Raw genomic sequence first — 113,103 nt, 5'->3', positions numbered from 1 at the left:
GAGGCAGGTGGTCCTTCCCAGCATCCCCAAGTGGGTGATGACCTGGGAAATCCTGAAGAGCATCTGAGCAGGGTGACGTTCCCCCTCACTTTCCTTTTAACTTGGATCAAATATAGGTAATAATCTCTAGTATGAGTCTACTCTTCCCAAGGGTCACCATTGTCTTATGAAGTACATTCTCAACTCTTGCCTGATTTTGTTACATCAAACACAGGATTTAGATAAATTAGTTTAAATATGACAACTAATGAAGGTTAGCAGATGATTCTCCTCTGTTACTGGCTTATTCCTAACCATTAATGAAATTAATTCAGAAATAAATAAGCATTTTATCTATACCAGACTTGGAAAATTGTCTTAATCAAATAAAACACACACACACACACACACACAGACACACGTGGGGGGTAGAAGGAAGGAGGAAGGGAGAGAAATAGAAATAAGATATTTTTATTTTCTTTGAAATTTAAATTGAACTAAGGAAAACAAAATTGTGCCTCAAGTTCATAGGTATCAATTGATATAGTTTCATTATAATCTTATGTAACCAGAAAGCATTTTTCAAAATCAGGCAAATTAGTTTTAAGAGAAATTTTATTCAGATACAAGTAAGAGTGACTTTTAAACAAATACTAGTCTTTCACTGAAATCTAGGGCTTAGGGGAAAAGAGGGAACTGAGAAAAATAGTAAGACAAATAGCTATGATCTATGTTTTGTATTAGACTAAAATTGTTGGAATGATCTACACCAACTCATAGGTAGACTGAGGTAAGATCTTTTGGCCCCATTCTGTTTCCTAGGCAGTTCAAAGATGGCTCTGATACAGCAAGTTGTGGTAATCATCTTTTTCCATGAGGAGTGGTTGTCTCTCTTCCTGGAGATGCCTCCTCTTGTGACAGCACAGATGACTGCTGAGCCCTGCCAGAGCTGCAGCAACAACAGCTCCCACTAGTGCTGCCCCAAGTAGCCATGGCCAGATCCTAGAGGCTTGCTCCAAGTAGGGCTCAATATAGTTTCTGTAAAAGCCTGGATCTGAAATAGAAAGAGATCATGCTGTTTTAAGCATATCACCATCACCATCAGCGGCATTTTGGTACATTGGAGTCAGATGCTTGGGTGTGACAGCAAGCTCTTTTACTTAACAAATAGAAGAGTTTGGGGGAAGTAAACCTAATCCTTCTCAGACTCAATTTCCTCATTAGGAAAAAGGGAAAGCAATTCTCTGCTATAGATTCTTTGAAAACTGTATAACACCCTTGATGTATAGTATGCTTAGGCATGATTGCTGGTGATTGCGTAGCAGTACTGCAGATCTATATAATACAGTTTTATTATCAACTGTTGATGACCTGTTTGATAATTTGAATTATTATTTGAGAAACGCTGATTATACTGCAGTCTCAAGAAGTCTAGGACAGATGTATAATATATGTTTTTACAGCAATTTCAGCTTTCAATTAGTGTGTGTGTGTGTGTGTGTGTGTGTGTGTATGCATGTGTTTCTATGGGTATTTATGTGGGCATGTGCATGAAGGAGCCACAGAGACCAGAAGAAGGTGTAGAATCCCCTGGAGCTGAAGATACAAGTTATAAGCTGCCCACATTGGTGCTGGAATTTGAACTCCTTTCTCTAGAAAAAGTGCTAGCTTTCTTAACCATTGAGATATATCTCCAGATCCACAACTGTCAATTACTTTTATTACAAAATATTTTCATTTTACATGCCAACCCCACTTCCCCCTCCCTCTCTCTCTCCCCAGCATCCCACCCTTCCCAAACCCCATACACTACTCAGAGCTGGTAAGACCTTCCTTGAGGAGTCAACAAAGTTTGCTATACCAAGTTGAGGCAGGAGCAAGCCCCTCCCACCTGAATACAACTCTTGGGCATATACCCAAATGATGCACAACCATGATACATGGACACTTGCTCAACAATGTTCACAGTAGCACAATTTGTAATAGCTAGAACATGGAAACAACCTAGATGCCCATCACCAAGGCATCATCAAAGACAAAATGTGGTACATTTACACACTGAAGTATTACTCAGGGGGAAAATGATAACTTCTTGAAATTTGAAGGCAAATTAACAGAACTAGAAAAAAATATCCAGAGTGAGGTAAGCCAGACACAGAAATACAAGCATGTTATGGGGATGTATTCATTCATAAGTGGATATTAGTTGTAAAACAACATCTAATCTTAAAACAACAGATTTTTGAAATAACTCACTCCTACCCTCCTCATGATCTATAATTATTTTGAACCACAAAGAAACCTACCACTTGGTAGGAATCAGAACACTTGCGATTCCTGCCATCTATCCATCTATAAATAATTTTCTAGTTCTTAAACTACTGAGTTCAGATAATACAAAATGTGAATTTTGAAAACAACATGCTTGCTGGATTCTGTAGCACTCTTCTTAAAATTTTGCTGAGGTCAAATTTTACTTTTAGTTTCATAAGTTTCTTAAAAGTAATTCAGTTCAAAAAGCCCTCATGTTCTAAAATGTTGCAGTTCTAACTCTACTAGTATATCCATGACATTGTATTAGAGTTACTATTTATATGTCCATATTCCTTGAATTCTTGAAAGCCAAAACTATGAATTAATCCTGCTGATTTATAGAGTATCAGAAACCCGTGAGAGAATAAATGAATACTCCATGACTGAATGTATTATTCGACTCAGGAAAGGTAGTGAAGGAATGTTACAAGTTGATGTGGAGAAATATGCAAACAACATTTGTGGGTGGAAAACAAATCATAAAATAACCCTTGTTTACTATGTTTTGAAATATAGTTTGCTTTTAAAATAAATTATAACTTTGATCTTGATTTATATTATATATTTTAAAATCAAGAAAAAAAGGTGAAGCATTGACTCTAAGAGAAAAGTAATATAAGAAGTATCTCTAACTGTCTGATTCAACTGCAGAAAAACCTAATAAAACCTCAAGGTTCTCTTCAAGGGTCAGTTCTGTTCTAAGGAGATGAAAGAAACAAAATGGGTTTTTGAGAGAGCTAAACTCATTATTTATATATGATGATTCCGCATTAGAATTAATGAATTAAAAGATATTGTCATTTGCCAATTATTTATAAACAAGGACATAAAAAAGTTTACAAGAGTTACTGTAGCTGACTTGGGACACTAGACTTTTTAGAGTATGAGGGTGGAAAGTCAAGTCTTTGTTTCTGTGTTTGGAAAGGCCTAGCTTTTAAAATAACATGTTATTTTTTGGCAAAATGAAATTAAGATATATGCACACTGATATAATTTATATATAATATATTATATATATTATAACAGGAGTCAAAATTGAGACAAAAGTAAGTAGAACAGATTACTCTCCAACACCTAAAAGGAATATAGTATTATACAGTTCATAAATGTGTTACAAAAGTACCGAAATTTTAATTTTTTAAAGCAATGAATAGAGTACATTACTATGTATTTGAGATGTGAATAACCAGATAATATGTTAAATATAGTATACTTTTGTTAGAAAAGGATTATATAAATTGAATATGTATGACTATAAAAATTAACTCCAAATAAAGACAAGGAGAAACAAATAATAGTGCTACTATTACTTACAGACTTAAAATATGCAGTAGTTTGAAGGAACATTTAAAATGTATATGCACCTATTTATAGATCTTCTGTTTATGGAAACATAATTGAAAACTTTAAAATTAAATAAACAAAGAAGTTGTATTTAGTATTGTCTCAACAAAAATATATAGTTTATAGACAGCAACTTCTGTATACTGCTTCTTCTTCATTTTGCTGAGATGGAATGCAGTTAGTATATTGATGGGCTGCCACAGATTAAAGAATCAGTCCCAAGTAAGCATTACATCTTAAGAAAGAGAAAGATCCCCTTAATCCCAGACTGATGACTTGGAATCCAGCATGGGACTAATCAAGACCCCCTGAATGTGGGTGTCAGTGAGGAGACCTAGGCAATCTATGGACCCTTGGGTAGTAGATCAGTATTTATCCCTGGCATACAAATGGACTTTGGGTGCCCATCCCACAATGAGAAGTGCATTCTTACACTGGACTCTTGGGGGAGGGTCTAGGCCCTGCCCTGGATGAAATAACAGACTGTGGAACACCCCCATGGTGGGCCTCACCCTCCCTGGGGAAAGAAGGGTAATTGGGAATGGGTTGCTAGGAGGGCATGGGAGGAGGGGAGGGAGAGGGAGAGGGAGCTGGGATTGACATGTGAAGCAACCTTGTTTCTAATTTAAAATTAAATTTAAATATAAAAATCTTAAGAAAAAGAAATTATCATATGATTACAGAAATTAAAGAAAAGAAAGAGGAAGATTTAGTCTTCAAAATTATGAACTGTATTCTGTAATTTACTGTTTGCTTGCTATTAGAGCAAGGGACCAACTTATTCAAATCATGGATAGTATCTTTTCTATACATGTTTATCTAACCCACTCCACTGAAGTAGAAACTACAATAAATCTTTCATGACCATCTTCTTTAGAGATAGCTGATAAGCATAGGACAGATGTTTGAGCCAAGATGGATATTCCTAACTGTGATTCAGAATTCACTCTTCTGAACTGAAAAAAACAGTGGATTCAGAAACTGATGTCAATAAAGGACTGACGTGAAAAATCAAAGGAAAACCTCTGTGACTGAGTGACACTAATTTAAATAATAAAAAATGGAACCAAATGAAAATGTGAAAATCATGTTCAGGAAACCAAAATGTTACTATTTAAAACATATTTTAGAATATTTTTGAAAGTTGGACTTAAATGGCTAGATTCACTTGCTCTTAGTTACTTAAATACATAGTTTTCTGTAAATGTGTGGTCAGTATGTAACAGGTTACATAATAAATGCCATTTCTTTTATGTCCCAGGGATCAGTCCTAGAGAGCTGCAAGTACTGTGCCATCCTCTCCAGTAACCTAATTTACTTTTATAAGAACCCACATTTAAGAAAGTTTGGATATTTTCAATAGACTGAACATGTAATGTGTTTTTAGTTCTTAAACACTGTGGGACTTATAAAGTCATATTGTATTTTAAATTGTGGTATTAATATTAACATGACATCTTAGGAAAGGAATGATATAGTTGAACAGTTATGTGCTTATTTCTGTTTTATGCCTGCTCAGTTTTTTATTACACTTTTTATTATATATTTAAATTAGGAACAAGCTTGCTTCCCATGTCAGTTCCAGCTCCCTCTCCCGCCCTTCCACACTCACTCCCCCCCAACAAACCCCCGGCTAACCCCCCACCCAATCCCCACTCCATTCCCCAGGGAGGGTAACGCCCTCCATGGGGTATCTCTAGAGTTTGTCATTTTGTTCCTGGGAGGGCCCAGGCCTTCCCCAAAGTGTCCAGATTGAGAAAACATCCCTCATTGTGGGATAGGTCCCCAAAGTTCATTTGTGTGCCAGGGATAAATACTGATCTACTACCCAAAAACCACATAGATTACCTGACTCTCCTCACTGACACCAACATTCAGGGGGACTGGATCAGTCCCATGCTGGCCTCTCAGTCATCAGTCTGGGGTCCAAGATCTCCCACTTGCTCAGGTCAGCAGTTTCTTTTTTTTATCATTTTTTACTTTAATTTTAAATAGCTTGTTTTACATGTCAATCCCAGTTCCCTCTCCCTCCCTTCCTCCCACACTACCATTCCCCCCCACCCTATTGCCAAATCCTTCCACATAGGGGATATCTAGAGTCTGCCATTTTACTCTGGGTAGGGTCCAGGCATTCCCCTAAGAGTCCAGGCTGAGAGAGCATCCCTCTTTGTGCTATAGGCACACGAAGACTATTTGTATACCAGGGATAGACACTGATCCACAGCTCAGGGCCCCATAGGTTGCCCAGGCCTTCTCACTGACACTCACATTGGGGGGTCCAGATCAGTCCCATGCTGGCCTCCCCACTGTTGGTCTGGGGTCCAAGAGCTCTCCCCTGTTCAGATCAGCTGTCTCTGCTGCTTTTGCCAGCCCATTCTTTGCCAATTTGCTCATCACTCCTCTCTCTCTGTCACTGGGTTCCTTGGGTTCAGTTCAGTGATTAATTGTGTGTTTGTCTCTGCTTCCATCAGTCACAGGATGAAGGCTCCCGGATGGTTGTAGACATCAAGTTCATTATCAGGAATGGGCATTCGAGGTGGTCTCTTCACTGTTGCTTAGCTTGCCAATTGGTGTTATCCCTTTAGATCATTCGAGGTCACTCTGGTGCCTGATCTGTCTTCCATCCTATGATTCCCTCTTCCCCCTATTCTACCCCCACCCCCTCAACTTCCTGTTCCCCCATGACCAACTCTCTTCCTCTTCACCCCCTCTCTTCTTCCCAGGTCCCACTCCCCCCACCCCTCGCCGTGTTCCCCATCCATTCAAAGGATCTTGTCTCAATCCTCTTCTCTTGGGTACTATGCATATATGCATATCTTTTAGGTTCTTTCCTGTTTCCCAGACTCTCTATCAGTGGAAGTGCAGACTGGCACTATCCTGATCCATGTCTAAAATCCATATATGAGTGAGTACATACCATGTTTGTCTTTTTGCGACTGGGTTACCTCACTCAGGATGGTTTCTTCCAGTGCTATCCATTTCCCTGCGAATTTCAAGATTCCATTGTTTTTTTCTGCTGAGTAATACTCCATTGTGTAAATGTACCACATTTTCTCTATCCACTCTTCAGTTGAGGGGCATCTAGGTTGCTTCCAGGTTCTGGCTATTACAAATAATGCTGCTATGAACATAGGGGAGCAGATGCCCTTGTTGTATGAACTTGCCTCATTTGGATATATGCCTAAGAGTGGAATTGTTGGGTCTAGTGGTAGATTAATTCCCATTTTCCTGAGGAATCTCCATACTGATTTCCAAAGAGGCTGTATGAGTCGGCACTCCCACCAGCAGTGGAGGAGTGTTCCTCTCTCTCCACATCCTCTCCAGCATAAATTGTCTTCGGTGTTTTTGATTTTAGCCATTCTGACAGGAGTAAGATGGTATCTTAGAGTTGTTTTGATTTGCATTTCCCTGATGGCTAAGGATGTTGAGCACTTTCTTAAGTGTCTCTTGTTCATTTTAGCCTCCTCTACTGAGAATTCTCTATTTAGCTCTGTACACCACCTTTTAATTGGATCCTTTGGTGTTTTGGAGACTTGTTTCTTCTATGGGTTTCACCAGCCCAGTCTTGACCCCTTTGCTCACTACTCCTCCCTCTCTGTCACTGGGTTCTAGGAGTTCCGTTCAGTGTTTAGCTGTGGGTGTCTGCCTCTGGTTCTTCTGTCACTGAATGGAGGTTCTAGGATGGTATGTAAGATAATCATCAAAAACAATATTGGGGAGGGGCATTTAATATAGTCTCTCCACTACTGCTTGGTTTGCCGGTTGGTGTCATCCTTGCAGGTCACTGGAGATATCACTAGTGGCAAATCTCCCCTCAAACCTAGAATGGTTCCCTCTATTATGGTATCTCTCATCCTGCTCTCCTCTATTCTTTCCCCAAGTCAACCTTCCTGCTACCCCATGTCCTCCTCTTCCTTCCTCTTCTCTCCCTCTCTTTTTCCTGGCTCCCTTTCCCTTCCCCCTCCCTGTGCTCCCAATCGGCTCAGGAGATCTTGCTTCATTCAGTCTTCTCTGGGGTACCATGTATGTCTCTCTTAGGGCCCTTCCTGTTTCCCTGTCTCTCTGGTCATGGGATTGTAGACTGGCACTCCCATTATTCAGGTCTAAAATCCATATATGAGTGAGTACATATCATGTTTGTCTTTTTGTGACTGGGTTACCTCATTCAGGATGGTTTCTTCTAGTGCCATCCATTTGCCTGTAAATTTTAGGTTACATGTTTTTTCTGTTGAATAGTATTCCATTGTGTAAATGTACCACATTTTCTGTATGCACTCTTCAGTTGAGGGGCATCTAGGTTGATTCCATGTTCTGGCTATTACAAATAGTGCTGCTATAAACATAGTGGAACAGATGTCTTTGTTGTATGAATGTTGCATCTCTTGGGTACATGCCTAAAAGTAGAATTCCTGGGTCTTGTGTTAGACTGATTCCCATTTTCCTGAGGAATCTCCATACTGATTTCCAAAGTGGGTGTACGAGTTGGAACTCCCATCAGCAATGGAGGAGTGTTCTCTATTCTCCACATCCTCTCCAGCATAAACTGTCATTGGTGTTTTTGATTTTAGTCATTCTGACAGGAGTAAGATGGTATCTCAGAGTTGTTTTGATTTGCATTTCCCTGATTGCTAGGGAGGTTAAGCACTTTCTCAAGTGTCTCTCAGCTATTTTAGTCTCCTCTATTGAGAATACTCTATTTGCTTCTGTAGCCCAATTGTCAATTGGATCCTTTGGTGCTTTGGAGACTTGCTTCTTGAGCTCTTTGTAGATTTTGGAGATCAGCGCTCTGTCAGATGTGGGATTAATGAATATCTTTTCCCATTTTGTGGGATGCCTTTTTGTCTTGTTGAATGTATCCTTTGCCTTGCAGGTGCTTTTTAGCTTCAGCAGGTTCCATTTATTAATTGTCGATCTCATTGTCTGTGCTACTGCTGTTATACTCAGGAACCAGTCTTCTGTACCAATTTGTTCAAGGGTACCTTCCAATTTCTCTTCTAAAAGGTTCAATGTGACTGGATTTATGTTGAGGTTTTTAATTCATTTGGACTTAAGTTATGTGCATGGCAATAGACATGGATTTATCTGCAGTCTTCTACATGCCAGCATCCAATTATTCCAGAATAATTTGTTGAAGATGCCTTCTTTTTTCCATTGTATAATTTTAGCTTCTTTGTGAAAACCCAAGTGTTCATATGTGTGTGGGTTAATACCAGGGTTTTCTATTCAATTCCATTGGTCTACCTCCTGTCTATTTTTATGCCAATACCAAGCTGTTTTCAAGACTATAGCTCTGTATTAGAGCATGAAGTCAGGGATGGTGATGCCTCCAGACATTGCCTTGTTGAACAGGGTGGTTTTGTCTATATAAATTTGAAAATTCTTCTTTCAAGGTCTGTGAAGAATTGTGCTGGGATTTCAATGGGGATAGCATGAATGTGTAGATTGCTTTTGGCACGATTGCCATTTTTACTATGCTGATCCTACCTATCCAAGATCATGAGAGATCTCTCCATTTTCTGGTGTTTTCTTTAATTTTTTTCTTTAAAGAGTCAATGTTCTTGTGATATAGGTTTTTCACTTGTGTTAAGAGAAGATTTTTCCTTGAGAGAAGCCTTTCTGCCCACCTGGTTCTAGATCGGCATCAGTCCCAAATAAACATACAGGAGGCTATATTAATTATGAAGCTGTTGGCTTTGCTTGTTTCTTACTGGCTAGCTCTGACTTAAGTAATTACCCCAGAATTGTTAATCTAAGTATGTCTCTTACTGGAGAAATGTCCGGGCCTCCTACCCCATGGTGTTACATCTCGAACTCTCTCGTGTTCTCCTTCCCAGAGTCTTCCTGGACTCCTAGTCCCTCCTATCTAGATTTCTATTGGCTCAACAGTACTTTATTAACAAATGTACAGGACTTCCCCCATCATCTCCTCTTTTATGTTTAAACAAAAAGAAAGGTCTTAACTTTAACATAGTCAAATTGTATATGACAGAACAGTTATCAAGTAAGAACATAGTTACAATATTTTAGCAAGATTTAAAGAAAATATCATCCATCCCCTTCTTGTGAGTCCAAAGTTCTATATGTAGCTTATCTTTTATCATAACTAAGGAAAACTATAATTATAACTATCTATCTTCAACTCCATCAAAGACCACAGAAGGATAATATATAAACACTAGGATTGACAGAGATATCTTACTGCCTGGACAGTCACCCGAAGTTCCTCTGTAATGTTGGGGCATCCATCTTCAGCCCATAGGCCACAATGTGTCTGGAACACTTCTCAGCAAAGCAGGAAATTTCAAACTGTCCATCTGCATTGGCAGTCTGTCAGTCATTTTTCTGTGTCCTGCAGAAAGTCTGGTAGACTCTTCCATGAAGCAGGAACCCTGTAAGACTGAGTTCAGCAGTCACTTTCCTGTGGGTCTTGCAGGTCCAGATTGTACAGCAACAGTCAAACAGTCTAGGCAAGAGCAGTTTCTTGCCCAAATGGCTAATCTTGCCATGTTGAAAGTAAACTCCATAATGAGGTTCTTCGATGCCCATCTCAGACATAATTGGTGCTGCCAGGAGCAGACATTTCTCATTGTCAAGAAAAACCCTAAACCATTTTAAATGCCATTTTCTGAAGGTCTTTGAGAGGTTTGAAGACTGTTTATCTATCTCAAATATATTTCTGTATATTTAGAAAACCTAACTTACCTAACTATAAATTATAAGTAACTATCTATAGTCTGTATTCAAGTATGCATTACATTTTAAAAGATCAGTATAAGCACAATACTTAATCAAGAGGAGAAATATACATATCACAAAATTGACCTTGAATTTATATCCATAACTGAAAAACCATACCCATACCATAATTCCCCTTTTTACCATTAAAAGGAGATTGGCTGTGATCACTAGCCAATTATAAACAATCCCATTTAAATGAAAACATAGATTTATAAACAAGATGGGAATTAGGACGTCGCTCATTCCAAACTGCTTCGTGCTGGAAGGGGGCACTGTTTATACCATGGGGATCATGACAAAACTCAGAAACCTGTATAAGTCCTTATTTTTGGGGTCTGTAAGACTGTATCATCTTAGCTGTTTTGATTGTTGGAACACCTGGCCCACTGCTTCCGGGGGTCTTGGTTCATCAAACCACAGAAGCCTGGAAGGAATCCTCAGCTTTTCATTTTCTGTAGAAACATAAGCAAAAACTCCTTTTCCGAGTAACATATCCTTATACTTAAATTTTGAAGTCAAGGCATTTTCAAAAGATAGAAGTTGGATTAATTTAGCAGCATTTATAAGCAAGTGTACTTTAGTAGCAGTTCCTTCTTGAGCAAGCAAAAAACTGAAAAACACAATAGTGTACAGTATCCAGACTCTCTGTGTATTTTCCATCTTTACGTGGCTTATTTATTTCTCTATTATTACTTTATTTATTTTACTTTTATTTTTCTCTGAGACAGGGTTTCTCTTTGGAAATCCGCCTTTCTCTGCCTCTGGAGTAAATCCTACCGGCTTGCGCCACCACAACACTGGCTTTTGTATTTTTTTACCACTTTGCCGTTTCATTTTCTCTCTCAATCTCACGTATATTTTTAAACACACTGTAAACCTTTAGAGGTTTTGTTCATTCAAGTCTGATTTACTGTAAATCTTTACGTTTTTCTGGCCACGTGGCTTATCTGCAAAACCGCGGCTGTCTTAAACTGCTGCCTTCCAAGATGGCGGCCGTAAGGGTGATTTCAGCTTACCGCCTCAGGCCATGCTGACATCCAGCAAAAGCTGCCACTTCCAGCTGTACGTACACACCTTTCAATCGTTAGCAGAGTCTCTTAAAAGAACCTTGTTGGTTTTTTTTTTCTTTTTTTTTCTTTTTATGCCGAGTCAGGAAGACTCCAGTAAGCGAGCCGCGTGAATCTCGGCTTGTGGCTAGCAAAACAGAGCACACCTGAGAAAAATGTTGCTACCAAAATCTGTGCTTCTCTCTGTTCTTCTGTTTCTAAAATTCCTTTAAAGCTTTTGTTATTTTGCGTGGAAATTCATGATCCCACTTCTGATCACCATTCTGTTAAGAGAAGCCTTTTGGTTTATCCCCTGCCAGCCGCCTGGGCTCTGCCACGTTGTAGTCCCCAAATAAACACACAAGACGCTATATTAATTATGAAGCTGTTGGCCTTGCTTGTTTCTTACTGGCTAGCTCTGACTTAAGTAATTACCCCATAATTGTTAATCTAAGTATGTCTCTTACCGGAGAAATTTCCGGGCCTCCTACCCCATGGCATTACATCTTGAACGCTCTCGTGTTTCTCCTTCCCAGAGTCCTCCTGGACTCCTAGTCCCTCCTATCTAGATTTCTATTGGCTCAACAGTACTTTATTAACAAATGTACAGGACTTCCCCCATCACACTTGTTTGGTTAGGGTTACCCCAAGGTATTTTATGTTGTTTTTGGCAATTGTAAATGGTGATGTTTCTCTGATTTCTTGCCCAGCTTTTTTATCATCTGTATATAGTAGGACTACTGATTTTTTGAGTTGATCTTGTATCCTGACACTTTGTTGAAAGTATTTATCAGCTGTAGGAGTTCCCTGGTAGAGGTTTTTGGATCACTTTTGTAAACTATCATATCATTTGCAAATAGTGAAAGTTTGACCTCTTCCTTTTGAATTTGTATACCCTTGATCTCCTTTTGTTGTCGTATTGCAACAAAAAACTGATCTTATTTTCAAAGTTCAAGTGCTTTCAGATTTTACTTCTATTGTTTGTCCTTTTATTTAGTTTATTACAGTATTTTTTGTTCAGATCATTACACTTCATCTCAATTCTCATTATCACCAAAACATATCTTCAAACATCTTTCTGTATTTTGAAAACAACAGTTTTACTTTTCTTTCCTTTCTATTTACTATTGAACCTCAGCAGAGTATCTTTTTAATATCTTAGTGCCATTACTTTTTTAAAAAATTAATAAATTTACTCAAAGTTTCATTTCTATTGCCACACAAACCATGCTAATTGTTTCAGACCTTGTCACTTGCAATGTATCTTTATTATCCCTGCAGCAGACACATAATGTATTTTGAAATCATTACCCTAATTTAAGGAATTAAGGCTACATAGCTTAGAAAGATTGTGTGTGTGTGTGTGTGTGTGAGTGTATCTTTGAAAGTGTGTTTGAAGACAATGCTTTGGTGATAATGGACATTGAGTTCACTAGAAGTAATCTGAACAAAATATTGAAATTATATATATATATATGTATGTGTGTATAATAATAAATAGCTTATTTACAATATTATGATAGTTTAAATAAAAACTCTACACAATAGGCTCAAGTATTTGAACACCTTGACTCTAGTTGTACTGTTTGAAGGACGTTAAGGTACTTTTGTGATGTAAGCCATGCTGGAATAAATACTTCACCTGGGGCAAACTTTAATTGTTCATAGCCTCACCCCATTTTCATTTCTTGCTTGCTTCTTTTCTGTGTGTAGTTTAGATATGTTCTATCAACTTGCTACTCCAGACATCTGCTGCTATGCATTTTCTTCCATTATGGGCATCAAGACTTCTGGAATCCTAAATGAAAACTACTCTTTCTTTGATAATTTTCTAGCCTCACTTTTAAACAGTTACTTCTGAAGGAAAATCACTTGCTCCGCAGTTTTTAAAACACCACTAAATTTGAATACAAGAGAAATATTTGACGAATTCAGACATTAACTGCCCTTAACAACAAAACACTTAAGTAATTATCACCATGAATACCTGAATGATGAACAATGATTCTCTTAAGCTAAGTCATTTCAAAGAATTTTAAAGTTTATTTTTGAAATCTTGAAGCTTAGCAATGAATAGAGATAAATTTTAAGTACTTTGAATGCACAAAAGAAACAATAATAAAGAATGATTCATAAGATAGTAAGTAGGCAATTTCGGTCATTTATTTAAAATCAAATTTCCCTGTGAAGTTAACTATGTAAATAATTCACAGCTGTATTAAAGCATAGTAAACAAGTACAGTATTTAAAATTAATTTTGTATATTTTAAAGTAATTAGAATAAATATATTCCACCTTCTAATGTAAGTTTTTAACCCTCTTCTGTTTTAGCACTCAAGAATGTTTGTTACCATTACCTTAACTATGTGGACATGGGGGGGGATCATGAGTCAGGTTGAATGTATGTATGACAATATAACAGCTATAAGAAACTACCATGGAGTAATAGAAATATTATTCTATAGATATTCAGTATAGATATTTAATATTTGCTGATTACTAACTTTGCACTTTAGAGATATCTTTGTGTTTCTCAACTTGCCATCTTATAAGATATAATATACACAACTAGAAACTGGAATTCTAAGGATTATTCAACATAATAGCAGACATGTTGATGGCTCTTTCATATAGATTAAAAGGCCTGTTATCTGCTTGGAGTTTAAAGCTGGTGTGTCCTATTGGACTGAGAAATATTTACCCTGATGTCTCCTATCTCATCATTCTCCCACATGACAAAACCAGAGTCTTCCCCTTGTTCCTGGGCCTTCTCCTATCATTCTCAAATGTAACAGGGAATTGTACTATGACTTATTTGTGCTATAGGTCAAAAGCTTGAAAAGAATACTATAATCTGTTTATTCAATCAGCATATAACTGATTTGATAATATTTATGAATTTTTTCCTCAAAATATGATGAAGAATAAACTGTTCCATATAACAGACTTTGATAAACCCACTGTCATAAAAAACACAAGACTTGTATTAACTTTTATGAAATGTCTCAGTCTTCTCAATGTCATTTTCTTTGTTCATATCACTCAATTGACGAATTCAGTATTCCAAAATTACAGTGTTTTCTTTGAAATTTATTTTTATTTTTTCAGGCTAGAACTTTTCTGTCCTTTCAGTTTGCCTACTAATCCTCAAACAGAGTCAAAGTTGAACTATGCACAAATCACTGATGCCCTATCTATGCACTGTAAGATTTTGTGGTTGGTGAGACTTTGGACTTCTTCCCACAATCTGTTGGACTTCTACATTGGATTTGGTGCTTACTGATATTCAGATACATTAGTCATTGAAGTGAAACTGAAATTAGTTATAAGAACTAGGAGTTTGTTAATTTCACACATTTGTCTATTGTTTCTTTTTCTATTCATCTAGTCATGTTTCATTAACTGTTCAAAATATAGTAAAGTAATAGTGCTTCTTGAATATTTCTCACTCATAAACTATTTGTAGTTTAACTTTTTTCTTTCTAGTCTTCATACATTATAGTGAAAGTGAACTATGCTAAAAATACTGTCAAAATCATCTTCCTCCATATATTGCTATTTAACATTTATGAAGTCATATAAATTCTATGCAACTGATATTTCATCTCCTTTTATGGAAAATAATAATATCTAATAAATAACAATTTGAATACATAATTAATACATAAATTTATGGTTTAAATACAATATGTTTGCCTACACCTCTCAAAGAAGGTTTAAGTTTAAAGGACTTACCTGCCAGCTAATAGGTTTGGGAATTAATTATATCATGGGGATTCTGGCCACATCAGTTAATTAATCAATGATGGGTTTCCATTACAATGGGGCATAATTTGGAGATGATTGAAAATAGAAGGTAAGGCCTTATTGGAGGAGTTAAGCCACTGAAAGCTTGCATTTTAAGGCAACATCTGAGATGTGAGTTCCTCTTTCTCTCTACTACATACTCCTGAAATGATATTTCTACAATTCCTCAGACCCAAACCAACGTAACTTATAAAATATAGGCTGAAATCTCTGGAACCATGAGAAACATAATTTCCTTAGTTTGTCTAGCTCTGTCATTTGTCATTGCAGCAGTCAGGTAGACTAGAATAGTATATAGTTTCTTCATGGAATAGGCTTTTATTACTAATTATCTATTCTTTGTCAAGAAGATGTTAACATATTTCTATATGGCAAGATAAAAAATCAGAGCCAATCCCAGTCCCAAGGGTTTTAACCAAAGGCATAGTAATTAACATTAAAAAGTATTATGAAGCTCATTATTATTTAGTATTGAAAGTTTCTGTTATTTTATTGGTAATCCAATCAAGAATCTCCCAGTGATACATCATAAACTGCTTACTTATATCATATTGCATGCACTGAATTATTTAACAAGGTTCAGAATAGTCATTGAATTATTCTTATCTGAATATATAATATGACTAAACTGTGATTCTGAGAATTGAAACAATACCCTTAGGTCACCAAAAACTAACTGATAGAATTATGGCTCAAAAACTTTCTAATCATATATTCTTCAATAATTTATTTGTACAAAATGTCCTATAGTAGATGGGAGAGTTATAAATTTAGGCATCCTTGAAATTTGGTTTATAAACGACCAAAATTGGTATAATATGGATTGTTAAGGAGCTATGAAAAAAACATTGCATACACACAGGACATCTTTTACTATACCTAAAGAGGTTGAATAATAAGATTCCACAGTTCATCTGAAGATAGATGAGCCTTACCTGGATCCTGTAGGTAGCTGTAGTCATATCCCAGATCCTTAGATGAAATGAAGAAATCACCATTTCTATACAGTGGTAGGAAAGGGACCATGTAGGATTCTCTGTTATGACCAATAGGTGCATTCGCTTCTGGGTAAACTTCCAGAAGAGGACGGTGTCTTCGAAGCCATTGTTCAAAAACACTATAGAGGGAAGGGTTATTCATACTCAATAATATTTTCTTTATAAGATCAATACTTTAAATTATTACAAGACAACTGTTAATATCCCAATGCTGACTATCTTCAAACAATAACACATTACCATTTTATAACCTGAAGAAGGTTACTCATCAGAAATGAGAGCAAGTATAACTTCAAGTTTTTCCTTATGAAAAGAATTAAACTTGAGGGCAGAGGTGAGCTCCTGCCCCTGCCTGGGACCTGATTTCCACTTGTCCACTCTGGGATCTCCTGGCATGGAGAGTGCAGGCAGGTTGACATGCCCCCTACTCACTAAACACCCGTGAGACTACTGAGATTGCTGAGCAACTACCACCCCCACTGAGGGCAGAGTTGAGCTCCAGGTTGCCACTGCCCAACTTCTGTTTGCCCACTCTGGGATCTCCTGGCCTGGGGACTGCAGGCAGGTTGACTCACTCCCAGCTCAACAAGCAACCAGAGGTCTGCTGAAGGCACTGTGCTAATACAGCTCCTACCCACTGGGAGAGGGAGTGCCTCAAACCCTTATGCACCCACCATAATGCCGATCAGAGTACTGGACCTTCTAGTACCCACTGGAAGGAATCTTGGACCCATACCCACCAGGAGATGAAGGGATGGGAAATCAACAATATAAGAACACATTCAACAACAGAACAGATGCCACCAGGGTCTATGGAATCTAAACCATCAAGACATGAAAATCCCAACACAGATGAAGTAGAGAGAATGACTTTAAAAACAACTGCATGAAGACGATATAGACCCTAAAAGAGGAAATGAGAAAATCCTTTAAAGAAATGGAAGAAAAGATAAACCAAAAATTGCAAGAAGCAATTCAAACAGTGCAAGGTTTGAAAGCTGAAATAGAGACAAAAAAAAAAGACACAGTCGGAAGGAATGCTGAATTAGAAAAGTTGGGTAAATCATCAGGAACTACAGAAGCAAGCATAGCCACCAGAATATAAGAGTTGGAAGATAGAATCTCAGGTGTTGAAGATACGCTATGAAAAATAAATTCATCAACCAAAGAAAATCTTTTTTTAATTTTAAATTTTAATTTTAAATAGCTTGTTTTACATGTCAATCCCAGTTCCCTCTCCCTCCCATCCTCCCGCACCCTCCATCCCCCCCCCCCCCCCCAGCCTCCCACCCTATTGCCAATTGCTTCCACATAAGGGATATCTAGAATCTGTCAGTTCACTCAGTGTAGGGTCCAGGCACTCGCCTAAGAGTCCAGGCTGAGAGAGTATCCCTCTTTGTGCTATGGGCACACGATGTATTCCAGGGATAAACACTGATCCACTGCTCAGGGCCCCATAGGTTGCCCAGGCCTCCTCACTGACACTCACATTCGGGGGTCCGGATCGGTCCCATGCTGGCCTTCCCGCTGTCGATCTGGGGTCCAAGAACTCTCCCCTGTTCAGATCAGCTGTCTCTGCTGCTTTTGCCAGCCCATTCTTTGCCAATTTGCTCATCACTCCTCTCTCTCTCTGTTACTGGGTTCCTTGGGTTCAGTTCAGTTCTTAACTGTGGGTGTTTGTCTCTGCTTCCATCCGTCACTGGATGAAGGCTCTCGGATGATTATAGACATCAAGTTCATTATCAGGAATGGGCATTTGAGGTGGTCTCTCCACTATTGCTTAGCTTGCCAATTGGTGACATCCTTTTAGATCACTAGAGGTCACACTGGTGCCTGATCTGTCTTCTAACCTATGATTCCCTCTTCCCCACTCAACCTTCCGGTTCCCCTATGACCTACTCTCTCTTCCTCTTCTCCCCATCTCTTCTTCCTAGTTCCCAATCTCCCCCACCCCTCTCCGTGTTCCCCATCTGTTCAGAGGATCTTGCCTCATTCCTCTTCTCTTGTGTACTATGCAAATCTTTTAGATTCTTTCCTGTTTCCCAGACTCTCTATCAGTGGAAGTGTAGACTGGCACTATCCTGATCCATGTCTAAAATCCATGTATGAGTGAGTACATACCATGTTTGTCTTTTTGCGACTGGGTTACCTCACTCAGGATGGTTTCTTCCAGTGCTATCCATTTCCCTGTGAATTTCAAGATTCCATTGTTTTTTCTGATGAGTAATACTCCATTGTGTAAAAGTACGACATTTTCTCTATCCACTGTTCAGTTGAGGGGCATCTAGGTTGCTTCAAGGTTCTGGCTATTACAAATAATGCTGCTATGAACATAGTGGAGCAGATGCCCTTGTTGTATGAATTTGCTTGTTTGAATATATGCCTAAGCATGGAATTGCTGGTTCTTGTGGTAGATTGATTCCCATTTTCCTGAGGAATCTCCATACTGACCACAAAATGCCCTCTTGCCACATAATAGTTAAATACCAAACATACAGAATAAAGAAAGAATATTAAGAGAAGCTAAGGAAAAACTTCAGGTAATCTATAAAGGCAAACCTCAGAATTACATCTGACTTCTCCATGGAAACTCTGAAAGCCAAAAGATCCTGGATCCATATTCTTCCAACACTAAGAGACCATGGATGCCAGCCCAGATTACTATACCCAGCAAAGGTTTCAATTTATGTTGATGGAGAAAAATAGATATTTCATGACAAAACCAGATTTAAACAATACATATCCACTAACCCAGCCCTACAGTACAGGAAGGAAAACTCCAACCTAAGGAAGTTACCTACACTCACAAAAACATAAGCAATAGACAATCCCACTTGATCAAAAGTAAAACAGAATAAGTGGGTTAAATCCAAAAACAATAACATCACCAGCAACAAATCAAAAACAAACAAGAACTAACACTCAATGGTCCTAAAATTCCTTCAATATTAACAGTCATAATTTGCCTATAAAAAAGACACAGGCTAACAAAATGGATACGAAGACAGAATCCAGCTTTCTGCTGCATAAAAGAAACATCAAGGTGATACAAATTGGAAAGGAATAAGTAAAACTTTCACTATTTGCAGATAATATGATAGTCTACATAAGTAATCTGAAGAATTCTATAAGGTGATAAACTACAGCTGATAAACACCTTCAGCAAAGTGGCAAGATACAAGATTAACTGAAAAAAATCAGTAGCCCTGCAATATATAGACAATTAATGTGCTGAGAAAGAATACCCTTAACAATAGCCACAAACAACATAAAACTTCGTGGGTTATCTCTAATCAAACACGTTAAAGGCCTGAATGAGAAGAACTTTGAGTCACAAAAAGTAATTAAGGAAGATATCATAAAATGAACATATCTCCCATGTTCTTAGAGAGGTAGGATCAACATAGTAAAAATGGCAATCTTACCAAAAGCAATATACAGATTCAATACAATCCAAATTGATATCCTAGCCCAATTCTTCACAGACCTAGGAAGGACAATTCTCAACTTTATATGGAAAAATAAAAGACCCAGGATAGCCAAAACAACCTTGTACAATAAAGGAATTTCAAGAGGCATCATCATCCATGACTTCAAGTGCTACGATAGAGCTCTACTAATGAAAACAGCTTGGTATGGCCACAAAAACAGACAGATACACAAACAGAATCTAACTGAAGACCCTGATATTAATCTACACACCTGTGAACACCTGATCTTTGACAAAGAACCTAAAACTATACAATGGAAAAATGAAAGAATCTTCAACAAATTGTGCTGGCATAACTGGATGCTGGCATGTAGAAGATTCATATAGATCGATAACTATCACCATGCACAAAACTTAAGTCAAAATGGATCAAAAACCTCAAATTGAATACCCCATTATTAATCCACACTCCTACAAACACCTGATTTTTGACAAAGAAGCTAAAATTATACAATGGAAAAAAGCATCTTCAAGAAAAGGTGCTGACATAACTGGATGCTGGCATGTAGAAGACTGCAGATAGATCCATGTCTATCGGCATGTACAAAACTTAAGTCCAAATGGATCTAAGACCTCAATGTAAATTCAGCCACACTGAACCTCTTAGAAGACAAAGTGTGATGTTCCCTTGAATAATTTGGTACAGGAGACAGCTTCCTGAACATAACCGTAGTAGCACAGACACTGAGGTAAACAATTAATAAATGGGACCTTGTGAAACTCAGAAGTTTCTGTAAGGCAAAGAACCCAGTCAACAAGGCAAAAAGGCAGCCCACAGAATGGGGAAAGATAGTCACCAACCCCACATCTGACAGAGGACTGATCTCCAAATTTTACCAAGAACTCAATAAGCTAGTCTCCAAAACACAAAAGGATCCAATTAAAAAGTGGGCTACAGAACTAAATAGAAAATTCTCAATACAGAAGTCTAAAATGGCTGAGAGACACTTGAGAAAGTGTTCAACATCCTTAGCCTTAAGGGAAATGCAAATCAAAACAACTCTGAGATATCATCTCACCCCTGACAAAATGGCTAAAATCAAAAAGACCAATGACAGTTTGTGCTGGAGAGGATGTGGAGAAAGTGGAACACTCCTCCACTGTTGGTGGGAGTGCCAACTCGTACATCCACTTTGGAAATCAGTATGGAGATTCCTCAGGTAAATGGGAATCAGTCTAACACAAGAGCCAGCAATTCCACTCATAGCCATATACCCAAAAGATGAACGTCATAACAAGGACGTCTCTTCCACTATGTTCATATCAGCATTATTTGTCATAGCCAGAACATGGGAGCAACCTAGATGCCCCTCAACTGAGGAGTGGATAGAGACAAATGTGGTACATTTACACAATGGAGTATTATTCAGCAGAAAATTAAAGCAATGGAATCTTGAAATTTGCAGGCAAATGGGTAGCACTTGAAGAATCCATCCTGAGTGAGGTAACCCAATTACAAAAAGACAAACATGGTATGTACTTACTCATATAAGGATTTTAGACATGGAGCAAGGGAGTGCCAGCCTACAATCCCACCACCAGATAATCTGGGAAACAGGGAGGACCCTAAGATAGATATGCATGGTTCCCTAGGGCAGGGGAATCGGACACAAGATCCTGAGCAAATTGGGAACATGGTGGGAAGGGAGACAGAGCTGGGAAAAAATAGGAGGAGCATAGGAGGAGAAAGGAGGACATGGGAGAGCAGGAAGTTTGAGTCGGGGTGGGGGGAGAGCAGAGGAGAGCAGGATGAGAGATACCATAATAGAGGGTGTCATTATAGGTTTGAGGAGAGATATGGCACTAGTGAGATCTCCAGAGATCTACAAGAATGACACCAACTGGCAATCTAAGCAATAGTGGAAAGGCTATCTTAAATGCCTTTCCCTGATAATGAGATTGGTGCTACCCTTATATCCTTGAGTCTTATTCCAGTGACTGATGGAGGAAGAGGCAGACACCTACAGAACTGAACTCCTGGACCCTAGTTGCAGAGAGGGAGGGGTGACTAGCAAAGAGGTCAAGATCAGGCTCGTGAAACTCACAGAGACAGCTGACCTGAACAAGGGGGAACTCATGGACCCCAGAATGATGGAGGGCCTCACCGTCCCTGGGGAGCAGAGTGTGGATTGGGTGGTGCATTGGGGGGTGTGGGGATGAGAGGAGGAGCAGATTTAGAGGTATCTGAGATTAACATGTGAAGCAAGCTTGTTTCTAATTTAAATAAAAAAAGAAAAAGTAGAATTAAACTTGTATAGTCAGTTTAAACATTCAGAATGCAACTTTGTGTTGCATGGAATTTAGTCGTAGCCATAAATTATCTATAAGTTTTTACAAATGCAAGGATAGTCAAAAGAACAACAATATAAAACTAAGTTGACATTTACTAGAATTTATTAATTATTTTATTTATTGTGGTTGTGTCAACCTTTGTCTTATGTTTGGGAAAGGTCATGTTTTTTTGAGGTAGAGCCTACCTTCAGTGATAAAGGGTGAAACAGCCCATTTCCAGCTTCCACCAAAGGTCTTATGTGACCACATAATTACTATTCATACATTAAAGTAAATCAGCCTAGTAATAGGAAAACAGTGACACAAAGAAGCAAATACAATGGGAATCCATCTTAGTAGTGACCAATGGCAGTCTTTGAAACACCATCAAGTTTTCCTGGGCAACAAAACTAGTTGTATCAGGAAAGAAATCTATTCTGAACTGTTTTGTTCTCTAGAATGTTTGCTCTGGCATTTGTGGATATTGCTCCTTCTGTTTTCATTTGTCTCTAAGTTGGTTATACAAAAGTTTTGTGAGCTATCTCAAAGCCTTTCATCAAACTTTCCTATTAAAATGAGACATTGTTAGCTTTTGCTCAGTACAATTAAAACAGGTAAAAGAGTGAATGAAGTGAATTAAAATTCAACTAGTAAGAGAATTTATAGACAGACCTTACAATCATAACAAAAAAATCTATTTGTGTTACAAGACTGAGTACCATATGAATAACAAGAGATCTGGATGGAGTTCAGGTACTTATTTTGAGCAATAGTTTCAGGTTCTAATCACTCATGACTAAATAAATAAAACACTGAATATATTGGAGACATAGTCACCCCATCCTTATAATCCAGCAGGTCCAAAATCCAATGTGATAATGTTGCCATGAAAGTGCCAAATAAATAATCTATTGCTAATTTATATTTTACCTTAGGGAATCAGATATTACTTCTTGGTTAAGAATCAGTCGTATAAAGGGAGAATGATAATACTTGAACAAATTAAAAAACTTTTGCAGTTTAAAGTACACCAAACAGAAGAAGAAAACCAAATAGAATGAGCAATTTTTTCCTATGGTATAAAGCAGTTTGTTTACTTGAAATGTGGACTACAATCACTAGCCTAGTCAGTATTCGATTTTCACTTGTGCATTAATGAAGGGTCAGAGCCACAATAATCTGGCCCATGAATACCAAAATATTTCTAATTGGATTTATTATTAAACATATATTGAACATATATTGTAGGTCAACTTACTTCCTCCTCAAAATGTACATTTTTATGGCATGAAGATGCTGTGCAGATTAAACAGCACCAGTCACAGAGGATTTTGTTAAATGATAGCATCTTTCCCATGACCCCCCTCTTGCTCATCTTCTCCCTTATTATTATCAATACACTAGGAAAGCTTTACAACTAGTGAGGAAAATGAAATATGTTATGACAGAAATATGAAGATTGTCTCTAATGATTGTTTTTCTTCTGGTAGGCAGAATTGGGACAGACTAGATGTCTAAAATATTGATTTTTATTTGGCTCTCAGGTTTCTCAACTGATAAAATCAAAACTGGCTCAAAAGAACCAAATTCTATGTAAGACTCATCATGTTATGAATATTTTTAGTATTAGCTTGCATTATGATCTTCAATAGAGTATTACTTGTTAATGACATGCAATTTAGAAAACACAAAGAAGAAGCCAAAAGATGAGAAATACTCATTAACTGCTTTATATCTGGTTATTGAGGTATGTACATATAGTATTCCATATATTCTTGACCCAAAGTAGGTATTATATAGTTATTTTATATACAATGTATTTGTGTTTCAATCCTGATGTTTTCAACTACTAAATATATTTCCCCAGTATACATTGATGTAAGAAGAGGCCATGCAGTGAGTCATTACACTGGGGATAGAGGTAAATTTTGTACATGATATCAATTGAAAAAATTACTATTATATTTTAATTTATAAATAAATTTGTTTCTATTAAGAAATAAAAACAAAGCTTTTACCTAAGTAGGACAAGACCATCAATCCTTAGCACCAGGTTTAATGGATGAGACCATTAATTTGCTCATTACCTTATCAACCTTTGAAAATGAAGATATTAGTCTTGATTAAAAACTGCAGTGGTAGTTCTCCTCTTCAGTTCATTTCATCAAACTGTGTCTAGAATGGCTCATGTTGAAATACTAATAGTAAATTGGAAAGCTACACTGACAGTTTGGTTGAAAATCTTATTGAAAATTATTTGAAGTGAATCTGGGTGGTTTTTTCAAAGTCTGAGAGATACTCAGATAGACATTGTAGAATTAAGAAAAACTGATTATAGAAATATGGAATGATCTGTTTCACAGATAAAACTATTATAGAATATTTTGTTCCAAGTTTTATATAAAGTCCTTGTTTACTTTTTTCCATACCATAATAAAAAGACTTTGAGAAGAATGATCAATTTCTCTTTAACCCATACAAAAATCCAGGTTTCAGGACAAATTGTGATCCTAAAGAATATGGCTAAAATATTCCATATGCAGCTGGATCCATGAAATGTTAGGAATACCTAATAGACTTTCAGGATCATTTAGAGACTTAATGTAGACTGGGATGATAGGGATAAATTTCTGGGCAGCAGTTACATGGGAGTTACAGATTACATTATGGCTTTCCATTGAGGAAATCTACAAAGTTTTGATGATGAAGACCCAAGATTCTTGTTTGACTCCATGCTGACTGAAAGCAACCATCATGAAATATAATGACAACCTTTTCCAATTGAGGGTGATTTCTAGAGAAACATGTTTGTAGGCCACAACACCCAAACACTGGTGCAGTAGAAATTACAAAATTTTCAGAATTCTTGGCTCACATACTGTATCATCACACCAACAAAGGTACAATGTCACAACCATATAATCTTTCTAGAGGAACTACAATGTAGTGAGGAACAATATAAAAGTCCTTATGGAAGATTAATGGGAAGTCTTATGCCAAGAGAAGAGAAAAAAGTACTAGCAACAGAAACAGATGCTTAAAGCTAAACACTGAACTGACCCACTGGCAACCAGTGACAGAGATGGAGGAGTGATGAGCAAAGGGGTCAAGACCGTGCTGGTGAAACCCACAAAGACAGCTAACTGGACAAGGGAGAGCTCTTGAATCCCAGACTGATGGCTAAGAGGCCAACAGGGGAATGATCCAAGCTCTATGAATGTAGTGTCAGTGAGGAGGCCTCAGAAATCTCTGGGGCCTTGGCTAGTAAATTAGTGTTCACCATGACATACAAATGAACTTTAGAAGCCCACTCCACATGGAGGTATTCTCTCTCAACCTGGACACATGGGGGAGGTCCTAGGTCCTGGCCTGGATGAAATGACAGACTCTGAAGATCCCCGCAAAGAGGGCCTCACTCTCCCTGGGGAAAGATGTGAGGATTGTGCTGGAGGAGGTAGAGCTGGGAGGGCGAAGTGGGGGGAACTGGGATTGACATTTGAAGCATGCATGTTTCTAATTTAAATAAAAAAGAAAAAACTCAAAAAAAGTACTAGCAAAAGTTTGCGAACTACAAGTATAGTAAAACAATTTAAGATAATTAGATGCCTCAAAAAAGTAACATGAATACTCACACATTAGGACTTCCTTCTGAATGGTGCAATATAGCTAGTGGAGGGATTTAACGTTTTGAGGAATCTATCAAAAACCATCTCAACCAGACAACATATGTTAATATTAATGGTGATAAATTTATTATGCATCCCTGATGTGATATTCAATGAATGGTGCTTTTCTTTTGCAATATTCTTAGAACACAATATACTTGAATCCAATGGAACAGCATCAGGCAAGTCCTATTGAGGGACTTTTTACAAAACCCATGACTAGGACCAGGATGTCCAGAATAACACGTGAGAAAGTGAAAAACTCTCACAGTCTAGAAGCCCCTCAGAAGGCTTTATGATTAAGGGTATACAGATAACTATATTTATTAGTGTTGGTTTACTCACTGCTGTAACTGTTCCATACTTTTTAAGATGTTATTGATATGGTAAAATGGTATTTTGCATGTCAAAACACAGTATTTTATCTAATTAGTGAAACTATTTTAAAACAAAAATTTGTTCAATAAAATTAAAAGAGTGGCTTTAAAACAGTGGGCTAGTTAAGAGCCAGTCTGTTTTGGAACATCTAGCAGTAACCACTCAGTAAAAATGCTGCATACACAAATAAGAAAGCACATTTTCTTTTAATAACTCATTTACTTAAAAAAGATTAATACCTCCCATGTTTGGAGCATTTATAATAAATTTTCTCTGTGCAGTGCATCAATGGTACACTATGCCCTATAGTTCTTAAAAGTCTGATGATTGATTAAAAATTAAACAGTAAGTTTTAGAAATATTTAATGTAATTATAGACTGGAAAATTCTAGGAAAGAACTCTATAGAAAAAGTCTGGTTCATGGTTTTGGGATGTGCCAGGAGTATTCATCTGGTCTGCAATCTAATGGGAAAGTTATGAATGAATATTCAGAGAAAGAGATGGAGACTATGGAAATTATGTAATAAAATCTATAAAGAGTAACATACAAAACACCCCAGTGACCTGCTTGTTCATAAGTGACAAGGAGAGAATAATTCTGTAGGAAATTGGAGGAGTAAAGAGTAAACTGAGCTTCAGCCAGAAAGAGTAGAGGAAGTTAATGTGAAAGTGTTTTGCATGCTTTCCTTTATGAGCAGTAGGAAGCTTGTGTTTGAATTTAGAGTGCTTTATGAGGACACTAACAAATAAGAATTCTGAAAAATTATACATTACCGTGTGGATGATGGTTTGAAGGATGAAAACTCGATGCTAAGCTAGGCAATATTGGATGATAGAGCCCAATAAACAGAGACTAGGTCACCAGAATTCTGCCTTCGTGAATAAATTAATGCTGTCTTTGAAGCTGGATAATTTCTGTAGGATAGGGGCTATTATGAAAATAATTTTGAGTCCTTCTCTCTGTTTTTTGTTGTCTTGTGATAACTAGCCATTCTTTTTGCATTGTATGCCAAAGCATAATGAATCCCTGAAGCCATTATCTTGAGAATTCTAAGAAACAAATACATCATTTAATCATCCAGTTTCAAGTATTCTAATAGCAGCAGTGGACTGAAACCTCATAAAACCTGATAGATATCCATGGCCAAGGGATAAAACAAGTATCAGAGAGGAAAAAAAAGAAGAGGTGTGGAAGCAAGAATCACCACTGAATTGTGTAATGCAACATAGGACTGGAAGTACTATGGTTCATGTCTATGGGTAAAAGATTTTCATTCAGAAGAAATGGAACTCTCGAAAAGTGATGAGTGGGTAGCAGTTGTTAATATGTGACATAAACTTAAATAAATCTCCCTGTAGATAGGTGTTTAGTGTTGGCTATTATGTACTCAATCATAATGTGCTAAACCTATATGAGGTTTCATATCAGGTTTCTGTGATGCACTGCTCTATCTAAGCTTTTTATTCCCTGTTTAATACTTTTTTTAGGAATTTTTAAGAAATAGCTTAGAAATCAGGAATTAAAGGACAATTTGTACAAAGCTTTAAGTTTTTGCTTCATGTGGTAGGGAAACAATTATTTTAAGGAGGGGGCATTAAAACTTGAACTAGAGATTTTCAGTCATTAGTTATCACATGAAAAATAACTTTTAATCATAAATTATCTTCCAGATTTTAGAGGAGAGGTGAGTTCATAACTGCGAACTGCTGACAGTGAAAGTCTAAAGATAGGTGTGTATTCGTGTGTGTGTGTGTGTGTGTGTGCACGTGTATGTGTGTGTGTCCCTCTCTCCTTCCTTTCTTGAATCCTTCTGAGTTCATTTAATACTGCTTGTATGTGCATGGGTGTGGAGCAACCAGTTGTAGAGGCCTCTCAGGTCCCCAGAAAATTAACTATTAAGCAAGCTAAGAAAATGTTAAACTACAGTAAAAAAATTGTAGAAGTGACTGGAGATTTATTTAGTCACTATAGTACTTGCTATTGAAACATGATGGCCTGAGTTGACCCCCAGTACCCACACAAAACGAGAGTCATTTATGAATTAAGAAGAATCTGGGAGCAAGATGTACCCTTTGTCTCACACTCAAGTGTAATTATCTCATGTCTTCTAAAACCCTCTTATAATTTTTTTGTATCTGTGGAGATTTGCTATGTTTCCTATTATGTGGTCAATTTTAGAGAAGGTTCCATGTGGTGCCGAGAAGAAGGTATATCCATTTGTATTTGGGTGGAATGTTCTATAGATGTCTGTTAAACCCAGTTGGGTCATAACTTCTATTAATTCTTTTGTTTCTTTGTTAAGTTTCTGTCTGGAGGTCCTGTCTAGCGGTGAGAGCAGAGTGCTGAAGTCTCCTACTATTAGTGTGTGAGATTTTATGTGCATTTTGAGCTTTAGTAATGTTTCTTTCATGAATGTAGATGCCTTTGTATTTGGGGCATAGATGTTTAAAATTGAGACTTCGTCTTGATGTATTTTTCCTTTGATGAATATGAAGTGCCCTTCTTCATCTCTTTTGATTGATTTTAATTTGAAGTCTAATTTGTTAGATATTAGGATTGCTACGCCTGCTTGTTTCTTGGGGCCGTTTGATTGGAAGATCTTTTCCCAGCCCTTTATTCTGAGATAACATCTGTCTTTGATGTTGAGATGTGTTTCTTGTATGCAGCAGAAGGAAGGGTTCTGTCTTCATATCCATTCTGCTACTCTGTGTCTTTTTATAGGCAAGTTGAGGCCGTTGACATTGAGGGATATTAATGACCATTGATTGGTGATCCTTGTTTGCGCTTGATTTATTGTTAGTGAAGTTATTTTGTGTAGTTTCCCCTCCCTTTTTCTTTTGGTGTTTTGTAAAGTATGATTATATTTTGCCTGTGTCTTTGTGAATGTAGTTATCTTCCTTGGCTCTCTTATAATACTTACTGTCCAGTTTGTCTTGTCAATTGTCAATCTCCAAGTTTAATGAGAAACATTGTCTCAAAAATGGAACTTGTCTGTTGTTAGACTCTGATCTCCATATACATGAACACAGCATAAACACAGACAGACAGACACACACACACACACACACACACACACACACAGAGAGAGAGAGAGAGAGAGAGAGAGAGAGAGAGAGAACAAAAATTTGAAGGAGATCATTTTGTAGAGGGTTATGAAGGAATTATGAAGAATCCTGAAATTGGAAGATTAGTCTCAGAGTCTTATAATAATAAATAACTCCAAGAACTTAGGGAAGCTACTTAACCTATGCCTATGTCAGTTTTATTTTCAGTAAAATAGAGACTATAACACTATGAGATGAACCATTTCATCCATTAAAATTCATATGGTGACGCGGCTCATATTACCTTGATGACTATATTTGTAATGAGATCTTTAAGGAGATGAGTTAACTGAAAATGAAGTTAGGAGAATAGCATAGTCTGAGGAAAGTCCTTGGGACATGAGTAGATTTAGATAGAGACAGGGACAGAGGGAAAACTCTCTGAAGACACAGGAAAACAACCTTGGAATAAACAGCTCTGCTGTCACTTTTTCTCAGACATATAGACTCCAGGATTCCAAGGAAGGAAGGAGAATAATGCATAATATAAAAGATTACTGTTATAGATACTGGTATTAACATTATAATTTGATTTGGGGCTTTTCTTCCCTGGGGCTTTCTAATGTATGTGTTTCTACTATATCTTTTACCCCTTGATGGCTTTGGTCAAATATCACTTCTATGAGAACTTCAGTAAGAATGAAGTTTTCCTCCTTTGAATATCACATCTTTACAATTCTTAAATATGTGTTTGATGTTGAAAATACTTTTACCATTACTTTTCATTCTTAGCTTTTTGTCTTATATCAGGTTACAGAATTCACTGAAAGCAATCATGTCACATCACTGATTATTATATATCATATTTACCATAGTGCTGAGCACAAACCAAGTTCTGTCTTTAGAATCATTTATACACACCCATAAGTTTTACAGGCAATTATAGAAACTTTGAACTTAGTATAAAAATCACAATTTTACCAGATTCTTACAGTGAGTACAAATTAACTATTGTATGAATTGATCAGAGATAGTAAAAGGAAGATTGCAAAAGATGCTGGTGATTTTGAACCACTCCTGACTGAAGCACTCACTGATCCTCATCAGTTAGCACACTGCCTGCAATGTATCAGCATAATGGCTGGGTCTGGAGATAAAAAGTCAAGAGAAGAACTTCCATTGTCATCTAATCTGAAGTTTGGTCCATAATTCAACACAGTACATTATGAATCCCATACAATAATCAAAGGCTTTTACACCTTAGGAGAACAGTGAAAGGACAGATTGATTCTGCTTGGGTAGGATAATGGGACCTTCAGTGACATTTGAACAAAGTTTTGAGAAATGGTTTATAGAAGTCTTGTGATATAATAGAAAAAGAAAAGATAGTCCAAGGAGATTGCTGCTCAGGCATAAAGGAGCCCATGGCCAGATAGTGGCTCAGAAGTGGATGGGAATGTATATGCCAGTGCATGTGCTGTAACAGATAATGTTGGGTCTTGTAAAGAAGCAACTGAATCTAAATAGTACTGTGAAGCTATAAGCTATTATTGGAGGAGTTTACACAACAGAACAACAGCCATATTTAACAGATACAGAAATGGATCAAAAGTCAAGTTGGGGGGATTAAAGAGAGTGAACATGTACTAAGTAATACTCTATTTGAATGGAGAATACTGGGGGGAATGTGGAGACTCTTCCTGGGTGGGAAATAACAGTATCTCATTGTTCCTATTTTCTAATGTCTCAAGTTATTGATGGAACCCATTGGGGGAGTACTCAAAAAGAATGGATGAAAACAATAATCTTTAAAGAAAGTTATATTTTATAAGGTTATACTGACCCAATTAAGAAGTGGGGGACTGAACTAAATAGAGAATTCTCAATAAAGGAGTATAAAATGGCTGAAAGACACTTGAGAAAGTGCTTAACATCATTAGCAATTAGGGAAATGCAAATCAAATCAACTCTGAGATATCATCATACTCTTGTCAGAATGGCTAAAATCAAAAACACCAATGACAGTTTATGCTGCAGAGGATGTGGAGAAAGTGGAACACTCCTCCACTGCTGTTGGGGGTGCCAACTCATACAGCCACTATGGAAATCAGTATGGAGATTCCTCAGGAAAATGGGACTCAGTCTACCACAAGACCCAGCAATTCCACTCTTAGGCATATACCCATAAGATGCCCATTCACACAAGGATGTCTATTCCACCATGTTCATAGCAGCATTATATGTAATAGCTAGATCCTGGAAGCAACCTAGATGCCCCACAACTGAAGAGTGGATAGAGAAAATGTGTTACATTTACACAATGGAGTACTACTCAGGGGAAAGAAACAATGGAATCTTGAAATTTGCAGGCAAATGGAAGGCACTAGAGGAAACCATCCTGATTGAGGTAACCCAGTTACAAAAAGACAAACATGGTATGTACTCACTCATATATGGAATTTAGACATGGATCAGGGGAGTGTCAGCCTACAATTCCAGTGCCAGTGAGTCTGGGAAACAGGGAGGTTCCCAAGAGATTTTCATTATACCTCAGAGAAGTGGAATTAGGCAAGAACTCCTGAGCTGATTGGCAACATCGGGGAAAGGAGAGGGAACGAGGAAGAAGAGAGGGGGATAAGAAGAGGGTGGAAAAAGACATGGTGGAGCAGGAATATTGAGTCAGGGTAAGAATATAGGAGACCAGGATGAGAGAAACCATAATAGTTAGCATTATGGTAGCTTTGAAGAGAAAGATGTCACTATTGAGATTTCCAGAGATCTTCAAGGATAACACCAACTGGAAAACTAAGCAATGGTGGAGAGACTACATTAATAGCCCCTCCTTGGTTATAAGGCTGATGAATACCCTATATGCCATCCTAGAACCTTCTTCCAGTGACTGATGGAAGCAGAGACAGATACTCACAGCTAATCACTGAGCTGACCCCCTGGAACCCAGTGACAGAAATGAAGGAGTGATGAGCAAAGGGTCAAGACCGTGCTGTTAAATCACACAAAGATAGCTGACTGGACAAGGGGGAGCTCTTGAACTCCAGACTGATGGATAAGAGGCCAACAGGGGACTGATCCAGACTCCATGACTGTAGTGTCAGTGAAGAGGTCTCAGAAATCTCTGGGACCTTGGGTAGTAACTTTGGGAGCCCATTCCACATGGAGGGATGCTCTTTCAACCTGGACACAGGAGGAAGGTCCTAGGTCCTGCCCTGGATGAAATGACAGACTCTGGAGATCCCCTCAATGAGGGCCTCACCCTCCCTGGGGAATAATTTGGGGATGGGTTGGGGGGCTGGGGAGGCTGGTGGAGGGACAAGGGAGGAGGAGTGGGAGAGGGATCTGGGATTGACATGTGAAGCATTCATGTTTCTAATTTAAATAAAACATATATTGAAGGAAAAAAGAAGGATATATTGTCAGACATGGGTAACTTTAAATGAAAGAGTATAAAGGAAATATGAAATTCAACTGATTCCAACATCAATTGACCACTATTGCAAGTGCATACTTTAACTGCTTATCTTAGTCAGTAGAAGTGAAAAGCAATTCTTGGGGAATGAGAAGGAATTAAGATGAGATTAAAATCACTTAAGCTAATGAAGTTTGGAGGAACTGAACAAAAGAATTAGAATGAGAAGTAAGAATGAAGTTTAAGAAGTTTTAATTTTCTTCCCTGTAGACAATTAAACATATCTTTAGGGGGCAAGCATTGCACCATGGACTATTTGGAAAGGAAGGTGATTGTTACCTGCAACTAAATTGAAAGATTTTGTAATTGAAAGAAATTAAATTCAAGTCAAGTAAATTAGGCTGTACTCATGAAGCACAGTCAAAGAGATTGACTCCACGAAATGGTGTCAAAAAGCTGGCCCCTCCGGTCTGTGCTGAATATTGAGGGAACTGGCTCAATAGAAATGCTGATTTATCTTTAGAGCCTCAATGCTCTAATATGTGAAATCATAATAATGAAGTTTACCTTATCTCCTCTATTACACTCTCCATTAATTTTTTCAATACATTTTCCATCATATACCCACTATATGTAAGCTCCAAGCTTAGTTATAATAATTTGCAGTATCACAGACTTCATTTTGTGTTGTGATAAAGATGTGTGAATATTCAAACAACATAAGTGATGTGCATGGAGACATGTAAATAAAACCTGTGAGATCCTAACAGGATCAACGGTGAAGATAAAAAGTATTTCTCAGAACAGAGTGCTTAAGTTGTTTGAGAAAATTATGGAGTATAAACTGCACTCACTATAACTATCTCCTCATGTGAAGTTGGATCATAATAACTGGAAAATAGATGGAGTTAGGTATGTGATGCAATGTAGAATAATGCAGGGTCAATGAAAAAGGTGGGCATGAGTCAGAGTGTGAAAAGCTTTGTGAGCACAAAGAGAAAACATGGATTGTACTGAGGGTCAATCTTCCAAGTAGGCACATCAAAGAATCTATGATCTTTGTTGAATTTGAAATATCTAATTATGACTATGTTGGCTATATGTATTATATGGTATCATATTACAAAATATAAATTTCAATGTTTTATTGACTATTATAGTATCTGATAGAACCAATAATAAATAAGACAATGTCTCTATGTGAAAATAAATATAATTAACTAATCTTATTCATACACCCATACCTATGGATTCAACCACCTGAGGATTAGAAACAGTATTTAAAGATATTTGTGCCTTTAATCCCAGCATTCAGAAGGCAGAGACAAGCAGATGCCTAAGTTCAAGGCCAACTTGGTCTACAAAATGAGAGCCATCACAGTCAGAATGTTTACACAGAGAAACCCTTTCTCCCACATCCACAACAATAACAAACAATAACAAAAAATGCACATGTACTGAGGATGTGTAAGATTTTTTCCTTCTCCCTAAACCACATCAAATTGAGAAAAGATTGTTTTAAAATTAAAAAAGAACCCCTTCCACAGCACACTTACTACAAGATACAAGCAATCCATGAATGCTAAAAGTCTATGAGAGGAGATTTGTAATATTATCCTCAAATACACAGCACTATATGTAAGTGACTTCAGCATCTGTAAATTTGGGTGCCCTGATAAAAATCTCAGGACAACTGTATCAAGTTTCCCATGACAGTTATTCTACAATTATTCTTCAACTATTCCTCTTAAGTTTGCACAAATTGTTTCAGTGATTCTTAATGTTCATTTTAATTTTGAAACTACTTTTATCTTATTGCTAAAATTTACTATCATGAAAAAGCAAATTGCATATATTCATGGGAAGTCAAGTGAGACTTTTGAAGTATACATGTGCCAAATAGTGCTAGATTAGTGTTATTTAATGTCTATTGATAGTAATATGCATGTGAGTATAAGTTATGCATATTTTCTAAAGCATTGTTTCTTTGTAATAAAATCATTGAAAACACTTTCTATAGAGGCTCTCTTCTTTTTTTTTATTTTTCGGCTTTTCGAGACAGGGTTTCTCTGTATTGTTTTGGAGGCTGTCCTGGAACTAGCTCTGTAGACCAGGGTGGACTCGAACTCACAGAGATCTGCCTGCCTCTGACTCCTGAGTGCTGGGATTAAAGGCATGCGCCACCAACGCCCGGCGAGGTTCTCTTCTTTATTCTATAACTATTTGAAATATATAGCCCAGTCTCATTTCTGTGGTGACTAATTGTGTAGTGACTCCACTACTCCCCACTTTTTAACAGATATTAATAATTAGCATTCTACCTTCAGCTTCTAGATCAATGTTTTAGATTTCACATATGAGTGACAATACACAGAGCACCTTTCTCTTCCTGGTTTGCATTACTTCATGATACAGTGCAAGACTTTAATCTCTTTTCAGTTGTTTTTGTACCTGAATAGAAAAATTTATCTAGGTTCTGTTTTCCTTTACAAAATATACCTGTGTTTTAAATGCTGCCAATATGAGAATTTTTGTTTAATTTTGTTTGTTTCATTCTAAAATTCTATGACAGTGAAAATAGTTTGTGCCTAGTTTTAACCTTGGATATAACTAGTATTTATTTCCTAGATATGCTGACTTAAAATCAAAATTACACCTTCTTCAAATAATTTGAGTTATAGGTTCGAGTGCTTTATTATGATGAAAAAAGTACTTTGCTTAGTAATATTTCTGACTTTGTTGGGTGGTTCTCTTTCATCTAGTACAGTGCCAAGTGTTTGGAGATACATCATTGTATAATTTATTTACCCAATAGCAATGCAAGAAGAGTTGCTAGTAACAGTCACAGTAGTGAGAATTAGGTTAGATACACTACATGCAAAGTGGTATAAGTCAGTTCAATTCTTAAAATTACCTTTATGTTATTTTTGAGTAATATCCATATTTTACAGATGAGAAAACTGAATGGCAAAGAGGGCAAGCTTACCTGTCTGTTAAACAACCAATACAATGTAGTTATTCAAATAAGGATTCAAATCAAGCAGTCTGGAAGCGGCACATGTCTTTGGCCTTACTGAGGTACTATCTCCCAAATGAAATTTCACTACACCCCCCCACATAAGTAAACAAGCAAACAAAAACCAAGAGCTTAAATAACATCCCCCAAATTACACAGTTAACACATAGAATATCTGGGGTTAAAACCGTCTCTGTAGAACTCACTTTTTTCCCCATTTTACCAAGTAGTTCCAAGTGTGTGTTTTGCAAACATAAATGCATGCAGAGTAAATGGTGTAACCAAGATATCTTGTAATTAAGAAAGGGAGACAACTTTGAAAGTTACAGAGTGAAAAATTCTGTGACATTTTGCAGAGAAATGAACAGTTCTTAGGTATCTTGGTCTGTATCCATAGAGCCTGGACTAGAGCTTGTCCATGCAATAGTCCAACTACATTTGCCAGGGGTGAAGAGCTTATATTACGCATTTCCTTAAAACATTTATTCATTAAATCCATTAAATAATTATTCACCACATGTGTAAGCAGGCACAGGTAATAGATTACAAAGTGGGAAACAAAAAGCTTCAAAAGGCAGTTTTCTTCCCTAAAGAAAATTTTGGGAGAAAGGCGCTTGTAGTTTGATATCTTCATTTATTTGTATTATATTATATCTTTATTCCTTAGCAAGAAGTCCTGATTCTGAGGTGGAAAGATGTCTTTAATTTCTATAGACTAAACATCATCATTCATGGTAATAATTGAATAACTTCAAGATAGACTTGGTATTGACACACTTTCAACACAATATTTCAAGAGTATACTTGCAATACCCTCTTTATCTCACTCAGGCATTCACAGTTCTATACCAATTCTCTATACATCATTAGCTTCCTTACTTCTTTCCAAATATTGTACTGAGCTCCCTCCCCCCAGCCAGGAATCCAATGGAGAAGTTCATCATGATGATGAGCTCCTTATTTGTGTTTGCAACTATTCCCTGCAGACCACTGTACATATGACATTTCATATGTAAATTTTTACCTTTATAGTTGTATAAGTAAATATCATGACTTTGTGTGAACCCAAATAAATTATTCATTCATCATTTCACCTAATAACCTACTAAGAGACAGAATGTTCTTGTAGTCACAGATGCACAAATGATAATTTCCATAGTCATTGTTCCTCCTTCTATACCTCTCATCAGCATGTACTTTAGTTTCTTTGTAGTTTGATTCCTGTCAATGAAAATTCCTAGAAGTCTCCTTCATCCTCTTAGATTGCCACTGTATCCACACTCTTACCTGGTCTGCAAATCCCTAATTTCCACATAATTGTTGAAAAAAATAAAGTAAAATAAAATGAACACTTTCATTTGGTTTATTCAGATTAGGAATTAGAGTGGAGTGTATGACGTGAATTAAACAGTAAAAAATCTATATATCTTTGCCAGAGGACTTTGAGTTAATTTTGTATCCAGTAGAAGTTGTAGTTACTGTATGTTCACATGGATGGTGTGAAACAATACACTGCATGAAAGATGTCTTTGAAAGTGTTGCGCAGGAGGACTTTTTAATTGTATTTTATTTTTAAGATTTGAGGTAGGGGACCAATACATATGGTGTGGTTAAGTACCAAGGGCCTATACTAAATATAGTAGAAGCTGGAAGTAATGAATGAAGACAAGACAAGAAAGCAAAGAAGGTCACAGATGTTTCTGCACCATCAATGACATTTGTAAGGAAAATTGACTATGAACTCAACTGTTTCTTTCCAGCTAACAGCAAATGTTGTATGCATGCCTCAGTACATTTATAGTATATAATTACAGAAGCATATGGAGCACAAATACACAAACAATTTATATAGCAAACTCCTGATATCATTGGAATATAAATGATAAAAATAGTGTATTTAATCTAGCTTAATGAATGAAGATAATGTAAAGCATCTTCAGAAAGTGAGTTTATCCGGGGTTGACAGCCTGATGTTTGAATTATAACAAAAGGTCCTTACTACTGGAAATCAGAACTCAAGAAAACACAGATGAAAAACTGGAAAACAGACTCTTTGTTTTGCTCTCTCTATCTTCACACATGTCACTATTATTTCCCTGTAGTGAGGATCTTAATCTATCTATATCCAAATCTCTTCCTTTCCCTGTTCATTCAATCCTCCCCTTTAATTGGAGTAATTTAAAAACAAAATCATTCTTTAGAAAGGCTGTTGTACTGAGTGTCACCTAATCAGAAGTTTTAAAAATGTAAACTGACATATTGAGCAACGGGAAAATCTACTACTCTGTTTGAAGGAAGAAAACAACAATAAGGAAAGGATTTCTATTTATTGTGCCAAGGAATGCTCTTTATAGAAGTGGAGATGGTGAAAAAAATAATGAATCACAGAGTAGAGCACCAAGAAACGTGACATTGATCATCTGGAGAAGAGGCAGAGACATCAGCCAAAGGGATTTGTGAAATCTCTGTAAATATCGCTAGTTGCTATTAACTTTTGCCTTTTTCCCTTAGGTGGTTTGTAGTGAAATTTATGAACCTTGGAGTGCCCAATTAAATAGTGCTAAAGAAAAACATGAAGTGATATTCAGCTTACAATCTAGGAGCTCAGTGAGGAAAATTTTGAATGATAAAAAACAACATGACAGTAATTAGCAAATCCCTCCTTCCGTACACCTGACATATTTGTCTTCAGTGGTTAGAGGTGTGATCTTCTGGACTGAAAAATTTTTATAAACGCTTATGCATCCTGTCATTTGGAAATAATATTTTCCTACATTTTCAATTCCCTCTAGCTTTATAACTTCTTTATTTCTTTTAAAGAGGTGTTATATAAATAAACATCCAACTCATCACTTTTTGTTTGTGCTTAAAACACTTGAGGATTTCTAGTTGTGAAAAAAAGAGTAGTCATAAGAAGTAAATAATGATAAAAATATCTCAGAAGAATTGGTATATAATGAGTCTGAGCTCAAAAGTGATATTGGATGAATGAAAACAATCAAACACACATTTAACACATTGGCATCATTTAATGGGGGCAAACAAATCCATTTTACTTAAAGCAATAGAAAAATTGCCACTTTCAAAACCCAATTTTCTTTAGAAGGAGAATTCTTTACATTTATAATATATTTTACATGTATGACAGAACATGGGGGCTTGAAAGACTGTTGTCTTTTACTTGGGAGGTGATGAATATGTGCCATTGGCTCTTCACAATTTCCATCAATTTGCCATGCAAATGAGCAACCATAACAAAGAGGGCAGTTGTGTTGTTGTATATATTATTATGCTGTTGATATTTGAATTGAAGTCAAGTGTTCCTGGTTTCTATTTCTGGAAACAGCAGAAGTATGTCTATGAATGTGTTGCTCATATGTGTATATATATATGTTTATATGTATATATGTATATATATGAAGGATTATGAAATAGAACTGTCATTTAGTCTTTGACATTGTCTAATGAAATTCTTAAAATTAAGAAACTGTTATTCATGGAAGTCTTTTACACACTAAGAAGACCAAGAGTCTATGACATGTAAATAACTCCCTTACTTCCTCTCATTTGACAGAGATAGTAGAGAAAACAAATTATTATGGAGAATCTTATCACCTTAACAGCAAGTGTATTACAATCCATGAGCATGACATATTTGACAATTCCAGAGATTCATTAAATTTACTGCAACAATATTTCTGTATTTTTCAAAATGCAAATCTTGCTCTTTTAGGTTCAAATTATTCCTAACTGTTATCTCAGCTGCTTTTCAGGCTGACTCAAGAGAAATACAGATTCCTGATGCTGTTTCTAAATGACATTCAAGAACAGTTGATTTAGTATGAGATCTGGTATTCAGAATCAGAATGGTGGTTAAGACTGCAGTGTTAGGAAATATACATGCGTGACATTTTTTCCCTCTTAGAGAAAAAAGTTTACAAACTGTCAGTCCTCTTCGGAATATACGGAGACTAATTAGTGGTTCCATTCAAGCATCATTCATGATAGGGCACTACTGATTTGTAACATCAAAATAGTAGGTTTGCAAGAAAAAAATTAGTTGTGTGAAGAGTAAGTTCAAAGCAGGCTATGAATCAAGGACTATTTTAATTCCCTTATCTAATTCATGTTTGTATTTTATGGTTGCATATTTGTTTCTAGTTCTAGATTTATCCAGTGTGGACATGAATACAGTTCATTCTCAAATTTAATAAAATACTGATACCCAGACCTCCATACATGCTACTTCAGCATCACTGTGTGTGAGTTTTGCACATGTGGCTTTTTAAATTTATCTGAACAACAAGGGATATGTGATACTTTAGCAATAGACTACCTATAAATTTTTATCTTTTAAAAATGAGACAAATGCTTATTAGAATGCATTAGCTATCTTAAGTTAAACAAGTATTGGAAAATTGCTGGATAGCTAAATAAAAACACTTTTATGTAAAATTGTGGTAAACATAAAGTCTGTATAAATTGACGTATTAAATCAGCATCACCTTTTAAAATTATTTATTTCATTTTGGAGATAATAATTACATTATTTTCCCCTTCCTTTCTCCTCCCAAACCCTTCCATACATGCCTTATTGCCCTCTTTCAAATACACATCTTCTTTTTTCATTAATTGTTGTTAAATACACATATACATACACATGTACACTCATACACCCCCACAAACATTCCCACACGTGTTTTTAAATACACAAATATAACCAGAACAGTCAAGTTATTTTTTAATGTATATTTTCAGGACTGACTATTTGGTATTAGATAAGAAATTGGTGTGCTTTTCCTGGAGAATACTATTTCTGGTGCTCTCAGCATTCATTAATTGCCATAACTCTTTGTGTAGAGTTAAGACCTTCTGAGCTGTCCCTCCCTGTCCATCCATTTGGAAGATAATTATTGCTGCCCTAGGGAAATGTTACAGAAAAAAGGAAATAAACCAAGACGCTGATAAACACCTTCAGCAAAGTGGCAGGATACAAGGTTAACTCAAAAAATCAGTAGCCATATTATATACAGATGATAAAGTGGCTGAGAGAGAAATTGGAGAAACATCACCCTTTACAATAGCCATAAACAGCATCAAATATCTGGGGATAACATTAACCAAAGAAGTAAAAGACCTGTATATCAAGAACTTTGAGTCTCTAAAAGTTAAAGAAGAGACTAGAAAATGGAAAGATCTCCCATGCTTTTGGATTGGTAGGATCAACATAATAAAAATGGCAATCTTTCCAAAAGCAATCTTAAGATTCAATGCAATCCCTATCAAATTACCAGCACAAATCTTCACAGACCTTGAAAGAACAATAATCAACATTATGGAAAAACAAAAGACCCAGGATAGCCAAGCAACCCTATACAATAAAGGCACTTCAGGAGGCATCACCATCCCTGACTTCAAGCTCTATTACAGAGCTATAGTCCTGAAAACAGCTTGGTATTGTCACAAAAATAGACAGGTAGACCAATGGAATTGAATTGAAAACCCTGATTTTAACTGAGATCGAAAATTAACAAATGGAACTTTCTGAGATTGAGAGGGTTCTGTAAGGTAAAGGACACAGTCAACAAGACAAAAAGGCAGGCCACAGAATGGGAAAAGATATTCACTAACCCCACATCTGAAAGAGGGCTGATCTCCAAAATTTACAAAGAACTCAAGAAGCAAGTCTCCAAAGCACCAAAGGATCCAATTAAAAAGTGGGCTACAGAACTAAATATAGAATTCTCAATAGGGGAGTCTAAAATGGCTGAGAGACACTTGAGAAAGTGCTCAACATCCATAGTCATCAGGGAAATGCAAATCAAAACAACTCTAAGATACCATCTCACCTCTGTCAGACTAAAATAAAAAAACACCAATGACAATTTATGTTGGAGAGGATGTGGAGAGAGGTAAACACTCCTCCACTGCTGGTGGGAGTGCCAACTCATACAGCCACTAAGGAAATCAGTATGGAGATTCCTCAGGAAAATGGAAATCAGTCTAATGCAAGACCCAGAAATTCTACTCTTAGCCATATACCCAAAATATGTATATTTATATAACAAGGACATCTGTTCCACTATGTTCATAGCAGCATTATTTGTAATAGCCAGAACATGGAAGCAACCTAGGTGCCCTTCAACTGAAGAGTGGATAGAGAACATGTGGTACATTTATGCAATGGAGTACTATTCAGCAGAAAAAAAACAATGGTGTCTTGAAATTTGCAGGCAAGTGGATCACTAGAAGTAACCATCCTGAGTGAGGTAATCCAGTTACAAAAAGACAAACATGGTATTTTCACACTCATATATGGATTTTAGACATGGATCAGGGGAGTGCCAGTTTTGCAATTCCACTGACAGGGAGTCTGGGAAAGAGCAAAGAACATAAGAGAGATATACATGGTACCCCGGAGAAGAGGAATGAGAACCTTTATCCAGTGGCTGATGGAAGCAGAGGAAAACACCCACAGCTAAACACTGAACTGAACCCTTTTAACCCAGTGACAGAGAGAGAGGAGTGATGAGCAATTCGTAAAGAATGGGCTGGTGAAACCAGCAGAAATAGCTGATCTGAACAAGGGGGAGCTCTTGGACCCCAGACAAGCAGGTGGCAGGCCAGCATGGGACTGATCCAGACCCCCTGAATGTGGGAGTCAGTGAAGAAACCTGGACAACCTAGTGGGCCCTGGGCAGTAGATCGGTATTTATCCCTGGCATGCAAATGGACTTCGTATGTCCATAACACAAAGAGGGAAGTCCTCTATGCCTGGACTCTTAGGTAAGTGCCTGGACCCTGCCCTGAACGAAATGATAGACTCTGGATATCCCCTCAGTGGAAGGGAGTGGGTTTAGGGTGGGAGGCTGGTGTTGGGGTGAGGGATCTGGTGCTGACATATGAAGCAAGGTCTTTTATAAAAAATGTAACAAAAATAATGAAAAAATAATAAGCGAGAAACAAAGGAAGCATGCTAAACTGCTGCCTTTCTTCTGGATCTGTTTTAAATTCTTTGCACTGTTCTTGTACCTGATAGCTCTTCTACTTTCTTTTGGTAGTTCCTTAGTGTGTCATGTCCCACTAATATAAACATATCTGTTCCATGAACTTAGCTTGTTTTAATATTAGAGACATTTTTGCACTTATTTTTGAGTTTTAACTTTTTGTTGTTGTTGTTTGTTGAGTTTTATTTTTAATTACAAACCACAAAATTACATGATGTGCAAATCTAAGTTTGCAAGTTCTTCAAGGCATTAGTCATCTACCAGGTCTGGGAAACACAAAGCTTCATTAATGTATTGAATTTATTTTCACAGTACATTCATTCACTTATGGTGCAGATTTCCAGGAACCTCAGATTAAAGAAGGAAGTTCAGTCCTTGTCATGCGTTCAAGCCCTTCTTTTTTGTCAGACTCCTAGCCATTAAGTTACAGAGTCTAATATCCTAACAGTCAAGGATAGGAACAAGCCTGCTGTTAAAGGTAATGTATTTTCAACTTCTTTCTCTTTCCAGAATGTGCTTGACCTTAGTGTTTATACAGATAGCTATACATGTGTGCAAAATGTAAAATAATCTTTAGTGTTTTATTTGTTAAAACTTTGTTTATCTAAAGAGAATTCATATAATCTCAGTTTAATATCATTTTTAGCTACTTTCTGTTTCTTTAGTACTTTACTATTCTTATTTTAGTAATTGGTATTCACCTTCTTTCTACACAGTTTGCCAAGTCCCACTACTCCTTTCCTACCTACCCAACTTTGTATCACAACTATCTTTTTTTTAAAAAAATCATCAAATCCAATTTCTGTTGCCAATAGACTCTTGTATTTGTGTCCTTCCACCGGAATGTGGTCAATTTACCAAGGATTATATCCTTAATAAAAGCTGACTCCCATTCTCCCAGCTAAAAGTTGTCAATATCCTAAGCTAGGGGTGAGACATCTGATAATTTTGTATCTTTCTACCTAACAGAGGGACTTTTCTACCTAATAATTACAGGAACTATAGATTTCAAATTATAAAGAACACTTTCTCAAAAGAAATGAAATGTCATCCCTTCCTTACAGTATATGAAAGGATGAGACAATACTGGGAATCAGAAAAGAGCAAAAGGAAATAAAAGGACATCCTGAAGGTCAGCAGGTGGATTTTAAGGAGCACCCTGCCCTCTGCTGACTCCCTTCACACTGTTTACAGTTCAGTGATATGAGAAAGGGCTTTGATGACCTTGTTTCTGGAGACCTCACAGATGAGGAATCACTGTGATTACAGGGATTCTCTGTGGTTTCCCTTCCTAAAAAACCTTTTACTCCTGGTTTGTTAAGTTAAACATGGTAATGTCAATATTACATTTTGTTCTATTTCTTGTCTCCTCTCAAATATTAAGGGAGTTTTACTGCTTTTTTTATTTGTGAGAAAAATCACATTTTTGCAAACCTTATTCTTTAGATCAATATGCACATCTTTCTCTGACGAATAATGATGCAGTTAAAGAAAGTTACTTGACTGATATTTCACTCTGATTTACTGGGCATAGTAACATGTCTTTTTCCACATCCAATAGCTCTGTACTCCCCTTGTTATTCTAGATTATGTGACAGTTTGTACTCAACAAATGTATCTTGGCTTGATGCTAGGGATGGAAATAACATTCTTATTATGCATCCTCTATTTTGCCAAAAGTACATGAAGAAATTTTGTTTTACTACTGACAGAAACACACAGGGAATCAGAATTATATTAGTAACATAAATCCATGAAATTAAAGAATATCAGAAATACCAGGAAAATTAAAATTTCCTGTGGATATTTTGTACTTTACTAGTTATTATTTGCTTAATTATCATCTAAGAACTATATGGAAATTTTTCACTTAAAAACAGCTTTCAAACTGAAGCCATGTAAGTTCTCATAATTTAATTTTTAAAGCAAATCAATGTTCTTCACTTCTATTTTCTTCTGCTTTTCCTTGGCCATAAATTATAACCTCAATGCCCTGCTATTTATTATTAAATTCTAAAAATTTATTCTCCTCTTTGCTCTTGCTATAACATTATTAAAATATTCTCTCTAGTTTAACATTTCCTATTCCTATTTCATGTAACTTCAGCTAGAGTTTGATTTTTATCCTTACAACATCTTAAAAGACTAAATGGGACACCATACCCAAATCAATATATTGAAGAACTAATCTCCAGAACGTTATGATATGGCTAGATTAAAAGACAGAGTTAGAGGCTGGCTATTAAGTTAAGTAAGTCATTATTGGGAGCTGCAATCAGATATGACCAATATCTATGGAAGAACTAGATACCAGACTCAGATGCACACAGAGAGAATTCTACAAAAGGACACAGAAAAGATGGCCATGTACAAACCAAGGACAGAAAATCTCAGGAGAATTCAACTCTTTTGACATTGATTTTGATCGTTTACATTTTGAACTACATTAGTATAAATGTCTGTTCTTAAGACATCAAGTCGTGGTACTACGTTATGGCAATAAAAGACTGAATTCTCCTCTTAAGAGGACATATTTCTCATGTGACTATCCTTGAAGTCTAAACTGGGCAGACCCAGGAAATGAGACTCCAAAATAAAACAGAGTTCAGACGGCTGGAGAGTTGGGACCTAACTAGACTCTGTATATGGTTCATAGTTGTGTAGGTTAGTCTTCTTGAGGGACCCTGGCAAGCAGACCAGGTTCTATGCCTGGTGCATGAGCTGACTTCTTGAAACCCCTTCCCTATGGAGAGATGCCTTGCTCAACCTTGATGCAGGGTAGGGGATTGATCCTGCCTCAACTCAATGTGGCAGGCTTTATTCTTTCTGAGGAGTGGATGTGAGGTGGGTTTGGCAGGAAGGTTGTGGGAGGAAAGGAAGGAGGGGGAACTATAGTTGGTATGTGAAATGATTACAACATTTAAAAAAGGAAGACAATTAAAAATATACAGAGGTTGGCTGAAATCCTGATACTTAACTATTAGCTCATAAATTTTATACAAATGTTTCAATATCACTGTATGTACGTTTTCAAACATTTAATAAAAGTTACAACACAAACTTTGAAAGGATGATAATGGGTGGTATATATGGAACTGTACTGCATAATATCATGCGGGTTGTAAAGAATTGCACTATTTTGTAGAATTTTTCTGTCACGCTATTAATGTATTGAATGACATAAAGAAAAAATTTCCTCAAAACTTTCATAATTCTTTTCTTTCCTTCTTACCCTCTCAAATATTCATCACTAATTTTAAAAGTGATGACTGACAGTCCCACTGAATGAAAAAACTAAAAACAAAACATAATAAAAAAGATCAAAATACCTCATGTTCTCAATACTACATTTTCATGCATATATACACATACTCTCTAATATTTTTAAACAAGCGAAAGTCAGGCACATCTCACTTATAGGAAGATTTCACCTACTCTTTTCTTCAGATCAAGTACGTTTAATATGGTTGTTTGCATAAAAACACCTCCTCCCATAGGCCTATATATTTGAATGTTTAGTCACCAGATAGGATAACTATTGGGGAAAGGTTTGACAGAGCTTTGAAGGAGGAGACATATCACTGGGAAAAGGCTTTGAGATTTCAAAAGTCCATAACACACCCCTACTCCCCTACGTATCACTCTTAGATCAAGTTGTAGAACTCTCTATTGCTCCAGTGCCATGCCTGTCTGCTTCCCACCAAGATAATCATTGATTCTATTCTTCACTGGAACCATGAGCTTCAAATTAAGTACTTTCTTTTATAAGAGTTGCCTTATTGTCTCTTCACAATTATAGAACAGTAACTAAGTCAGTCAACCAAAATGCTGAGGTGGTTTTCCACCTTCTCACTGTATCTCTTTGTCTGTTCAACTTAATTCCTGTCAGTAAAAAGACATTTAATATACCCTATGTCATTTCTCTGTCCCACTTCTGTACCTTATTATTGTAATAAAGTTCACGAAAGCTCAGATAAAGGGAAGTTAGACTTTTATTAGGGAATCTCACGAATAACAAAATAAGGTTAAGAACCACGATGGTCTTCTGCCAAGAACATTGCAAACCGTGACGTGATAAATGACCACCTCCAAAGGGATAGAAAGTGCTTGCTCCCAGTCCAGACATAGCATCTGAGACCCAAGCCAGAAGTGCCTGGTACCTCAAAGATTATTGGTTTATGAGTTCTGGCAACACACTTCTTAGAAATCTTTGCAACATTGTTCTAAAGCATTTCTATTCTGGCTTCCTGTACTCTAAGCAGCTACCAAGTCTGCTGCAGCACCGGATACTACCAGGTCTACCAGCATCATTTCATCACTGTTTTTAGAGCAGTAGACAAATTTGTTGATTTCCTTTCTTGGTATGGTATTTTTATGTTCTTATGTGGATATTAGGACTTCATATCATGGTATTCATCCTTTGTCTCCAGTCAATACTTCTCAGACTTCTGCTTCCTTCAATTATGGGATGTGTTAAAACATTTGGATCATTACTTCTTCTGTACTAAGTAATTGGGTAATTTAACCTGTTTCAATGGTTTTAAGCACTATGTGATAAATATTAGCAAATGAAGGTTTTCAAACTTATTCTGACTTTTGTATACCACTTGTCATGATCTAACTTAGCAGTTGAAATTCCCTATTGAATATCTAATTGCAATATCCACAAAAGACTCATAAATTGATAAGTGAGCAATCATTCATTTTCACTGAATTTATTAATTGTGTTGTCTATAAGTATCTCTTTCTATCATTATTTCTTTCCCTAATGTTCCTAATCCTGAAGCTTCCTTTGGCTTTCTTACTTTTATTTTTAATTATTTTATTTAAATTAGAAACAAACTTGCTTCACATCTTAATCCCAGATCTCTCACCCTCCCATACTCTTCTGTCCCCCAGCCTCACCACCCTCCACCCAATCCCCACTCCATTCCTCAGGGAGGGTGAGGCCCTCCATGGGGTATCTCCAGAGTCTGTCATTTTGTTTAGGGTAGGGCCTAGGCCCTCCCCCAAGAATCCAGGCTGAGATAGCATCCCTCATTGTGGGCTAGACTCGCCTGCCTTCTTACTTTTTAAATTATTAATTATAGTTTAATCATTATCATTATCTGTTGTATTGTAAGTTCTATCAATTTTGCCTCTGAAATAGACAAAGACTGTTTTATTTCCATCAAATCTCCTGTCTCCAATGTGGTTAATAACATTTCTTTTTCTTGAATTAGTGCCACAGAGACTATACAACATATGACACATCCAGCTCTCTCTAGGACTTGACCATTACCCCAGTTTTCTTAGGAACCCCTAAAATGGTCCCAGACTACAGGAAGCATTCCAGAGAAAACAATGCCATTATTCCCAAGACATGGAGTGGGTATTTTTTGGTCATTCAGTGGGTTATGGATGCTTGTCCTTGTTTAGGGGTGTTGTGTATAAATTGTTATTGTTCATGGTTAGGGAAAACCTAAATAAAAGAGAATAGAATCACAAATCTCTTTCTGAATAGAAAAAAGGGGATGTGGTATAGAAATGATGAAATAAAAGGGTAGATTGTTGAGTCTATTTTGAACAACCACTAGTCACAAATATCTTACATTGGTATGGATTTCTGTACACTGATACAAATTTAAGGCTATTTTTGTCATACTGCATTTATGTTTCTATTCTTGTTTAAGATATTTTATATATGTAGCTCATTTGAAAAATGCAATGTAAAGTTTTAGTCCTTGAAAGCTATTTAGGATAATAAAGAACTACAGATTAATAGTCATATATAACAATTAAACTTATGTTAGGTATGTTTTCAAGGTCATACAAAGATATACATTAGGTAGATTATCTTTAAATACTTCGAAGATCTACAAAATATGACATTTAAAAGGCTTTAATAACATAAAGCTTTTCATGACAGTGAGACACATTTGCTCTTGACAGCACCAATTTACTTCAAAAAGGAATGAAGGGTGTTACAGAAATTCTACACGGAGTTTGCTCTTTTTGTGGCTAGAGACTGAACAATGAATCTGTCATGGGATCGACTATTAACAGCATCTTGTCCTAACAGGACACAAAAGAGACTGCTGAACTTTTACAAAACAGGTAGAACACTCTTTCAAAATTCCTGCTCTACAGAAATGTCTGTCAGACATTCTAGGCCTGGAGGTCAAAGACAGACTTTGTGGAATATCATTTTAAGATGATGTGTTACATTTATTTATGCTGTGGACTGTTTGCTTAATGATGCAAAAATGTGTTGCATTCATTTATGTGGCATTTATTTGACTCTGTAAAGCTGTCCTGCTTTGCCTGTCTAAAACACCTGTTTGATTTAATCAAAGAGCTGAATGTCCAATAGAGGGGCAGGAGAAAGGATAGTTGGAGCTGGCAGGCAGAGAGAAAAAATAACAGGAGAAATCTGGGAAGAAGAGGTCGAGGTGTAAAATAAAAAGGAGCAGGAGAGTAGGGGATCAGGGGCCAGCTATCCAGCTTGGAGGAAGAAGTGATGAAAGATATACAGAAATAGAAAAGGTAAAACTCCAGCAGCATGAGGTAGATGGGATAATTTAAGTTAAGAAAGGCTGTTTAGAAACTAGTCAAGCTAAGGCTGGACATTTATAAGGAAGAATAAACCTCTATGTGATGTATCTGAGAACTGGGTGGTAGGCCCCTCAAAGAGACAAAGAGTACAAAAATAAAAAACAAAAAACAAAACAGACAAATACAGATGGATTCCCCAACATTAGAGGGGACCCTTGGGTGCCTGCCTGTCATTTCTATTGTTTTGGAAGTTATTTGCTGGGAACTTCCTGTTTAATCCTTCTGGGTTCTCTGATGGATATTGAAGACTAGATAGTTAACATTTTACTGGTTTTATTTATACTAAATTCAGAAAAGACACATAAGAGGTAAAATGTTTATATGGTGGAGATATATAAAAGCTTAAATTGTTTGTCTAAAATGTTTTGAGTTCTAAAAAGGTATTTTTGAAATGTAATACAATTTTTAATAAAAAATTATTTAGATATAAAACTTTGAATTCATTAAGATAAGGCAGATAATAGAATATATTCTCCAAAAATGTCAAATACAAATTGACTGGACATTGTGAATGTAATTCTTACTTCATAATTGTTTTTGTTGTATTTAGTTTTATTTGTTATACTTAATAATTTTCCTTTCTATTTAGACAATACCTGATAATTGTCCTTATTGTATGTAGTTTTATTATGTTAGTGTTAAAACCTTTCCTTTTTATTTAGACGCAAAAGGGTAAATGATGTAGAATGATCTTTTTGTACTTGTGAACATGTGTTGTTGGGATTTGTCAATAGCTAGGTATGATTTTGGGGGCAGAGAGGATGATGGTAAGAAGGCTGAGACACTAGGAGATGCTGAGCAAGCAGAATGGGCAATAGGGAGGTGAGGTAATAATGCCACAAGACAGAGAGTAAATTAATAGAAATGGGTTGTTTTAAGTTATAAAAGCTAGTTAGAACAAGCCTAAAAGCTATTCACTGGGGTTTCAAAATTAATAATAAGTCTCCATGTCATTATTGGAGAACCATTGATCCTGACCACCCAAAAAATATACCTCTACCTAGGTATTACTAGAGAAGTTCAATCATGTTACAGGATTGTCCTCCAACCAATGACGTTATTGGCAAATGGTGGAACCTTTTGTGAAGAAGGTCCTCATAGGACAATCTAAGGTCAAAAATATCATGTTTTTGAAGGGAATTAGGGGACCTGAATAGCTTTGTTTCAAGTTGACTTCCTAGTTATGAGCTCACTGAATTAACTTTATGACACACTCCCACGATGATCTGTTGTCTCACCACAACCTTATAAGGAACAGTTTCCACTAATCACAAATTGGAACACATAAATACTGCTAGATAACACAAACCTTTTCTTGGAAATGGGAAACTAACATATCAGAAATAGCAGAATTAGAAACATTGAAATCTTTTTCCTTTTTATATTTTTCTAATATATATGTGTGTGTGTATTTCTTTTTTTTCGAGAAATTCTCTTTTAATTCCAACCTTATCTTTCTTGTCTTTCACCAAATCCCCAAATTGATCATCTTTAGCTTCTCTAATCTTTTCTATCTTTGTGTAAAAACTTTCACCCTGGGACTTTTGTATGTCTGGTTTCTATTTCCTGAGATCCTACGCGTCAAAGGATTATCTGAGCTGACTACTTTTTGAGATAATAATGTCAAGTAATTACTCTTCATAAAACAGGGTGGCTACATTATTGTACTCAGCTGAGATGTTCAGCCAGGAGTTCTTTGTTTCTATGTCACATTATAATGCTTAACTTATTGGGGGGGAGTTGAGTGGGTGCTGTTTCAATAGAAAAATTTGTGCCTTTAATCTCAGCACACAGGAGAAAGAGATGGGCAGATCTCTGAATCTGAGGCCAGCTTGGCCTACATAGTAAGTTACAGGACAACTAAAGCTACATAATGACACCCTGCTTTAAAAATCCCAATAATAATAAAATAAATAAATAAACAAACATCTTAACAGTAAAGACTGTTTTGTAACATTGAGATTACTCATAAACATATAATAGTCTCAATAAAATCTTTCGGGTTTGGTATGTACCTCAGTAATAAAGCACTTGATTTGTACAAGGTCATGGATTCCATCCAAAACACCACAGGTAAACACACTGAAACATAAAAACTGTTACTTCACGCAGACACTAACATTTAATCCATTTTCTGGCTTAGTAAAGGAAGGTTTGGGTAATAACAAGAATTACAGTAAAGATCATCCAGATGGATGATTTAAAACAAGGATTTCCTAATACTAAAACCTGCGGCCTTATTCATATGATTTATGGTCTGCAGGGATACTGTTTTCTGGTCCTTTGATTCTTTGAACAGCTTTCTTGGATCTGCTATTTGGTGTTATTACAGAAGTTCTGGTCTCTGAATAAGGAAGATGAGATTTTTACACAGTCCTACTCCTTTTTGCTTGCCTTGATTAAATGTTCTGTTGTCATGTTAAAAATTCTGCATGACCTCAGGGAACTAATACTTTGCATTCCTCTGTACACTTATCAGCAAACTGTCTGTGAGGGGATTATCTTGCCTGTGTCCTTAAAAAGTATAAATCATGATATTAATGTTATCTTCAAATTTAACAATTCAGTGATAACAATGAAGATCTATTTTTCTATCTGTCACTATCAATGAAATATTTAGGTTAACAATATTGTAACCCTCCTACTGCTAAAGCACATTGATCCTACAAAGGCTTGAGGGATTTTCTTCACTATAGGACATGTTACACTAGTTATAGCAATTGATTTCTTTATCTCAACATAGATTACAATTAAATGTTCATGGATGATATATTTTATCAAATGCTATTGATAACCCATAGTGTCTGCCTGCCTCAAAATTCTCAATTACATGACACTTTAGGAAGTCTTAGTGAATGGCTTCTAAGTATCATGGATATTGATAGATTCCAGAGGTGATCAATATATAGACTCTGTCAGCAGAGAGCTCAAGATATACTGGGACAAACAAACATGAATCAATCTAACAAAGGCAAAATGTTTTAAGAGCTAAATCTAGCGGATAAAGAGCTGTGGGAATATGGCCAAATATGATTATAATGGCACAACGGCATTTCGTTATAGGTAATTTAATTCAGAGAAGGAAATAAGGAAGCATTTTATATCTGGTCATAGTCGAATAACAAGAAAAGAAGCAAACACAGGGACAGGTTCCCCTCTGACATCCCATCTGATGACAAGAGCAGAGTTGCACATATTTCGCTGATTTCTGAGATGACATCCTTCCATAAACCTGATTTTTCTGCCTTTCTGAACAAGCTTTAACCTCCAGTCACCAGTTGGGAAGCAATCTGCTGTTCATTCCTGAACTACCAGGGACCTGTCTTGCTGCCACCCTTCTGCTTGGACAACTGTGCTGCCAATTTGGTACAGCATCTGATTTGAGGGCATATGGTTTTGGGAAGTCTTCTTAGCAAGTTAGCCTAGGGGATGCTTGGTGAGCAGAGTGTAAGGAAGGCAAATACAGCCAAGGGGTTACTGCAGGAATGGTAACTAATCTGTAGCCAAGGATGGAGACAGGTTTACTATTCCCAGAATGCATTGGTTCATTGTCCTTCACTCAAAAGACAGGCCTCACAAAATTGCTTAAGTACTGTGACCAGACCTGGAGAGCTCCGAGAAAATATCAAATAGAGACTATGCAGTGACTTTTAAATATATTTCTTATTCCTTATGAGAGCTAGTCTTTGCATACTGCATTGCAAATTTACAAAGTTGACTCTCACATTACACAGAAGAAAGTAATATCACTACCATCATTTTGTGAAGAAACATAAGCCCAAAAAGGCCCACTGCTTTTCCAAGGCATATAAGAATTTAATAGTTTTTTCAGTTACATGATTTTTTTTTCTTTTAGGAGATGAGATCTTAAATATGAACTACTACAGGTGAACATCTTAGCTTCCTCTTTCTTCCTCTGTATCACTTGGTGGTTCTGTGTGTTTATCCACACAGTCTCACTGTCATGCCTAATAACATTAAAAGAAGCTTTAAAAAGCAGTTCAAATGGCTGATCTAAGCTGGTCACTCTAATGGGCAATGGACCCATTTTGGTCAATCTAGTTTTAGATGGTCAGTTTTGTAATTCTTCCTATCTGGATGTCATCATACTATAGCAACCACATTGATCAACTTCTGTTAAAACAACCACTGTGATGATAATTCTAGCTTTCCCACTGGTAGAAGAGTATCCTTTCTTTTGCCTATAAAGGCATATACTTTCTATTAAGTATTTTATGAGAAGGTTAGTAGGGTGCACTGAACTCATCTATAATGGTCCTATTTATTTATAGTACAATAGCATGGCATTTAGCTAATATGGCAGATTTTGTAGGCATTAAATAAGCCTATTTACACCACACACATAGAATTGGGTATATAGCTTCTTCTAATGATGTTACTTGTGCTTTTAATATTTTAGCTGTTTTTATAATAATTGAAGCTAATAATTAGAATCTTCCTTAACTACCTACTTCTTTTTGTGTTATGTGAGCTGTGGGATGAACTTTTTTACTTCCAGAAACCACCAACCAAAATAACAGGCATGTTTCAAATATCTTCCAGGCATTAATATATTTCATGAATATTGATGATTTGCTTTGTGACACTCACAGAGTTAAGGGTGTGAGTTCAGTGACTGAACAAGATGCTTGTGTGTTTTTACTTCCATGATGTTTTTTTTCTTCACTCTCAAATGTCTTTGCATATTAGGTCACAATTACCACAGCAGTTGCATTTCACCATATGTTACTTAATTTTTGTTATATAGAATAGATGCAACCAGGTGGGGATGCAAAATATTTAGTGATTGTATCCTGTTCGAGTCTATTGTGGCACATACAGAAAAAAAAGTTTCTTATGTTTGCTGAATGTACAAATAATTGGTTGTATGTGTGCAGAAATGTGCTTGCTTTTGAATATTTAAAACCTTGAATATTTACATGAACAGAAAAACAATGTCTTCATGAAGCTCCTTTCTGCTCCCAGACATTTATCTACAGTCTGTACTACCCACCAACAATCCATTATTTCTTGAGGAAGGCATCGTTCTCTCAAAGGTTGAAAATGGAAACATCTAGCAAGCTAAATTACATCAAATTGAGATGTGGATTTTTAAGCTTTAGCACAGACAAAGAATTTCAAAAGGAATTTGATGACCAGCTTGTACAGAAAGTTGATGGGAACATTTGCATGTAGTGCTTTCACCATGACAGGTTTTCCTAAAATGGGAAGCCATTTCAGAAGCTGAGGCTAGATCGGTATCTTAATACATATAGCAGAATATGCAGTACCTTGAGCTGAACTATCTAGTGGAAGTCTTCAAAATCAAATATATCACCAGAAATCACTTTAAAAAATGGTAAGAAGCTCTCCCACCAACGATTCCAGGAAAGGAGAGGAGGCTGGGCGCACAGGGAAGTAGTTGTCCCTCTGGCATCATCAGGTAAACAGGCCAGCTTCCCGGCCTGTGTTCCAGAGCCTGCAGATCGCCTGGGAACTGCACAGAGCTCCCAATCCCGGCGGGAGCCAAGCACCCCAGACTCCAGATCTTCTCTCCCACCAAAGAGACCAGGAAACTACAGGAGCCAGGGAGACCAGGGGAGTAGCTGTTCCTGATCAGGTACAACAGGACCCAGCATAGGGTCCAGGGGACCAGGTAGGAGGCTAAGTGCCCCAGATTCCTGTTCTTCTTCTCTACCCACGGACCAGCATTTGGACAAGGCATAGAAGAACCACCAGATTACTGGACTTACTAGCACCCACCAAAAGGGAACTCTGGTCCCCAGACCAGGAAGGGGCTCTTTCTGCACCCACTAAAAGAAGAGATGGGAAAGAGACAATACAAAAACACAGTCAGCAACAGAAAAACAAATATGACACCGCCAGATTCTAGAGACTCCACACAAGCAAGACCCCAATATTCCAACGCGAAGGAAGCAGAAGAGAATGACCTTAAAAGCACTTTCATGAAAATGATAGAGGCCCTAAAAGAGGATATTGGAAAATCCCTCAAAGAAATGGAAGAAAAAACAAACCAAAAAATGCAAGAAATGGAAGAAAAAACAAACCAAAAAATGCAAGAATTGGAAGAAAAAACAAACCAAAAAAGGCACGAAATGGAAGAAGAAATGAAGCAAAAAATGCAAGAAATGGAAGAAAAAGCAAAGCAAAAAATGCAAGAATTAGAAGAAGAAACATACCAAATAAGGTAGGAAATGGAAGAAGAAACAAAGCAAAAAATGCAAGAAATGGTAGAAAAAACAAGGCAAAAAAATGAAAAAAAATGGAGGAAGAAACAAACCAAAAAAGGCAAGAAATGGAAGAAGAAACAAAGCACAAAATCCAAGAAATGGAACAAAAAGCAAACCAAAAAATGCAAGAAATGGAAGAAAGAACAAACCAAAAAATTCATAAAATGCAACAAACGGACAAACAGATAAACAGAAAATTGCAAGAAGCAATGCAAACGCTGCAAGGGTTGAAAACTGAAATAGAGACACTAAAAAAAACACAATCTGAAGAAAGGCAGAAAATAGAAAAGCTGGACAAACAGTCAGGCACTACCAATACAAGCATTACCAACAGAATAGAAGAGATGGAAGAGAGAATCTCAAGTGTTGAAGATACATTAGGAGAAATGGATTTATCAACCAAAGAAAACCTTAAATCCAACAAATCCTTAACACAAAACATCCAGGAAATATGGGACACCATGAAAAGACCAAACCTAAGAATAATAGGTATAGAAGAAGGAGAAGAAATCCACCTCAAAGGGGCAGAAGGCATATTCAACAAAATCATAGAAGAAAACTTTCCCAACCTTAAGAAAGACATGCCAATGAAGGTACAAGAAGCCTACAGAACACCAAATAGAGTGGACCACAAAAAAAATTCCCTCGCCACATAATAATCAAGACCCCAAACATACAGAATAAAGAAAGAATATTAAGAGCAGCTAAGGAAAAAGGTCAAGTAACATATAAAGGCAGACCTATCAGAATTACACCTGATTTCTCCATGGAAACTTTGAAAGCCAGAAGGTCCTGGATAGATATTCTACCTACACTAAGAGACCATGGATGCCAGCCCAGACTACTATACCCGGCAAAGCTCTCAATCACTATAGACGGAGAAAACAAGATATTCCATGACAAAACTAGATTCAACCAATATGTGTCCACTAACCCAGCCCTACAGAAAATTTTGGAAGGAAAACTCCAACCCAAGGAAGCTAACTACAACCAGAAAAACATAAGCATTAGAGAATCCCTCTCTACCAACAGCCAAAAGAACAAAGGGGCGAAATTCCACCCATAATTCCACCAACAACAACCATCGCAAATCGAAGAAGGATGAGCAATCAATGGTCATTAATATCCCTCAATATTAACGGCCTTAACTCACCCATAAAAAGACACAGACTAGCAGAATGGATTCGAAGACAGAACCCTTCCTTCGGCTGCATACAAGAAACACACCTCACCCTCAAAGACAGACATTACTTGAGAGTTAAAGGTTGGGAAAAATTTTTTCAATCAAATGGACCCAAGAAACAAGCAGGGGTAGCAATCCTAATATCTAACAAACTAGACTTTAAAATAAAATCAATCAAAAGAGATGAAGGAGGTCATTACATACTCATCACAGGTGAAACCCACCAAGATGAAGTGTCTATCCTGAACATCTATGCCCCCAATACAAAGGCATCCACATTCGTTAAAGAAACATTATTAGAACTTAAATCTCATCTAAAGCCCCACACAGTTATAGTGGGAGATTTCAACACACCACTCTCACCACTAGACAAGAATACCAGACAGAAACTCAACAAAGAAGCAAAGGGTCTAATAGAAGTAATGACCCAACTGGGATTAACAGATATCTATAGAACATTTTATCCACATAAAAAAGAATATACCTTCTTCTCACCACCACATGGAACCTTCTCAAAAATCGACCACATACTTGGCAACATATCAAACCTCAGCAGCTACAAAAAAATTGGAATAACTCCATGCATCTTATCAGACCACCATGCCTTAAAATTAGAATTCAACAACAACACAAATTGCAGAAAACCTACAAACTCATGGAAATTGAATAATGCTCAACTGCACCATCCCTGGGTCAAAGAGGAAATAAAAAAGAAATTAAAGACTTCCTCGAATTCAATGAGAATGAAGACACAACATACCCAAACCTATGGGACACTTTGAAAGCAGTGCTACGGGGAAGTTCATAGCACTAAGTGCTCACATGAAGAAACAGGAAAACAGTTATACCAGAGAATTAACATCACAGCTAAAAGCTCTAGAACACAAAGAAGCAAACTCCCCCAGGAGGAGTAGATGCCAGGAAATAATCAAATTGAGGGCTGAAATCAAAAAAGTAGAAACCAGGAAAACAATACAAAGAATCAATGCAACGAAGAGTTGGTTCTTTGAGAAAATCAACAAGATAGACAAACCTTTGTCCAAACTTACCAAACAGCAGAGAGTGAACACGCAAATTAACAAAATCAGAAATGAAAAGGGGGACATAACAACAGACTCTGAGGAAATCCAGAGAATCATTAGGTCATACTTTGAAAACCTGTACTCCACAAAATTCGAAAATTTAAAGGAAATGGATGACTTCCTGGACAGCTATCATTTGCCAAAACTAAATCAAGAACAGATAAGCAATTTAAATAGACCTATAACCCCTATGGAAATAGAAGCTGTCATCAAAACTCTCCCAACCAAAAAAAGTCCAGGCCCAGATGGCCTCAGTGCAGAATTCTACCAGAAATTCAAAGAACAGCTTATACCAATTCTTCTCAAAGTGTTCCACACAATAGAAGCAGAAGGGTCTTTGCCAAACTCTTTCTATGAGGCTTCAATAACCTTGATCCCCAAGCCACACAAAGATACAACCAAGAAAGAGAACTTCAGACCAATATCGCTCATGAACATTGATGCAAAAATACTCAATAAAATACTGGCAAATCGGATCCAAGAACACATCAAAACAATCATTCACCACGATCAAGTAGGTTTCATCCCAGGGATGCAGGGATGGTTCAACATACGAAAATCCATCAACGTAATCCACCATATAAACAAGCTGAAAAACAAAAATCACATGATCATCTCACTAGATGCTGAAAAAGCCTTTGACAAAATCCAACACCCCTTCATGATAAAGGTCTTGGAGAGATCTGGGATAACAGGGACATACTTAAACATAATAAAAGCCATATACAGTAAACCAACAGCCAACATCAAACTAAATGGACAGAAACGCAACGCAATTCCTCTAAAATCAGGAACAAAACAAGGCTGTCCACTCTCTCCATACCTTTTCAACATGATACTTGAAGTTCTAGCTATAGCCATACGACAACAAAGGGGGATCAAGGGGATACAAATTGGGAAGGAAGAAGTCAAACTTTCACTGTTTGCAGACGATATGATAGTTTACATCAATGACCCAAAGAACTCTACCAGGGAACTCTTACAGCTGATTAACACCTTCAGCAAAGTGGCAGGTTACAAGATCAACTCAAGAAAGTCAGTAGCCCTACTATATACAGATGATAAAATGGCTGAAAGAGAAATCAGAGAAACATCACCCTTTACAATTGCCACAAACAACATAAAATACCTTGGGGTAACGCTAACCAAACAAGTGAAAGACCTGTATCGTAAGAACTTTGAATCTTTAAAGAAAGAAATTAAAGAAGCCCTCAGAAAATGGAAAGATCTCCCATGCTCTTGGATAGGTAGGATCAATGTAGTAAAAATGGCAATCCTGCCAAAAGCAATCTACAGATTCAATGCTATCCCCATTAAAATCCCAGCACAATTCTTCACAGACCTTGAAAGAACAATAATCAATTTTGTATGGAAAAACAAAAGACCCAGGATAGCCAAAACAACCCTGTTCAACAAGGCAACGTCCGGAGGCATCACCATCCCCGACCTCAAGCTCTATTATAGAGCTATAGTCCTGAAAACAGCTTGGTATTGGCACAAAAATAGACAGGCAGACCAATGGAATCGAATTGAAAATCTGGGTATTAACCCACAGACGTACGAACATCTGATCTTTGACAAAGAAGCTAAAAATATACAATGGAATAAAGAAAGCATCTTCAACAAATGGTGCTGGCATAATTGGAGACTGGCATGTAGAAAAATGCGGATCGATCCATGTTTATCGCCATGCACAAAACTTAAGTCCAAATGGATCAAAGACCTCAACATAAATCCAGCCACACTGAACCTCTTAGAAGAGAAAGTGGGTGGTACCCTTGAAAGAATTGGTACAGGAGACAGCTTCCTGAACATAACACCAGTAGCACAGACAGTGAGATCAACAATTAATAAATGGGACCTACTGAAACTGAGAAGCTTCTGTAAGGCAAAGGACACAGTCAGCAAGACAAAAAGGCAGCCCACAGAATGGGAAAAAATATTCACTAATCCCACATCTGACAGAGGGTTGATCTCCAAAATTTACAAAGAACTCAAGAAGCAAGTCTCCAAAACAGCAAAGGACCCAATTAAGAAGTGGGCTGCAGAACTAAATAGAGAGTTTTCAATAGAGGAGTCTAAAATGGCTGAGAGGCACTTGATAAAGTGCTCAACATCCTTAGCCATCCGGGAAATGCAAATCAAAGCAACTCTGAGATACCATCTCACTCCTGTCAGAATGGCTAAAATCAAAAACACCAATGACAATTTATGCTGGAGAGGATGTGGTGAAAGGGGACACTCCTCCATTGCTGGTGGGAGTGCCAACTGGTTCAGCCACTTTGGAAAGCAGTATGGAGATTCCTCAGAAAAATGGGAATAAACCTACCACAAGACCCAGCAACTGCACTCTTAGGCATATATCCAAAAGATGCCCATTTATATAACAAATATGTCTGTTCCACTATGTTCATAGCAGCTTTATTTGTAATAGCCAGAACTTGGAAGCAACCTAGATGTCCCTCACCCGAAGAATGGATAGAGAAAATGTGGTACATCTACACAATGGAGTACTATTCAGCAGAAAAAAATAATGGAATCATGAGATTCGCAGGCAAATGGATGACACTAGAAGAAACCATCCTGAGTGAGGTAACCCAGTCACAAAAAGAGAAACATGGCATGTACTCTCTCATATATGGATTTTAGACATAGATCTGGGGAGTGCCAGCCTACAATCCTATTGCCAGAGAGTCTGGGAAACAGAAACTTCATTTACTGGCTGGTTAAGTACTGAGCTGAACTCAAGAAAGCCAGTATCAGAGAGGGAGGACTCATGATCAAAGGGATTAAGACTGGGCTGGTTGAACCCCCAGAAACAGCTGACCAGACAAAGGTTAACTCTTGAATCCCAGGCATCAGCCTGGGAATCCAGCATGGGACTGATCAAGACCCCCTGAATCTGGGCGTCAGTGAGGAGGCCTAGGTAATCTATTGAGCCTTGGACAGCAGATCAGTACCCATCCCAAGTATACACACGGTCTCTGGACTCCCATAGAACAATGTGAGGTGCACTCTCACCCTGAACTCTTGGGGAAGGGTCTAGGCCCTGCCCTATATGAAATGACAGACTATGGACACTCCCATGGAGGGCCTCACCCTCCCTGGGGGAATGAGGGGATAACAGGGGGGGATGGGGAGGAGGGCACGGGAGGAGGGGAGGGAAAGGGAGAGGGACCTCGTACTGACTTGTGAAGCAACCTTGTTTCTTATCTAAATTTAAAATGGAAAATAAAAAAATATTAATAAAAAAAGGTAAGAAAACAAATATTTTAAATACATTTTGAGAGTTGTAGGAAAACAAATGCCCATTTTCTTACATTCTTTTGAGTTTTTAGAATTGACTCTATCATTGGCTTATTAAAGAAATGCATTTTTCCATTTTTAAATATTAACAAATTGAAAAATTAATAAATTTGTATCCAATATCAAAACCAGAGATAGTTCATTAACATATCTTTATGCTTTCTTCTCATTTATAAATAGGCAGAATAATACATATTATGGCACAATAGCAAGTTGAAGTAGTTTAGCACCATGTAGCATTTATTCCTCATTTTATAATATAAGCAACACTTTAAATCCCATCAATTATAAATTCATTGATATTATTTTAGTGGTCGCAACATTTCCCATTAACATTCAGTAGCTGCCACAGTTTATTTTGTGGAAGAACAATAGGAAATTCATTATTCAAGTTCTCCCACCCATTTTTCTAATTAGCAATTTCATTGAGCATTGTAGACTTCATTTATTCCATCATCTACAGATTACATTTCATGCTGTGTATAGAACAAACAACCAAGTCCCAACTGATCAAATGAGACTTAAAGTAATAATTGAAGATCTGTTTAAATAAACTAGTACTTAGGTAATTATAATGCAATGAATTGATCTCTATAGAAAAAAGAAGAGACGATAAAAGGATGGGAGATACCAGAATAGAGAGAGCCAGTATAAATTGGAGGAGAGATCTGGCACTAGTGAGATCTTCACATATCCACAAGAATGACACCAACTGGCATTAAGGCTACCTGAAATGCCCTCCCATGATAATGAGATTAATTACTACCTTATATGCCATCCTAGAATTCTCATCCAATGGCTGATGGAGGCAGAGGAGTACACCCACAGCTGTGAGCCAAATTGAACTCCTGGAACTCAGTTGCATAGAAGAGTGATGACCAAAGGAAGAAAGATCGGGCTGGCAAACCCACAGAGGCAGCTGACCTAAACGTCGGGGAACCCATGGACCCCAGACTGATGACTGAGGGGCCAGCATGGCACTGATCCAGACACCCTCCCACTGAACCTGGGTGACAGAGAGGAGGTCTTGGCAATCTGTGGGACCTGGGAGAGTGGAGCACTATTTGTTCCTGGCATACAGAGGGACTCTGGGAACCCATACCACGTGAGGGGATGCTCTCTTAGCCTGGACACATGAGGAAAACCTGGGCCCTTCCAGGGATGACGTGACAGACTCTGGAAATCCCTCATGGAGGTCCTTGCCCTCCCTAGGGAGCAGAGGGGGTGTGGAGTGGGTGATGGGTTGAGAGGATTAGGGGGTAGGGAAGGAGGGGAGGGACAGGGACTGAAAGTGACATGCATAAAAAGTTAAATAAAAATATATGGAAAAAAAGAAAAAAGAACAAAAATCTCTGGACTTAAAATAATTCAATATATTCCTAGGAGAAATAAAGAAAGCTTTATGGATAATGATGTACCTAAATTATCCCCTGACTTCTAAATATTAGTACAGCTGGTTGCTGTATGCATATAAATTATCTTAGTTATGGAGAGCATATAGTGAATGTCAAATTCATTATGATTATTTTTGAATAACATTGAATGAATACATAAAAATAAAGAGATCTTCTAAAATATTGGTACCTAGAAACAGTAAACACATTTGCAAGATTCTAAACTTCAATAATACATGCTGTTTCTTTATAGTACCATTCTTGGTGTCATTTACCATGTGCAAACATTTTAAAGTAATGTACCTGTTGAAGAATGGTTATTCAAATTGCTGGAAAATAAGAATATTACACATCACTATTATAGAGTATCATTACATTTATTTCTACCATTCAACATTGTGACCAGAGTGATGTTGTTATATTATTTCTATTATGTATACATACACCCCAGAGGCTCTATGGTTGTCAAAAGGTCAGCCATCTCTTACTGCCTACCATTCACACATCTGCTTGCTTGCCTCTTATAACCTCTTAATTCTTCATAACTTCTCCTAACAACCATATTTAGAGATAAGAAAAGAAAAACAGAATACCTCTATGATTAGATTGAACTTCCTATGATATTATGCATGAATTCTAGATATTAAAAATGCTTTACATCCAGTGATACATGCTGGTAGTAACCATTCTCAACACTTTGCTGTTTCTGTAAAAATACTGAACTGTTAGATAGCAGGATAGATGAAAGCTGATTCTCCAAGGTCCAAATTACTATCACCTTTATTAAGTCTTCTCACACCCACATATCTGCTAGCTTTAAAAATAGCAAGGAATAAAATGAGTTCAAGAGCATGCAAATTCCTATGAAACAATAATGTGTCATTATCTCTTCTATGAAAACTGTCATTATTTTGTCTTTTTGCACAGATGATTCCCTGTATTCCTGACCACAAATATCTAAGACTTTCATGTCCTCAGCATTGGAACCACCAAGCCTATGAGTATTCAAGCTAGTTCTTGGGAGTTCAGAATCTCCTATCTCAAGTCAATTTGCAGTTATTGACTCTTTAGTATTAGATTCCAAATTTGTTCCCTTTTCCTAATCTATTATCAAATAAAGGGTAGACTGCATTGTCCCAAGATATGGTTGAATTGACACCTCAACTGATAATTGTAACCTAACTTGAATTTTTCCCTATCCTTATCATATTTTACCATTTACTGATTTCTCTTCACTAAATATTACTTCTATAAAGAATTTGCATTTTTGCCTCAGTTCACAGTCTCTCAGGATAACAAACCACCATAATTTATAAGGCTTGGCATGATAACTAACATCATATGTGATAGCTACACTGATAGTCCATGTAAGTCCAATGAACACATGAGTTTTGAAGAAATGTCAACCAACCTGTCCACAAAAGCATGATGAAGAAGAAAAATGGGATCATTGGCCGATCCCTGGACTTGGGACATTGTTCCATTCATATAGATGTGCAAAGCATTGTGCATTGTGCTCCGAGAAGAATCCGCTATGCCTGTGAGTGGATTTGCAAATCCTGTTGATGACAAGGAAAGTTTTAAAAATTAGTTTACCTAAATGATTGAAAACTCTAAGTGATTATCTCACCTCATCTATAATTATAGAGGAAAGTCTAATTTTATATGAACAAAATCAATAAGTAAACTCCTTTGATGTTGGATTCTGAATAACCATCGAGACCTTTGCCAAACTAAAAAGTATTAGGTTGAGAACACTCTGGGGTGGATTAATCAGTGAGATAGAGAGAACTAATATAGACTACGTCATGGTGCATCTCTGTTAAGTCTTTTTAATACTGCAAAATCCTAAGAACCTTTATAATAATTAGTGTTCACTCTCAATAAGATATGTAACTACCCCTTGAGGAGTCCTTTATAGTACCCTTGCAACCTCTTTCTTTCTTGTTGTAACAAATATTTTAATTTTGGATACTGGTTCCAGAAGAAGCACAAAATTTCCTATCAACCTTATTGTCATTCATGTGTAATTATCCTAGAGACATCAGCTCATAGTATTTTTATTTCTGTAGAGCATTCATTTCACGGCTAATTAGGACTCATTTTCAAAGTTCTCATCTCTCTGTAAGGTCACTGTAAGAACACACAATACTCTCCACTGTACTTTGTTATCTACAATTGTGAGGGGAGATTTTTTCTAAGAACTTGACATTATTAATTTCATACAATTCAAATAATCACATAAATTATTTCTTTGCATTATTGTAGATTCTTTAAAAGGGATTTAGTACAACAAGGAACTGCATACATTTATGTATTGGAACAGTTAATTATAGAGTCTAAGTTCTCTAATGCAATGTTTTACTGTCAATACAATGTATCAATAAGCCATACCTTATCAAGGAACATAGTCTATACAGGAATAGATTGAAGACTTTTAGTTTTCATCATAATCAGAGCATGAAACAAAAGCTTTAGAACTTCATTTGATGTATAGTCTCAGATGTTTTTAAGTACACCCTAATTATTTTTATCAGAAATTTTAGTAATTTCAGAAAAGATAATTCAGAAATATTGCAAATTGTATAAAACTTAAAGGTAACAGACTTTTTAAAAGTTAACAGCCTTAATGATTTGATACTGACATCCATTTCTAAATACCAAAATGTACTCATATCTTAATATTGCATAGTTAATTTTATGTGCTTGCTTAACTGTTTATTTACCATGGCATTTTTATTCTAAATGTTACAAGTTTTATGGTAGGGGTATTTTTTAATTTTGGTGAGGTTTAGGAACAATAAGGATGGAAGAGTGACTGACAACACAGTCATATCAATTATCACAGTTCATGGTACACTTGGAAACTCATAAGAAAATTGATTACAAACATTCAAACTGAGGATATAACAAATATAAAGTAGCATAAATGAAAGTTTGACTAAGTTATTCTATAATGTGTATACCAATATCATAATATCATGTGCCATAAATATAAAAAATTGTCAATTAAAAATAAAAATAAATTAACCTAACTTAGGTAACTTAATAATTAACATCACCAACTTTAGCAACATTGGCACCGATATTTGTAACATTATTTGTTTTTCATATCAGATGTTTTTACCACCTCTGGAAAATGCTGCATTAAAAGTAGAAAAAAAGTGATTTTTTTTCTAAAAATAATTATGCAAGCGGAGTTTGATGGTGCGATAGTGTCGGGAGACCTTCATAATATCTAATTACATGTGTTTTAGAAAATTGTAGTAGGATAAATACTGAAAAGTAAATTCCATACATACTCTCTGTGCTTCGTATTCTTCTGAGAGACTGATGCACTGTGTCTAGCCCTTTTTGAAGACACTGCTATAAGGGGTTAAACATGCCTAGCTTTAGCTTCTAGGTTATTTACTATAAAACTGTACAGCATTTTTCAATTCTGGTAACTTTTTTGCCTGCCTTTTGTTAGTGATATAATAGAGGAAAACTAAACACATCTCTTAGGATGTAAAAATCATTTCTGATAGCTTGTGTGAAATCACATAGCATTGGTCTGACACCAGAACTAAGCTTCCTGAGTAATAACTGCCCTCTCTGTCATCTGGTTTAGTTGATAAATAAGTGCTTATAATTAAAGCTGCTAACAAAAACATTCCTTTTCTGTGTGTGTCCAACAGAGGTTGGCAATCAGATTGTTTTCTCCACAAAAACTACAAAGGGCCTTTAAAGATTTCAAATGTGGGACAAACTATTACAGATTCAAATGACACTATCAAGGAAATAATTATTTTCTATTTTAATTCTTCACAGTTCATTTGAAGATGTAGAGGGACATTATGGCTACTGAAATTGTCTTTATAAAATAGAAATGGTTACTCTGTCAATTGTATTTCTTGTTGCATTTTTCTCTTTTCTGAAAGAAAACTTCTAATACTTCTACAGAGCCAAACATTCAAATATCATTCATGTACATAGTCTCATATGAACAACAGGATTACTTGACACTGGATAATACTGTTGTCCCAGTTTTACTGATGAGAAAAGAGCAGTTTATAAATATATGTTAGACATCTAATGTCTAACTAGTGAACTAACTGTTGAAGAACAAACAAATGAAACAACTATTATTGAATTCCAAACTTGTGATCTTTTCCCAATAGCAGGTTACATTTCTTTGAGTAGATCAGAAATGCCTCCAGAATGAGATCAAATAATTAATTTTGACTTTTTATAATTGAATCAGAGTCTTAAATATTTCTGTATTTAAGAAAAAATATCTAACAGAAATTGAGAATAAGAAAGATAATCATCCCAGCACTTGGGAGGCAGAGGCAGGCGGATCTCTGTGAGTTCGAGGCCAGCCTGGTCTACAAGAGCTAGTTCCAGGACAGCCTCCAAAGCCACAGAGAAACCCTGTCTCGAAAAACCAAAAAAAAAAAAAAAGAAAGATAATCTTCTCTATGAAACCTATGAAGTTACACATGAACTGTGGACTCCCCTCAGAAATCTCTTTGTTCTGTGTTCTTGGAATGAGTTTGTACACTTGTTACTTTCTTAGTTGCAGTAAAGGAGGTACAGAATGTTAGATGGCATTGTCTTCGCTTGTTCTGAGATTCCCCATGGACAGAGAACATCCCAAGCCAGTAGGGAACATGGTAGTAACCCTAGATGCCAAAATGGGTCAAAATTTTTTACAAAGAGCAGCAACAGTAGCTGGGTGTAGGAGGAAGTCTGATGCCGCCATTAAACATGTGACTTATTAGAGGCGCATACAGATGAGGTAATAAAAGGGCGGTTTACCACAGCGCTAACCACACCCACTTTAGGCAGGACTAAAGACGTATACGGCTGGACGTAAAGACGTATACGGCTGGACGTAAAGACGTATACGTACGTAGGCGGAACTACGTCACTAGCCAGGCACACTTTTGGCCATGGCTAGGGGCGTTACAGGGGAAGGCATAAAAGACAGCACACAGGAAGTCTCGGTCTCTTTTCCTGGAGTTCGGCTTCCGGTTCGGCCACTGAAAACTGCTCCTCTGGGTTTGGTATCTTGTGAGTGATTTTCTACATTAAATACTTAGCTTTACTGTCAGTAATTGTGTGTCGCGTATTGTTACAGTGTCCGTTAAAGCCAACAGCTGGGCACATTGGGAGTTTTGTCTTTAAGTTCATGTGTGTCTTTCCTATGGGAAGTTTAGGGACTGTTTTAGATGAATGGCAGTTAGGAGTATCAATTTGTCAATCCATCTCCTCTCCTCTTTGTTTTCTCCCCAATTTTCCTCTAGAGATGTTTGGCTTATTTGTTTATCTTAGATATGTATGTTTATCTCTGATACCCGGAGATTTAAATTTAATTGCTTTAGTATTGAACTCAGTCACTTGGAGTCTTAAAAGCCCCTAAATGATTCTAATGTGCAATCGAGGTTGAAATTTACTGATTTTTACTAACTTGTTCTTTGTTCTCCAAACTTAAACTTATGCTTCAAAATATTACCTTTGAACACATTATTTCCTTCACATGAACTTTTAGTCTTCTATAATTTGATGTTAAAAGAGCCAACAACAATTCTGCCTTTAAAATATTACTGTAAAACTTGTGCTGTAAAATATTTTCTGAGAAGTAGTTGCTCCATATTTTCTTGAAAATGAATTAGCTACTATACAGCAGGTAATGCAAAGGTCTTTTCATGTATATTTTCTTTTTTAACTAGACATGTTTCTTTCCATGATGTGGGGGTCACAGGTGACATTGAGCTTATTTTATTATGCCTCTTAAGTTTTGAAGTATGAAAAGACAGATGACTAAATTTTCACTAGAACAGAACACATTAAACTTATTTGGTTTTATTTAAGTTGAATTTAATATTTAAATTATATTAATATTTCAAAGTGATTTGGAAATAGAAATGAAGAAAGAAAGAAGGACAACAAATTAATCTTTTTTTACGTTGAAGGTTTTTTGGGGGGAAGGTAGGGATGTAAGGAAATGGAAGAGAAAAGAGAAAAAGAGACAGAGAAACAGACAGCTGCCTCCTCAAAGAGAGAACGGAAGAGCAAATTCATCTTAGTGCACGTGAAGAGCTAAGTGACTCTTAGACCCTTTGACCGACTTTTCTCCTAATTTACTCTCCTAAGAAGAGACTTAGCAGAATATTATGAGCATCACAATTTCCAGATGACACGATGGTTTTTGGAGATTGAACTTAATGGCTAGTTACTTTTAAAGGGCTCATAATTAATACAATTTACAGCAGGCATATAAGATGTAGGCCAGAAAATATAGTTTAAAGTAAGTGTTTAGGTATTTTGGAAGTAATCTACCTTCCAGTTTTCTCAAAGAAGATGTGATCTTGAAGCCATAAATGGAATTAGTTATCATTTTTGTTTATTGGAACTACTTTTCAAAAATCATTGTTTATTTGTGGTGTGTGTGCTTGCATGTGTCTGTGTGTGTTGGGGGGTGTTTTGTGTGAGTACTAGAATTGAAGTAGAGGCCTCACCTTACAAGTTCTTTGAGACATGGTATTTTGTTTGTTGCTGTGTGTGGAAGGAAGATGGCTCATGAGTTTCCTTGTGTCCTCTCACCTCATTGTGTGAGTCCTAGAATTGCAGACATACACCTTCTGGTATTGTGTGAATTTGGGGGATCTCAACTTTGTTTCTAATGTTTATGCAGTAAGTACGTTTTCCATGGAGCCATTTCCTCTGCCCTAGAATCAACTTTGACTTGATTTCAGACAACTGTGTAGTTGTAGGAAACAGATCAAGGGGTATCCAATGTAGTGCAGTGGTTGGAGAGTGTTTCTCACCATGTAAAGTTTATATGAGTGTAAAACATGATTTTTTTTAGATTTCAAAAGAGTAGTCACAGATCCAGCAACATTGCCTAAAACATTCATATGCTCTGAGCCTCACGAGAGAGACACAGTCAGAAAGGGATGGAGCTTAGTAAGTGTGACGACAAGTGCTGTAGATGGTTTCTTCTAATTCTGGATATTGTCAGCCATCATAATGTCTACAAGCTCAAATAAGTAATTAGGTATGATTGTTCAGTTTTGGTTTTAAATTATTGTCATAAGCATCAGGCTAGTTTCCTGGTAACTTTGTACATCCAGTGTACTTTCAGTTCTTAACTGAGTTGTTACCAATGCATGGTAGTCACATAACTGAATTGTCCAGTTACTTTATTATTACCAGACTATCATCATGGCCTTAATTCAATTTTATACTACAAAGGTAATGGACAAAATATTCATTTAATTTTTTTCTGAAACTTAGTTTAATGTTTTCAGTTTGGAACCCCACTGAAGGGGGAAGGAAAGATTGTAGGAGTCAGAGGGGATGGAAGAAACCAGGAGAACACAGTCCACCAAATCAACAAAGCAGAGCTCATATGGGTTTACAGAGACTGAAACAAACAGTGCAAACCTGTGTGGGACTGCACCAGACACTCCCCATATATGTTATGCTTGTTAACTTGATGTTCTTGAGAGACACTGGACAGTGGGAATGGGTGTATCTCTGACTCTTTTTCCTGCACTTAAAGCTCATTTCCTCCTATTGGGTTGCCTTGTCCAGCCTTGTTATGAGGTCAGTCACCTAGTCTTAGTGTATCTTCTTTAGTTATGTCTGGCTGTCATCTCTTACAGACTTGTTCTTTTCTAGAGAGGATATGGAAGGATAGTGGATCTGGGGGAGAGGAAGGTGGTGAAGGAGCTAAGAAGATCAGAGAGGGGAGGAAATTGTGCTTAAGTTGTATTGTATGAGAGAAGAATCTATTTTCAAAAGCAGAAGTGTTTTACATGTCTTAAGATTATTTTTGTGTTTCAAAAGCTTCAAACATAGAGGATTATACAGCAGACAATTACAAGCAAAACAAAACAAAACAAAAAATCCCTTTAAACTCTAAACGTTTTTCTTATGTTGCCTTCTCCTTCCTGCTTTTCAACTATGGCTGAATTAAGAGTACATAGTTCATTTGGCATAGTTTATATATTATATTAAAAGTCATAATTTATTAATGATTATGCTAATTATTTTTTAAACAGTGGTGAGGAATCAACTATTCCACGGCACTTTGGCCAAGGTAATTCTTGTTTTAGTATTTAAAGTTCTGTGTCATTGACACAAGTAGTTTCATGCAATGACAACTGAGTACCTCTCTACTAGAATTTTTCATATTTGATTTAATGAATAGGTTTTGAACAATGGGATTTCATTGGTTTGAGTAAGAATGGCTCCCAAAGCTCATGTACTTGAATTCTTAGTCCTAAATTGATGGAGGTTTTTTGGAAAGGAGTAGGAAGTGTGGCTTTTTGAAAGCAGGTCTATCACTGGGTTTGGCCTTCAAAATTTCAAAAGCTTACAGCATTCCCAGCAAACTCTAAGTTTCTGTGTGTCTTCTCTGTCTGAGTCTCTGTATCTTTGTCTCTGTCTCTCTCTTTGCTTTGTCCTTGTAGATAAGAATGTTAACTCTTAAAGGAGGTGTCAAGTAAATGATAAGGAAAACCACAGAGACAGTTGACCTGAGTCAATGGGAGCTAACAGACTCTGAACCAAGAGCTAGGGAAATTGTATATGACTGACCTTGGCCCTCTGCCTGTACATGACAGTTGTTTAGTTTGGTCTGTTTGTGGGGCCCCTAGAAGTGGGATCAGCACCTGTTTCTGGCACATGAGCTGCCTCTTTGGAACCTATTTCCCAAGCAGGGCTTCCATGTCCAGCCTTGAGGCAGGGTGAGGAGTGGTTCTGCTTCCACACTATATGACATGCTTTGTTGACACCCTTTTGTGAATGATAGAGGAGTAGATAAGGAAGGATAGATGGATGGAGGGGGTGAATGAGAACAGAGGAGGGAGGGGAAACTGGTTGGTATGTAAAATAAATAAAAAATTGAATTTAAAATGTCATGGCAGAAATAAAAAAAAAAAGAATGTAAAGCTCTCACATACTGCTCTTGGGTTGGTTCCTTGTGTAACTGCCTGCTCTCATGCTCCTGGCTATGATGGTCATGGACCCTGCATCTTTAGCTGTAAGCCTCAGTGAACTCTTTGAGTTTAGATAATAGTGTCTTCACAGCAATAGAAAAGTAACTAAGATGGTGATATCCATCTTTTACTGGAATCTGAAAATTATGTATGTGATGTTTATCCTGACATTGGGAATTGCCAGTGTCAGGAAACAAAGTTGGATGGATTTCCAAGGTTCTGAATACCCATTGGCTCTCTCTCACCAGGATTGATTCAGTTCCCTGCATAACATTAGACATTTTCTCATCATGACTTGGGTAGATTAAATTTCACAACTAACTGAGCAAATGAAGACTGAAGCTATGGAATCATCATGAAACATCATGCTTTCAATGTCTTTAAAATGGCTATGCCAGAACTTTATCCTTAAGTATATTTCATACACTTTGAGGAATTAAATAATAGTTTCAGTAATTAAATTGTCTAGCACCTCATATGACATGCAAGCACTTTCTTGCTGAGATATATTCTTTCTACCATTAAACAATATTTTTTTACCATAGTATGGTAAAAAATACTTCTATTATTGTATTTTATCCTTCTATATAGTAGATAGTATAGTATGTTTCTGTATGTCCTTATGGAACTAATTCTTTATGGTAAATCTGTGATGAAGATATTTAAGATGATAGAATAAAAACTCAAAGAAGTTAAGTGCTGTTTTCCAGATATTTTAGCTGTGGCAGAGTTGGAATTTGAGTCAATTATATACCAGGTATTTGATCTCGGGTTTTTATTATAGTTTCTATTATTCTCTTATTTACATGAAACTATTATTTTTCACGAAGAGGGGATATAAAGTTTAAAACAAAACTATCTTAAGACCTTAGAACAGGGAGCAAACACAAGTCAGAGAACCTGATTCAACTATAAAACCAGAGTGAGGTATAGTCTTGGAGCTCAGTTACAGAGCACAGGAAGGTTAAATGTTGAAAATTCAGTCTGCAGGAAGCATGGATCAGGCTGTGAGCTGAATAACTCCCACCTGAGGGGCTGGAAGTTAATTTAATTTACTAAGGAAACAACACTAGAGCTTGGTAACCCTACGTTTGAGTCAGTAGGTAGACCAACCTCTGGAGCCACCTCCATGCTATTGCTTTAAATCCTGTGGACTCTGAATTACATCTCTCCAGTAAGGTAATTAATAAGAAACATTTGTAACATAAACTTCAATTTTATGAGAACTTCATATGTGAGTACTGTATTTACATAGTTTCCACAATTCTCTCCCAAGTCCCCAATTTATGCTGTAATATGTGACCTCTTCTATAATTACTTTTACCTGTGCTCACAACCTCCTGAGTGCAATTAGTGCTTCTTGAATACTTATGTGTTTAGGGATGACCACTTAGTATCAGATAACAAATTAGTGACCTCATCCCTGGAGAAAACCGATTCTTCTCTCAGCAACCATTGATTTCCTGTGGCTATTCATCTATGAGTAAAGACTTGTGAAATTTTTGACCTTTTCATCTTGACAGCTCAAGTGAGTTTTTCATTATGAGTGGTATATGTTTAGGTCAGCATATTGTTGAGAGATCTTGGGTGAAACATCCCTGCCATGTCGAGAAGACACTATCTAGCTGCAGGTGTTCTGATCCACTGAATATTACATTTTGTCTCTTTCGAGATATTCCTTTAGTCTGTGTAGGGGTTCCATAGCAGATGTACCAATAGGGCTGGACATCATCTCACACTCACTCCTTCTATTTATTTTGACCAGTTATGAATGTCTGTGACACCTGACCAAACCTGTCTCATGTTTCTTTCATCTAAGGCTTTAAAAAATGAAATGACTTTGCTTGCACTATGTCTAGTAAATAATGTCATGATAACCATTATTAAAAATAATATTACTGATTATTGAAATTTCTGACAAAAAATGAAACAAACAAAAACCAATAACTAAAACCAAAGCCAACCAAAGGAACAAAAGACATGATGTATTTAAGTTCATTAAGGGCAGAGTCTGTTTGAAGGTCACTAATGTTAACATTTGGAGAACTTTTGTTAATTTTGGAAAAGTCCAGGGAAACAAGCAGTTCTCTCAGACAGTCAGTACCAAACTGTGTATCTTCAATTCTGTCTACAAGCTATGAGGTGTCATGGTACCGGCAATTTTCTTCTTATGTCAAAAAACTAAATTAGTACTGTCAACATTTAAAAAAATTAAAGTAAGCATATAAAGTAATGGTTTCATTATGGACTCTATATAGAGTATTTTATAGTATATTATATAATGCACTCTAAAAGTGTATTATAAACACTTTTTACTTCTGCCCCTTCACTGCACTCTTACAGCTGCTTCCTTTGTTTCTTCCTGTTAACCCCCGCACCTGTCATTTTACATGCGCTCCATTTATTCTATTTATCATTCCCCTTAATATCTCTTCCTTTCTACCATTATACTCCTTCCAGATTCATCTACACATCTACACATCTTACACATCTACAACTACAAATATACACATTTGTAAATGAATACAAATATATGGTTCTAATTTATGCTCTGTGAATGAGGAAAATGATATAATTGTCTTACGAGTCTGACTTATTTCACTTAATTATTTCCAATGGCATAAATTTTCCTGTAAATGGCATGATTTTGGTTTTCTTTGTAACTGCTTGTATTTCCATTGTGTGTATCCAAATCTAAGGATTAGGGCAGACAGTGAGGTCTGAAAGCTTTTTTCAAAGATTGCAAAATTAGTATGGAAAAAAGCTGTTGGCTAAGGGCAAGGCTGGGCACATTTGCCCAAAGCCATTGCACAGCAAATAAAGCATGTTGCAAAAAAGTTAATGCTGTGCAAGTAGGCCAGAAAGCCCCTAAATTGTAGTTCATTTTCTAACATTGTTGTTGCACTTCCAAGACTTTCATCTGCTTGGGATCACTTTTGCTACAAGAAGTCTTTCTCTTCTCAAACAAACAAACAAAAAAGTGCTTCTCCCCCAACCATATATCTCTCCATTACCTGTCAAGAAGCTAGAATTCCTCAAAGTTCCCTTCAAACTACTGTCTCAGCTGATATCATACGTACCACAATATTGTATACTATCAGATAACTCATGAATAATATGGGTCATCAGAATGAAATGTTTTTGCATTCCTATCATTGTCCTTAAACTAGGTGCAGGTTTGGGGCTGCCACTCACTTGGTGACCAAGGATAGCCTTGTTATTTAACATTGTTGAACCTGTCATTCCTCTTTCAGCTGAGCATAATGGTATAATCCACAAAAGATATTCACAAAGTTTGAAACAGCATCATATGGAGTGGTTGGAAGGATGCTTTGATTTTTAGAGCATCATTTTATTGTTGTAAGAGAATTAACATTAAATGTAATTTTTATCATAAAACCAGTCACCAAAGTTTACTTTTAAGATTTTACTTTTCTTTCCTATAGTGCTATGGGTATGTGGTTTTATAATTATGTCTTGGAATGAAAGAAGAAAAGAAGTGTTAGCAAGTGCTGCACCATTTTGTAAAGCTCCTTCATAATGATTGAACTATGACATGTTTTCTAGATAAACAGTAAGTTGTTTCTCTCACTTATTGCCTGCCCTACACCATAGAAATGGGGAATGACCATTCATGAAGTTTGTCAATCACTTGCCAGTCTTTCAATGACTACTCAGTGGTTATACCTAGAAATGTCAAAAGTTGGTCCAAAAAGTAAACATTTTTAACCTCATTCTTCTCATCTTTCCTATAACTATTACAACTTGAAACTAGACTTTGGGCTTTGATTTGGAAGAGAACTCCCCTGTGGGTTTTTCTCCAAGTAAAGGTCTGCACTACCAACAGGTCCTTTATTCTCTTGTCATTATCAGTCTTGTTATCTTGCTGAACTTTCAAAACAGACAGTAAACTCACTCCATAAGTAGAAAAAAAAGAAGTTAGGGTACACGCAACACACTGAAGAAAAGGAGAAAGTTTAATAAGATTTTTCTCTGTGGAGGAGATGAAGATTGTCTGCATGGTAGATTTCAAAGGACTTTTGGAAGGCAGTATCCCGTGGTAATTTCAGTGAGCTTTGCTAGAGATTAGCCCCTATGTATGCTCATGTGTGGAATCTGTGACTTGAATTATTTAGTTTCTGTTTGTTGATAGATTTGTTTCCCCAACGCTAACTGAAGTGAATATAATGGACATATAAGAGGCTCTATTCTGATGAGACAAGAATGAATGTGTGTTGAAAGGAAGATGTGAGCAGATGGAGAGATACGCTGAATTGCAGAGTATATAAGGAGATAAAAAGCTACCTCTGGTAAAGTACAGATGTTGGATTGTAAGGACACAGACTTGAATTGACATGGACTGTTTCTTTATTACATTTATCAAGACACAATTACCTTAAATAACCTAGTGTCTAGATATTTTAAATCAAAGATAAAGAAGCCTATTGAAATCTTGAGAAAAACTGTCTTTCCGTAGAGCTATATCTCTAATTCCACAGTGCAAACAACTTCAATGATGCAGTGATTTTACTTTAAACTAACATGCCTTTGTTGAAACACCTTAGCCCCATTCACTACTGGCTCTGTACTGAGAATTCCTGGAAAGATTATGAGACCACAAAGTCTGGTTGACAGAACAGGTTGGAATTTTGCAAGCTCAGAATCAAACTATCTTGGAGTGTCTTTAGTCCACTAATAGCCATTTATTGTTTTCATTGTATATCACCTATCATCTTTGCGTTCATTGGGAAAATAGTTTGTAATATCCAGATTCCCACTTATGACCAAGGAAAAGTACAATAAGATCAGATAACATCTGGTATCTATAGCTTAGATTTCTCTGCTCTTCTGTAAGTCACCTTCTGATGTTTCCCCTGATGTATTTGCAAATTGTCTTGTCCCATGGTTTTCTTTGTTCTGTTACTGTAAAGCTTCATAGAACTTGTACCATGTCAGAAAACAGGACTGGAGTAACCTAATGCAACGTTCTCCATCATGATAGCTCCCTTTTTGCTTCAGAGAATCTATCTCTTTTGCTTATTTGAGACTAGAGCTGTTCCTTTTGTGGAAAACTGCTTATTGTCCCCGCTTTTTCCCATGGTGGGTAGAATACACAAATTGCTTTCATATCACTAAACTGATGGAATATGATGAGATGGTCTGAACTGGTAAGGTTTACTATCAGTGTGTGTAAACGCAAAGCATAGTATTACACAACAAATGCAAGTATAAATCCAAAATATATGTAAGTCTAAAATCTTTGAGACGAGATTATAAACAAGGAGAAAACACAAAATTAGTGAAAGCAAGGGCATTACCTTCCAGTGTGTTTCTAAAGCTGAAATTGGCAGTTTTATCCATGGAGCCAGCTTCATACTGGGTTAAAGTCAGACAAAATTCCACATCTGCCGAAGATGGGAGCCTCGGGGTTTTGGTTTTGTCATGGTTTCCAGGATTGCGTATCAGTGGTCCCTCAGGTGTCCCATCGCATAAAGCCTGACGGCTATTGTACTCTTCTGATCTGCTGCAGATGATCTGTGAAAAACACTTTATGTTAAATGACTTCCCTCTGAGTCAAATGGAAAAGGAAGGAATGTTGAAGTACTCATCACTATCTTCATTCAGCTTCCTGACAATTACATAAAAATGTCAAAGAATGCAGTGCAGTTTGCAGGACAAGAAATGGAATGTCAAATGCAGGGTGGAGTTTTAGTCCTACATATAATAGTAACCACCCAGAGCATAAGACAATGGATTTGGTTTCCTGCTGGGGGTCATCCCCGGTGGTGGACAGTTCCAGGCAGAGAATGTAAGGAGTTGGCAAAGGAAGGACATGAGCCAGGTCATGTGTTCGAAGAATCTGACTGAATAAGCAGCCAGAGTGCTTTTTTTTTACAAAGAATTTAGTAAGTAGGGGTACACTCATATTGTTCCAAAACATAAATCAAATCATTTTCGTTTATGGATACATGCTTCACTTCCTCTTGCTCATATTTTAGTAATCATCAATAAACTATGACAGAATGGAGTTACATTTCCAGTCATTTTCTCCCAAGTTTTGGCATGATTGATAAAGAGTTATCATTTTCACCGATTAACCCCATAACCCAATTTTTAAGAATCTAGAGGAATATGACAAGGTATTCTCAGGCTGGCTATGTTTGTGGATACAAGGACACTAGACCAAAACAAAATCTTTAAGCAAACCTGGCATATTGCCATGTCCCAAGCAGTGTATTATTAACTCTAAATGGTCAGAGTTGACATGAAAAATCCTCAGTCAAAGCTACTATAGCTATTATCTAAATTCTGACATAATACAGTGTTTATATTTTATATCTTTGTAGACTTTGTTTATGTGTCTAATCTTGAAATTCGGTTTTTCTTTGGTCATATGACACCATGTTGGCTCTGCATGTTCTAACATTTCTAAGAACAGAATGTCCTGACATCATTCTTTTTATCATCTTTTTACATTATTTTTTGCTCATCAATGTTAGTTTCTGTGTAGTGCAGAGGCAACTTTAGCCAATCCACCTTTGTTCCTATATATGCCTCATAATTGCCTAAGGGTATAGTGGTCTGATCTGTGGCCAACTCCTCTAGCCCACTGAATCTCATTGGCCTTTTTGAATTTACTTTGTTTTGATTATCTTATTCCTGAGTAAGTATAGGTACAGATGTTTCAAGAATATCTCATAGCATCATAAAGAGAACTCTGACTACTTTATGTGTGTAACAACCTCTAAGGTGTAAGGAAGACCTTCAGGTAGATAAAGATATCTCCCTAAAAAGCAAGAAGGTAGCATGTTCAGGACATTCCTGGGCAGCAAAAAGTAATATTTTGAGGATAAAGTAGATTACTCATAAGAAATTTTCCATCAATGCAATATTCCCAAACTGTACAAATGTTAAATATGCAGCAAGTGGAGATAAAACGAAAGGTGGAATGGTAGAAATCATGGGTCTCAGCTTAGCTGGATCTTTGTCCAACACCTGTGCTTAGCCTTGCTGTGCCAGTTTCCTGAGTCTTATGCATCAAATTGTGATCAAAATGAGTAATTTATATAAATATTTGAGATACAATTGAGTTGTGAAACCTCTAGTATAAGTTAATCACCATGTGAGGTACTAAGTCTTAGATTATGATAGGAAAGGGAGTTACTTGTCCATGTAAAGTGAAATTTCCATAACATGATCAATGTTAAACATCCAACAGAAACATTTATTAAAAAGAATCAGTATACCAAGTACTGGTGATCATTCCTCTTCATGATTTTTGTTTTTGTCATAATATCCATTTTCAATGTCTAGTTTGATATACAACATAGTCTTACTCATAGGAAACTTTCAAAGCATGTCAGTTCTCCTAATTCCTATGTTACTCTCTGACAGACAATTATTTAAAGACTTCCTGAAATTCAATGAGCATGAAGACACAACATACCCAAACTTATGGGACACTCTGAAAGCAGTGCTGAGACAAAAGTTCATAGCACTAAGTGTCCAAATGAAGAAACTGGAGAACAGTCACACTAGAGAATTAATAGCACAACTGAATGCTCTAGAAGAAAAAGAAGCAAACTCACCCAGGAGGAGTAGATGCCTGGAAATAATCAAATTGAGGGCTGAAATAAATCAAGTAGAAACCAGGAAAACATTGCAAAGAATCAATGAAACAACGAGTTGGTTCTTTGAGAAAATCAACAAGATAGACAAACATTTGTCCAAACTTACCAGAAGACAGAGAGAGAACATGCAAATTAACAAAATCAGAAATGATAAGAGGTACATAACAATGGACACTGAGGAAATCCAGAGAATCATCATGGCATACTTTGAAAATCTGTACTCCACTAAATTTGAAAATTTAAAGGAAATGGATAGATATCACTTGCCAAAACTAAATCAAGAACAAATAAACAATCTAAACAGACCTATAACACTCAATGAAATAGAAGCAGTCATCAAACCAAAAAAAGTCTCCCAACCAAAAACAAAACAAAACAAAAAAAACAAAAAAACAAAACAAAAAACCTCAAGCCCAGATGGTTTCAGTGCAGAATCCTACCAGAAATTCAAAGAGCTAATTCCAATACTCCTTAAAGTGTTCCACACAATAGAAGCAGGAGGCTCACGGCCAAACTCTATTTATGAGGCTACAATTACCTTGGTGCCCAAGCCACACAAAGACAAAACTAAGAAAGAGAACTATAGACCAATTTCCCTCATGAACATCGATGCACAATACTCAGTAAAATACTAGCAAATTGGATTCAAGAACACATCAGAAAAAGCATCCAACATGATCAAGTAGACTTCAACCCAGGAATGCAGGGATGGTTCAACATTAGAAAATCTATTCATGTAATTAAACTGTGAAAAAAAAACCACATGATCATCTCACTAGATGCTGAAAAAGCCTTTGACAAAACCCAGCATCCCTCCATGATAAAGGTCCTAGAGAGGTCAGGGATAACAGGAACATGCCTGAACATAATAAAAGCTAAACCAACAGCTAACATCAAATTAATGGAGAGAAACTCAACACAATTAATCTAAAATCAGGAACAAGACAAGGCTGTCCACTCTCTCCATATCTCTTCAATATTGTACTTGAAGTTCTAGTCAGAGCAATAAGACAACAAATGGAGATCAAGGGGTTACAAATAGGAGAAGAAGTCAAGCTTTCACTATTTGTAGATGATATGATAATTTACAAGGGAGCTCCTAAAGCTGATAAACACCTTCAGTAAAATGGCAGGATACAAGGTTAACCCAAAAAAACAGTAGCCGTATTATATACAGATGATAAAGTGGCTGAGAAAGAAATCAGAGAAACATCATCCTTTACAATAGCCAAAAACAGCAGCAACTATCTGGGGATAATGCTAACCAAAGAAGTGAGAGATCTGTATATCAAGAACTTTGAGTCTCTAAAGAAAAAATCAAAGAGGATACCAGAAAATAGAAAGATCTCCCATGCTCTTGGATTGGTAGGATCAACATAATAAAAATGGCAATCTTGCCAAAAGCAATCTACAGATTCAATGCAATCACTATCAAAATTCCGGCACAATACTTCACAGACCTTGAAAGTACAATAATCAACTTTATATGGAAAAAAAGACCCAGGATAGCCAAAACAACCATATACAATAAAGGAACTTCAGGAGGCATCACCATACCTGACTTCAAGCTCTATTACAGAGCTATAGTCCTGAAAACAGCTTGGTATTGGCACAATAATAGACAGGAAAACCAATGGAATCCAATTGAAAACCCTGATTTTAACTCACACACCTATGACCACTTGATTTTTGACAAAGAAGCTAAAATTATACAATGGAAAAAAGAAAGCATCTTCAACAAATGGTGCTGGCATAAACGGATATTGGCATGCAGAAGACTGCAGATAGATCCATGTCTATTGCCTTCCACAAAACCGAAGTCTAAATGGATCAAAAATCTCAACATAAATCCAACCACATTGAAACTCTTAGAAGAGAAAGTGGGAGATACTCTTCAACGAGTTGGTACAGGAGACCACTTCCTGAACATAACACCAGTAGCATAGACACTGAGATGGACAATTAACAAATGGGACCTCCTGAAACTAAGAAGCTTCTGTAAGCAATGGACAAAGTCAACAAGACAAAAAGGCAGCCCACAGAATGGGAAAAGATATTCACTGACCCCACATCTGAAAGAGGACTAATCTCCAAAATTTGCAAAGAACTGAAGAAGCAAGTCCCGAAAACATCAAAGTATCCAATCAAGAAGTGGGCTACAGAACAAGAGAATTCTCAACAGAGGAGTCTAAAATGGCTGAGAGACACTTGAGAAAGTGCTCAACATCCTTAGTCATCAGGGAATTGCATATCAAAACAGTTCTGAGATACCATCATACTCTTGTCAGAATAGCTAAATAAAAAACACCAAAGACAATTTATGCTGAAGAGGATGTAGAACACTCCTCGACTGCTGGTGGGAGTTCCAACTCATACACCCACTCTGGAAATCAGTATGGAGATTCCTCAGGAAAATGGGAATCAATCTATCACAAGACCTAGAAATTCCACTCTTAAGCATATATCCAAAAGACGCAAATTCATACAACATGGACCTCTGTTCCACTATGTTCAAAGTAGCATTATTTGTAATAGCCAGAACATGTAAGCAACCTAGATGCCCCTCAACTGAAGAGTGGATAGAGAAAATGTGGTACATTTACATAATGGAGTATTACTTAGCAGAAAAAAACAATGGAATCTTGAAATTCCCAGGCAAATGGATGGCACTAGTAGAAACCATCCTGAGTGAGGAACCCAGTCACAAAAAGACTCACTCATATATATATTAGACATGAATCAGGATAGTGCCAGTCTGCAATTCCACTGACAGGGAGTCTGGGAAACAGGAAAGAAACTAAGAGAGATATGCATGGTACCTCAGAGAAGAGGAATGAGGCAAGATTGGGAACATGGAGGGAGGTTGCGGTGGGGAGTGGAAGCTGGGAAGAAGAGAGAGGAAGAAGAGGAGGAGAGAGTAGGTCATGGGGGAACAGGAAGGTTGAGTGGGGGTAGAATAGGGGGGAGAACAGGATGAGAAATACCATAACAGAGGGAGTCATATTTGAAGAGAGTTATGGCATCACTGAGACCTCCAGTGATCTAAAAGGATGACACCAACTGGCAAGCTAAGAAATAGTGGAGAGACTGGGCGGTGGTGGCACACGCCTTTAATCCCAGCACTCCGGAGGCAGAGGCAGGTGGATCTCTGTGAGTTCGAGGCCGGGCTAGACCGACAGCCTCCAAAACAATACAGAGAAACCTTGTCTCGTAAAACCAAAAAAAAAAAAAAAAGAAATAGTGGAGAGATTACCTTAAATGTCCATTCCTGAAAATGAACTTGACATCTACTTTATATGCCATCCTAGAACCTTCTTCAAGTGACTGATGGAAGCAGAGGCAAACACCCACAGTTAAACACTGAACTGAACCCATGGAACCCAGTGACAGAGAGAGAGGATCGATGAGCAAATTGGCATAGAATGGGCATGCAAAACAATTGACCTGAACAAGGGAGAGCTCTTGGACCCAGACCGACAGCGGGGAGGCCAGCATGGGACTGATCCAGACCCCCTGAGTGTGAGAGTCAATGAGGAGGCCTGGGCAACCTATGGGACCCTGGGCAGCAGAACATTATTTATCCCTGGCATACAAATGGACTTTGTGTGTCCATAACACAAACAGGGACTATCTCTCAGCCTGGACTCTTAGGGGAGTGCCTGGACCCTGCCTTGAGCGAAATAACAGCCTCTGGATATCCCCTATGTGGAAGGAAGTGGGGATAGGGTGGAGGCTGAGGGGTATGATGTAGGGGTGCAGGAGGAGAGAAGGGAGAGGGAACTGGGATTGACATGTGAAGCAAGCTATTTAAAATTAAAGTAATAAAAAGAATCAGAATTCTTCACACTTTTATAGGAGAGGTTTTAAGGAGCAATGTTGCACTAACTATTTCATTTGTCATGTAGCAATTCTTTCCATATGCATAAGTAAAGTGAGGATAAGAGAAGTTATGTGACAGTTTGAAGACAAAAAGTCTTTACAAACCAAGGTTTTCAGTTCCTTCTTTACTGTTCTTTGAACAGTTATTTGTTCATTTACTTATATTTGTGTGTGCCTATACATATGTGACATGTGCTAGCATGTGTAGGTACGTGTGTGTGTGTGTGTGTGTGTGTGTGGGTGTGTGTGTGTGTGGGTGTGTGTGTGTGTGTGAGAGAGAGAGTTTTCAGATGTACATGTACATATACATGTCTGTGTATGCTTGTGGAAGTCAGAGAATGATGTTGAGTGTCTTTCCTCAGTCATTTACTGCAGCATACATTAAGACATGGTCTCCCCATGGAACAGCACTCATTCACTTGGCTAGTTTGGCTAGTAAGTACTCTCTGGCAATTTTCCATTTCCATTTGGCAAGAAAATGATACTAAAAGGGAGCTGCCACTCCCACTCAGGCGTTAAGAGGGTGCTGGCTGTCTGATCTCCAGTTCTTATGCTTGCATTGCAAGTTCTTTATTAACCATTGCCTGTTTTCCTCTCTATGCATTTGTTACCCATGCAGAGGAGTTCAACTGCCAATGCTTTTAAAGTACTTTTATGTTAAAATTAGGAGCAAAGTTCCAGGATGTCATCTAGCTGGTATATTATTTTGGTTATCAAGATGCAACACTGTGAGACAAAACTTGTTTCTTTGAGCAGAGGACCACTTATAAGATTAATTATTATGGGCTGGAGAGATAGCTTAGTAGTTAATACACTGTCTGCTCTTCAAGAGATTTCCGGGTTCAATTCCCAGCACCCACATGACAGCTCACAGTTGTCTGTAGCTTCAGTACTATGGGATCTGCACATAAAATCAAATTAAATAAATTATTTAAAAAGATTGCTTATTATACTTAGAAGGGAGAAAGAAGAAAGGAAGACTGGCCTAGGGACTTTCTTCGGGATACTTAAGGGAGGCAGAGTCAGTACTGACAACCCACACAAGATCACAAAAAAGAAATAGAACTCCATTTTATATATTACCACTGCTGATAGCTCAAGGTATAGTTGTGAACTTTATGGACACAAATTAGGCTAGTAAATGTCTCCCACAATGAAGACAGATTCCTAAAATGGTGGTCTAAGTTCTTCCTGCGTTTAACTTTAATTACCTACTTGAAATTCCTATCTGAAATGGAGTTAATTATGTAAGGGGTTCTAGCTTCAGCAAAAGCATTTGAAGGACACACATTAAGTTCAATGGAATGATGTTGGTGAGAATTAGCCTGTGTTATTAATCTTCTACTCATTTATGTATTATTTATTCAGCCTGAAACACATCTGATCCAATTTGTACCAATATGCCCAGAAGGCTTCATCCCTCCCAAACTCTCCTCAACAAGCATGACAATGGTAGGTGGCTCTTGGCGTTCCTACCAGCAGAATCCCAAAACTGGAGGCTAAATGTGGGTGGTGCTATAGGATAGGGAATGATATTCAACATTACAGAAAGGTAAAGGTATTTCACCAAAGAAAATGGGCTACCACAAGAGTAAAATCACATTGAGCCTGTATGGATTACTGCCTGTTTCCATGACTTCAATGTGAAACACAAATTCACAGCAAAAATTATTTAGAATTTCAAGATAAAAATTACAAGTTGATTAATTATCAAAACTTTCATTTGTTTCTGAGCAGAGTGCACTGCAATGGATTTCTGAGCATTGTACATTGCTCATTGTCCTATTTTGCATTTTGTTACTGTGATCCAAAGCCAACTTAGAAAAGGGAGTATTTGAATCACAGGATAAAGTTTATCATTGGATGGGCCATAGTAGAAACCTGGAGGCAGGAAATGAAGTGGAGACAAGGGAGGAATTCTGCTTACTGTCTTGTTTCCCCTTACTTGCTGGGACTTGGTCAATTATCCTTTTGCTATGGCCGAGGCTAATTATCTAAAGGTGGGATTACACAGAGTGGCCTGCTTGTTCCCATGTCAATCAGCAGTTAAGCAAGTTCCCTATTAGGAAGCCAACATGTTAATCTGTTGGAAGCAAGTACTTAATTGATACCCCTCTTCCAGGTATATCAAAGTTTGTGTAACATTGGCAAAAACTAACCGGGACAGCCATAAACCTGTGCTTGATATAGAACTCAGTTCCATACATTTTTTCTGTATTTTTATTTATATTCTTTGGCCACATGTATGGGTTTGTTTCTTGACCTATTCCCCAACTACATTAATGAAAATTCTCAAATCCTTAAGCATATACATCTGTTTATGACTTAAAATTCAAACACAGGTCTCATGAATTACAAATATATTCTTTACATAAAAAAATCATTCCTTTTCTCCGTACTTTCAAGTAGCCTTGAGTTAAGTCCAGGAAACAATGTTTTTTTATTTTGCATGTTGCCTCTATTTTCTTTTGAGTTGACTCTGCCAAACATTATTTTCAATTCTTCCTCCAAAACATGTCTTTAACCTGACTAGTGTTTACCATATGCTTTCATCCTATGTGATCCTGATGCTGAGGCTGCACTGACAATTCTACTCTGCACACTGCTTGTGTTTCTTTGCAGTTCTTATTTCCACGCATGTCTAAACACGGATATATTCACATGAGTCCAAGATCCTACCTATTCTTCAAAATTAATTATTACATGACTGACTTAGAAGTATCTGACAAAAAATGGAAATAGTTGTAGAGATAGATTCAAATCATATTGCTTAGTGCAGCTTGAGAATCCCAATCTAAAAATCCAAAATCCAGAATGCTGAAACTCTGTATGACATAAACAGGGTTAAGATTAAGTATCCTAAAAATTAAATAATTATCTTTATACAAAACATAAATGAATTTCCTATTTAGACTTAGATCTCATTCTTAAAATGTCCACTTCTTCACAAATTAAGATATTTGAAAATCTATAAATATACCATTGCTTATTTAAAGATCTATCTACTTCATTTCTTTTTTTCATTAATGACTCATGAATGGTTTCATAAAACAAGTCCACTTTCTGCTCTGAATGTAACAGGCTGGGCGTCTTTACAATGGCAGTTGACTAGACACCATGACTGGGACACAGAGGGAGTCATTTTCATTCCTCCTTGACCAACAGTCCTCAGGATACTTCCTAAAAGTCTTTTTGCAGAAAAGACTCCTACAGCAGACTCAGTTAAATTAGAGAGGTTGGATGGAACTATTTTTGCTGAAATGCCAGCTGTCATGTGACTAAGCACTTAGGTCATGGAGACATTAGTAATGCAGATGAAAGATACACTGGTTACAGAAATAATGTAGAAAACTTAACTCCAAATTGATTGCATTTGATTCAGTTGCAGAGGCAAGGATGGTGAATTTGTTAGTATTGTGGTTATGTGTCCTGGAGTTTGTATTCAGAAATATAGTGTCTAATGTTGACTATATCAACACTCAAACTCTGTCAAGGCTTTTCATCTTTAAATGGAGAGAGTAATGACACTTTATAGGCTCAAGTAGTCTAACATATTTAAAACACAGAATGTGACACTCTCTGGCACCTTTGTAAAGGAGACAGTAATTAAGTGGCTCAGTTTTAGGGTACTTGTCTAGCATGTATAAGGACCTGCATTCTATCCCCAGACTGCCTCACTCCTAAAAATGCCAAAATTATAATTATTTTAATATAAAACCATTACTAAGATATCTAAGTTATTTTATCACTAAGTATATGAGTATTGATTGTTCATTATAATAACTGATCCTGATATATCATCTACAAAATAGTATTTCCCATACCTTGAAATTAAAACAATATGGCAAAGACTTAACAAGTAATTTTACATGCACTGATTACTTTAAATTGCTTTATAATACTGTTATTGTATGTAGATATTGTACTTCTAGGAACAAAACTATCTCTAAACTATCTGAATGACTTCCTGGGGGGTCTGGTAGGTAAGTTACAGACGTCTATACAAATTTATGCTCATATATATCAAAGGACGGTGGCTTTCACATTACAGTACATTGCTTTCTAGTCCATTCAGTTCTCTCATTAGCCCAGAAAACAAGTGTATATGATAATAAAATTCTTTTCTTGATGAAAATTATTAAAGGTCATGAATTTTAAATGGCTTGTTTAGTCGTGTTTGGCAAATGTCAGAAGTTGCACTGAGCTGAAGTATTTGGTTCTTTTTCCTTCCAATTACAGATGATGTCTATCATATGCTAAGAGAAGCAAATTCAAATATCCAAGTCCAAAGAAGTAAAGAAAGGAACACAGAAGGCACAGGTGTATGAGTATGGAAGGTGAAACGTGATAGTGTTCTATTAAATTGTAGGACATAGTAACAGGCTACCAGCTCTTAAAAGCCTTCAGAAGCAAAGATTTTATTATGGTATTTGAGTTTTTCCTGAAGAAAGAGAAAGAAAAGAAAACACTAAACCATATGACATTCCACAAAATCTTTCATAAAAAAAAGAGAAGCTGTTATTTTGTGGAGCTGTTGTCATGGTTACCTAAACCCATGACTTTCTGCTGAAATGTGACTTTGTTTTTCTTTCCCCTGTGGCTTCTCTGTGGTATGCTTCCACCTGATGAGCGAATTCCCTGGCTGCAGTTCACTCACATCAGGAACTGTTTTCCTCTCATTTATGATTCATCTAAACAGCTCTCTGTGACACACCTTTTCTTCTTAGGTTAGCTTCTCTTGTTTGCATAACATTATATCTAATGGTGTTGGGCACAGAACAGGTATTTTGTATGTAAATGTCTTCCTTTTTCTAAAAAATTACTGGACTATGTTAATAGAGACAGGTGTGCTACTACTTGAACGTATTTTTGAGAATAATCAAAAAATGAATAAATAATAAATTAGGAAAAAACTGATTGCACATTAAACCTTATTTCTAATAAAATTAGCCTTAATTACTTGATTTTATGTACTATCTCCTGTCAGCGAAAAATTGCCAGGTAATTCTTTCATCTCACATAAGGTTTAGATGTATTATTATCTATATCACATATTTTCATGTACACATTTACACACACACACACACACACACACACACACACACACACACACACACACACACATGATGACCAGCAAGCACTTCACAAAATAACGGATCCTAGTACTTAAGCAAATACTGTCTGTTGGCAGTTTTGTGTCTTTCACATTGAGAATTCAGTGTTGTAAAATATGGGCTGATATCTCAGAAATGCATCAGGATTAAATTTCTCTGATTTTTATTATGTATTTATGACACGCATTCTGTTTGTATATCATGGTCCATATATTCTACCTGGAAGAATCTAACAGTGGTAGGCAGAGTTAGGCTTAATAAACAGTTCACATGTTCTGAAATATTACAGAAGCTGTAAGATAAACCTTTGCAAAGTGTGACACAAAGGAACAGAAATAAATTCTATCTGCCATAAATAGAAGTGTCTCTCTTCCTCAGTGTTGGTGCATATGAATTCATTTTTTTTACCTTTTATGTGTATGGGTGTTTTCCCTAATGCGTATCTGTGGACCATGTGTGTGTCTTGTGTCCATAAAGGTCAGAAAAAAATGTTGGATCCCCTGGTGTTGGGACTGGAGTTAAAGATAGTTGTAAGTCATCCTATGGGTACTAGGAATCAAACTTGGGTCAACTGGAAGAGAACTTAAGGTAGAAAAAGTAAGCACCTATCTAATTATACACCCATAAATTAGTTTGTTATTAGATATGCTTTAGGCATGTCAACACAGTTTACTTAAATAGAAATGGAGACATAGCCACTTGGGTCCTGGCATCAGGTGTTTTCGTTTGGTTGTTTTTCTTATTCACAAATCCTCCTACTGTTTCAGGTCTATCAATTATAAAATTTGAGCATTCCATGAGATATCACAAAAGATCTTTCATGTTGGAATGGATAAATACCATCAAATCTCTAACATCTCCTTTTGTAAAGAAATACCTGAACTCAATCAATGAGTAGAAGCCCATATGAAATGGACTATCAGCTTAGCTAATTTGGAAGGTATTAATGAGCTCATTTTAACTCACAAGCTATTTGATCTCATCTAACACAGAACAATGTAGCTTTTAGTTTGAATGTTTAATTTAGACAAAAGCATTCAAATTAATGTTGTGTTCATTACAGAAACTGTGTTTTCATAAAGGAAAGTAAAGAGATACCTAAACAATCTCCATATTAATTAAATCTGTGAATCTTAGTGCTGGCTGAAAATTAGAGCCACATAAAGAGGTCTAAAAGTACAAGCACTGTTGGGAGGCTGAGGCAGGAGGATTACTGTGTTTTAGAGGCCAGCCTAGGCTTTAGAGTGAGTTACAGATCAGCCTTAGGCTACAGTGTAGGAACTCCTCCACAAGTGAATAAAAATGCACACTGGAGCTTTTCAATAGACCAGTTGATTCTGTGTTTCCAGCAAGTAGTTAGATTATACTAATGTCCAAGCAACTATAGAGCAATGACAAACATTATAGATGGCTGTAAATCTGAGTGATTGAATTAATGCAACTTAAATATTAATTAATTTATTTATAATTTTATGTCTATAGGTGTCTTGTCTGCACATATGTGTGTGCACCATGTATGAGCCTGTACCCAGGGAAGTCAGAAAAGGATGTCATTGCCCTAGGAAGCGAGTTACAGATGACTGTAACTGCCATTCACATGATTGGATTTGAATCCAGTTGTCTGAAAGAATAACCAGTGGTCTTAATGCCAAAGCCATCTTTCCAGACTCAAATAGTCCTAATTTGCTTTGATTTCACTTCTGTGAGTCACTATTCAGTTTTCTTTTGAAGTGATACTTCCTGTTCTTTGTTGCATATCCACTGATCAGGGCTTTCCTAAGGACATTTCCATGGAAGCATAAAATGTGTTTTGATCATATACCCTCCTCTCAAAACTTTCAACCCTCTACTAATGGGAAGGGATGACAGAGAACAATATTCATTTTTGAAGTACCTTAACAGGAGAGATTGTATAAATCAAGAAAACAGACAACATGAGTTAGTTTATCTGCCTGTCTGCAACTGCGTAGCCCTAAACAGTGTTCGGATTAGGTAAAACAAATGTTTATTCATTTAATCTCACGTTTTAAAACGTTGTTTACTTACAAGAGTTTGTTCTCTTGCTTTGCTAACTATTTTTATTTAATTTTGCTTGTTTTTTTAGTGATTTTTTCACCTAATTCTATGTAAAAGGCCTTTTCCTACACAGAACTATAATTGCAGTACAAGTGTATAGGTAATACTGTAGCAGTAATAGTTCATAGCTAATTAAGTCAGATAAGTATATTGTGGTTTTAATTTCTATTTTGTTTTGTTTTGTAAGAAAGTTATAGAGCTGACCATAATCATAAGATGAATTCAATAGTCAAAACATGATTATAAACAGTAAATCTGGGCATCATCTGGAAGTAGACTTTTGTGTAATTAAATATTAATTTATATCTTCTAAATGAACTCAGTGTATGTATTACAACTTTTGATAATTTAGATGATCCTCCAGCCTTTCTATATCAAGTGAAACAATATAGCAAATCAAATATTGTTTATCTAAGGGAATTCCACATCCAAGATTAACATAATTTAAAGCAAGCCAGGAGAGTAGAGAGCTAGATGAGGGGTTTGAATTTCATCAATTAAAGTAGAATAACTGAAAACACACAGCAATAGTTTTCCAGCAATGTCCCTTCATATAAAGTACCACTAGGCTTTAGTAAACAGTTGACACCAGGAATTAGCACCTCTATTTTACAATTGCCCTTTTGAGAGGCTCCATTTTGGAAGTGTGTGAGCATCATGGATGAAGTACATTTGTATTTGAAATTTGTCAAGTATTGGGTAGGCTGTGCAGTGTTCTTTTCATCAATTTTGAATTGATACAATAGTTGCATTAGGAATTTTTAGAAGAAAAGACAGAAAAACATCTCACATTTGAGTTTATTTAAAGGAAAAACATCTAAACATTTATTTTTTTCTTTTGCTGCTAATCCAGAATGAAGAAAAATAATAGGAGAAATGGGAATTCAAAGTAGCAACCCATTAATTCTATTTCTAATGTTTGTAAAAGAGAAAGAAGGCTGACTTCTTCATCCTAATGAGAAAATTTAGCAGAGCCGGATCTCTTCTACAGACCGCTCTTGTCCCTGAAAATAAAGGGGTGAGTCACGCAACCTCTGAACCCATGAACAAATATCATCTTTACTATTTACCAATAGTGCTGTCATATAATTTAAACAAATTATGCATATCTTATGGCTTTAAAATAGGGATAGGTTGATATTAAATGTACATTAAATCAGTTAATGTATATAAATAATTTCAATATTCTAGATTCACATATTCTAAATACTCATTCAACAGACTTTAGTTTCTTTTCAAATTTAAACAACTGAAGACTTTGCATCCAATCAATGTTTATCAAAAATTCATATAACAAAGATCATCATTGAGACTTAGTGAATTATTCCAGCACTTTCCCTTGAAGATTCTGCTTAACTAGTCTGTGTTAGTGCCAAGATTTTTATTTTTAAGTAGTATATCCTGTGTATTTTATTGGCAATAAATTTAACATTTTATTTAAAATAATGATAATTTTATTATTCAAAAACATGGACTAAGATAATATGGTTACTCAACGATTTCTAAATAACTCTAAACTACTGTTTACGCCAGATACCCTCTGAGGTGCTAACAATACAGTGGTGAACCAAGCAGTCTTTGTTGACAGCAGATTAGGAATTAAGCTATTAGATATTAGATGAACATACATTAATTGTGATTTTGTGGTGTTCTGAAAAAAGTCAAGAGATAAGAATCTTTTGGTTCGGAACCGTTTCTACACTGAGATTTGTTCACAGAGAACTACCATTCCTCTCTAACTCTGCATGTGAAGTCGGTCTTACCTGCCATGAGGAGAAGAAGGATGCTGGACTGAGTAGATTAGGATTTTCAGGGTGGCGACCTCCCAAGTACTCATCTGTGCAAATATCACAATTTTCGGCATCCCGCCAGTCCCAGTATGGAATGGTGAAGTTCTCATCGCCTGTTAGCTCTCGTATTTCTTGTTCCCACAGTAGCAAGAAAAGTCTGTGCCAAGGCAGAAACCCTGGTGCTTCGTGGGCAAAATCAACGTCCCTCCAGATTTCAGAACCTCCAAGCAGAGTGTCTCTTGACACATAGTAATGCATCCATACAAAGAGATCATAGACGCTTATATCATTAAACATGGGTGTTGACCCATTGTTCATTTGACCATATGTACCTATGGGGATAACATAGACTGGGCTGATAGTATGCTTTGCTAAATTTAGGTAAGCAAAGAACTTATTCTTTTCTGGGACACTCAAATCATAGATGTTTCTTCTAATTAAGAGTCGCTTCTCTGTGCAATTTGATCCCCCAAATCCAAATTTACAGTTTCCGCAGTTGAATCCCATGAAGTTGCCAGAGCACTGGCAGGTTCTATTGTAAAATACAGAGGGCCAGGACTCACGGTCATCCACCCCTTTGAAGGGAAATTGAGGTCCAGTGGGTGCATTGGAAAGAAGGATGTCCTGGCAAGAACCTCTGCCTGAAAGTTGGCCGCAGGGACTCCCGTCACCTGTCCATGGTGGACAGCATTCTTTTGCCATCAAGTTTTTTGAGGAGACACAAGCTCGAGGGAAATGGGAAGAAGAGATCTGGAAACTCCACAGAAGGCAATACAAAACAGCCAGGAACATTTTCTTTCCCCTTTAGATGATCCAAGATCTGCTTAAATGGGTTAATGAGAATCACAGACTTCTTTTCTCAGAAACCCCTGTAGTGACTATCACATGTCTTGGCTAAGACTTATAAAACCACTCCCCCTTCCTACATCAGATACTCTCAGTCTTTACCATTAGCTTTTATCTACTGGAAAGCACATGACTAAATTTTCCTCAGAGTTTGCACAGAATGTCGTAGACATAAGCAATAAGATTTTTTATTCTAATTGATACGAAACTAGCAATGATTGCAATTTGCAAATGAGAAATAATACCAAGATGAGATTGTCTAGATTGTTTTTTGTGAATAAAAATCAAGAAACATCTGGATTCTGAACACAAGGCTGTTGCCCTCAGGGACTGTAAGTGAATAACAACATTCTTAGATGTCACTTTGCAAAGATATTTTTTCTCATAACAGACTGATGCTTATATTTGATTACTGCTGAGTTTATTATTTTATAAAAATTATCACACTAAAAGAAGTACCTCTCACTTTTCCTTAATTATTTTGATGCGTTTTCTGACTATTACAAAGGTAGCTTACTTTGTTATTGTGGTGAATTGCATCAATACGGGTTTCCAATTCAAAGAGACCTCTCTCTCCTCTCTCTCTCTCTCTCTCTCTCTCTCTCTCTCTCTCTCTCTCTCTCTCTCTCTCTCTCTCCATTCTATTTTTTTACCCATAAACTCTGGAAATTAGTCATGGACTTGTTGGATGCTTTGAACTGCAGAAGAATGAGAACTGTCAAGTAACACTGGTCCCTGTAAAGATTCCTTCCCTATGCTGCTTCACTGAAAGCCAGGCTGTTCTCTGAATTTAGAGAGCAAGGGAACAGAAGTGAAGGTTTAAGGAAACTATTCTGTCTGAACCTGGAGTGGAAGAGATCTAGAGAAAAACATCTCATCCCTGATGACGCTGGAATGTCACTCTGCTCTGTTTCTTCACTTCTCCCCTAGGGTTAGTATCAATTTTTAAAAAGTGTTGACTCCTCCATAGTATTTTCTTGAGATTCAAGGCAGCCTTTGCAGGTTGAAGGAGCAGTGAGTGTGTGGGTGCAGGGAAAGGGAAGTTTCCATGGAGACTGTCTCTTGCTGGGGTCTGGAAGCGCTCACGTGATCCCATTCAGAAGGCTTAGTCCTTTTTTCCTTTTCTCATCTTAGAGCAGAAAAGAGATTAACACAGGACTCCTTCACCCTGGGGAGTTTTTGCTCTGCATTACTTGTAGCCACATGTGACCTACTCTAATTCTCTCCCAAGTAGTTGCTGGTGGAATTCAGCTTCTTGTGTTTAATTTAATTAACAACTTTTTCTTTCACTTGTTCCACTGTCAGGAATCCCAGCAAAATTGCTTAGAAAGTCACCACCATGCTTTCTAAGGACTTCACATCTGTTTTCCCAAGTCTATTTCAGAATTTGTAGAGACTACTTAGAAGACATACTAAAATGTAGTTTGCTGTCTTTATTTCCTTCAGAAGGATTGAGACCCTTAAATTAACAGTTCTGTTTGTTCCTCTTAAATGTAATCAGTCCATTGTCTTCAGTAGCTTATTATATGATAATTCTATTGCTAGTACTGGCTTCTATGCATCATAATCTATTTACACATTTTTCCCTGTCTCTAGATGTACAATCTGTAGGTATCTTCAAGTTATAGAATTAGATAATGCTCCACCCATCCTGGTTGACTACTGTATACCCTAAGACAGAGTTAATGCAATACTACCTTAGCTAAAGCTGGGAACTTACTGGATACACTAAATATGTTTATTGATAATCTATTGGGGATTTGGTGAGGACAAAATTTGAATGTTATAGCAAGTATAATAGGACAGTTTTCACAACTGTCAAGAATGCCTTTTTTTAAAATCGCGATTTAATTTTATTATTTATAGCTATGTATGTTGTGATAAAACTCGAGGGGGACCTTGCATGGCAAATCTTGGAGAATTCCTTGGCCAGTGAGGGTGACAGAGGCAAGAGACAAAAACACCAGGCAGACAGAGCTTAAGTGAGAAATTTTATTAGAAAGGAAAGAGAGGGGGAAGGAAAGAGAAAAGAGGTAAAGAGACACACAGAGAGGACAGAAGAGAAGAGGGAAACAGGAAAAGCCCTGTCTGCCCCAGGGTAATAGTGGGAAAGGGACTGCAGGGAGAGGGGAAAGAGAGAGGGGGAAGAGAGGAGCAGAAAGACAGCTTAAATAGCCAGAAGTCTTTCTTTTAAAGGGGTCCTTTGAACCTGAGTGAAGACCAGCACTCATGAAACCCTTCTGCTAAGTGACAGGGTCAGGTCAGCATGATACCTGAATCCTTACAATGTATATTTGAATATTTTTATGAATTAAACAACTTTTTGAAGTTTCTATAAAAGTTCTGTAAGGAAAAATGTAGGTGGGTCTATTCATTTTTAGTAGGATTGAAGAAGAATATTTTCTGGGAGAAAACATATTTCAAGACACAACTGATGGAGACATAGAATTAAGAGCAAACTTTTATAGAAGGACTTCTTGAATTAAAGCTTCAAGTGGAAATGGCATAACACTCTCAAGAATTCTAAGGACTGCCTGTAAGGTGCCTGCAGCTACAATGCAACAAAGATAAATGTAAGTTATACACATGCACAAGCAAAAAGTTTGAAACAGTTTGAATGTCATCCCAAGGGAATTTAAAACATCTTTATATACAAGCTACTGAGATGCAATATGAAGAGAGAATTCGATTGAGAATTGAAAAAACTACTAGATGAGTGATGAAATATATAAGGGAACATATGATGTTGCTTGGACCAAAGTGATGATTTGAGAGATGGAAAATGCTTAGGCTTGTCTTGAACCAGCTATTTGGTCAACCTGATGTTGAATTCCTGAACTTCTTGCCTCTGTCTCCCTAGTGCTAGGTTATACACATGCCGCACTATACATGGCTCTTATCAAGTAAGTCTTTAGTCATTTTTTGTTTGCTGTTTGTAATGATTTTGTCAACTTGACAGAATCTAGAATTACTTGGGAGATGGTCTTCTAGGCATACTTGTGGGCACTACCTTTATTACACTGATTTGTGTGAGTAGACTCATCTTAATTGTGGGTGGGATAAATCCCTGAACATGAAATTCTGGACTTTATAAAATAAAGAAAGTAAGGTGTGCATATGTATACATGTGTTCCTCTGTGTTTCTAATTGTGGAGTAGAGTAGGTGTGTCAGGTCAGTCTCGTACTGCCTTGACTTCCCTACCATGATGGGCTGTACTCTTGAACTGTTAGCCAGCATAAACTTTTCTTATCTAACTTGCTTTTGTTACAATTTTCTTTTTTTGTCACAACAGAAAACAAAAGTAAGTACTCATTCCAAGATACTTGAGTACTGTAGTTTCAATTATTCCTTTTTGTTTTTTTAAAAAAGATCATTGGCTTGAAATGATTCAGACTATCATACAATTTTCTAGCAAAATTTTGTGTTTTATGATTTTCAAGATTTTCTTCTTATAGACATTATTTTGCTAAGATTTCAAAACTGTCTTTCTAATTTTATAACATTTACTAATGGTTTCACATGATTCTTTTTTCTTTTACAATGAAGTGCATTTTTATTGGGCATGATATGCAATAGTGTATGTGTGTGTCTGTGTGTGTATAGGTGAACCAACGTGTGCCAGATGCTCAGGAGTAATCAGGAGAGTCATTTCTTGTGAGAGCAATTTCTTTCCTTCATCACATGGATCCTGGGGTTTGAACCCTGCAGGATTGACAGGGAGTGTCTTTCCTACTGAGCCATCTAGCAGTTTCTGATGCATATGTTAATGATCACTATGTTTAGGAATACTTGTATGCATAGATACAAATAAAGGGAAACATTTACAGTGAATAATTCTCTATAGCTGTGGTTTAGAAACACTAATTTTGTCCATAAATATGGAACTCCTTCAATGCCTAAAACCTTACAGATTTCAGGTGGTAAAATGTTCAACAAATCAGTGACCCTGAATTTGATGTTCTGGTCAGACATTCTCAATTTTTAGGTAAGAATTTCTAAGTTACTAAATTTTAGGGCTAAAAAATGGGGAGAAGAGTGAGAATATATAAATTAGGATTTGTTTAAGCAGTTCTATTTATCACAACTTTAGTATGCCCAATTCTAAGATGAGGTTCTTCCTCATTTTAAATGACCTAATATATTCCTGACATACTTTTAATGTATGTTCTGACATACATTTAATTATTTCATGCCATTCATGTTCAGTGTTTTTATTAATAACTGTTCATCATTACCAAATTCTCATTACTAGAAAGCCCATTTCAGTGCACAACGATTGATGATAAGTATTTTATTAGATATACTTAAATACTATAGTAGGTCCCTTCTATGGCCAGTGATATCTCTTGCTCTGTCTCCAGTTAAAATATTGTTCTCTGAGATAGGAGATTTTGCAGTTGTACTGAATGCCATGCTTTCTCAGGACTCAGGGATTAGCCTATTCTCTTTCTCCTTCTCAAAATGAATTCTTCCTTATTCACTTTCATGATTTCTAGTCTCCCAATAATATTCAATGACATTGCTGCAGGAGAACCTATGCTGATCTACAGGCTGTGGGATGTTTGTTAGGGTTTTGTGGCAGAAGTAGTACTTTGGTGGATTGAAACCAATGAATGTCACTGAAATCACACCACACAACAGATCTCATGCAAAAGATTTATTGCAGGGGACAGGGTGATTGAAGGGATGAAAGGCAGTCTCAAAACAGGAAGAAGATAGAAACAGAGACAGAGACAGACAGGCAGATAGAACAGGACACTGTCATAGACACTCCCCCACAGAAGCCTACACAGGAAAGCAAATGGACTAGTATTTACTTGAATTTTAATCAACAATTATTTTATGAAATACTATTGAGAAGACTGATAACTTGTTTGGGCAAGGATGTGCACATTTTTAAAAATTTCAATAGTCAAGGTAATTCTGAATGGTACGTATTATGTCTGACTATTTTCAAGACAATTGATGTGAATGGTTAAGAGAAAGTTAACAGTAAGTTGTAAAGGTCATATCTTCCTGTGTAACTACAAATAGCTAGGTATTTCACGTTTATTATGTTATCTTTCACAATGATGATAGTTTTATTTGCCGATGGTATTTTATTGTATTCATCCTTCTGTTTAAACCTGGCCTTGTACAAATGTCTTAATAACTGTTTGGAAGGCTGTCTTTGAGTGTTGTACTGTGTTCTGAATTAAAATCTAGAAAAAAATGGATATCCATCACCCCTTGCATCAGTTTGAGGTAATCTATTATGAAACATCTCAGTTATGTTAAACACTAAAATTTCATCACATTTTTACCTTCATAGACTATTTAAGGATTAGAAAAATGTGGTTATCACAATGCCAAATACATTTTATTTTGTCTTAATTGAACTGTCTATACATTATCCAGAACACACATATATCACTTATTTCCTATGAATCAAATTTTTGAATTAATACTTTATACTACCACTATTACCTATTTATGACCAACATTATAATTATGTGGCTATTATATATTCTAATAGCAGTGCCAAAAAGTAAAATCACATTACAAGAACAAAAGTTACAATTTAAGAGTCATCATAGAGAACATAACCAGGAGGAAGTAAAAAGATGTAGAATTGTAGGATGGCTTCTATAAGCCACCAAAACATTTCAGGAATTAAGAGAAATCTAGATAATAAACAGACATTCAAACCTAAGTTGCAATACATTTGGAATGTAGAGAAACTTTAAAAATTTTTTATCAATTTTTCTTTGACAATTTCAGGGTTTTGTGATTAAGAATGCAGCTGACCAGAGAAGGGGGAGCTCTTGAACCCCAGACTGATAGCTGAGAGGCCAACAGGGGACTGATCCAGACTCCATGAATATAATTTCAGTGAGGAGGCCTCAGAAATCTCAGGAGTCTTGGGTAGTATATCAATGTTCACCATAGTGTACGAATGAACTTTGGGAGCCCATTCCACATGGAGGGATGCTCTCTCAGCTTGGACACATGGGGAAGGCCCTATGTCCTGCCATGGATGAAATGACAGACTCTGAATATTCCCCCAAGGAGAGCCTCACCCTCCCTGGGGAATGATGTGGGGATTGGGTGGGGGTTGGGAGGGACTAGTGGAGGGAAAGGGAGGAGGGGTGAGAGAGGGAACTGGGATTGGCATGTGAAGCATGCATGTTTCTAACTTATATAAAATCATATTGAGGAAAAAAAAGAATGGGAGAGAGAGAGAGTAGTAGTAGTAGTACACATCTTTGGGCATAAAACTAGGTATTTAGAAAACATTTTATGTTGTATGAATTTAAATAACCAAGAGTAGTAGATTCCTCTTAAGTTCCAAGTCCTCTTCAGTTATGGGTTTTTCACTGAGTTCACAGTAAAACACTCAGATTACCTCTTGTGACCAGTTCTCAAGTCAAGCATAAAGCACTTGATTTTCCCTATATCACTTGTGCCACTGTTGTACCAGGAAGCATATTTAGGCTGGCAGGTTGGTCATACCATTTCAAAGGTTGTCAGCTGTGTGACACCATCAATGCCTTTTCTCTCATAGCACCTATATTGCACTTTTCAGTCTATAAAAGCGATCTAGCAGAAAGAAAGATTCCACTCAATACCAGTAAACCGTGTAGATCCTAAGAAAGATGGTACCTAATTTTCAGTGCTATTATTGTTCAGTAATATAACACTCCTCTTATTTGAGCTCAATCATGATGCCCCATACAACATTGCTCTGGTTTGCACATTATTATTATTATTATTATTATTATTATCATTATTTTATTATGAAAGACAAGTAGGAATGCCTCTTTGACATTTTCCATTTGCCGTGTTTCTTTTTTCTATTCAAAATGGCCCATGGAAACATTTTTAGCTCCCTTTTATCTAAAACTGTTCTGAAGTAATTATATTATCCTGGAAAACCTTCTAAAGGAGTCCCAAACATGCTGGCAGTGGACTCATGCAGTCAAAGTGAAAACCAATATTTTCCTTGCCTACCTGACTAGCATTTTTTCTACAGTTGTGTTTTGCTTGATTTTTGTCCTCAATAAATTCTAGGCAAAGAAGAGAAAAGGAAAGTGTAAAGGGCGGCTTTTCCTTGCTAGCCGCTTTGGTTTATCACCCGCCAGTCACCTGGGCTCTGCCGCGTTGTAGTCCCCAAATAACACACATGACGCTGTATTAATTATGAAGCTGTTGGCCTTGCTTGTTTCTTACTGGCTAGCTCTGACTTAAGTAATTACCCCATAATTGTTAATCTAAGTATTTCTCTTACCGGAGAACTTTCCGGGCTTCCTACCCCATGGTGTTACATCTCGACTCTGTGTTTCTCCTTCCCAGAGTTCTCCTGGACTCCTAGTCCCACCTATCTTGGTTCCCTATTGGCCCAACAGTGCTTTATTGATATATACATAGGACTTCCCCCATCAGGAGAGAGAGAGAGAGAGAGAGAGAGAGAGAGAGAGAGAGAGAGAGAGAGAGAGAGAGAGAAAGAACAAAAGAAAGAACAAAAGAAAGAAACAAAGAAAGAGAAAGGCAAGCCAGGGAGATTGACTTTGGAAATAAGTTCAAATTTTTTGGTGCTGTTCTATTGTGGGTGTCTTTCAGCAAATACCTAACGAAATTGTAACTTTCCACATCTGTAAAATGTAAGTGATTATACTTGCAATGCCCACTTCTGCAGATTGTTTAAAAAACAACATATATTCACAGCTAAAGAAAATGAAATACCTTCATGAACTTTTTTTTCTTTGGTTTTTCAAGACAGGGTTTCTCTGTCTTACTTTGGAGGCTCTCTTAGAACTCGCTTTGTAGATCAGGCTGGCCTTGAACTCACAGAGATCCACCTGCCTCTGCTTCCTGAGTGCTGGGATTAAAGGCGTGTGCCACCAACACCCAATAAACTACATTCTTGTAAGTGCTTGTGCTTACTTACCTGGCAAAGATACCTAAAATGGCCTTGATGAATTAATTTAGGCCAAGTTGGAAGTACTGCAGTGCTGTGATAATTTTTTGAGAGCAAACATTCTTTTTATACTTTTTTTCAGAAACAGATTATAATGGCAATTGCCAGTATCAACACAGTTGTAGTTGCTAGGATACAGTGAGTGTTTCAAGTCATAATGGTACCCAAGATTAATGTTTAAGGCCAACTGTCCTGTCAAGTCTTCATGCTTCCTGGACTATTAAGAGAAACACAAAGCAGTCTGAATGCTTCACTGTCTGAGGGAAAGTATCAATCTCTCAGGAACTGGAAAGCACATCATGCCACAAGAGTCATGGAGTCTAACCTGAAAAACTTAAGATGCATGCCTCTCAAGACCAAGACAACTCCATGATTCCCAGAACATTGTTTATATCATTGCTTTTGAAAACTTTTTTATTACATTACATTTTTTAAAATTTATTTTGCATGAATATGTGTGTGAGCACATGTATATGTATAAGCTACTGCATGTGTGCAGAAGTCAGGAGGCAACCCTGCAGTAGTCTGTTCTTTTCTTTTTCTATAAAGATCCTAGGACCTGAACTTAAGACATCAAGCTTGACAGCAAAAACTTTTAGCCATGGAGCCATCTCACAAGTCTCATTATCCTTATCTCTCTACAAATCCATACTTCCATAATATTCTATAATTTCTGATTAACTATTGGAAGTACAACAATCTTTCCCTGAATAGCTCCTGTTGCTTCATGGCCCTTAGTGGTATCTGAGATGAAGGGGAGGTTATAATGTTCAACATAAGATAATGTTACAAATCACAATTATAAAAAGATCATATATGAACAAGAATGAGATGATTCTTAGTAGAAATAACATACCCAATTCCTCTCCCAACAGATAATCCAAAAATGTCCTATATGATAGGTAATAAAATTCTTGCCAGAATAATCTATACAGTGCTTCTTTCTTGATTTACTTTTTCTTAAATTCTCACTGTATACAGATTCCCAAACAAAGCAGGAGTTTATGAACACATTTCTCCCAAACTGCCTGTCTTCCCAAGAACTTCACCTTGCCATGTCTATTCTCAGCTGTTTTAGATGATAATTATCTGGAAGACTTGCTCCCAAGTTTAGTTTCTCCAAAACATTCTATTTAATCACCTTATATCTTTCTTCTGAACAAGTTCATACCTACCACAGACACAGATTCATACTACCCATCCTGAATTATTGTGCTTAAAATTTAAGAAATATATGAATCACCATCTCCTTTTAAGAAGTCAGAGTTCTTCCTTCATTAAGTATATTAAAGAAATGCTTGTTTCGTGCTTATATTTACCAAGCACTGAGTATGACAGCAGAGGATGACAAGGGAAAACAAGCCACATCCTGACTTTACAGAAGTTCAGTCTGTCTAGGGAGTAAAAAAGGACAGTTTTTTAAATGCATATTGTGAATACTGTGGTATCAGTCAGGACCCTAGGAGGAAGCAGCTGACACACTCAAGCTGATTCTTTGAACAGAGCTTAAGAAAGAAGCTATTTACAATGTTGGGGGTGGGGTTGAAGAAAAAGAACAGAGGATAATGTGGTGCATGAAAAGAATGGCCAGAGAATAACTTAAAACACAGACATTACTGTCCTGACAGAGTCAGCTGGCAGGAGGCGTGACCTTAGAGAATGATGCAAGCAACTTTCTACCCATGTGACAGAGAGGGACCTTTGGCTTTGCTCTACTTCTGCCCCTAATCTAGCTGTGAATAAAGTCAAACTCAAGTCAGAGGATGAAAAATCTATTAATGCAGTTATTGACAATCAATATCAAGAGACTCAAAACAATTCAGAGAAGAACAGAGTGACTTTGAAGGCCTAAGAAATGATACTCAACACAAATGTCACTTATTATATAATGTGATTAATTTTTTAAATACCTCCATTAAATATTTTTTCTAATCTTGAATCTTAAAAAGTAAATGAGGATCAGAAGGTGTAAAGTAGCATGGAATAGTAACTAGTGGGTCCAAATGAAGAAACAGTCACTAGTGCAACAGGATAACTCTGGTTTAGCAACAGGTCTATATTTTTGGATTTATACTCTGGGAAATAGTGATGCTTTGTGAAAATACAGCTCTTACCTTCTATAAATGGTCCCAAGAGACAAGACTGTTAGGAAAGTCTGCCAGTAGAGGCATTCTTAATCATGAAAGAAGAGTAGTGTAAATAGATGAAGGAAAATAAAAAAGGAAAATGTTGCCAAGTATAGGGAACTGAAAAATTTGCACACAGATTACAACATACTGCCAGTATTTCAAGTAACTGGTTGAATTTGAAATAGAAGGCAAGAGCAATGAAAAAAATAATAGCATGGGTACTTACAGATGTGTCAATGATCATATACTTTATAGTTCATGATGTTTATGTTTGGTGGTTCATGTAAACAAATGAACATGGTGACTTTAGGTGAAAATCTGAGATTGAATATTAAGAGAGATTGTTTCAGAGACACAGTGTGCTTATACATTACTGAATCCTAATTCTTATTAATGAACATAAATTCAGAGGTCTAAGCCAAGTTTGGAGTCTTATTTTGTAGTGAATAATAGTCAGTGGAGAGATGCCTAGTTGGACAAATACTGAGAATAAGATAATGAAATTTCAGCCCAAAATGTGATATATATATTTTTTTCCATGTCACATACACACCAAGAATTGGGAAACAGCTGAAGAAGAAACAGAAAGAACACAACAGCCAGAATATGATGGTGTGAATGAGACACGTCACTCATAGGCTTATGTTTTTGAACACTTGATCCTCAGTTAGTGGTACTGATGGGGAGATAATGGAACCACTAGGACTTGGTGGGTTGCTAGGACATTTACATCATTTCAAGTATTTATTACTTCACTCTATAGAGGTCTTTGAGAGTTTATCATCTCACTCTACAACCTGTGCATATGGATGATAATGTAATTAGTCTGCTTTCTGTTTCTGCCAATTCTGACCATTCGTTCCCCACAAGTATCAACTCTATCTTTCTGGAACCATAATCTAAAAGAAAACATTTCTAAATTATTTTTGTTCATGGTATTTTTACCACAGGACAAGATGAATAACTAATACATGGAGGATGGAGAAATATGCTATGAGATGCTATCTCCTGGACAAAACTTGGCTATGGTAATCATAAGTTAACATTGGCTGTGATTATATGCAGAAGACCTACACAAATCAAGCCAGCCAAATTCTTGGCATAGATGATGTAAAACATCTCCTGGCTGTATCCCTCAATGAGATTCTAATAGTAGTGGATAGTTTTGGGGAGTAAGGTAATGGGGTGAATTATTACCCATTGAGGGTAGTTTCATTAATAGATTTCCCATGGTGAATGGATGGCACCACATCCAAGCAAAATAGATAGCACTAATTGGAACTGGTAGGGCATCCCTAACAAGTTTGGAAGGTTGATGTGTTGGAGAGATATAGAGAGAGGTGAATACAGAAAATGAGTGGTGGATATGATCATATTCCATGGTATACATGTACAAAGTTCTCAAAAATAAATACAAATAAAAAACAAATACAAAATCAATTAAGCAAAATGTGTGTTCACACGTTTAGCACTTTTTCAAAAATATAAAATACTGAAAATTATCAGAATGTTGTGCAATAACACCGTTTGATTTTTTTCGGTGTAACTAAAATATTTAGTTCTTTAACTAAAACCTCCTTAACATATCACCATTCAAGCCCAAGGAACAACGGAAATATTTTAGATTCCAGTTGTGTTAAGTGAGTCATGCAGTATTTGTCTTCTGTGCCTGGCTTCTCTACTAGACACAATGTCCTCTAAAAAATTCATTCACATTGTTGCAATAAAAATTTCTTTATTTATTTCAATGGCTGGATAGAATTTCCTTGTGTGAATATAAATCAAACATTCTTTACCACTTATTTATTTATGAATAATTGATTCATTTACCTTTTGGTGAATAATAACATAGAAATACAGATGTCTCATAAACATACTGAATAAATTTCATCTTGACATATATCAGCAATGAGGTAATGAAATGTCAAACTAATTTCTGTAAAACCGAAGAAATAATGAAATAATAAGAAAATACCTATATATTTTGTGTGTAAAGATAATAAAACAAAACAGTCAAATAGCTCAAGTCAACAACAGTATGCATATAACTAGAAAAAATAATGGAATCCTAAAATCTTTGAGGAAAAATAAGAAAATCAAGGGGAAATATTAGCCTTAAAATAGAACTATTTAGAGGAATGATGACCAAAGGAATCAAGATCAGGCTGGCAAAACCCACGGAGGCAGCTGACCTAAACACGGCAGAACACATGGACACCAGACTGATGACTGAGGGGCCAGCATGGGACTGATCCAGACATTCCTCCCACTGAACCTTGGGGACAGAGAGGAGGCCTTGGCAATCTGTGGACTTTGGAGAGTAGAACAGTATTTATACCTAGGCATACAGAGGGACTCTGGGATCCCATATCACATAGAGGGATGCTCTCTCAGCCTGGACACATGGGGAAGAACCTAGGCCCTTCCTGGGATGATGTGACAGACTCTGAATATCCCTCATGGAGGCCCTTGCCCTCCCTGGGGAGCGGAGGGGGGATGGAGCAGGGTGAGGGATTGGGAGGATTGGGGGGTGGGGGAGGAGGGGAACTGAGAGTAAAATGCATAAAAAGTTGAATAAAAAATGTGGAAAAAAGAACTATATAGAAAAGAGAGTTGTGCTCCTCACAAAACTAAGTTATAAATGGATAAAGGGATATGTCTCAATTACAATCAGAGTATCCTGTCACAGCACAGATCTTCATATTTTAACAATAATATTAAACAAAACGTTTTGTGAAAATGAGAATGTTTACTATTCACAGGTTTTCAGTAAAAGAAAAGCTTATTTTAAAGGGATACAAAGAAAACAAAGAAGATGCAGTTTTCTGGGACTTTATCACAAATGGAAAGATTTCTTTTATGTTTCAAAGGTTTTATAATATTCCCTGCATATATGTGTAACATTACATTTATTGACTCATCTGTCAGTGATTATTTGATGTGTTTTTGGTCCTCGGTTATCACTAAAAACATGAAAGGACATATTTAAAACAGTGTTTTCAACACTGCTTAGAAAGATAGAGAGTATGTGAGCTATGCCCAACAAGGCCAAATGACAGCAGAACTTGGCAGCATCATCCACTTGGAATTGTTTTTTTCATGAGTTAATGATCCAAGATTGAAGTTGACTCTGGCATCACGTTTCTAGAGAGCTGAAGAAACGAGGCAATGTGTATAAATATCAGAATTTCTACAAAGAGGATCTAAGAGGATACTGCATGAGTGTGCGAAAGTGATTCTTAGTTGTAAAGAAACCCCTTCAGATTCTGGGTACTCTCGAACCATAGAAATTTCATGATGAAAAACTGCATGCATAAAGAGCAGCTAGACTACAAAAGAGGATGCATGTGCTATAAGTGTCAGAGATGCAGTGGTGAGGGGACGCAAGCCCTTTCTATCCCAGACGATGAAACTTGTGTCCAAAGTGCAAGATACTGAGCTACAGGACTTGGCTCTGCTGGGATTTAGTCTTATATTGAAAACAATGCTTCTTTCTGTCTCTCATTTCTCAATATGGGGTGAGAATATTTGCTTTTTGTCACTGCACATTGGGAGTATTAAACATATTTTGATCTTTGTAAGTGCTCATAGTTATAAGACTGCATTGGGATTCTGAAGAGACTTTGGACTTTGGATTTGAACAGTATTAAGACTATTAAAAGTATAGGACCTTTTAGAGATTGGCTGAATGAATTTTTTTCATGATTAGAGAAAAACTAGATGCTAGGGACCAAGGGTTGAATATTATGGACAAGGGGTAGAACTGTGATACTAATCATCTATTCCAACTTAACGATCATGAGAATCACCATGGAAACAGACCTCTAGGGATGTATATGTCTTCAAAAGTTTACCTGATCATGGAAGATGCATCCTGAAAACAGTTAGCATAATCCTATAGGCTGGGATGTTGGACTGAAAACAAAAACGAAAGTGAAATGAACATAGCTTTCATCTCCTTCTGCTTCCTGACTGCAAAAAAGAAATAGGATTAGCTGTCTCAATCTCAAATCCCCATTACTGTCTTATTACAATGAACTATGCCCTCCAAGTGTAAGCAAAATTAAAACCTTCTTGTTTAAAAAGCATGGTTTAAATTTTGTTTGGATATAACCCAGTAATAGGATTGCTGAGTCATACATGAGTTCTCATTGCAATGCTCTATGTTGAGGAAAATGCTGTTTCCCATAATGAAAGAGAAAAGGAAGAAGGGGGAAGAGGACAGAGAAAAATAGGAGGAAAGCAACAATAGAGAGAATAATGTACAAAATGTACAAGTAGTGCTGGGGAGGAGATGAGTATAATATCAAGTGTTTATAATTAAAATTTTGCAACAGTTATAGGAGTAAATTGCATAGCTGATGATAATATGTCTTTATTGTGTACCAATGACACCACAGTCAAGCTGTTAACCAAAAGCCATTTGTAGTTTCATAGTAAGTAGAATGAGTAAACTTAACTCTGAATCCCATGCAGAACTGGAGTGGTATGTTTCACGTGTAGTTTAATGTCTGGTCTGTTTTTCACACTTCATTATAACCATAAAATATTATAGAAAACTACAAATTTATGGGTAATTTAACTGCATAATTTTGAAAATGTCAGCAAATGATACAAGAAATTATAAATTCATTGACTATGAGGCAATAATGGTTGACACTAAATTTATTGTTTTAAAAACAAAGTGAAACACAATAATATATTCCAAAAATTACTTAAAGCTGAAAGTGTTAAAAATAAAAGCACCATAACATATAGAAATAAGAAGTAATTAATTTACTAGAAAACTAGTCATTTTATGAAACGCTATATATCTACTCACCATCCCAAATTTGACGTCTAAAGGTGGGAGAGGTAAATCACAAGAACAGTAGCTGGAGCGATGACTAAGTAGTTAAGAATACCTGCTCCTCTTTCAGGGGACCCAAGTTCAGTTCCAAGTACTCACACAATGGTTCACAACCATCTATAACTCTCGTTTCAGGGTTCCAATGACCTCTTCTGACCTCGGTGGGCACTAGGCAAGTACATCCATGGAAGCAAAACAATCATACACATAAAATTATATAAATATTTTTTACTTTTACCTGGATGAAACACAATAATAAAAACAAGGACATTAAATGAAATGGAAAGAATTCTACCACAGATAACATTTGGAAATAAATCTTATATTAACTATGTATGCAAGGGAAAATATATTTTACAAAAATGGACTCACAAGCAGCAGACAATATAAATGCTTGTGAAACAATTAACAAAATTATATATAAGCTCAAGAACACATCTAAAAATAGAGGTGACTCTATGTATCTGGAAGAGGGCACATATGGGTAATTCTAGCAACAGTGGACACCATGCAGGATCTCAGGCTAGAAGACCTCACTGGAAACCACACATATTTTGGACAGCTTAGTGAGAAAAATGATTTAAAGGAAAGAGCTCTAAAAGTCAGTTTGGAAGAAAAACTGAAAACTATATATATTTGAACCTCTCTTAAAGATGGGATTTGATCTTAGATTATGACTCTAGAAGCACAAGAACTTCTTTGATTTCACCCATTGAGTGATACAAAGCAAAGTTGAGGGTGTGAATATTATAACTCATCAGAGAGGTTATAGACAGCTCTTCACATGATGAGATGAATCCCAAATCCCAACTTTCAGTTCAGACTTAGTTTCTGGTTTTCTGGCAGACTTCCTTCCTTCCTTTATCCCTCCCCCTTTCCTTCTTTCTTGCTTCCTTTAATCCTTCCTCCCTCCTTCCCTTCCTCCCCTCCTTCCTTCTTTTCTTCTTTCTTGTAGCACTAATCAAAACCCAGAGACAGATGTTGAGGTTCAAGCTATAAGCTGAAGATCAGAAAGCAAAGCAGCCAGTCACTAGTTCTTCTCTCTACCTCAGACCAAAATGTGTGATCCTGTCTCCACGGATACTCAGAGTGCAATCCAGATTGCACTGCTCTCAACCAGGCCTCAGACTGCAATCCCAGGTGCTATGCTCTCCTCAACGTTGCTGGAGACTAATTCTCACATGAGACCCTTTGTTTCTTCTTTCTATACCTCTCAAAACCTGTGATTAAAAGCATGTGACCCAAAGTGTTGAGATAACCTTTGTATGATCTGTTTCTCTTTTAGACTGGATCAATTATTTGCAACTCAGTGTGGCTCTGAACTAACAGAGACCTGTCCATCTGTCTCCCGATTCCTGGGACTGATGATGTGCTATGAAACATTTGCTTTATGATGCAAAGATGTGTTGCATGTTTTATGTTGCATTTTTTAAAAATGTAAAGCTCTGCTTACTTTCCCTGTATAAAACACCTGATTAGGCTACTAAAGAGCAGAATGGTCAATAGCTAGATAAGAGAGAGGGATAGGAGGGGCTACCAGAGAGAGAATAAATAGGAGGAGAAAGCTAGAAAAGGGGAGGTTCAAAAAAGGAGAAGGAGAAGAAGACACCAGGGACTAGCCACACATAATTTCAGAAAGCCATGGAGTAAAAAGGAAAGAAAGATATGTAGAATAAAGTAAGCCCATACCTAATAAAGAAAGAATATTATGAGCAACAAAGAAAAAAGGTCAAGTAACATATAAAGGCACTCCTATCAGAATTACACACGACTTCTCCATAGAAACTCTGAAAGCAAGAAGGTCCTGGATAGATGTTTTACAAACACTAAGAAATTACAGATTCCAGCCCAGACTACTATTGCGAGCAAAACTCTCAATCACTGTAGATGGAGAAAACAAGATATTCCATGACAAAACCAGATTTACACAATATGCATCCACAAATGCAGCCCTACAGACAGTTCTAGAAGGAAAACTCCAACTCAAGTAAGTTAACTACATTCAAAATAACATGGACAATAGATAACCTTACTTTATCAGAAGTCAGGAATAAGGGGAAAAACTCACACACAATACCACCACCAAAAAAGGATCCAAAGCAAACAAGAATCAACAATTGAAGGTCATTAATATCCCTAAATATCAATGGTCTTAACTCACCTATAAAAAGACACAGGGTAACAGAATGGATATGAACACAGAATTCATCCCTCTGCTGCATACAAGAAAAACATCTCAGTTTTAAAGACAGAAGTTACCTCAAGGACGTAAGAAGCAAGCAGGTGTAGCTATCCCAATATCTAACAAAATAGACTTCAAGCTAAAATCAATCAAAGAGATGGAGAAGGTCCTTTCATATTCATCATAGGAAAAATCCATCAGGATGAAGTCTCAGTTCTGAACACCAAATACAAAGGCACCCACATTTATAAAAGAAACATTACTAGAACTCAAATCATACATTAAATCCCACACACATGTAGTGGGAGACTTCAACACTCTACTCTCACCACTGGTCAGGTCAACCAGACAGAAACTTAAAAAAGAAACAATGGAAGTTATGATGCAATTGGCTTTAGCAGACATCTATAGAACATTCCATCAAAACAAAAAAAAATATACCTTCTTCTCAACACCACATGGAACCTTCTCTAAAATCAACCACATACTTGGCAATAAAGCAAACCTCAACAGATACAAAAAAATTGGAATAACCCCCTTTATCTTGTCAGACCACCACTGCTTAAAATTAGAATTCAACATCAACACAAATTGCCAAAGCCCTACAAACTCAAGGAAATGGAACAATGTTCAATTGCAGAACCCCTAGGTAAAGGAAGAATTAAAGAAAGAAATCAAAGACTTCCTAGATTCAATGAAAATGAAGGCACAACATACATAAACCTATGGGACACTTTGAAAGCAGTTCTAAGAGGAAAGTTAACAGCATAATATGCTCAAATGAAGAAACTGGAGAATTGCCACACTAGAGAATTCAGAACACCTGAATGCTATAGAACAAAACGAAGCAAACTCACCCAGGAGGAGTATTTGGTAGGAAATAATCAAATTGAGAGCTGAAATCAATAAAGTACAAACAAAGTCAACAAGATAGACAAACCTTTATCTGACTTAACCAAAAGACAGAGAAAGAACATGCTAATTAACAAAATCAGAAATGAAAAGGGGACACAACATCAGACACTGGAGAAATCCACAAAATTGGAAAATTTAAAGGAAACAGATGATTTTCTGGATAGATGTCACTTACCCAAATTAAATCAAGAACAGATAAGCAATTTAGACATATCTATAACCCCTAATGAAATAGAAGCAGCCATAAAAAGTTTTCCAACCAAATAAAGTCCAGGGACAGATGGCTTCATTGCAGAATTCTACCAAAAATTCAAGGAATAACTAATACCAACACTCTTCAAATTGTTCCACACTGTCGAAGCAGAAGGATCACTGACAAACTTTTTAATAGGCTAAAATTACATTAGTACACAAACCACACAAAGACACAACCAAGATAAGGAATTACAGACCAGTCTCCCTCATGAACATTGATCCAAAAATACTCATTAAAACACTAGCAAATCAAATCCAAGAACACATTAGAAAAATCATACACCACAACCAAGTAGGCTTCATCCCAGGGATGCAGGAATGGTTCAACATATGAAAATTCATCAATGTAATCCACCATATAAACAAACTAAAAAAGAGAAACAGCATGATCATCTCATTAGATGCTGAAAAAGTCTTTGACAAAATCCAACATGACTTCATGATAACTATATTATAATGATCAGGGATAACAGGAACATACCTAAACATAACAAAAGCAAACCAACAACCAACATCAAACTGTTTGGAGAGAAACTCAACATTATTCCTCTAAAATCAGGAACAAGACAAGGATGTCCACTCTCTCTCTGTCTCTTCAATATTGTACTTGAGGTTCTTGCTAGAGCAATAAGGCAACAAAAGGAGATCAATGGGGATACAAATTGGAAAGGAAGAAGCCAAACTTTCACTATTTGCAAATGATATGATAGTCTACATAAGTGACCCAAAGAATTCTACCAGGGAACTCCTAAAACTGATAAATACCTTCATCAAAGTGGCAGGATGCAAAATTAACTAAAAAAATCAGTAGCTCTACTATATATAGACAATTAAGGTGATGAGAAGAAATCAGGGAAACATCACCCTTTACAATTGCCACAAACAACATAAAATATCTTGGCATAATTTTAACCAAACATGTGAAAGCCCTGTACAACAAGAACTTTGAGTCCTTAAAGAGAGAAGTTAAAGAAGATACCAGAAAATGGAAAGATCTCCCATGCTCTTGGATAGGTAGGATCAACATAGTAAACATGAAAATCTTAACAAAAACAATCTAGAGATTCAACGCAGTCCCTATCAAAATACCAACACAATTTTTCACAGATCTTAAAAGGACAATCCTCAACTTTACAGGGCAAAACAAAAGACCCAGGATAGCCAAAACAACCCTATACAATAAAGGAACTTCAGGAGGCATCACCATCCCTGACTTCAAGCACTATAGAGTTATAGTCCTGAAAACAGCTTGGTATTGGCACAAAAACAGACAGATAGACAAATGGAATCAAATCAAAGATCCTGATATCAACGCACACCTTCGAACACCTTATCTATGACAAGCTAAAACTATACAATGGAAAAAAGAAAGCATCTTTAACAAATGGTGCTGGCATAATTGGATGCTGGCATGTAGATCCCTGTATATTGCCATGCACAAAACTTAAGTCCAAATGGATCAAAGACTTCAACATAAATCTAGCCACACTGAAACTCTTAGAGGACAAAGTGGGAGGTACCCTTGAATGAATTGGTACATGAGACCTCTTCCTTAACATAACACCAGTAACACAGCCATTGAGATCAATAATTAATAAATGGGACCTCCTGAAACTGAGAAGCTTCTGTAAGGCAAAGGACAGAGTCAGCAAGTTAAAAAGGCAGCCCACAGAAAGGGAAAAGATATTCACTAACCCCATATCTGACAGAGGGCTGATCTCCAAAATTTACAAAGAACTCAAGAAGCAAGTCTCCAAAACACCAAAGGATCAAATTAAAAAGTGGGCTACGGAACTAAATAGAGAATTCTCAACAGAGGAGTTTAAAAAGGCTGAGTGACACTTGAGAAAGAGCTCAACATCCTTAGCCATCAGGGAAATGCAAATCAAAACAGCTCTGAGATACCATCTCACTCCTGTCAAAATGTTTACTAAGAGTCTAATCAAGTCAATATTTGTTTGATAAAAGAATCGGATAAAAGCCTGGAACAATGAGAAATATATTTAATAATGCTTGGTGGGAAAATATGGGGAATAAAAGGTACTTTCAAGCTAGAAACACATACCAAAAATTATAAAAATCACTGTTTTAGATCAGTGGTGCTCAACATATAGAATTAAACAGAGAGATAGATGAAGGAGAGTCATGTATCAATAA

At 36.7% G+C, this 113,103-nt stretch overlaps 1 protein-coding gene across 1 annotated transcript; it reads right to left on the bottom strand.

Moving 5' to 3' along the window:
• Positions 1-614: 614 nt before the first annotated feature.
• Positions 615-92,663, bottom strand: Tyr (tyrosinase). Its single transcript, XM_005085372.3, has 5 exons — positions 91,786-92,663; positions 76,641-76,857; positions 63,744-63,891; positions 16,163-16,344; positions 615-1,033 (listed from the first exon to the last, which is right to left on the bottom strand). Exons 1-5 carry the CDS (start codon positions 92,602-92,604, stop codon positions 807-809), a joined length of 1,593 nt encoding a protein of 530 aa, XP_005085429.1. The 5' UTR covers positions 92,605-92,663; the 3' UTR covers positions 615-806.
• Between the last annotated feature and the right edge of the window lie 20,440 nt (positions 92,664-113,103).

This window comes from Mesocricetus auratus, unplaced genomic scaffold, assembly GCF_017639785.1.
Source record: "Mesocricetus auratus isolate SY011 unplaced genomic scaffold, BCM_Maur_2.0 Super-Scaffold_4256, whole genome shotgun sequence".
In the NCBI taxonomy this organism is placed as follows: domain Eukaryota; kingdom Metazoa; phylum Chordata; class Mammalia; order Rodentia; family Cricetidae; genus Mesocricetus; species Mesocricetus auratus.
Note: the sequence above shows the minus strand (reverse complement) of the source record. Positions and strands in the feature narration are given on the sequence as shown.

Excerpts from the sequence above, each read along its gene's own strand:
- Tyr (XM_005085372.3), bottom strand. The coding sequence starts at position 92,604 with ATGTTCCTGGCTGTTTTGTATTGCCTTCTGTGGAGTTTCCAGATCTCT. Across the intron at positions 63,892-76,640 it reads CTTTAGAAACACACTGGAAG|GATTTGCAAATCCACTCACA; the intron begins GTAATGCCCTTG and ends TGTCATCAACAG. Across the intron at positions 16,345-63,743 it reads CATCATGCTTTTGTGGACAG|TGTTTTTGAACAATGGCTTC; the intron begins GTTGGTTGACAT and ends TTCCCTCTATAG.